Below are 144,179 nucleotides of genomic sequence, written 5' to 3' on the forward strand. Positions count from 1 at the left end.
TTTTCAGGCTTTTGCTAATAAATTAAAAATATTAGAAGAAGATCACATAACAGATAAAACTAATTCAGAAAAAAATATTGAAGAATTAAATAATGATTTTCAAACTTTTGCAAAAGAAAATGCTAATAAATTTAAAATATTAGAAGAAGATCATATAACTGATAAAACTGATTTACAAAAAAAATATTAATGATTAATAATTTCATAACAGAAACGAGTAAAAGAGTTCAGGAATTAACTAGTAAATCTCTGCAAATGCTATAATGGCGCATTCAATGCAAGAAACAAAAGAATTGGTAATGTTGATGATCCAACGGTAGAGAAAAATGTTGTGAATAAACGATATTTTGAAAATAATGCAATCGTTTTAAAAAATGACGTGTTTGATGCTAATAAAAAGAGAATAATAAACGTTTCACAACCCAATTCTAAATTTGAAGTTGTTAATAAATATTACGTTGATACTAAAATAACGAGTGAATTAAATAAAATGCCTTTTAACCATTCTTTCATCTTAAGAGGTTTTCTGCATTTACCTAAACCAGCTGAAGATAAAAAATTTTATTTAACTTTAAGCGATCTTCCTATTGATGATAGTGATATAAAAAATTATGATGAAAAATATGTGTTAGAATCTAATGGTTTCATTAGCAAGATTTATTTTACATGTAATTTAGTGATATCTTGTTTATCTGTCGGTATATTTATCAATGAAAAATTAGCATTTTCTTTTAAAAAAGAGAAAGAAGAAAGTTATACAGTCATAAATAAAACTATTCCTTTCAATGTAAGAGATATAATTACAGTTAAAAACTACAGAAAAAAATCCATCACATGAGGAAACAGATGATGTTGAGAATTTCTTACAAAACATTTTAAAATACAGTCAAACCTGTTTTTATGCGCTCTTTTTATGTGCGATTTTTATTTGTGCGATTTTTTTAATGCGAATTTTTAATTTGTGCGGTATAGTTGGCGACTAGTCTCGTGCGATTCGTCATGTCTCACGTTGACTTATTATAGCTAAATAAACTTATTATAGCATAAATGCACTTATTATAGTAATATTATTGCACGAATATGCGAAAAATGAAATAATTTACTTTTTAAGTCAACAAAACACCACCTGGACAAAAATATGTAAAACAGACGATAGACCAGACGATGCAGTCAAGTGCTGACATCTGTTGTCAATAAATTCTATTTCGTACGGTTTTGAGTTATTTTCTACGTGAGACTTTTTTTATGCGGTCCCTATTGACCGCATAAAAAAATTTTTTAATTGTGTTGCGAAAACAATTTTTTACAGCCATTCGTGAAGTTTCGTGCGATTTTTTTAATGCGTTTTTTTTAAATGCGGTCCCATCCATCGCATAAAAACAGGTTTGACTGTATACTATCTCAATTTTTATAAATTATAATGATTAATTTTTTTTCCTATATAAATGGAGACATTGAAGAAACTAAACAATATTGGAAAACTTCAATATATTCCAACAAAGAAATTATATCAGTTGGAAATTGATTATGAATATCCAATTGAATATATTAAAACAATATCCACTCGCTTTGGTGAGAAAAATTTAGTAGTTCTTAGGAATAGAGAATTGGAAGAATTTCAAGTTTTTCTTCCTAATCGTTTTAATAAAAAATTACAGAATGAATATTTAAAAGAGATGAATCATTTTAAATTTGTATATGGAAGTATGAGAAATTGTGGGAATAAATATAAAGCTCATATTATTGAGTTTGTTTGACTTTTTTTATATTTTCTTTTTATAAAAAATAAATTAATGAGATTTAATTTTGTTTACATTTATTGATTTTGTTAAAATTCATTAAATTTTAAAGAATTTAAATTCAATGAATTTTAGTATTGATTTTGATTAAATACATTTAATTTTTAAAATTTAAATTTTGGGAGAGAACTCTCATTTGTCTACTACTGTGGTTAGTGTTATAAATTGGAAAACAGCTTTTGTGCCGATAATCTAATTTAATATAAGAAGAAGAAACAAGATGTTTATACGAATGTTCTTTTCTTCCCCGACACCGATGTCGATTCTAGAATTTCTAAGAAATCATTTAAAATAAAACATTAAAAGTAATTTCTCTAAATAAATAAATAAAAATAATTCGACTTATTAGGACAAATCTTTTATATATATTCTTTTTTTATTATTATATAGTTTCTTATAGAATACATATTTATTTGTAAAATTGATATTTCCATACATAAAAAGGCATATAATTTATTTTTTTATAATGTTAAAAGTTATGATAAAAAAAGCTGAAGTTACAAAGCAGTTACAAAAAATTAATTCAATTATGGTCTGATTTTTTAAATTTATAACAAAAAGCAATTCATTGCACATTCTTGCATTATTATTCCATGTGTAATACATATATTTCTATGTATAATGACTAAAAATTATCTTAAATTATTCCCATAATGGCTCTATATGTTCAAATGGGACTTGATTTTCTTCAATCCATGTCAGAAACTGATCATTAATTCTCTTTGCCATTTTTAACAGAGCCAAAGCGTCACCTTCGGCTTCGTGTGAATCGGGTTGAGGACGATCAAAGAAATATTCATAGAGACTGCTTAATTTGTAAGACGTTAATCTTTTTCTCTTTGATGGAGTTTTTTCATCAACAGAAGTATTCTGTTTAAGATCAGTTTGATCCAAATCTTTATTCCTTACTGAAGGAGATTTAATTTTAATGTCTGTATTAGGAAGAATGAAATGGAAGGCAGGTAAGGTGTCTGCACAAAACATCAATCCAGAAATGTCCATTCTAGAATTGTTAAATTCTGCTTTTAAAAGAGGAAAATCAAGTCTATTACCATTATGAGCTAAAATACAAATAGGTTTTTTCAATCTTTTAAGGAATAATTTTATTAATTTAGCACTTTTTATAAATGTTTCTTGAAACTGAACTGATAAATCGGTTAAACCTGAAATTATATAAAATGAAAGTGTTATAAATTCAACTATTCAAAACTGGGAATACGTTAATAAACACTGCACATATAACCAATATCCAGCAAGAAGAAATTAAAAGAAAGCAAGTAGTTAGCCCGATAATGCCCATTAAACATGGTTGAAAAACGTTTGCTTTCTTGTAATTTCTTCTTGCTGGATATTGGTTATTTGTAACATTTTAGTAAATGTTATATTTACAAAATTTGTCAATATGAGTATGTAAAAATTTGGAAAATTTCTTTTAAACTCCAAAGCATTTGGAGTTTAAAGGACATCTTCTATGACACAAGCAGAAAGATACGAAATGATATTCTAAGAAAACATAGAGAAAGCAGGAAATTTTGTAAAATTATAAAATATTAACAATTATGCTAAAAATCTAGTTGTAATTAATAAAATCAATTACAACTAGAGATTTTTTGCATAATAAATGTGGCAATTATTATGACTTACTACTTGTACTTGTTAATACATTACCTGACACTTCTCCAGCACCGGATGAAATACGGCAACTTGGTCTAAAGACGAGGTTTAATTTATTAATGACGCGAATGTTTTCCTTGTTGCTTTCAAATTCTCTTCTCTCAACAGCTAGAAGTGATAATTCTGTAATTTGTATATTTCTTTTGCCTATCAAATGTGAAAGTCCAGTAGTTTCAGTATCAAAAAATACCAGAGTCTGTATCTTCACGTCACCTGCTGAAGCCATTTTCGTTAAAAATTCTTAACACACTGAAAAATACAAACTATTTTTTATTTTATATACATGAAGGTTATTTTTATTATTCAAGGCAGCTATACAATAAAAAAGTCAAAAATTAGAAAAATAATATTTAAACTGGAGATGGACCAGAGACGAATTTTTAGTCAAATACTAAATAATCATTTAAATGTAACTGTTATACTGAATACTAACTATTCTTGTTTTTCCTGTCTACTAGGTATCAGCTGATTTACTATATTTAAAACTGCACGAAACAAAAGGCTTAGAGCAATGATTACCATACTTTTTGTACTACCACCTCTTTTTAGTGCACATATTACATTAGAACTCCCATAAAATCAGTCAGTGTACACTGAAAATTAACTAAAGTTAATAAAAATTTTATAAACAACCTCAAAGCCAGTGATTCGTAATTCTCAACTTTTCAAATCCTTTAAGAATCAGTCTTACAGAAGGTGAAAGCAGCATCTTCTATTCAATAAGAAAAATATAATGTTTATATTTTAAAAAAATTACCAATGATGACTAATAAAATTGATTACTTTATACAAATGCAGAAAGATTACTATTTCTTCACTACAATTTGTCACTCGAATTGCAATTAGCGGACTACAATTTTTACATTATAGACCTATACAATCACACTCAATTTAATCATCTTTCGTTATCTTGAGAACAGAGTTAGATAGATTAAAATAAAGACCAGATATGGAAAGCTTAGGAAGCAGATATGTTTATTATTGTGATACCATCACAATAATATACATTCAATTTTTAATAAATAGTATTTGCTCGAGATCATTTATTAAAGTTAAATTTGTTTTGGAAAGGAATATATAACAATATTTTTAAGTATCTGAGTTTCTAAAATTCAGTAGTATTATACAAATAAGACAAGCTATGCTCTGTAAAATATGTGATTTGGATATATATGGGTGAACAGAATACTTTGCTCAGCAGATGCTTCTCCTCGTCACTAGAGTTCAGTCAATCGTTGAGGTTGCTGTTAGAATAATTGTTAATTATATCTGTGACATAAGAACATCATTACTGTTCAACATTTGGTGTTCATCAGACTGTAAGGAGTCAGAAAACCACAAAAAAGACAATTATTTGAACAAGCATTCCAACATAACTTTGTTAACTATTTAGTGGAAGTCCTGACTTCCCAGTTCTCAAATTTACTATAAGAACCTGTGCTATTGTATTCAATATACGAACAAAAAGGACGAATAAATAATGGGTGCAGAAGCAAGCTTTCCCGAGCAAAGTTCTCCATCGACCACGCCTTTCACCAATCACAACACAACTATCAGTGAAAAAGAAACACGGATATAAAAGGTCAGCAGACCTCCATTACTTATATTTTTACTTTCCGGTCAAATTTTGACTCCCGAGCTTTTGCATTTCTCGACGTTTTGACAATCGAGGAACCCGAAAATGTAAAAATGCCCTTACCAAATTCTCTGTGTGAGATGTGTATTTGTCGGCTACTACAAGGTATTTTGCATTATACCTCGGGATTGGGTGAACCAAAACTTTTGAATAAAGTTGGCAAGGTTATTTCAATGCATGAGGCACGGATACGATTAAATTTTGTTGGTTAAAAGGAAAGAAAGTATAAGGATTTGAAGTCAACAAATAAATAAAATTATTTATTATCTCTAAATTCTGTACGAGAGAAAAATGAAAAGAATTCAGCAACAGCGGCATAAAGTTTGAATTTTGCATTAACCATTTAATTATTTACATTCGGCAATTGATTATATTAGAATTTAAAAAAATATCATTATAAAGAAATTTAATTAACCCAGTGTTTCTCAACCTGTTTAAGCCCAAGGACAAGTAAAATGTCCGAAAAAATTCTACCAACCACAAAGTTTCGTAGACCTAATTTTTTTAAATCTATGTGGTTATTACCAACATTTGGGACATGGCTATGTGCCATTTAGAACGTAATGGGCATAACTTAAGAACGTTTTTAATACACGTGAAAACATAATTAATTAAATTGGAACTATTAAAAGTGAATCATCACTAACAAAGTTTAATTCTTTAATTTACGACCTGTTAAATTCATGTTTAATTCACCCGACCTGTGTTTATTTGTGCAGAGAAACTGCTCTTTGGCATCTTTGGTTCATTGTAAATGCTCATTTTCTAAAGCTGAGCGTATTAATAAACCTAGAACTTTAGTAGATTGAGTCAGCCTTTCTCGACCTGTGGTACGCGATAATGGGACAGGCAGACTTAAATCACAATTAGTGAAACTAACTTCATCACTAGCATTCAATTTAGTAGCTCTAATCAAGATATTATTCTACAATTAATTAATACTTATTTGATAAAAAGAATTGCTTTTAGTTGTTGGTATAATAAAAATTAATTAATTATCTACTAATGTGGGGTAAATAACGATAAAGACTTATGTAATAAGCACAGACACTCGGGTATTTTATATAGTATTTTAAGTGTAAATAAATTTCATGCGAGGTTTTTATATTAATACCAACTAAAGAGGGACTATTTCCAACAGTCCGAAATTCATTTTAGCTATTCGTGCTGATTCTTATTATCACTGATGGGATAAGTCCTTATTATTATCTACTCCACATTAGTAGATATTTAGTTAATTTACTTATTTTATACTTTATTCCTGCCATATAAAATGAAAATAATTCAATTTAGCTCAGATATAACTAAATTGGTAATTCTTGTTTTCTACTTGAAAAGGCTAAATAATTAGAATAAAAAATATATTAACTTACCTTATGCAAATTTTCTGTAAGACTGAGTTCGACAATACCCTTTCTCTGTGTGTCTCTCAAATTTTCGGATCTCAACTTTTATAGGCACAGCTATGACTATGAAAACGAAAACGAAACCGAAACCGAAACTGAAAATCGAAAGTAAAAGTAAAATATAATTTTTAATTATTAAATATTATATTTCATTTTCGATTTCGGTTTCATAGTCACAGCTGTGCCGTATTGTTTTAAAAAATAACATGTATATTTACCGTATAATAAATAAAATTATGTGTGGCGCAGTCTGTTATCAGATTTTGTTATAAAAAGCATTTCGTTATTTTTTATTAATTATTATCGAATGGGAAAAAGTTTAATTTTGAGGGTAGTGACGAGTTTCCTTTAAAACAATTGTTAATGTTAATAACGAATATCATTTTTAGGTCCAACCCCTCTCCACTTAAGGCATACGACACCCCTTTACTTCTCCATCTTTAACGCCTCAACCGCTGTTTTGATATGCAAATTCGCTTTATAAAAGACCGTTTATTACTATTATTTATAATTATTATTTTATTTGAATTGAAAAAAAAAGTGTTTTTTCAATTTTTTCAATGTGGTAAAATTGGTTCCTAAATGGCAGCTTTTCCTCTGGATATCCAACTTTACAGCGGCACGCCTGCGATGACGGCTTCTTTGTATACGTTGCTGACTTGCTGGAAAGCTACCATTCGTAAGTTAGCGTTAAAAAATAATTTAAAAACGAAAACATGACAAACATAAAATAAGAATAAATTTCTTGACATAAAAGCATATTTTACATTATTAGAAGTAATAATAGATATGAAAAATAATTATAAAGGTAAAAGTCCATCCTTTATACATGTTGCATTTTTTTCTAATTTTGCTCTCTTAACACACCTCTCTAGTAGACGTGTCCTAAACAGATAGAAATTTTTCGGGGCGACGCGTATAATAAGAGCTATAAGCGAAAACTCATCGGATTATTTACAGACTCTGCACGTGGTAGAAGCAGCCATTGCTTGACCTTGTTCACGTCGCAGAGTAGCACGTTAGACGGCGGACGCTTACAATTCGTGTCACGTGACTTGGCTTCGACGTCATTTAGTCACGTGACTACAGCTCTGACGTCTGAGGTCAGAGTATACCAGTTAACTGTCGTATGTATGATAATTTGGTAGAATGTTTGAGAAGGCAATACAAATGTTAAATGCAATTTCATTTTATAATTATCTCTTATCTTATAATTCTTCTTTTATCATTATCGTATGTTATAGTGTGTTTGTTTTCACTTGTTTATCAAAATTAATTTTTTTTATTATAAATATTGATAAAGTTATATCAGTCTAACACGACTGTAATTTGCCCTTGTAATATCCATAAGGCATAGAATTATTAAAACAACAAAAATACAATTTTATTTTTAATGGAGTGTAATTGAAACAAAGATCTGAAGATTAACTTTGACATTGCTATGTATGTATTGTTTAAATTTAATTGTCGGAAGGTAGTGACGACTAATACTTGACTTCGTGCATTCCTTGTCAACAAAAATAACTCTAGAATGAGTTGTCCGATCTTGATGAAATTTTCCACGACGTCTCACCATCACTCAAAAACGAACTAGTTAAAATTTCAACTTTCAAAAATGATCCGTTTTTGTAGAACTGGAGATAGGGGGTTTTTCTTCAGTATGGAGCACTGTTCCACTCGCCACTTGAGTAACAAAAATTGAAAATTACAATAATTAATGCTTATTAATTTAATATAATACAGTTGCTTGCACGATATTCTGAATATTTTTTAAACAAAACGTGACCGAAGGGTCGGCACCGGATCCGCGATGCCTACGTCAGGAATGACACTACTGTGTTTTTAGGGTAGACACAGAAACCTTAATGGTCGCTAATTTCGTTTGCAGGCGCTTGGGGTCCGAAATGGAGATGGCCTGAGAGACGATCGGAAGAAGGCACTCGATTAGGCTTTATACTAGCAGATGCTGGGTTAACGGGTTTCTAGCCGAGAGAGACAGCTTACACTATTACGCGCGATGCTAAATACCTTGATAACTTACTTAATGGGATCGTAGATCGTTGACGAAATTCGAGTTTGTTGTGTCGGCTTATCAGGTTTCTTGGATGTAGAAGTTCGAATGTTCGGTGAACGGCGGTCGAAGGGATCGGCGATGGACCATAGTTAAACTACACTCGTGTGAAAAGGAGGTGAATCGGAGAACTCTCTCGTGCTCGATTTTACCTTTTTATTTAGGGGGTCCTCCCCTTTGATTTCGACGCCTTCTTTAAGCCATGTTACTATTTTCGATCAATGGTGAATATCTGTAGTTAGTTCCCGGTGACACATTAGATGCCACGTGGGAAAGGAAGTGACTCCGGGATGAAAGATGCGATCATCCTCCGGTAATTAAATTGATTTTTTTTTTTTCGCTGGGATTTGAACCAATTTAAGTTTCGAAAGAAGAAACATTTTTTTCAAAAGTCTCGTCAAAGTCCGGGCTCTCACAGAAATATTTAATTGATTAATTTTGTACATCAATCAAGGCAATTCTTGCATCTTATATTGAAACATCGTTATCATTATTATTATGTATAGATCTAGCATAAGCTGAACATTGGACTTTTTTGTCTCTGTCAGCGGTAATTGTATTTAATAGAAAACTGAAACATTGGATTAAGTGGACTAATCTTCGGGCAAGTCTTTAAAATTGAAAATAATTTTATTTGAAGAGATTATCAGTTTGAAATGTCTGCCTATGAATCTCTGATTAAAGGCGCATTCAAGGTAAGTTTCACTAACCTTTAATTGCGAGAAATTGAGAGTTTTCCATCGAAATAATTTCGGGCTATTAAAATCGAATAATATAATTATGGGTTGATTTGAAAACTGTTAAATTCTTTAAAATTAAAAAATAATTTAATAATCAGGACTTAAAATGTAATGCTAGAAAAGTAATTTGGTTTAAATTAAAGATATGAAATTAATTTTATACTAATTAATTTGGTATCGAGTGGTAAAATTCCTATTCTTGTTGTTAATACCTTAATTTATTCTCTTATTTAGTTTGCTGTTCAGACAATGTCTTGTAACGGAATTTCCACTCACTCTTCAATGTCGGATACAGTCGAAAATTTCCACGCAATTGTATTTTTGATGGCATTACCCTTTTTGGGGAGAACTCAAATAATTTTAGAAAGAAATTAGCGAAATTCTACAGAGAATAATATACGTTAAGTGCTAGACGAAGAATTAATATAGTTAATGTAACTCATATAAATGCAAAAAGTAGACAATAAAAAACAAACAGAATAAATAAGACAAATAATAGCGTTGCCTTATATTTACAGGGTAGAAAAGAAATATTTTAAGTTAGTTTACATATATTTATTGTGACAATCTTGTCATAACATACATAAATTGTCACTGTCTATCCGAGGACGACAAAACAAATTAGATCAATAAAAAGTGCGTTTATTTAACAATATTCTTGTTTATAAACTATAAAAATGCATTTCGGCTTTATCAGATTTAAGCCGTTTTCAGTTAAGAAGTTTGTAGCGATAGTCTTAGAGAAACAACACTTCTGTGACATTACGACAATACTAGAACATTTGATACACGTGGTATGAATGACTTAAATTCTATAATATCTGTCCAATCTCTTAACGTTGAACTTTAAGAATATTGTTAAATAAAGGCATTATTATTATCTCCGATTTTCATATTATTTTCTTAGATATATGTACTGTACATAAGTAACTACGTGGATTGCTGCGATTAAAAATATAATTTTTAATTACAGTTATTTTTTATACAGTTCCCGCGAGCACCCCCGAGCATGAGTAGAAATGTGTAATTTGGGCAATCAGCCTCTTTTAATACGCAAACGCGTTTCTCACATACGGCGAAGAATCGTCTATTTACGCAAATATTTCTCTTGTTATAAATAACGTTTTATTCGTATTTGAAATACCGGCTTATTATTTTCAATTTTTTTGCTTTATGTAAACCGGAAGTCACCACTGCCCTGGAGATAAAACTACTCAACTCTTTTTGTTTTTGTTTTTTTTTTTTATCCTTTCGACAACGGGTTGTTCACGTGGGGATTTTACGTTAGTAACACCTAAATAGGTGCCACTATTACACAAAACACTTCCCAGGAGACATTCCTCTTTTGGCAGTTCGCCGTGTGTCGCTTTTCTCACATACACCTATTTCGTAAATTTATTATTTATTTTTATTTATTGCGATTTTTTCCTTAAATAGAAATAGTAAACCACTGCTTACTTGATTACCAGCAAGTAAGCAGTGGCCATATAAATAGTAAATTAATAATTCCAATTGTGCTACTATTTCGATATTACAATTTTTACTGTATCGCTTGTAAGTCAAAGATAAATCACATACAATTTATTTAATGAAGACTTTTAAATGTATATTGTAATTCAGTGGCGTGCCGTCATTGGAAGCGATGGAAGCGCCGCTTCCACCTTCCAATGACCTTCCCTTGTATTTTCTAAAATATAAATTTTCATATTTTAACGTACTTTGAATTAATTAAAATTAATTAATATTTTATTATAACTGCATTATGTATCTTATTACAAATTTCTATACTACATGTGAAAAAAAAAAACGATAAGATTGCTATTGTATATTCGAATATCAGTGGCGAAAGGAATGTCGAAACCGGGTCAGCTTCCACGGCGAGAATAACTGAATGGTGTAAAGCAGTTAGAGGGCATTGGCACATGCGCTTTACAGAGCACCAACTCGAGCCGGTTTAGCTGGTGGAAGCTACCCACGTGTAACGTTTCCAACGACCCTTAGCCACTGGGTAGGGAGCTATCTGACTAAGTGAATTGTTTAAGATTTAAAAAGTAAAGAGTATTCAATGTTTTTTTATGTACGTTTCTTTGCAAAGTTATATTTAATTATAATTTTCTTTTATTTATACAGTAGAGCGTCGAAAAGTGGAACCAATTGGAGACTGGGGTCCTTCCAGTTAATGATTTGTTCCAGTTTCCGACTTTGTACGAAAAAATACATTAACCTGTCCGATGTTCAAATTTTTCTCCTTGCGTGTCGCTTCGTGTTGAATTTTCGTCGATTTTAAGCCTAACGAAAATTTTTATAATAATTATCGAGGCTATCGTATCGTTAAAAATTATTTCTGCATTTTGTACAAACAAAATAAATATATTAAAGAATATAAAAAACATGAAAATTATACTTTAGAAGTAAATTTAGTATCAAAAACATTCGATTCAGTACGACACAGTCCGACTGAAAATCGTTTCACTTTCCGGCCATTCCACTTACCGACGTTCCACTTATCGACGCTCTACTGTACTGTAATTATATTGACAGATTTTCAGACATAAAATCTTTAGAATTTTTATCAGTTTTAGATGTTAATAATTTTAATATTATGAAAAACAATTTTTCCAAGCGTGTTTTAATTCTTTAAATTAAGTAAATTTTATGGGAAATTTTTTGATTTATCTAAATTACGTAGCGAATCGCAATATTTATATTCGTGTCCGGACTATATTGACAAGTAACTCTTAAACATAAAACATATAATTAATGTCGATCCGAACAAAGACGTACTAAAACAATTATATGATTTAATATCATTAATTTTTACGGTACCATCTACCAGTGGGTCTGCCGAGCGCAGTTTTTTGACCACGAAGCAAATTCATACATTGGCCAAGAACACTGGGTCGGAGGAAAAATTGTCGTCGCTAGCGTTGCTTTCGATAGAAAAGGAGCTTTTAAATACGTCGATGGAGTCGACGACCAGCGACTTTTATGATAAAGTAATTAATGACTCTGCGGAAAAAATTGCCGAATAGAGTTAGGCCGCGACTCCACTAGCCGTAAAAGGGCCGTAAAACCCCTCACCGTAAAAGCTTTTAATCACGTGACCATGATATTTTACGCCTGAGCAGGTCGTAAAACCAACGTAAAAGCGAGTTGAACACTGCTCAACTCGCTTTTACGTTGGTTTTACGACCTGCTCAGGCGTAAAAGCTTTTACGGTGAGGGGTTTTACGGCCCTTTTACGGCTAGTGGAGTCGCGGCCTTAGTTTATAAAAAATTTAAAAAACAAGTTTTTCTATCATTGTTTGTATCGTATCAATTTGTATTATGTATGTATTATTTGTATTTTAGAACTAAAATACATAAATTGTTTAGTTTTGTCATTTCCAGTATTTGTTTAAAATTTTTATAGAAATGTGAGGTTCCGGACAGGTCTGACCCGTCACGAAAGACTCGAAAAAACGGTTAATTTAGGGAAAAATTTATTAGTTTAAAAAAACACAGGTAAAAGTCGTTTGTAGTCGGACACCCATTGTTGTATATCAAATTGCCAGACAGAAACCGTAAATCGCGGAAGGAAGTCGTCCTATGATCGGTGGAAGATCGAATTCGTCTTCGATTTGAACTTTTCTTGCGCTCCAGGTAAGAATCTCGTTGCGTTTAGTAACGAGGGACCAACTACTCGGAAAGCCTGATTGAGGGAGAACGACCAATCAAAATGAACGGAAGAAAGAACGGAGATTGATATAATCTCCGACAAATCGAGGACACTGGCACTCGGTTAATTAATTAATTGAAGATAGTGCCAAGAGGCTGTTAGTAGGAAGACTTATAACTACTTCTCAATTAGCACCACATAATTTTATTATATCGTATCTATTATGACATTTTGTTGTAAAAAGTTTCTATATTTTTAACTGTTATGGAATGGAAAAATGCATAATTTTAATAGCAATAATCAATTTAAAAAAGGAAATTAAATACTATTAATGTATGACATGACATTAAATTGGGCTGTAATTTGAAAAAATTGTAGACCTATAAATTCCCACGCTCGTCCGTCCGTATGACTGTCCTTCCTTAATCTCGAGAACGGAGTTCGATACATGAAACTAGAGACCAAATATAGAAAGTTTAGGGGCGGCATGTCCCGATTAACTATACATCATTCAAAAAGTTCTCCCTCGAAAGGCGTTAGATAACGACCGGCAGGAGCCAGTTGATTATTATATTTACAGTACGAAAAATTATATTTTTTAGTGCACTATCGGCCGCCAGCGTGCATGCACGCACTGCGTACCTACCAAAACCGGCCCTGAGTCGTTCCAAGCGAGACTTTGTCGGCCTCCCATCCATCTTTCCTATGTGTTATATCTATAACCTTTGGCCCAAGTTTGGTTAGATTTGTTGAAATCCGGTCGTGTTAGAAATAATTGGCTATTTAGATTCTGAAACGCGTCGTGAACAAAATGGTTTCAATTTCTTACCGAAATAATATATTGTGTAAGAGATATGGGTACAGTACTCATATCTCTTACACAATATATTATTTCGGTAAGAAATTGACACCATCTCAGTAATTTATTCCATAAACATAGATATTATATGTACAGTACATTTTTCTAATTTATTTGAAAAGTTTTATTGCGAGACGAGTGAGAATCATTTAGATTCGACATTCCTTCCAATTCCTTGACCTAATATGTAGTCGAGTATCCAAAAACAATCGATTTTTAAACATGTAATAACAGGTATGCGGCGCCGGTCAAAACACAATGTTTTTATTTTGTGTTACTTAATCAAAATGATTTATAATATATTATACGGGGTAAAACTTATAATTATTTTCGTCTTAGGGGTACGTCATCAAAAAAGTTTGGAGATCAAATTGCACTAACCTGTACAGCACTGTTTTTCAACCACAGTATCGCTTAGAGTTTCGTTTCGTGCAATTTTAAAATCGTGTTGTATAAATAGTATAAGTATTGTATAAGTATAAATGGAAGATTGTTCTCAAATAAACGTTCACGTAGTCATTAAAATTGTATTATAGCAAACGTATATTATTTCATAATATAGGTAAGCCTTTAATTTTTCCAACAAAGTATGTTTTGAATGCTTCCATATTTTATAAGTGTCACATGACCAAATAGGGGTTGAAAAACATCGCTATGCAGTAATCCTTTGTTTCTAGTTTTTTATAATTGCAACAACCTTAATTGTGAAAGTAGGGATGAGTTTTATAAAAGAAACAAATTGAAAATGCTATTAACGGGAAAGATATCTGTGGATGCATGTGGCATGCGAGTGCGGATGTTGGCGTTTATTTCATTTAATATCTCAGGATAAATTAAAGACGATAACACGAAATTTGGCACGGTAACTTTATCATCAACAATGTCCCTATAGTCAAGATCGAGGAGGTGGGGAAATAGTGGCGATCTCGAGAGAGATCTGACTTAACGAAGATTACTCGTTATTAGCATTTACGATTATTTTTATAAAACCAATCACTACCCTCAAAATTAAGGCTTTTGTCATCTTATAATAATTAATAATATAAAAACATTCTTTACACAACACAATCTCATAAAAGATGGTAGGAGACACGAATGTTACTTTTTAAAATACACGCAACTCATTGTAGGAATTTCTTTCGGTTTTCTGGGTTGAAATCGTCGAAATTAGAAAAATCTCGGAAGGACAAAGTTGATACGATTCAAATACTTTGTCGGCTTCTTTTGTATATAACACGGTAAAGTAAGTTGGAAGATTGGTTCAAGTTGCCTAAAAACCAATAAAATGAAAAGTTAGACCAATTAATGCAAGGGTTCCTAATCTTTTTCGTGTATTGTCCCCTTTTAAAAAAGTATTTTTTCTGTCGACCCATTCAATGTTATGTACTATATACCAGGGGTGGCCAACTTTTGTGTACGTGAGATATACTTTTTATCTTCAAAATATGTCGCGATCGACTTGTCGTCATAGACATAGTATGTATTTCACACCTCCCCCTCCCCATTTAGACTATGTTTATACACTGTGTTTCAGTACGAGGTGCAACTATGGGTAGATAAGCAAAATATATGTTCAAAGCTATTTTTTTATTTTTTAAATCACTTATTAAGCTTTCGAGGTATAGGCTCATAAAGAAAATAAATTTCCAGACCCAACTTTTGATATTTGCATCTACGAGTTTATTCCGTACAGGCGGTACCTAAAACATTCGATTTTTCGATCTTTTTCAACTCTTTTTCAAGATATATTTTTAGTAACTTAAAATATAATTTTTTTATTAATTGCAATGTAAAAGTTGTAGTACTATTTGTTCATAAATATGAAAAAGTTGTTATAAAAATGCACAGTATGGCTGATAATTTGATTTCACTTTCGCGATTTTTTTGGGCCAAGGAAATTTATCATAGAAAAATGATATCAAGGTTCAGACTTATTTTTCGCTAATCTATCAATAGTTCGCAGGATTGCACCTCGTACTAAAACACTCTGTATATCTACCTACGTAAAAAAACAACGTTTTTACGTAGGTAGATTATTAACGGTAGGTAAATTATTTAACGGGCCAAAAAAGCTCACGTCCAGGGAAATTAAAACATCATGAGTAATTATTAACAATATTAATTCAAAATGGCTACAGATAAAGACAGATTTCGAATTTATTTTATTATCTTAACATTAATGGGAGGATTGCGTTTTCATGTCTCTATCCAAGGAGTCATAATTAGGTGTATATCCTGACCAAGATTGGATTCGCGATCGACTTGTTAGCCACCCCTGCTATATACAATATTATATTATATATAATATAACCTCTTATATAATTATTAAAAGACATTTATTTAAGAGCAAGAAGAAAAATGTGTAAAATTTTAAATATTTGCAAAGTCTTAGCTATCCCCGCAAACTTTCATCGACCCCTGAAGAGTCAACCCCGTCAAGAAAGCCGGAGTTATTATAATAGAATGTATTTAACAAAATATTCCAGTTTTAGAATTAATAAATCACAGGAGGGACAATCGTAAATTGCTTATTAGCAGTTTATGATAAATTTAAATTTGATTTTGTACTCGAAACACCAATACACTTTGGGTTTTCAACGTCAAACGGCATAAGAAATGCAACAGCGGCCGAATGGATAAGAATGGAACAAGCAGCTCTTCGCCTGCCGTTCGTCATTACCAGACGAACGACAACCCAGATCTCACCATGTGGAGGTGGCTGCTTCAGAGTTCCACCAAGAGTTGGAAAGAATCCTACTGCACAAGTGACCAACATCGCTTGTCGAGTCGAGTTCTTCCTAACTCGCACGATGAAAATATTCATAATTACCTCTGAATACTCCAAATTCAGCTATTCAAAACTCGCTGTAACTAACTAAACTAAGGGATACAATATTACAACAAATAGTAATAAAGAAAGACGGAAATCTATAAATACACCTGGTCGTAATAAAATGCACGTTAGGGTCAAAAAATTTAGTTCAATCTCATACCGAACTTCATTAATAAAAAACAAAAGAAAAAAATACTCGCCCTGCGCGGGATTTAATAAATCGGGACACAGAAAGCCCTGTCCATTTCTGATTGGCCTCTTTACTCGAGCTAACCTTAAAAATACAAAACACAGAGTTCTCTAAGCCTCACCGTCTTTTGTCTTCACTCCAGCAAGCCTTGAAGATGGGACATAGGAAACTTTCTCCGCCTCTCCTGTCTTCGCCCGAGCTGGCCTTAAAGCCCTGTGTCCCGCATCTTTAAGGCCCGCTCGAAGGAAGACAGGGGATTTGACCGGAGGCAAAGAAGGCTCCCTGTGTCCCGCATCTTCAAGGCCCGCTCGGACGAAGACAGGAGATTTGACGGGAGGCGGAAAGGTGGCTTGTGTCCCGCATCTTTAAGGTCGAGCAAGCCTTAAAGATGGGGGACACAAGGAACGTTCTTCGCCTCCGGTCAAATCTCCTGTCTTCGTCCGAGCGGGCCTTGAAGATGGGGGACACAAGGAACGTTCTTCGCCTCCGGTCAAATCTCCTGTCTTCGTCCGAGCGGGCCTTGAAGATGGGGGACACAAGGAACGTTCTTCGCCTCCGGTCAAATCTCCTGTCTTCGTCCGAGCGGGCCTTGAAGATGGGGGACACAAGGAACGTTCTTCGCCTCCGGTCAAATCTCCTGTCTTCGTCCGAGCGGGCCTTGAAGATGGGGGACACAAGGAACGTTCTTCGCCTCCGGTCAAATCTCCTGTCTTCGTCCGAGCGGGCCTTGAAGATGCGGGACACAAGGAACGTTCTTCGCCTCCGGTCAAATCTCCTGTCTTCGTCCGAGCGGGCCTTGAAGATGGGGGACACAAGGAACGTTCTTCGCCTCCGGTCAAATCTCCTGTCTTCGTCCGAGCGGGCCTTGAAGATGGGGGACACAAGGAACGTTCTTCGCCTCCGGTCAAATCTCCTGTCTTCGTCCGAGCGGGCCTTGAAGATGGGGGACACAAGGAACGTTCTTCGCCTCCGGTCAAATCTCCTGTCTTCGTCCGAGCGGGCCTTGAAGATGGGGGACACAAGGAACGTTCTTCGCCTCCGGTCAAATCTCCTGTCTTCGTCCGAGCGGGCCTTGAAGATGGGGGACACAAGGAACGTTCTTCGCCTCCGGTCAAATCTCCTGTCTTCGTCCGAGCGGGCCTTGAAGATGGGGGACACAAGGAACGTTCTTCGCCTCCGGTCAAATCTCCTGTCTTCGTCCGAGCGGGCCTTGAAGATGGGGGACACAAGGAACGTTCTTCGCCTCCGGTCAAATCTCCTGTCTTCGTCCGAGCGGGCCTTGAAGATGGGGGACACAAGGAACGTTCTTCGCCTCCGGTCAAATCTCCTGTCTTCGTCCGAGCGGGCCTTGAAGATGGGGGACACAAGGAACGTTCTTCGCCTCCGGTCAAATCTCCTGTCTTCGTCCGAGCGGGCCTTGAAGATGGGGGACACAAGGAACGTTCTTCGCCTCCGGTCAAATCTCCTGTCTTCGTCCGAGCGGGCCTTGAAGATGGGGGACACAAGGAACGTTCTTCGCCTCCGGTCAAATCTCCTGTCTTCGTCCGAGCGGGCCTTGAAGATGCGGGACACAAGGAACGTTCTTCGCCTCCGGTCAAATCTCCTGTCTTCGTCCGAGCGGGCCTTAAATATGGGGGACACAAAATGTTAGTTTGAATAAAAAGTAACTCGAGTAAAAAGGCCGACGGGAGATTCCATCCCTTTTCTCGAGCGGGCCTAAGAGAAAGGCGACACAAAGAGTCCTTTCTGCGTCCGTCTGTACATTACCGAAGTTTACTTAATCGCAATTTTTTCGCGAAATCTCAAAGAAACGCGGAACTTTCGAACAAATTTACGCTTAATAACAATTGCCTACAAAAGCCAACAATGCATTCCAACAATTCGTTACGTATTGTTAGAATGTATTGTTTAGAACGCGTGACGTGTTACGATCCCGTCATATTTTTACGTCACGTGTTACGTAAAACGTTAATCGGTTTGAAATATTTTAGAAAAGATCATTTTATTAAATTATTTAATATCCATTAGAAACAGGATCACTTTCAGTTTTTTAATTAAGTTAAAATAATGCTTTTTTTCTAATTTTGTAAATAAAATTATAGAAATGTCGAATCATTCATTTATTCTAAAGTAATGTCTGTATTTTTGAAAATCCAAAAATCCAAAGAGGAATTTGTAATAGCGAAGTTGAGGCCGAAGTTTTAAACGCGAAAACGTGTACGTGGGACGTTCAGCGCCGCTTTCCTGTAAGCCTAGAAGTTTGACAATGGCGTTTGGAAAGTCGAGCATGATTCCACTGAAGAAGAAGAAGAAGACCAACTCGTTGATGGTTTATTTTTCAATGAAGAAAAGGACTGAATGAAGATTCAGTCCCTTTCTTCTTATTTATCACTTCGCGTAGTAATTTTTTTAATACATTATGTCAAGCAAACATTTCTTTTCTATAACCTTTAGCTTCCTGTGCATTGCTTTAACGTTCCGAATAACCAAAACGCCGTGTGTCAACTCGTAAAAAAAAAAAACAATTTTTCGTGTATTGTGCCAACCTGTAACCCATGCCACTTCGGACATAGACCGTGAACAGAGAAAGTCTCCCCGTGCCCTACAGACTTGTCAACGCCACTGTCCAGGGCAGTGGCGTAGCTAGCATGGGTGACACCCGGTGGGAATATCGTGGTGACACCCTTTTTAACTCTTTTATAAAACACTGTTAAATTGTAATATCTTTGCACTCGAGCAACTTGAACGCTGTATTGAATATGCGATGTCGCGACGTATGAGTTTAGATTTAGAGAATAAATCATAATAAGATTTTCAGCTGGTGCGAGCTTCTGGTGACACCCGGGGCGGGCCGCCCCCACCGCCCTCCCCTAGCTACGCCTCTGGTCCAGGGGCCACCTTCGATCGACCATCGAAGAACCACATCGACGCCCAGGATGTCCGAACGGCTGATTGTCCTAAAGGAAACTATTTTGTACATAGTGTATGTTTATTTTATGTTTCTTTTTTGTCGGTTTTTGTCAGATACGTCTCTTCCGCCACCACGCACGTACGAATGGACCCTAGGCCATCACTGACGCGCAATTAACTGATTGCCCTCGAAAGTCGGCTTCTTACACAAACACAGCTTCCCTATCATCAAATGTCACGGCACGCCACTGGACAAGAAGTTTAAAAAATATTTGATATTTTTATTCTGCTCTTCTATGTTATATTACTTACGGATTTCAATGTTAAACCAGTAATATTACGATTTCGTATGTCCCATCTATAAGGAAATGTAGAAAAACACGTGTGCAAATCTTGTACAATGTTAAAAAATTAACTGTTAATTTGGCAGCATCATTTACAACTAAATTTAATGGATGAGAGAGATGCACGAGGTAGAGAAAAAGCTCTAGAATTTATTTTCCTTAAATTTACGATTTATGTATCCGTTGTCATAAAAATTTGTCTTTCCACTTTTTCCCAAGACTACAAATATTCAAGTACAAAGTAACCGGTTTCGAGCTTATTTCTACTTAAGAAGTAGTTAAATAATTAAGAGATTGGGGAATTGGGGATCAGTGGCGTAGCGTAGTGGGGGCGGCAGGGGCGGCCCGCCCCGGGCGGCACTTTTAGGGGCGGCAAAATTTCACAATAAATAATAATATCTTGTAAAAATACCTAAATAAGGGGGCGGCGAAATTTTCCTCCGCCCCGGGCGGCTGACATCAACGCTACGCCACGGGTTTGAATTATATTTGGAAATTCGTCTAATTTAGCATCGTTATTAATTCGGGTCAGGCTTTCATCTATGCTAGCGATCTCATTGCGGGTTAGAACCTGCTGTATTGTGGCCGATTATATAGACTATATTTTATTTATTTATTTTGCTCTCTTTGTCTTGTGGCTACTATGAGGGCCTTTTTCACATCTATCGTGGGTTCGAACAGACCTACAATTGGGACGACTAGAGGTGAGAAACGAGCCCAATATATTCGGGAGTTACCAATCATAAAAAAGTCCTTGTCGTGCTCGGGAAATTTTGAATTCTAATTTAATATAATATAAAAATTTCAAATATTGACGTTACTATGTAATTAGTTATTACAGCAATATCTATATTGAATCTGGGTAATCCAGGATTGAATCCGGGATTACCCAGAGCGGTGGGCGGCCGACACCTTAACCGCCTCGACCATCTGGACATTCAGTCTAAGTGTGCGCTGGTATTTCTCATTAATCAATGACTATATAAATTGATTCCTATGATATAAAAAAGTTTTTTTAAATAATAAATTTTACATAGTTTATATAAAATTTCCATCTGCACCGACTCTTCAATAAGTAGACAATTTATACAGCTATTATTTTTTGGCATTCGAATATAATTCATGTGTAATATATATTATATTATATTAATTAATATAATAAAACTTTTGTTTATTTAAAACTTTTAAAATAATTAATTTTTTATTTTATTTTTTCAATCAATACATATTGACGAATAATCCCAACCGGAATTTAGTTTAGTCGAAAAATAAAATAGAAAAAAAAATTAAAAGATTTTATAATTATATATAATACAGTCAAATCTGTTTTTATGCGGGGATAGGGACCGCATTAAAAAAAACGCATTAAAAAAAATCTCACGAAACTTCACGAATGGCTGTAAATAATAGTTTTCGCAACACAATTAAAAAAATACTTTTTTTATGCGGACACTGACCGCATAAAAAAAGTCTCACATAGAAAATAACTCAAAACCGTACGAAATAGAATTTATTGACAACAGATGTCAGCACTTGACTGCATCGTCTGGTCTATCGTCTGTTTTACATATTTTTGTCCAGGTGGTGTTTTGTTGACTTAGAAAGTAAATTATTTCATTTTTCGCATATTCATGCAATAATATTACTATAATAAGTGCATTTATGCTATAATAAGTTTATTTAGCTATAATAAGTCAACGTGAGACATGACGAATCGCACGAGACTAGTCGCCAACTATACCGCACAAATTAAAAATTCGCATAAAAAAATCGCACATAAAAAGAGCGCATAAAAACAGGTTTGACTGTATTTCAATATTATTTTTAATACATTTTCAAAATTTGTAATATTATTATAATTACAACTTTAAAATATTTTGCGGGAACAAAAATAATCGAGATTGTAATCGTCCAATTTTAGTAGGCAGGAATCGCATGGAAGTGATTCGTGTTTTAGAGAGGGGTATGGTGTTTTGTAGCACGTGAGTTCTGCAGGAAAGTGAGATAAATAGTAGATAATTTACATTCTATGATGAAATTAAATGTTCTTGTAACATATGTTATAGAAGTTAAGCAATAAAAAAAATAATGGGTGGACCATCAAAAATTCGGCAATTTACGACGTGTTGTTGATTCTGTAATTTGTTTTCTTAACTTTTCCATATTTTTTATTTTTAGATATATAGTGCATTCATTATGTACGGTATTCAACATAATGATAGAAATTCGAGAAATATGCTTTGGATCAACGTCCACGTGAGTTCAATTACACCTGTCAATACTACTGGTTACTGTTAAAACATGAATATCTACTTTATCCAAATTATCAAAACACATTCGTGCGTCACTATTCATTTAATTTCATTAGAGCAACGTTTATTCGTATAAATTTCTGCTGTGAAGTTTGACATCAGCATTCTGAGCAGCCTTGGTTACTCACCACTTAATGGAAAATGTTTACTTAATCATACCACCATGATCTTTCTCAAATTAATACAATACATTTTATGTTTCTGTTTTTACCTGAATAAAGCAATAGATTCAACACATTTATTGCTTTGTGTTTTAGCGTAATTGACAAAAAAAACTGCTTGAAAAAAATTGTACTTAAAAACATTTAAAATTTCTGTCGGGTGTTCTTAGTCTGTGGAAAAAATTATCTTTAGAACTTCGAGAAAATTTTCACACTTAAGCCACAAAGCCACGTCAAGGCGACACCCATTTTGTGGTAGTTTTTTGATTTCCAGAAACTGACCCCGATTGCTCGACAGAATAACAATCGAGGAATAAAACTGGATATTCGTTGCTATTCGATTCATTCGGCAAACTAAAATAAACTACGAAAATTTAATTTTTATGTCATTTTCATCAAACTTTCCTATTAAAGGATGTGAAGTTTCAATACAGATTTTTCATATAAAAATCAATATAGCAACGAATAAAAAAATTACGTTCAAAATATAAATAACTACAAATTATAAAAATTGCATATAAAACATATACTAAAAAGTTATTATATTGTAACAAAGATGCTGTTCCTTAAAACCCCTTTGCTACCAGTTTTTGTGTAGTGAAACTGTTTTTATACAGAAAAATAAATTAGAACGAAAAATATTACGATATTTATTAGGTATCGATTGAATAAAAAATATATAGTTTACAGAGAACAATAAACTAGTGCAGGGATGGCGAACCTATGGCACGCGTGCCCAAAGTGGCACGTAAGAGAAATCATCTGGCACGTAATGTCTCATATGATTTCTGTCTTTTTCAAACATCCTTTCTGTTTATCACCTGGTCATTTTTTTTCAATCAGATTTTTCACGTTTATTCGAATTAAAGCGTATTCGTTTAATTTGTTTAAATTTCATTATTCGAAATCTAAGACATTGGCACGCATTAACATCTTTAAAGCTAAGTATGCTTACAACATGGCACGCGGACTCAAAAAGGTTCGCTATCCCTGAACTAGTGTATCGATTGAATGTTTCATGTAATCATAGCGCCAAATATTTAAGATATATGTTATGTATTAGTATAGTTGTTAAAAAGTATATCGAGTGAATGTTATATAAAATTAGAATGTGAAATATTACTAAAATTCTAGCTTATATACTAATCAGAATAAAAAAAAACCTGGTTATTACTTATCAAAATATTTAAATTAAACATTACGATATTAAATTAAAAGAAGGTGTAAAAATCATGCTACTTATCGTAATTCTACTGTCTGGTGTCGGGAAAAAAATTTTCCAAGTTAAATTTTAATTTGAAAGTCGTTAACCTGAAAGTAATATTTCTGTAAAAATTTGAAATAAGTTTTATGAGAGGAAAGATGAGAACTTACATAGTTGATTCTGCTTAAATTATATATCACTTGATGATACTGACCCTGGCCATAGTGTTTCTTTAACTGTCGTATTCGACTTCGATACTGAAATTAAATTTAACTGAATAAAACATTGCGTATTTTATGTATATTTGCAGAATTTCGCTTCATGTATCGATATATAATTAAGATGTTACGTATTCATTGTTACAGAAGACGCTTTCTTTTGTCCTTTGTACTTCGTATTGTTAATCAAACACGAAATATAGCTTTGAAATTCCGGAATTAAAGTATTTTGCGTAGAAAATTATAATGTACATAAAATATATTAAGAGAACTAAGATTATTTATTCAACTGATTCCTGTCTAAACTATTGCACATTTACCGCACCTTTCATTTTAATAATTTGAGAGTTATTATCTTAATTTGAACGAAAATAAGCTCGAATATAACAAAAATCTGTATATAAATCAATCTCGCCAATTTAATTCAGCAATAATTTGTATAAATATCTCAACTTGAAGACATAAATATGTTTCGGGTCGATGCTCTATTAAAATTTATACTCAATATTAATTATGTAAACAAAAACGAAGGATTACTTACTTCCGTGAGATTTACCGAAACAGAATTCAGCTGAAAACTCTCTGAAAAGAAACAACAATAAAAATTATCTACGAACAATATGGAAAAGAACAATTGTAAAGTATTGTTAGTTGAGTATTACCTCGCATCAAGCGCGTCACTTATTACGTCGAAATTTCTACGATAAACCATTTAAGTCATTACTACAAATATTCAATAAGCTTTTAATTTCGTATAATTCAGATACGAGGGATTATCTGTGCACGACATTTCAATTATGTTTACAGTTCGTAACGTCGTAAGGAATAGCGTAACGATAATTTTACGTCCCTTCTGTTAAAAACTTGTAGGGAATGCACCGGTCAAAAGCGATAAAAGCGTAATTTTGTTTCAGAAAGTTATGAAATCACCGAAAACGAAAAAAAAAAAAAAATTGTTGGCGTCGGACTGTTCGGAGTTCGAAAGTTTTCGAGAAATACGTCACACTGTGACTAAGGTTTCGAAATAGCAGTAATACAAACAAAATTTCCCTTTACAATACAGTTGTACCGGTCGTCTATCTAACACTTTTCAGGGTAAAATATTTAAATTGAAATAACGTGACTTTCGGTTTGCATAGGAAGTTTATATATAGTAAATCCGGGCATCTTGCTTCTACGCATTCCAACTCTGGTCTCGTTTTTTATCTATCTAATTCCGTTCTCGAGAATAAGAAAAGACAGACGGACGGACGAACTACAGTGGGAATTTGTCTACGATTTTTTCACATTGCATTCCAATTATGATTAAATACAAGGTAAAAAACGAAGCATATAACATTATGTTTTTAAGTTATTGGATGTTCGATAAATGTTCTAATCGGACTAACATCATAATGGAGATAAATGTAACCGGCATATAGCTTAAATGTATACTATGTCGAGTAAAAATCATGTTAGACATGTGTGACCAGGGCCGACGAGAGGGTGGATGATGGGGTAAAATTCCCCGTGCCTGGGATTTACTTGGGCCCGGACATCATTCAACAATTTCTTTTTACGAGCTAATTATCCGTAGAAAGACGGTGTAAATTTTTTTCCCTGGAGCCAGCGACGTCTCTCAAAGTCCCTGTATATGATAATCAAGAAATAACAAACACACACTCATATATATTATAACCTAAAGAAAAAACAGTGAATGTAATATATAAAGCAGATACTAGCTCAGCCAATAATTAATCTAATTCACAAAACAACACCTTTACTTATAGCTGAGATAATTTTATTGAGAAAACTAACGTTTTCGGCTTACTCAATAAGCCATCTTCAGGTTTTAACTTTCGAAAAAAGGAACATTATCGTTCCATTAAAAGGATACAATTGTTTGAAAAAATTCAAACCATTAGTAACGGAAAAAAAATAAAAATAAAAATAAAAAAATAAAAAATAAAATAAAATAAAAAATAAAAACAAAAAGGAAGAATATGGTAATATAAATAAATAAATATACAATAAAATCGTTATAGTGAGAATAAGAAGTAAAAAATGAAAATAAAAATGATTCCACTGGTGATACTTTTTAAAAAATGTGGCAGATTATCGAGGAATGATGCCAAAACAAGTTAAGACAAGCCTACGAGTTCGTGATACATTTCTTGACTACGAATTTCCAAGCTGTTGGTAGGCTGTCAGCGTCCCTCGCATTTATGCATGCCTCTTCCAACTTGCTTTTGTAAATTTCAATTTTTTTCTGCGGTACTTGCTAACGTTGGGGAGCTCAAGGGTTTTACAATATCCGCTTCCTCCCATTTAATTACTGAGCTTTGGGTCTGCGCGTATTGCGAAAGTACTGTTGCGTTGGAGCCTTTCCTGACGTCATACTTGTGTTTTTTAAGTCTTTTCCCTAACTCTTTGTGTGCACTAAGAGGGCCTCTTTTACGTAGCCCATTATGGGTTCCGCCAGGCCCACAATGGGGCGACCGGGTGGTGAGAGACGGGGCCCGACATATCCGAACGGACCACCCCCCGAAAATTCTCTTGGGGATTCTCGACCCGTTCGGATTCCGCTCCCGGTCCCTCAGAGCGGTGGTCTGCCGCCTTGCACCGCTCGGCCATTCGGCAGCCTTCCTGACGTCATACTTGTGTTCTTTAAGTCTTATCCTTAAACTTCTTGTTGCGACTCCAATGTAGTCTTTTTCGACACCTAGTTCCGTGTTCTCGTACGGGATTTTGTACACTCCTGTTTTTTCTTCCTTTTTAATGTGATCTTTATCATTTCTTAAGATTGTGTATGGGTTCGGAGCCCTTTTTAGAACCATTCTGGTCTCCTTGCGTTTGCAATTTCTTTCATAATGCCTTTTGAATTCTTGTTGTAAGTAAACTTTGTGATTATACTGGGAACGTATTTTGAATCTCTTGTTGTGCCCATCTCATACTTTTTAACTAATCCTGCTATTGTGCCTTTTTTATATCCTAGGGATTCGGCTACTTGCGTGATTCTGTCGATTTCCTTATTTCTATCAACAACGTCGTCACAATAGATAAAGGCCCTTCTGATAAGAGCTCGGAATGCTACCAGCTTGTAATGATATGGGTTATTAGAATGCGATGGAATATAAAGTGGGCTGTGCGTTGGTTTTATGTACACGTTGGTGGAAAAATGCTCTTTGAACACAATATTAATGTCTATAAAATGGATTCTTATTGTATTCTTTTAATGGAACGATAATGTTCATTTTTTCGAAAGTTAAAACCTGAAGATGGCTTATTGAGTAAGCCGAAAACGTTAGTTTTCTCAATAAAATTATCTCAGCTATAAGTAAAGGTGTTGTTTTGTGAATTAGAATGTAATATAATTTGTTTGCGATATGAATTAATTATAGAATTTTATTATTTATATATTAATTTGGTAACCCTCAAATACTGTCCAGCTTCGTTCGAGAAAACGGCTGAAGCTCCAAACGTGGTTCAGGTATCAAAATGAAGTTCTTGCCTCGTAGATGATGTCACAGAAGAGAGATTTGAGAAAGGTGTAATGTTTCAGGCATGGCGGAAAGGCAAATGTACGATGTTAAGCCTAAGGAAAGGCAATCGCGCTCGCATGCCATCTAGCAATTGTGTTGTTGTTTTGTTTTAACCATTAGAAAAACCCGTTCGTCTTCCTCAACTGTAAAGTGCTGATTTTTTCAGTATTTTAATTGAAGAAATCCCGCTAGTATAAGCTTAAATTACGGCAAAACCAATTTAATTCTGCATTTATTTAGCTTCCTATCGTATTTTAAAATTATAAAATAAAATAAAATAGTTTACGTTATAATTATAATCTACTTTTTACACTCACTAACGTATAAGATGAGAAATTCGAAAAAAAAAGAATCATTAAATAAATTTTAAAATTTAATATTAATTACTATTACTTAATAAAAATTAATAATAAAATATTTAATTTTAGTATTCGTTTAATTATTTTATGGATAATTTTTTCTTTCCAGACGACCGAAAACGTGAGAACTTGACAGCACTTGTGCATGTGGGCATTCGATCAGCAGACGGTGGAAGAAAGGAACCGCCATTTAGCATGTCTGAATACGGCAGTGTGAATTCTAAGCCAGCTAACACAAATTACGATCCAAATTCTGCCTTTGCAGATGCGGTTCAAAGGGCAAGACAGGTGATTGAATTTTAATATTAATAAATCGTTTAAATTTTTCTTGATATCTATTTTTAATATGAAATCGGTTAAGCCTAACAAGATGGCTGTGCTCCGAGACAAAGAAAGTGAAGTTTCCATAAAATTCATTTATTTTCCTAGAAAATGTACGGAATTTCGTAAATTATATGGTATTTTCGTACATTTAATACCTGATTAATTGTTTATAATTGTTCGTAACGTCTAACAATAGGTGAAATTCACGTGTATTGAAATCGATACTTAACCTCCATTGTTAGTGGAGTTTAAGTGTAATGTATTATTTTATTTAAAATATTAAATTAATTAATTCTTTTATTGTTTTAAATGATTTAGGATAGTTTTATAATTTATAAATTTATTATAAAGTTTATCAGAATTTTTTAAATATATATATATGTAGTAGTTCCTCGTTATATCGTTCCTCGTTATATCGTTCCTCATTATAACGCACATTCGGTTTCGCGGGTTTTTTTGTCCTCCATGTTGCCGTTGAATTTCTATTTGTAAAAAAAATTATCACTTTACTCCAGTCATTGGTCATTTGAAACTACATTATGTGTTATACAACTCGCAAAAAACACAAAATGGATGGATAAATACAACAGTTATGCTGCACTGTTCGATATATTGTTCGTTTGGTTCGTTTCCTTATGTATTCAATATAACGAGGGTCTATGTAGTTTATATTCGTGTTTATTGCTATCTGACTGATAATGGTCTACAATCAGTTGATCTGTAGTATGTTCATATTGGAAAATGTAAATGTAATCTCAATTGTAGCCTTGATCTTTATGTAAGGAGTCAATTGACACCTTGTGAATTACATCATTTCTGTGATCTGGTACTTTTTCCCCTGTAATAGTTTGTAATTTGGTATTTTTTTCCCCACTTTAAAGATATATACTAAAATTTTGGCATTATTTGTTTGGAAGAACTTAATGTGTGTGATGTTTCCTAGTAAAGCTGCTTTACTTAAGTTGCTGCAGGTGCTTTAAGCAATTTCTAGGAAACTGTTCTATGTCTCGGCATGCTTCTTGTATACATTGTTTTGTCAGAAACAATGCAGAATTTTTGCCGGGACTATAAAATGTCGGAGGTAGCTGGCCAAGAAAATTGATATTGCAATTACCTATGTGATAAACAACAGAATGTATGCATTCACCATTACTAATAAATCTAAAGATGCTTATGTCAAATAGAAGATTATGTATATGTAGAAAACTATTTCTAATTTTTTCGATAACTAGTTTAAAATAATACGAAGCTAAAATTAGCAATATTTGCCAGATGTAATCAGTCACTTTTATGACCACTTAAAAGGGTTTTTTTGGACGAATAAATGGAAATGTAAATGAAACGGAAATAATCTTCAAATTCACCATTCACTCGAGTTGAAGAATTGTTACCGTGATTGATTTTGAAGAGTGAAATATCGGTGTAGGCTCTGTCACAGATGTAAGTTACCTTTACTGAAGAGGGATCTGCAAGAATTCCGATTCAAAATTCATTTAAATAAAACATATGAGAATAATTATCTTCTGAGTAATTCTTGAACTTGGGTGAGTGTCAGATTCAAAGGATATAGCATTTCTGTTTGTTTGTTCAAAAAACCCCTTTTTAGTGGTTATAAAAGTGATAATTTGTGACATGAAAATCTATTTTAATCTTAATTTCAGATACAGTATGTAATATGTATATAATTTATGGTGGCAGCTATTTTAACTTCTGTCTTCAGTACATATGAACTTTGCTATACTTTGTGTTACAGCAGCTAACTTAACTGTTTTTAACAAAGTGGCTTTAATTAAACAGCTTTACTGGAAAACTTGCCCGTACTAAAAAGTTATAGTAAGCTTATGCATGTTTACAGCATGATTATTGAAGCTTGAAGGTGTTAAGGAATGGCACCATAGCTTACAAATAAAATTAGCTTTTTAGTGTTTTCTGTTTTTAAAATATATTAAAATGAATTCTGAATTTTTAAGTTTAAAATGTTCCGTTTTCTATAAATTGAAAAGACATTCACTTTGCTAATTTTTTTTTTTAAAATGCATTGTAGTTTATTTGATGCATACATAATTTTAGTCTATAGATTAATGATGATATTAAACTGAACTTTATAGTTCAGTAATTTCTAATAGATTATCTTCCTTTTAGTAATCATGTTTGCATATTCAAATAGAGGTCCTCAAAATGTGATTTTTTTTTTAAAAGAAATTTTGAAACAGAATTTTGCATGGTTGAGCTGATGTGCACTTTTATGTCAATTTGATGTCTATAAACTTGTTCATTGTAATAAGACTGAAATGTCAAATGGATGTTAAAGTGTACACTTTCTGAACAAAATGAAGTGTCTAAGTGTTTAATTTTCTTAATTTTTTCTTGAGGAAGGTCATTCGACATGATCGAAAATGTTAGAGGATAATAAATTTGGCTGCTCATTTACAAGGTGTTGTGAGTTTGTTTTATTGAATGTGTCTAATAAATAGTTTTAGAATGAAACCAATAAACTTGCAGTAAAGAGACAGAAGCTGAAATAATTATGATCATCAAACATAATTTTGATTTGTAGATTGGCCACCTACATTTTGATTTTTAAAAATTGATGTAGTTTTAATAGTTCTGTATTTTTTCTGCACTAGGGATAGAAAAAAGGTTCCTTTTTATTATAGGCCTACAAAATATAGCAGTCAGATGGATTTGATAAAAGTCACTTATCTTTCTATATACAGTCGATTCTCCTTAATTGAGACACGTTGAGACTAATCTATTTTGGCCCAACTAAGCAGCTTCTCCAATTAAATGAACTAACAATAAATTCTAAAATAAAATGTGTAATATGTAGGTAAATAAGTAGGTAAAAAATAATAATTAGATACCTATTTTAATGCTTTATTAAGCCAAAGTACAGAAATATTTGTACTATAAATTTGCCAGACGATAGATAACTGATTTGCATCATGCTAGTGTTGCCAAATACAGTATTAGTAGTGACGTACACAAGGGTTTGACTGTTCAATTTGTTCCTGAACGTTTTTAGTTAGAACGTGTTATAACTGAAAAGGGTTTGTCCAAAAGTCACCTTACAGTCTTCCTTTGAGCGCAGTTTCCTTTACTTGGAGATGGGCCACTTTGGTGGGAGCGTCCATAGAATCTGCCAGCATCGAATGCTGGTCTCAACGGTTGGATGGCTGCCGTTCGTATCTAGACGAAATCATATGCACCTAATATCTTCTAAGAGAACTCTAGCTGTCTTCCAACTCAGTCCAGAGACCTCAAAAAATTGTCTGGGGATCTTTATCCCTTCGTTTATAAGGGGATCGTCCGGTCCAATCCAGAGCAGGGTCAGTAGCTTTCATTCAGGTTCACCTCAGATGGGATCATCGTATATGTTTGACTATGCTGACCCCCTTCAGAAAAACTGAACTGCCCAAGTACCCGAGCAAAATACAAAATTGCTTTGTGTCTGCAAACTGTTAGGCCTACATGACATTAGTGTACAGTATGTCGTGTCTACATGTTTTCAGAAGATCCCTAAAATATATCAAAAATTGCTAAATTCCTTTTCTGCTATTGTCTCAATTAAGCGAAAAGTTGTCCCAATTAAACAATTAAATTATGTATTAATTTATGTTCCGTTCTTTGAGATTTGTCCAATAAAGCGGTGGTCCAATTAAACGGAATCGACTATATTTAAATTTTTCAGGGTCTGATCTGAACTCAAACCTGAATTGCAAGGCATTACAGGCATGCATATTACCCATCCCAATTATCTGGCTAGCAAAATTTTTATGTTGATTTAATATATTTGAAATTAAACTACAAAATATTGATTAGCATTGTCAGTGACTGTAGATAAGAAAGTTGCTGCTGTGGAATTTACAAATAAGAATTTCTTAATCTCTTTTTTGTATCTTTAATCTCAAATAATCTGATGATCATATTGTTCGTAAATAACATTATCTCAGTAAAGTGTGTTCTACAGTAGAAAATCTCAAGGAATTGGTTTGCCATATGCTAGTAATAAGATATTGCATCAAAATTGTTAATTTTGATTGACTCTAACAAATGCCATGTGTGGCTTTCATGAACTAGTTTCTTTTGACCTACATAATAGGATGTCACTTTCAAGATCTCTCCTTTTTTGTTTTATTAGTCCAAAAATAATTTAAGTTATTTTTTTTATAATAAATGCATGAAACATGTTGAGTTTTTAATGTTTAATTCTTGGTGCGGTATTGGTTCTTACTAATAATATAAATATGCATTGCTTCTATAAATTACTTTGGTTTGACAATTTTTTCAGTAATTTTAAGAAGTGAAATGTGTACAAATATGAAAGTGGTTGTTATTATTAATCACTATTAATAATAATCTGGAAAATGTATAAAAAATGATTGTTGACAGAATGGTATTGTAAAATATTATAGTGTCTAAACTAAAAGAATTCTAAAAATTATTATACATGTATAATAATTTTTTAGAGTAATTATATGCTGGAAATGAAAATTCAAACACCAAAGAGGAATTATACTAGGTGAATAAAAATTAGAGAATATTTATCCTAAAAAAAAATGCACATATTAAATATCAACTCCAGCAAAAAGTTTAATGAAACAAAAATGTTTTGAACATAATTTGATAGGTCTTCATCAGTTTAGTGACTCGACTCTATATTCATTGTGTAAGTTAATCAAACTTAAAGGTTGGATGTCACACCAAGAAAGAGGTGGAATTCGCTCTGCACTAAATCGGGACCATATGCTGGGTGTTTATAGAGTTCCAAGTTGGGTGGAAGGATGAAAGATGGAAGTCTTCACATCTTTATTGTGTGAAGACTTCCACCTTTTTCCTGAACTGAAAATGTGGCTGGGAGGGCAGAGGTTTGAGACTAATGACGATCTTCAAAACAATGTTAAGGCTCATCTAATGCCTCAATCTTCTCAGTGATTATGTCGAAAAGTAACCATTTTGTACCTAACTTTTGGTAATAAATTCAATTTGTTATTTACATTTGTCTTTGTTTTATGGACCATCAGAGGTTGAAAAAAAAAACAGCTTATGTACTAAGTAATTTCTGAAAAATGGAACCTGATGAAGACCTATGAATTGGGTTGAAAACATTAGAAAGCTTTGATTAAAATTGTTTTGCTGGAAATGAAAGGTGTTTTTAATTTTAGAATGATCTGTAGTTCTAGTTTGAGTTTCTCTATAAATATGTAGTGTGTTCCTACATGTATTTTAAAGTTGAAGTGGATTCTGAGAGTGTACAGTTAAAATAAATATGCACTTGACTTAGTATTTAGTTTCAATTTTGGTCTTATTTATGAAATGGTGTAGAGGTGCATTATTCTGTTGTAAGCAAGATGAAACATTTCACAGTCACTACAGTATAAGTATTTAAAGCATAAACCCTAACCATTTTAATAGCTAAAACATCATTTTGAAATGCAGTTTATAATTAAAAATAATTTCATGAAATTCAAGATACTTATATATCTATGCAGTGCTCGTTGTGATAACTTGCTTCTGATGCAAAACATTTTTTGCCACATCTGCTTCCAGAATGGATGGTAACAAAGGCTGGTACTCTTGTATGAACTACTGTACTTATAAACAACTTCAGTGTACATTTACTGTATTTAGCTTATTGTTTATTTTTTATTTTTTGACTGGTTTTTTCACTTTGCCACTTATGGCAGTTTCCTTGTCACTTACTTATTTGAGCTAGTCCTACCTGTATATACCAAGATTGTAAAAGCCGTTGTATGTCAATTTTTAGAATAAGAGTTTTAACATTTATATGATTATTTTCAATATTTCATCTAAAATGCAGCTAATTTATAAATAATGTGTTCTAACGTCAACTAGAGAGAATAATTGATCAGAGTTGACCTTTTTCATTGGGAGACCAATTTGTTGGATTGTTCTGGACTTCATAATCTCAAATTCAGCGTTTTTTCCACTAGATTTACAACAAGAGAGATTTAGTGGCACTGAGCTACCAGAAAATCTAGGAGTCTGTGTGTTCAATATCTCTTTTGAGAGCTGACCACCACTTTTTGTGGTTCTTTTCATTCTTAGAAGTAAGACTGGCTTTATTGTGATGACCATGAAGTTACACCTGTAGGACACTTTCCAAATGAGTTAATGAAAGTTTCAACAAGTCCCCAGCACAGTATATAGGGTTTTCCATATAATATGGTGTCATTAAGTTGAAATTGCCGGGTCCATAATCTTTATCTTTTCTTATATTCTATGTGAATAGAGATGATGAAGATAAACAAAAACTATGCTCATGTTGAAATAACAGCATTTTACTACATGTCAACATTCTTTTATTGAAACAGTGTGTTACTGGTATTCTGAATGGGACACAGTAGCAGTAGCACAAAGGGGGGAATGAAGACCCCATAGGTATTGCCTGGGTATGAAAAGGGGACATGAAAGATGAGAAGAGTTGAAGAAGGTGGAAGGTGAAGAAAAAGTAAGATAGGATAGATGGTGAAGTAGGAAGACTTGTGAGTGCCTGCATCTCATTTATTAACAAAACAAAAGATAATATACAAAATATATACAATGAATACATAAGTTAGAGTAGTTGAAAAATGATGACAAGGAAAATATACAAAATTGAATAATACTGTAAATAACAGAATTAAGGAACAATGCAGGAACTCACAACAGGTAAATGTATAGCTGCAGATTTGCTTGCATGCCGGCAGACATAAAACAAATTAAAGATACAATGAGAGACAATAACATAAAGCAAAATGCTGAGTAATGTACGATTTTAAACCTGAAACACACATATACAAACAGATTACATGGATTGAAAAATACAGCATTACTCGTGAGCCAAGTATTACTAACAATTGATATTGTAATAAATTACAGTAAATTAAATGTAAGAACATAAAAATAAAAATAAGTACATTCAGCATGCATGTACTTATTTTTATTTTTATGTTCTTACATTTAATTTACTGTAATTTATTACAATATCAATTGTTAGTAATACTTGGCTCACGAGTAATGCTGTATTTTTCAATTAAATGTAAGAACATAAAAATAAAAATAAGTACATGCATGCTGAATGGGACACAAGAAATAATGTCTTCAAAAGTGCCTTAAACAATATGTAATTTTGTAATCATTTCGTGAGTTTGATAATGGGTAAATTTATGATCACAGAAAATTTGAGAAAATTAGGTATTAAACTCTAGCTTGAAGTTGATTTATTTTTATTTATTTTTTTAAATCCCTCTTAAACTTCTTAATGAGATTTTACTGTATGTTGTTACAAATGCATATGGTATGCAACTAATAAATTATTTCCATGTGTTTTTAGAAAAGTCAGAAAAAGCAGTATTCAGATTTTTGTGAACTTCCTAAAGTATGACAAAGATATGTCAAATTATTTGAAACATTTTTTATATATGTATATATTATAATATAATTAAAAATATATATCTTTTTTAGATTGCTGCAAAGATTCATACTGGAAGTGGAGGAGGAAGTAGCGATTCAAACAGTCTTGGTGTTGGAACAAAACGTTCTCTAGAAGAAAGTAAGAAACTCTGATGATTTAAAAAAAATATAAAATGATATTAAACTATTATATTGTAAGAATAACTTTGTTATGCTATTTGAAAGTTCACTGCAGCTAAACAAAATGAAAGTCACATAATTGAGAGGTGTTTAAATGTTTATAATTGCCTTAAAAACTGAAGTAAATAGAGTACTTTTAAATATTAAAGAAAATGAAAAATATGCTTGAAATTTGAACATATTTTCAAAAAGCAAATTATTTTGAAATTTTTTGTAATTGCATAATGTGTGGTGTTGTGTGTACAAAAATGATAATGTTAAAAAAGATTTATATTAAATTATTTTTAAATACTAATACTGCTTCTTTATCTCTAAACCTAGATTAATTTTATTTATCTTCTGGAATAAATTAACTAGACCTAGAAAGCAAGAAATCATTGTAAAATTTTACTTACCCATATGAAAAGTTAATGGCTTAGACATTGACAGAGATAATTATGACACACAACTGTGTCTAAACTACAATTTTTAATCTGTGATTAATTTTTTATTATAATTTTCTAAAATGCAAGATTTTATTACTATAGTAAATAAAGTTTTAATTTATAAATAATAATAAAAGTTATTCTTTTTGACATTAAGATGGAACGGATGCAGAGTATGATATACTGAGTATTCATTCATTCACATGACATCTTTATACAGGGTTGCAATTGATGGATGGTCCTTTGCCATTCTTCACGGTTGTAGGCTTTCCCAAGCTTGAGCCAGTCTATTTTTTTGATGTCCTGCCACATTAGCCTAGGTCTTCCCTTTCTCCATCTGCCTTCCATCATTCCTTGAACTGCAATTTTCATCAGTTTCCCTGAGGATCCTCTTATTATATGCTCAGCATATGCTGTTTTTCTTCTGGATGCTGACCATCAGGTTCCTTTTCATTCCAAATCTGTTCATAACCATCTCATTGGTTATTCTATCTATCCAACTAATTCTTTTGATTCTTCTAACACACCACATCTCAAAGGAATTTATTCTATTAATTGCCTCTTGGTTTATTGTCTCCGTGACTTGCATCTGTATGCAGCCACACACCAAATTGTTTTAAGTATTTTCAGTTTCAATTTTTTGCATACATTTCTACCTCTTAATACTGTGAGGATATTTGTGTGAAAGCAGCTTTAGCCTTTTTTTTATTGTGTTTTTAATTTCATAATTACATCTATTATCCTCAGTTATCCAACTTCCTAGGTACTCAAACATTTTTACCTTTTCTATTTTCTTTCCATCCAACATAATCTTTAGATCTTCATTTTCTTCTCTTGAGATTATGATAACTTTTGTTTCGTTTGTGTTTATTTTTATTTGGTATCTTGCTTTTCTCACTTCCATTTCTTTCAGTCTATTTAGAATTTTCTGTAACCCTTCCTCAGCATTACATAGCAGAGCAATGTTGTCAGCATACTTAATGTTATTGATAACATGCCCATTAATTTTTACGCTTTCGTCTACATTTTTGAATGCTTCTCTCATCCATTCATTGTAGATATTAAAAAGTGTTGGGACAAATCACATTCCTGTCTTATTCCTTTTTTAATCTGAATTCATTTGGTATCCTCTCCCTGAAATTTGACCATTGCTTTTTGACTTTTATAGATGTTGTAGATTATTCTCAGTAATTTTTTTTTATCAATACCTACTTTTTTCAGAATCTGAAACAACAGCATTTGATTAACACTATCAAAGGCCTTCAAGAAGATAGTGTTAATCAGTGTCTACAAAACATACAAATAACTCTATTATGATCAGTCACCCTTTCTATTATAAGTTGTATCATTGTAATGGCCTCCCTTGTCCCTCTGCCTCTTTGAAAACCAAATTGTGATTTCATCTAGTTCGATTTATGTAGTTATCTGTTCTTCACTGTATGATGTTTACTAAAACCTTTGAGGCATGTCTTATCAAGCTAATAGTTCTGTGTTTATCACAGTTTAAGGTATTGGCAGTTTTAGGAATAGGGATGAAGATAGATTTTGTGAAAACATCTGGAATATTTGCCTCAAATTTTGTTTAAAAAAATTAGTTAGGATTCTGAGCATTATATGTTGTTTTTTTAACTATTAAATATTTTATTGGCTTTTATTCCTTTAATATAAAATATTTAATTTAAATTCTGTATATACCATTTGTTTAATCAAACTACTATTTAATAAATTTTATTATAGATGGTGCTCCAGAATCAAAAAAGTTAGCTCCGATGAATGATCGTAAGTAATTAGTTAAATTTCTGAATTGATGTTTCTAAATAAAATTTTTATTTTAAATAAAATAATTAAATAAAAATATAATCTTATCAAGTGAAAGTTATGATGCATTTATAAACTTCAAAATTTAAATGAATGTTACCTATTTTTTATCATAAAATTTTCAGATTTGTTTTATTAATTTAGAAAAAAGCAAAATTTAAGTAGATTTGAATTTGTATTCATTTAAATATTAAGTTCTGTCATTGAGATTGTTCTAAATTCAATAACTTTTAATCTGGGACATTTGCTTTGTTAAGATTAATTGACAATGATTTATTGCAGTCTTACTAAATTTAACACTTATTTATGTCTTGTGATTCACACAAAAATGCATTTAGTCTGTGATGAATTTTTATCTGTTGATATTCTTGACACTTGAATAATGTGGCAGAAAGAAAAATTCAGTACTGTGCAATTATTATTAGTAAAATAACTTAATAGAATTTTATTATATATTTAAAATTAATTTTTTATAATTGCATACACTTTGGTGATATATTCTACAATTAGTAATAAGTAACTATTTACCTAATGTTTATATAAAAAAAAAATGACTGAGCTAATTAGAAACACTTCTTGAAATTCAAACTTTTTAATTTTTAAGTTTAAAAAGTTGTATCCTATTGTATATCTGCCATGTTGCTTCAGTACAGAAGTAAATTAGTTACTCACTCTTTATAAAATCATATTTTTAACCATTCAGGGAAGTAGTTACTTTTTAAGACAACTACAGATGTGTAGATTGAAAGCTGCAAATGAATACCATTAATTATAAATAGTAAGATATTTTAGTTAAACATAAAAAAAAAACTTTCTGATCAGCAGCAGTTGCATATTTTCTTTACTGTGTAGATGGTACTTTGATTCTTTTTTAATTTGTTTGATGAAATAATTTTGTATCACTATATATATATATGATTTGTGATATTTGTCCTAATGTATAACTGACATTTTCTTTTCTCCTAGCATTTGGGGCTCAGTTAGCAGCTATGCAACAGCAAAGGTATGTCTTTTGTGTTTATTTTTCTTTTTCCATTTTTTATGGTTTGGATTAACCCGAATTGAGAAATTTAAATCAATAAAAATTTATGTAAGAATAAAATAAAAAACTTACTTAAAAGCAATAATTTCTATATATATACAATTATTACTGTAAATAAATTTACATGATTGTATCTTGGTCTTCACCATTGCCCTAGAAATGAAAGTCCTGTGTTAGTGCTACTTTGGGAAGTAATGTGATCAGATCATGAAATAGAATAATAGAATGAAAAAAATGTTTCATATGATTTGAAATTATTACTAAATTCAAATATTTGTCTTAATTTTCTTCATTGGAATTAAAAGTAATAGATTTTCATATGTTATGTAATTTTTATATTTAAAATAATTTGCATTATAGTGATTTAAGTTTTATTTTGTGAAATACATTTGTTATTTTTTTTATATTTTTTCATACATTTTAAAATCATTTGAAATAATTACTGTTAAGAATTAGTATTTGATTAATTTTTATTTTGAATATTTAAAATTTATCAAGAAAGCAGTTAAGTGTATGATATATATATGCTTTAATTTTTCATGACTTTTCAAATTTATATCTGAAAATTCACATAATGTATAGATTCTTGATAATTTAAACATAATAAAAAATGGTAAAAGAATTTAATTTTTATCATATAATAACAAGCATTTTGGGAGTTAATATACCAATACACTGAAGGGATTGGTAAGTAACACTTAAAAACTTATTTTGTGTAAATTATTTTTATTACTCGATAAATTAAAATTGTTTAAAATTTACACCAAACAAATTTGATTCAGTATTTGAAAGCTGCTTAGTTTTTTATAACGGATATTTATTTTCTGACAAATATCAGACTTTTTCTATTAACTCCTCAGTCTTGAGTGTTTTTATGTTCACATCATACAAAAAGTGCTGATTTTATCATGAATATTTGATACAATGTATGAAAAAAAAATAGCTTTATCATGTGTTTTTTTTAAGAATAAAATAATTTTAGTTACTTGTTTGAAGGAAAAACTATCTGAAACAAGTTACAGATGTTTTCAGATTACAAAACAAAATCTAAGTTTTTATGCCAAAAACAGCTACATAATTTCTATAACATAAAACCACCTATTGGAGAAACAATGAAATAAACATACAACAACAGTGAATTGCATCAGAGTTGTTAAAATAAAAATTTCTAGAACATGTTTCTTACCAAATGTATGTAACAAAGCCAAAAAAGCTATCACTGTGCATGGATAAATGGGATGCAACAGTAACTGAGATGTTAAAATTTATTTCTTAATTTGGACTTAATTGCTACTGTTTTACTTTGTGTGACTTGCATGTCACATTTATCTATTGCATATCTTTTGGTTCCTTTTAATTTATAGTTTATAAATTTTCAATAAAAGTAGTAATTGATTATCCATATAAATTTTGATATTGATCTTCTGTACTTACATAACTTGTACACATGTAAAATTTTTATTCATGACAGTGAACTTTTGTTTACTCTTTAAATTTTCCTGAGAATGAAATTTATTTTTCATTTCTTAGTGTATTATAGTTTAATATAGTTGTACTTTGGGCTTTATCATAAGTAATTTATATAGAAAAGGTTGATGTTAAATAATAAAGGAATAAATCAAAATGCTTATTTTCTAATAATTAATACATCAAGATAAATTTACACTAGTCTTTCTTTTGATAAGTTTATATTGGATGATTGAATAATTGTCACTTTTTCTATAAAATACATCTTGATTTAAGTTAACTGTTTAAGCACCGTAAATGTTTTTTTTCTTTCAGTGTTTAAAAAGTCATTTTTTTAAGAAAAAAGTATTCATATTAATGATGAAATCAATCGAAACAATATAATTTCACAAATTATATTATATAAATATAATAGAAAAACACATCAATATTTTATTAGATTTATAAAGAAAATGATCTTTTTTAGTCAGAAATGGAAGAAATGAGTGCTTTATAATTTAGTTTTAAATCCAAATTATTTTTGATGTTATTAAAATATCATAGGCAACAATAAACGATTTACAAATAAAACTAAAATAGAGAAAGATTTTAATTATTACTTAATAGAAGAAATCAAGTTTTGTGGTCTTTTGCAGTATATTCTCATCTAATAATTGCAGCGTACTATTAAAAATCATAACTACTGTATATTTTGCTGTTGATTTATATTAGACTGAAAAGAGTGACAACTAATAGAGAAATTTGCAAAAGTTAATGATGTATAAAAATACAAAATTGAATGTTTTACGTTTATCCATATAGTAATGTATGCAGATTGAAGATAAACTTAAGTTTTATTGCAAAAATCACAGTTGTACTTTTACTCATTTTTACACACAACTAAAAGGTTTCCAAATATGTTTCTTCTGTTGCATGGAGAATATGTAGACAATATTCAATTTCTTGCCATACTTTGCAACATCTGTAGTGTAACAGAAGCACCAGGGTCATAGGTGTACACAAAATTTGTTGAGTTCATTGATTTTGGTCCCAGAAAGCCCATTTGATTCTCTTTATTCTCATCTCATCCAACAGGTGGGAAACCCCACCTGTTGGATGAGAATAATGTAAGTTTACTTTGGACAAGAATTGTTTCTTAAGTTTTTAAAAATAAAATCAGCTTGATCTGTTTAACACAAAATGAGCTGAATGGAAAGTTTTGACTGGTTTTGCTATACAAATTTCCTTTGTAGCTGGAGGGAAAAAGCAATTTCATCTCCAGGTACAGAGAAAGAAGAAATTTTCAGAGCTTAGGGTGAATAGTGTTTTGTGATGGTGGATCCTTTCCAAACACATGCTGAAAGTTTTCTGCACTTGCTTAATGGAATTTGCCTCAGCATACCACCACACAGTTTCTCACTTTATCTTGAGCTGATACATATCATCCACTGCCAGAAAATTTTTTTTTACCAATTTGTTTAATTACTTATGAAAAATGTTAGTCAAAGTCAGAAAAGTTTAACTTTGTAACAACTTTGGCATCATTTTCTTGTCTGACCTTTCTTGTGCCTGAGTTCATGTCTTAAGCATAATCATCTGTGCAGTTAATCACAGGTGCCATGATGGTCATCAGTGAGCAACATCAAAAATTTGGTGCATTTTTTTTTACAAAATTCCTAAAAAAAACCATATTTTCATGTATTCTAAACAACAAATTAAAAAGAAAAAAATGTTTTTAATCATTTTACATAAAATTTGTTGGTAGTCAATGTGTTAATTAATTTCAAATATTATTACTTATGATTTGTGTGTATTGCAGATTCATTAATTATGAGGAAATGTAATATATTTATTTAAATTGAAATAATTATTACCTAATTTATTTTAATATTTTGTTTTGGAAGATATTTTGTCATTTCTAAGGTTTTATGGTGTGTTTTCTTTTTCTATATATTAGTCAAACTAACTTTTTCAGAGCTGGTGATCCTGGTCCAACCGCTGTCATGGCTGAAGAATGGAGTGTGCCTGACAAAATGGTTGGATTAAGTAAGTACATTAAATAATAAATTTCCGAATATTTTAAAGAAGTGCTTAATTATACTTTTGAATTTGAATTATTGGATTTATTTCGAAAAATATGTAACAGTACAGTACATAGTTAATATTAACTATATACGAGAAATTGTTTGAATGGAAAGCAGATGAAAAATGAAACTGCAATTTTAATTCTCGAGAATTTGCTTTAGAAAAAATACTTAATTTTAACGTTAATTCGTTTAAATAATACATTCCATCATCAGATCTGATGTTTAACTGTTCTACAATCCAGTAAAACAGTTAAATATTTGGATTTGATGATCCCAAAAAGTGATTTATTACATTAAAAAGTTAACCTACAAAATCATTTAAAGGAATTTTTTCCTTTTTTCCTCCTGTTAAGTTTAACCGTGGAGTTTTATGATTCATTCAACTTTGTGGATGTAAAATATTTTTTGTCATATTTATCGAAAATAAAAGAACAATACTGTTAGAAAATATTAGTTTTACAAAGATACAAAGGTTGATGACAGAGATCTGTGCATTTTGTTTGGACATCATTTTTTTAAAGTGTAGTTCTCTCTAAAAGAATTTTAAGAATTAATAGTCCCATCAATAAACTTGAGTATATTTTCTAAAAGCAAAACTCATTTGAAAGTATTCTAAGTTAAGCATTTCATATGGTATTTTATATTCATACAGTTTGTATCATTATATATTCAATAACATAACTCATTCAGATATTTCCAGTCTAATTATAGTAAGTAGAATTCAGTTTTAAAAATTTAAGAAAATTTTATATCTATTTTATGACATGAAATTTTCAATTTGAATTTAATGATGTTAATATAATTTAATATTTCTGGATTTTTAAGAAGTAGATATTAATTTCAATACGTTAATGTATAAACTTCAGTACAAAATTTGTGAACGTTTTAAAAAGAAATATAAGAATTATAAAACAGGAGTAAAATAAGCAAGCATATTTTATAAAAGAATTATGTAATTGGGTGGCGATTTTGAAAAATTGTAGACCTATAAATTTCCACTGTTGTCTGTCTTTCCTTAATATCAACAACAGAGTTAGATAGATGAAAGACGAGACCAGATATGGAAACCTTGGAGGCCCTGATATATGAACTTCCGATGCAAACTAGAAGTCATATTATTTCAATTAAAAATTTTCTTCTTGAAAGCAGTTAAATGGAGTCGTACAGATGACCAGCACGACTCCATTGCTAATGGAAAACTAACGATGTACAGGGGCAAGACACTACAGTACTAATTTAAGATGGAGAGCATATAATTTAAAGGAAATAAATTAAAAATTACAGACTGGCATTGTGGTAATGTCACAATAAATAATTGCTCATTACTATTAGTTTTATTATTTTTAATTAGTGTTTTATGATTAAAAAAGTCTTAAATTTTTAATAATGATCTTTGGTTATCTTAAAACTGACCTTTTATTTATTTTATGCTTATAAAAAAGTGTTTAAAACTGCTCGTGATGTTTATTTCTTCATGAATTGCATTATTTATTGGGCTGCAATTTAAAAATTGCAGCTTAATAAATGATGCAATATTAGAAAGTTGTTATACACTGGATTATAAATGTAAAGATATGATATAGAAACGATAGTGAATTATCAAAAAAGTTATGGAAACCAAACTTTAACTTTTGATAATTTTAACTATCTGTTTAATGGTTTTAACTATAATGAAGTATGGACATTATTATTTAAGTTTATCTGTTTAAAAATGCAAAAAATGGATATATAAATATGACTAAAACATGAACATATCGACGAAATATCAGTTGAAATAAACTATCAGAACTGAAAGACAATTTTCCGCTAAATTTATTTTGTTTAATTAATTTATGAAATCGTCACATAAATTAACTCAGTTTCATATGATGAAAAATTTGAGATAAAGTTGAACTATAGAAATATCATTCAATAGTAATTTCGAGAAGCTTAAATAAAATTCTAATAAATAAAATAAACTATATATTAGTAATTACTGGATTGCTTGTTTTGAATAAGATTATAGCTATAAATATTTTTTTTCATAATTATAATTAATATTTCAAAGTAAAAAATATTTTTTTACTTAACAACTGAATTGCAATATTTTGTTATGGATGATTTGCAAACAAAATTTTACAACGAGCTTTTAATAAGATAGATTTCTTCGATATACGCTCACCGCCAAAAGTTAAGCACGGAGCAGAAAATGTTCAGGTTCGGAAAGCAGTCGGCATTTGAGAGGCTGCAATTCACTGCAGAGGCATCTTCATGAAAAATTCGGGTAAAGTTAGCCTATATCAATTCACTCTGCACATCTTAAAAGAGTATATATATGATAGGGTCATACAGTTACGAATTTTAGTCATTCTACTGTTTGAATTTGACTTACGTTACTTTTATTCGAAATTTAAAATTGTTTTTTTGAATATTATCGTTCCACTGTTCCAATTTGAAATTTGTTAAAAATAACTTGATGTAGGCCTCGGTGAGGTCGAAAATGTTCGTTTTCGTTAATATTTGTTACTGGTGGTTAAAGGTTTTGTTTTATGTGCAAAATTACTGTTACAGAAATAGGTAAAAATTTAGAGGCAAACAAAAAAAAAATTCAGAAAAGAATAAAAATATTCTTAATGCTATTTTGAAATTTTCACTGCAATGTTTTAAAAACGAAAAACGGAACGTGGGTGTTATACCTGCTGCATGAAAGGAATTAAATTTCATTGCTGAACAATTTTGCAGGGTGAGTCTAGGTCATTGGTTCCTGATGTGGAATGTTTCAAGGAGGGAGAAAGAAAAAATAGAGAGCTATAAGGAAATCGTACTAATTTACAAAACAGAATATAAAAATTTATTTCCTAGTTTGTACAAATTATAAGTGTTACATTATAGAAGTCTTAATTGAAAATCCAATAACAAGAAAGACATAATTTTGAAAAGAAAATTTATATGGTGAAATGAAACTGAAGTTCCAGAGTAGGGGATAGATGATTTGAAGTAAATATGGCTAATGGGAATCTAGAACTACAGTAACATCTTGTGTGTCTGCTAAGTGATTCAGCACTTCAGGCAAGATTCGGATATCAAAAGTTCAAAACAGATTGATGGGTGATCTCTTCTGTTCTTAATAGCCAAAGGGTTAAACATAACCCTTTGATGGGTGGTACTTTCATGAGAGAGCATATTGTGACTATTACACTGCATATATATTACTTCATATTCTCCAATATTTAATTTTTTCCTGAATTGTATTGGATTGGAATGGTTGGATGAACATTCCACAGACCGGCACGTGCTTTCCTGGCCATCACGGTCGCCTGACCCCAATCCAATCGAGCACATCTGGGATGCAATTGAGAGAGATGTTTGAGGCTCTGACCACCTTCCATCTAATCTTCGTGATTTGTGGGAGATTATTCAGGACTCTTGGATATGTATGGCTTCCCATTGCTTCCAGTGTCTTGTGGAAACCATGCCAAGACGAATTGCAATCATCATCAAGGCAAAAGGTGGTGCTACATGCTACTAGACAGGTATCCCTAATTCAATTGCTCTTCAGTGTACACTTCTAAACCTTTCAATCAATATGCACTTTTATTTACTGATCTTTTTCAGGAAAAAATACAAATGGAATGTTGGTTGCATTTGAATAGAACAAAAATTTTAAAAACATTTTAGAATAAATATTTCAAATGTCAATAGTCGGGACTTTTGAAGTTACAAATAAATGAAACATAATGAACTAGTAAAACACACAAAAGTAGTAATAAAAATATTAGAACAAATAATAATCAAGTAAAACAGACATCTCCTAATGCACATGCTATATGTTCAAACAGTGCTGCTGGATGTATATTTTACAAAACTCCATTCTATGGTTTACAGTATCATCTGTCATCTTGTCCCATGGGACCAAGGTTTGCATATGAGATGATATGAGACTTATTTTGAGGAAAAATATATAAAACATGATAGTGGAGATTTTACGTATCTATAAAATGCTATCTAGTGTCTTTTATCTAAATATATAAAATTACTTGTCCTGACTGACTGATTGATTCATCATCGCCCAGAGCAAACCACTGAACCTAGAGGTGAAATTCTGTACACAGTTCAGGTACATCATGGAAATGCACACTAAGAAGGGATTTTTCGAAATTCCTCCGTGGGGGGAGAGCATTAAGTTTTAACCGAAAAAACGGCTTCTACTTTTCTATTTTAGATGCTATTTTTTGTTTTTAACTGCATTTAGTCTTCATTGAGTACTTAGGTGTATTAAATTGATAACATTTCAGACATTGTTATAAATATTTTTATATATTTCGATTTTTTAACCAAATGTTTGAACAGTTTTAAATTCGAATTTGTTATTGCATATTGGTTCGATTATAGAACGATTGTAAACGTTCCAGAAAATTGATCAAATTGAAAACAGTTTATTTGATTTTCAGCAATTCTCATCATTCTCAGCGGTAGATGTTATATAACAACTACTATGGTTGTTGAAATACTGAATATAAGTGGTGTTTGCTTGCAAAATCCGTGCAGGTGAAGTCGCAGGTAACAGCTAGTTCTATATAAATTTTAAGTAGTAAGTGATCCAATGGGTCACATGTGGACTAGTATAAACTAATCAAAACAAAGAAATTATTAACCACATCAATGATAAAAAATTGTTAGATTTCCTGACTTAAGTATAACACACAAAATTTGAATTTTTGTTTTAGGCTATTCATAATTAAACTATTGTTTATTGATATTTGTTTTGTTGAAGTTATTTTGCATGTTATTTTATGAAAAGACAATGTGTGTGAGTGTTTTAGGATTTAAGAAAATAATAAATTTATTGATTTTTATCGCATTACAATCTGAATATATCAGTAGATTTAATATATTTTACTTGATACAAGCACAGAAAAGAATTTGTATTTAATTTTACATTGTAGAGTAAATACACTCACTGAATTAGAAACTTCCATGCATATTAAGTAAATGTAATTTTGCAGCTTATATACAGAACACTTGAGTCATGTGAGTTACCATGTGTTCATAAGCTTCTATTTAAGAATGCTGTTGGTCAGCATGGTCATTAAGTTTATGAAAATGGGAAAAGCGAAGGACTTTATGGAGTTTCAAAAAGGGCTGATTGTGGGTGCCTGTCTTGCTAGAGCCACGATATCAAGAACTGTAGAGCTGACTGGTTTTTCCGAAGGTGAGATATCCTGTGTGTTTAATTGGTGGAAAAATAACCCACAGTCGATGTCTAAAAGAAGTATCGTATATTCTGGCATATAAGATGACCTCTGACTTTTGAGAAGATTTTCCTGGGTTAAAAAGTCGTCTTATACGTCGGAATATATAGTAACTAATTCCAAAACAGTTAATCGAGAATGCGACTGATGATGTCTGAAAAGGCTAGTGCAGTAAAAAGAACTTCCTCTCTGTAGCAATTGACAGACGAATTTAATGAATCCTGTCCCCATCCCATATGTAATCAAACTATGTGCAGGGAACAAAAGAATTGGTATGCACAGTTGCAGGTCTATACAAAAACCACTGATTTCTGCAAAGAACCAGAAAGTTCATCTACAGTGGTGCTAAGAGTGCCATGATTGAATATCTAAGGACTGGAGAAAAGTAATGTGGTCGTCAGATGAATCATGGTACACCTTTTCCTGTACCGATGGTAGACAAGGGATTTGTAGGGAGCCCTGTGAAGCAATGGACCCTGTTTGCCTCATTAACACAACTCAAGGTTCTGGTAGAGGTGTTATGATATGGGGCATGTTCTATTGGAATGGAACTGGTCTGCTGATACTCCTGGAAGTGGGTGACTCCCAACAAGTACCTGGACATTGTTGCCGATTAAGTTCATCTTGCAATTTTACATTTTTTTCCTACATGTGACAGCTCTTTCTTTGATGACAATGCTACTGTCTATTGCACGAGGATTGTTCAGCAGTGGTTCATTAAGTATAAAGGCTACTATTGCCAGTCACCTGGCCATCAGAGCCCAGATCTTCCAGCAAAGTTCCACTTCCATCAAATCTACGTGAACTAAAAGAAAGTCTAGTTAATGCCTGGTATGCATTTGACTTAGAAGCTATTTGGCACCTTGTAGAATCCATGCCAAATTGAGTAAATGATATAATTCAAGCTAAAGTTGGTCCAATAAAATATTAAACTGCTGTTTCTAATTCATTGGCCAGTGAGTGTAGAAATTCTAATTAAAATTATTATTGAAAGAAATTTTAATGAGCAAAAATTATTGTGATATTGTCACAATGCTGCCAGGTTGCGATTTTTAACTTATTTAATTTAAAATATATGTTCTTGGTCTCAAATTATTAGTGTTTTGCCCCTGTACATCATACTTTTCCTGATAAATATCATGCCGGTTATCTATGCAATTTTGTTCTGGGGGAAATTTTTGAATTGAAATCACTTGACTGGTCTAGGCTGGAAGTTCTTATATGGTTAATCAGGGCCTGCTGGTCCAAAGCTTTCCATATCTGGTCTCAATTTTCATTTATCTAACAACATTCTTGAGATTAAGGAAGGGCAGACAGATGACAATGGGAATTTGTCTACAATTTTTTCAAAATTGCAGCCCACTAATAATTAAAATTTTAAGATGACAATATTGATATTCATATTTAGTCAAGAAATAGGAATGTCAATGATGTTATGTAGGTGATTCTATCCTATGTAATTTATTGTAGCTGATGAGCCTAATAGCTATTTAATATTTCATTACTTAAAATTTATTTAATACACACGATTTTTCATTGAATTTAATGCATGCATTGTTTAAATATCTGAAAATAAAAAGTACAGTAAAATTTTTAAAATATTGACAAATGAATTCTTCCAGTTATCGGTCGTGGCGGCGAGCAAATAGTCAGGATACAGTCAGAATCTGGATGCAAAATTCAATTGGCACTAGAGAGTTGTGGTGCCCCAGAAAGACCTTGTACACTAACAGGAACAAAGCAGGCTATAGAGTAAGTGTTTGTGAGATACTAACTTTTTAACATTAAGATTGTAATTGTATTCTAGAAAATTTTTTTGATTGACTAGACGATAATTTTCATAAATGGATGTATGAATGACACTTCATCATCTGAAACATTTTTTTCTTCAAATATCAATTGACTTGATATGATTTATTACTTCTCCCAAAGTATTTTTTAGTTTACCCTTTTCCTCTGCATTTCGAAATTTTTCAGTGTTATCTGACGTAATCAACTTTTAAGTGAATTTATTACTAAATGTTAAATATTAATATAAAATTTGCTTTCAGGTGGCACAAATTTTATCTGTTTTATGTAATTGAATAGGTTCGTGTTTATATTTGAAGTTTTTTTCTTACAGAAAAGTGAAAGAATTAATTGGTCAAATAGTAAATAGAGGTGGTCAAGCTGCATCGTCTGAAGGACAGCCATATGCACCCGAAGGACAGACAGTGGTCGAAATGATGATTCCCGGAGGAAAAGTTGGCTTAGTCATTGGCAAAGGAGGAGAAACTATTCGTAATCTTCAGGTATATTACATAGATTGGATAACTTTATAGATCCTGTTGTATATTATTATTTAATTATTTTATATTGCATTATCAAGTGAACGGATAACTAAACTAAAACTAACTTTTCAATGCTTAACTTTATTCATAAAACAGATGATAAAGTTGTCATAGTAAAAAAATATCAGGATAAGAACTCTCTCAAATGCCTATTTTATTGACGAGCACAAGCTTATTAAAAAAAAACCTAGTACTTTTAGATCTTTGGTCCTGAAAAAATGAGTTGAAAGACTAAAATTTCTGCGAAGTTCAAGGAGATTTATTTATAAGATATTGTTTCCTGATAAAACAGGATTTGAGAGGCTTTTGAGAAAGTGGAGATTTCTGCACAGAGAAAAGAAAGTTTACAAATGAACACTGATTTTAAAAATAACACAATTGTAAAATAACTATTGTTTACTTTTGCATCAGGCTTCTGAATTTTATATTAAAATATAGGTAATTCATGGTGTATATGAATGTACTTTAGCTATTCATAGCTAATTGAGTGTGCTTTATGTATAAAAATAGCAACTTTAAAGTTAATGTTATATAAACATTCCTTAAATTTTGGTACCATATAAATAATACTCAGAAATTTGTTTTACATATTATTTGTAATATAGTAAAGGTAATTTATGGAATTCTTTAAAACTGTTTTATATGTTTAACGCTTATCCTGTTAGAAATGTAATATTACATTTCTGTATATATCACTAGCTTTAAAACGTAATATTGCATTTTCAGCAATCAAAATACGAATTGTGTGTGTATTTCTGTTTGTAACACTGCAACACCGATGTGTTAATCATTTATTAAATTGATGTGCAATTATGGGAAAAATGAAAAGTATGATTCATTTATTAGTATTAAAATGAGATTTCAAAGAAGTTTTAATTGGTGTATTATGAAATGACGACTTGATATTTATAATTTCTTGATGACTAAATTAACAAGGACCAATACATTGGTAAATATCTAAAGTAATAAGAAAATCAACTTAGACCTTTCAGATGAAATAGTGGAAAAACAATCTAAAATATATTAAGTTAGAGTTATGTATATACAAATGTAATAATGTTAATTTTGTAAGTTAGCACAAGATTAGAATTTATTATTTTGGCGAATATTTTCAAGCAAATATGAAAGAAATGTGGTTTATCATAAGAATTTACACATAGCTTGATATAGAAGGTTTATCTTGAATATCAATTTTGATTCTACAACTGGAACTACAAAAATAATTTTCATATGTAAATAATCAGAATAATCAACTGATTATTGAAGAAGTCAGCTTACAGTTTATATTGATACATTTGAAATTAATTATTCAAGATTTCAGTTTAATCACTGTTTCCTGATAAAGTAGCCTGTTGTAGTTTATTCATTAACAATGACAATATGGCTTTTATACAGGAAAAATACTAATGCATTTTCCTTGGATAAAGCAGATCAGGACCTCTTTTTAAATGTCCAATTGATCTGTTTTCAAGATAGTGCAACATCATATAATAATTTGTGTTCAGAAACATCCAATTGTAAGTTGATGAAAGATGACAAGCATTTTATAAGCATTGATTTTATGCAAATTATCAGATTATTTAATGATAGGGAAATTTTTATATTGCAGGTTTGTTCCTCTCAAGTTTTAGATATTTTCATTAAATATCAAATTAATTTGATAAAGTATAAATATGAACTTTTATCTTAAACCAAAGGTGCCGATTTAAATCCAAACTTCATTAGGAAATATTTAGCGATACAAGACAGTATTGCTAGTCTGTGCGAATAACACAGTAATGGTGGAAAGTTTAATAATTTAAAATTTAGAAGTTCATATTTTAATGATTATTTTTATTAGATGTATTTTATACTTAAGTATCAACTTTTAATTAAATACTGTATTTTTATTTAAAATAGCTTTTTTAGTGCACTTGCAAATATAATTTTTATGTATATTTATTAAATAATTATTTAAAGTGATATCTGATGGAGGGTAAGTGGAGTCTTAGTAAGTAATGTTTTTGTTATTTTAATAATAATCCTAGTTTATACATGCAATTGGTTAATATGTATAAATAATAAGTATTTATATTTAAAATTTTTTAAAAGTAGTTTATAATTTTGCAACAAATTTTTTACAGAAGAATATCAATGTTGTGTGTGCGCGTATAAAGAATATAGAAAAATACTTGTTCTTTACTAGGTTCATTATTTGTTAAAATTACAAAAATTCTTATTTTATTTACCTTATTTTTTCTTTTTTGTCTTTATTGTAAAATAATTTATAAAAGGAATTAAAGTATATTTTAAAATGCTCAAAAGCTGACTATTTTCTTTATCAATAAATTCAAAAGAAATTATTTAAAATCAGATATTTTAGTAATATTTGTTATTGGAAAAGAATTTATTAGAGAAAACCATTAATATTACTTACTGCTCATCGATTTATATTTATCTTAACTTCAGCCATGTTGAAAGGAATCTGATTTTTGTAGACATTGAGAAACTTTAAATAATTAGCTATGATAATTTTGTCACCATCTTTACCTGTAAGAGCTCTTTCAAGATTAGATTATTTAATGCTGATAATAGTCAATTACTAGAGTTGAAAATAGTTATATTAATAATGCCTAATAAATAAAAAAGTTAGCTCTTATTAATTTTTTAATTATATACTGTCTTAGTTTTTAATGTGTAATATATATCATATGTTAAGTAAATAGAAGTAATTTATATCTCTATTAATTAAATTTGCATTTTTTTTAAAGCAAGGAATTGAACACTAAAATTCTTTTTAATGAAAAATGAGTTTATGATAAATATTTTTAAATAGTAGGCTGAAAATTTTGCTTAGTGATGCAACAAATAATCCATTTTTATATAATTAGAAAATTGGAAAAAAAATTACTAGGCAAAAAGAAGGCGAACATCCATTTTGTAGTATTAAATTTGTGCGATTCTTCAATTCTCTAAAATTTAAAAAATTTAACTACTAACTAAAGACGAGGAAAAAATTTTTACAGGAGAGGCTATCATAATTTTAAAAAACTACCACCGTTTTTGATCAAAGTTTTTAAACTGATGTTCAAAACAACATTGCATACTGTCAAAATTATTACATAATATAACTCATAATAATGAATTATAATTCTGCTATTTAAAAACTATAAAAGTGAAATAACTAATGTAGCAATAGCCTGAAGTAATTTATAAATTCTTATTGATGTATTTTTGATTGTTACAGGAAAGGGCTGGGGTAAAAATGGTAATGATTCAAGATGGTCCACAACAAACAGTTGGAGAAAAACCATTGAGAATAACAGGGGAAGCTCAGAAATGTGAAGTACGTGTATTATATTTATATACATTTTTTTATAATTTACCATTTTAGTATGCATTTAAAGAAATCAAGGAAAATATCACATGACTAAAGTTTTTAAAGTTTTGTGCAATTGATATTTAGATTCATATGATGTATCATTCATTATTATAGTCTTAAAATCAGTAAAATTTATTCATACTTGTTAAGAGGGGGGAGAAACAACCAAAATACATGAAGTCAAAGGCACATACTTTAACCATACATACAACACGTACAACCAAAGCAAAAACACACAGCACGTAGTACAGAGTCATATATGCAAATGGACAGCAACAGTAACTAATGAAAATCATTCATATTTCAAAAAATGCAAATATAGCAAATATAACAGCAGAGAGTGTATAAACTAGCAAAATCTATCAGAAACTGGTGCAGTTAAGGTTCATATGTAATATAAAGAGAAGAGAAGCCTTTCAAATGTCTGTTTCCAAAGGGTCAGTTCACAGATACATAACTGATTGAACTAGTCTTTATAAGTAAAAAAGTTCTCCCTCAATGCACCTGTAGAGATAATGCATTTAGTGTGGGCTCACTTGCATTTGAATTAGACCATATGTTGCTGAAAGCAAGTACTATAGTTATGAGTAGTTACAGACTATGATGACATTGCCAAAATAAAGAAAAAATAACTGACTCCTTTCATTATACATGTAAGATGCAGAAGCCAGTCTTTAATGGTTTGGAGCTGCATAAGTGCAATACCCTGCACTTTTGCAATGAGACAACTAAATCCAACTATATCCCAAATCTTAGAGTAGTCATGTGAAACCTGCAACCTATTGTTTTAATACCTGGTTTCCAGGGTTTGTTAACACAGTTTTTTTTTCCTGCTTTGTCTCATGCCATTACATGGGGTATGTTCATAAAGTCAAACGAGTTAAATGCGTTAGTAACGAATCGGTCAAAAAGTAGTAGTCTCGCTCAGTGCACATGCTCTGCGGCGAAGATGTTTCAAACGAAACTCTAACGAAGTTCACGAAGGAAAGAGTTAGTTTACTTCGTTAAGAAAATGGCACCTAGCGATATTGATGTTTATAAATATACTCTAGTGTTTAAATTGTGGATTAAAAGGAGAAATGATAGAAATAACTGTCCACCCGAACGAATCTAAGAAAAATATTTCAGATAAGGTTGCACTAGCAACATTCATATCTTCAATTTTAGAAACATTCATTTAGTTATAAACAAATACATTGAAAAGTCTAACGAAATAAGAATAACGATGACATCATTCTCGTTTAACTTGTTCGACTTTACGAATGTATCCATAATCTTAATTAAGCTGATATTTCTGACTAAGAATGTTCAAACTGAACTTGACCAGTAAAAAGATGACAATAAATTATATATTACTGGTTTGCATATCATTAGCTTTATATTATTTTAGTACTTAATTGTGTACTGGTGGCTATGGAGTATATTGGTACTAGCAGGCTTAAAGTTTACAACGCTATGGAAAAAATGTGTATAGCTTGCCAGAAGCTTGCAGACTCCTTGTGACCTACATCCAGAAGCTTGCTCATTACTGTTCTAGAGCAATGTTTGCACTCTTCACAACTGAAATAATTCAATCGACAGCCTAGCATATTTCCACATGAGAGATACCTCATTTGTCCATAATTGCCAAAAGTCTGCTCGATTGGTAGTGACATCCTTTAGCTCCCAGACCTGGGAATACTCTGGACTTATCACTAATCTAGGTGGAGTGCTGGCTGCAATGGAAGATGGATCATTGACAACCACAAACATTTTAGTAGTTGGGTGCTGTCCATAAATGACATCCACACTGGAAGGGAGGGAGGGATTGAGCTTCAGTGGATGTTTGTTGATTTCATTAAATTTTATATAGTTTATTTTATTGTATTTATTTCAAAATTTCTTGTATTTTTTGTTTCTACTTATGGTATCTATCATTCATAAAGTGATGAGTTTTAAGGGGAGAGCCAAGTTTTGTTGGACATACAAAGAGAAGAGGAGTTATGGAAACTTGGACAAACTGAGACAAGAGGGGGAAAGTAAAAATTCCAAGAAAAATGCAGATTTTTCCGTATATGGTTTCCTACTACTACTGCCAGACTGGATATGTAATGTAATGCTTTGTCTTTGAGATTCATATATGCTTCATTTTTTTTTGTGTATTTCAATGAACTTTACTGATTTTAAGGTTTAATTAATGACACCATTATCGTGTTTGCTCTGTCTGCTTTGAAGCTTACAACAGACTGTTCTTATGCCAAAATTATTTTACCAAAATATATATACTTTTTGTAATTGCTGGTGGATACATGATAGGTTGCTTCAAAAACATTGGGCATTGATTAATCACATTAACACATTACTTTTTTTTATAACAGTTTAAAAAATCTTGTATAATGCAACAGTTTAAAAAATCTTGTATCATGTAAAATCTTGTATAAGTCTTGTACAGTAGAGAGTCGTTAATCCGAATCGCCGGTTATCCGAACGATTTTCAGTCGGACTGTGTCGTGCTGAATCTACGTTTTTGATACTAGATTTACTTCTAAAGTATAATTTTCATGTTTTTATATTCTTCAATATATTTATTTTGTTTGTACAGAATAAAGAAATAATTTTTAACGATACAATAGCCTCGATTATTATTATTAAAAATTTTCGTTAGGCTTAAAATCAACGAAAATTCAACACAAAGCGACATGCAACGGAGAAAAATTTGAACATCGGACAGGTTAATATATTTTTTGTACATAATCGGTTATCCGAACAAATGACTAATCTGAACAACCCCAGTCCCCAATTGATTCAGATTAACGACTCTCTGCTGTAGCTCATAAGTTCCACAGTTTTGTCTGAAAACTTATTTGAACTTTTATACTTTTTCAAAGTTTTGTTATTCAGATTACTTACTTCTCAGCAGTTAAATGCACTATTGAAAAAATAATTCAAAATTAAGAAGCATTGAAAATAGAGATGAACATGTTTTTTTTTTTTTTAAATTCAACAGTTTTATAGGAATTATATATCTAAATTTATACTTGTATATTTGAGTAAAATGTTTTTATGAACATGTTATTACTTTTAAAAGCCATATAAACTTTGTCATGTGATGATTAGATATATCGTCTTTTAATATCTTAGGTTATATATTATTGATAATTGTTTTTTAAAGAATTGAATAAAGTGGAATACTATAATAATAAATCCTATTTTTATTTTTCTTCTCTTAGTTTGCAAAACAGATGGTATTAGATCTTATAACTGAAAAGGAATTAGAGGTATGGCCTAATTATGATTTTTGAAATATTCATTTTTAATAGTATAAACTTTTACTAAATGTATTAAGTCATCTCAGGGTGCAGGTAGAGGGAGAGGAAGAGGACGTGGTTTCCAAGCTCAAGACAATAGGCAGGACTACGGGGGTTCGGCAGGACCAGGAGCTGGTCGTGGTAGAGGAGCTGGGGGTACTGGTACTGGAGAGGCTAGTGGTCAAGAGGTTCAATACAGTGTTCCAGCTAATAAATGTGGGCTTGTTATTGGGAAAGGTAGCTAATTTAGTTTTATGAATTATTATAAAAAATAGTGTTTTAATATGAAGTTAAGATTATTACCATAGTTTAAGAATAGTAACACTAAGAATTTTGAAAATAGATATATTTAATAAATAAATTAATATTTTGATATTTTTATAACGTTAAGATAATTTTTACTTTCATTGTCATCTTTTTACCTCTTCAAATGATTATTATGCAGCTTCATATAGTGCCAAAGAATTTTTTGATAAGAATTTTCTATTACAACAGAAGAATTATGGATTCTGATGTTTTCTATTGCTCAGAAATATCATAAAATGATTTAGAATGTATACTGTACAGTTCAACAGTTTTTGTGCTTTCCTTGTTTTTAAAACAAAATAAAGAATTAGTCAGTTTTAATTTTTAATATTTTCCTATGTATTGGGTCCATACAGACCTGGATAGTTAAGGAAAAAGTTTTTTAGCAGAAAAGGTCAGGTAATCCACAAATACTGTGGAATTTGTCTGTTGTTCTTGCTCCTTTTTGATCCGAACACATCTTTAAATTTGGTTTGGTATAGGGAGGTATATGTAAACTAAAGTGACCAAAAGAATGGCAAGATTTGTTCTGCTTATATCGCGTAAACTATAAATGATAATCTAACAATTTAAATTTTAACACTTGGATCGAAGGTTTACATCTGCATTTGAAATGGTGGGTAATGTAGGTGTGGAGCTCTGTGGGGAGGGGCAGCAGTTGTGTGTGAACGTTGAAAATGGTTAGTATAGTGTTTGGGTATAGTGTTATAGTGGTAATGTGGTATAGTGTTTGGGCAGTGAAACTTGGGATTGCAAAGAGATATGACATTGAAATTGGTGTTGATTTGTTCAGAATGACAGGATCTACAATATTATTTAGCAATAATAATCAATAAAATAGAATTTGTAAAGTTAAGCCAATAAAAGTGTGAGCTGAAGGAAATATTCATAATGTCGAAGAAATTGCAAAGGAAATATGAACCAGAAATGTATATCATTGGAAAGAAGAAATAAAAGGAATCAGAATAGCCCAAAATGATTAATGCCGAATGATGCAGATTGTAGAGAGAGCATAAGAAAACCTAGTGCGTCAACTCTGACACAAATACTTCGAGTGTGTCACTGCCTGAACTGATGGATATTGACTTGGAATGTGTTAACCATGAAGACTTTATTAATTTACATTTTATCCTTTCTCTAATAACACGAACACATTCACACCTTAAACAACTGTGATTGTGTTCCGTACACAATTTTTTTACCTGTGTGACATTTGATTAACTCATTGTAATCAGTTGATGCTGTGGGGGGAAGCAAAGAACTCTCAGTTGGCTCTTAACGATATTTTGTATGGGACATTTTGGACTGCCTGGGGGACCTCATTCAATTTATGTATTTTTATTCATTGCTGCTGGCCACATAGAGTACATGGATATCATCAATCTATCAAAATTGACAGGATTTTTATTTGTTATGTGTCTTTTCTCTAACTGTAAATTCCCATCTTAAGATGGCCTGTGGGATTTCGGAAGTATACCAAAATTTTATGGAGTTGAAGTTGGGTTTTCAAAAACACCATCAACAACAACCCACTTATCTTCCAAAAACTCCACCACTCCTAAGTTTCAGGGTGAGATGGGAAGAAATGTAATGACCTACAATGGGTCCATGCTGGACAAAAAATATCATGTGATAAGCAATTTCTCCCTCTCACAGTGTGTGCAATTTCTTTTGTTTAAATTATTTTGAATTTACAGTCTCCTCGCTTTTAAGAAAATGTGATTTTATGGTGCAAGTTTTTTTTCTTATTTAAATGAAATTTATGAATTAATTTAAATTATGACATTTTTACATGATTTAGTTTATTATGTAATCGATTTTACAGGAAGTTTTTCGTTTTTTGTAAGTGAATAAAAAATTTATGTAATTGTGTACAAAATGGGCTTAAATAGACTTGGCTGAATATTACATAATGGAAAGGGCAGATGCAGAGACATTAATAAGTCAGGGAATAATGTCATAATTTGTCAGGGAATCAGATGGAATTACCTGTATGGAACCTGTATATGTTTTAAAAGATTGGAAAAAATGAAATAATGAATTATTCTAATTATTGAAGGTTTGATTGATGATATTGAAAACTTTAGAAAAGTGTTTACTGATTTTGGCACATCTGATATTAGAAGAAAGCATATATTTCTAGAATGTGAAGTTCATCTTGTTTGTAGAGAGCATAATTAGCGTTTATTGGAATTCTGAAATCTTAATTGAGGCGTTCCTTGCACATGCTTTCGTATTCATCGGGTTTTTCTTCTTTTAAAAGATTAAAAACTGATATTTGTCTAATGCTTAGTATTTCGGACGAATTAAAAGATAAAAATCCAATAATTGTTAAATTTGCGCGTTCATTATAATAATATATCTTGCAAGAAGTTAAATATACTGTTTTCGATGTATGCGATGTGACAGATGGAGCAAATACAGAACTTGCAAGGAAAACAGTGACATGTCTTACTGTTAATGATTTTTGTGCTTGCATGCATGTTTTTCTATTAAAAATGTTTTTAAATTTTTGTGAAAAATTATACATACCTTGTATTTTATATTTGTAATAATTTGAATTGTCCAATGAAATTTCAGCAATTAAAAATTTTAGATGTCAACTGCAAATTAATGTGTATTTAGACATTTAGTTACCAAAAATTACACATTACAAATATATTAAATACTGAACGTAAGTTAAATTATAATATAATTTAACTTTACTATATTTATAGAAATTTAAATGTTTTTATTGAATTTTAACTTTTTTCATCCGAAATGTTTGATTTCTGTTGAAACGTGTAAAGAAAAATGGTATTAATAATCTGATAAGATTAGAGTGAAATTTATGATAAGTTGACATATTAAATTGTATTTAATCTATAATTATGATTATGGTTCATCTAAAGAAAAATATATTTTTTAAAAATTGAAAAAATTGTTTTAGAATAGTAATCTTTGTATTACTGTTGATAATTTTTAAAAAAAGTAATTAAGGGAGTGAATTTTTAATAATAATAATGTAAAAAAAAAATACTGTAATTTTGTATGACAGTTTATACTTGAAAGAAAATTACTAGAATAGAAATTAAACCTTTGCATGACTCATCAGACACTCGGTCTCTGGAGCATTTGTTGAAAACATGTGATATGCAGTTTAGAACATTTTATCTCAAGCATTAAAATGACATTTTTCTGTTAAATTCATTGTGGAAGTAATTTTAAAATAGGCAAAGATAAATAAATGGAATATTGAGAGGTAATGAGGTTAGCTATTTATCCTTTAAGTCAAGAATAGTATCTGTCATAAGCTCATAAGCTTGATAGAATGAAATTGAGTTAAGGATGGAATATATAAAATAGGTATTTATCTATTGCCTATGTCTAATATATTCCATTTTACATTTATACGAGATGAGACAATCGAGCACTTGCATTAGAAACAAAATGCGATCATTATACAATTCTGTTGGTTCTTGACCAATGGAAGAATGCCAAATTCAGTTCGAGTTTGAACTTTTCATCAGATTGTTTCAAGGTTCAGCGGCAAGCTAGTGATACTTAGCAGAAGGCGTCTCTGTGGATACCACGAATGCATCAAGAAAAAAAAATCGTCTTGAGCAGATGCTAGTAGAATAGAATGTTATGGGCTGTGTAAAGAATTCTCTGGTTGTTTTAGATTTAATAATAACAATGAACAACTTTTAATGATAACAAAAAAGAAGAAAGATTACAAAACTACATCTTGCTAAGACTGCTGATAACAACAGACTATACACGTGACAAACAATCTCTTGAGCTAAAGCTACAAAAAAAAAAACAAAAAAGCTAAGAGGTGTTAGCTCAGAAGAGTCAACAAAGTTTAAAATATTAGATATAAAACCTAAATTCAATTGCAAAGGATGTTGACTTTCAATACTATGAACGAGTCTGTCAGACAAAGGAAAGCACTTTTGATGAGTTTGTAATTGCATTATAAAATCTCTATATAACCTGTTTTATTGTGTAACTCGACTTTTAAATACAGATAACCATACAAAATTACGGTATATTTAATTAGGGTCTAAATTGTGTGTACAAAAGAAAGTAGAATCGTTTGGTAATAATTTATACACTGCAACAGTAATGTTTTGAAATTTAAATTTGTAATAATTTCGAACTGTCATAAAATTATGCTCTTAGAGCATTTTAAAAAAATATAAATGTTTATATTTTTAAATGCTCTTATTTTTGTTGTGTAATATTTTACTCCCTTGATGATTTTGTTTATTTTCAGTAATGAATAGAGAATATCAAATGGATGAAAATTACCTAAATAGTAATTGTTTATTAAAATTTAATATTACTGTTTACATAATTAAACAATTTATTCAATTTTGAAAAAAAAAATTAGTTTCAAATTGTGTAATGTATAAAAATTATTGAAATTTGTAAATATTTTCGTCACGTAAAGTTTATAAAAATACTTTTGTTTAGGAGGAGAAACTATTAGGAGTATAAACCAACAAACAGGTGCACATGTAGAATTATCGAGGGCACCACCTCCAACCCCTCATGAAAAAATATTCATAATTAGAGGTAATCCGCAACAAATTGAGCATGCTCAACAGTTAATAAGTGAAAGGATTGGTGCAGTTGGTGTAAGTATTTGCATTTATATTTAGTCTAAGTTTTTTGTAGTAGTAATTTAATATTTAGTTAAATTTATAATGAAATTTTAAATTTATCGGAACATCCTTTAAGTGTGTTATCTCTGATTCTTTTTGGTGCTTCATACATACGTCGCAGTGTTTAAAAATGAGGAGAACATTTATTAATGGGAAAAATTTAATTAGGGATGCAATCATCCCTCGGAATTGTGATTTTATGGTTTCGTACTTAAATGGTTTTATTTAAAATCAATTAACTAACATAAAAATGTTTTTCAATGAGTAATCAGAATTATTCTTTAGCCGACATTACAAATATTTTGGAGTGAGAATTATAAATTTTTTAAAATTCCATAAAAATTCCATTGACTGAATTTTAAAAAAAGGTTATCATCAGTTAAATGCTGATACAAAGTCTCTTCTTATCCTGATTTTTAACAGTCAAAATTTCATACAAAGGACAATAATACACCTTACTTGTTAGTAAACTATTCTTATATTCAAGTAAGATTGTATATCCTAAAAATTTGCACAAATTTTAGTTGTTTGAAAAAAATTTATTTATTGGATTGTAAATGTATATGTATAACAAACAGTCTTATAGTAGAGCCATAAGACTGTTTGTTCCTTCATCCTTTGAAAAAGATATAGGATTAAGAAGCCCTGTGTTCTCTTTGTTAAATTTCTTGTAAAAATTTTAAAAAATTTTCTTGTATATTTTAAATGTATTAATGTTAATACATTACTAATGTTTAATAAAAATTCTCTATACAATTTATATCACTAATGTTTCATGAATTTCGTTGGGCCAAGTTTAAGTGGGACACCCTATGCAAAGAACCATGATAAGAAGAAATGGCATTCTATAAAATTTTTATATTCATTTTTTACTTTCTGGATTTGTTTCAAGCCTTATAGAATTTATACATTAATTATTATAACAAAAATACAGTAGAACTTTGATTATGCAAATTGATTTATTCTGCGGGTAATTTGCAAAATTGATAATTGAGATAAATGGATTAACATGTAAAGAATGAAATCGCAGAGTAACAGCGTAGTATTATATATACATGTACTGTACGTATTTATTCATCAACGTGTGATTAGATAATTTGGATCTGTCACAGCAAATATGCATCATCTATCACGCAGTTGCATGGCATAAGAGGAATTGCAGTGTGATATCCATGAGAAAAAGAAAGGAGGGCAAGTGGTGGTTTGGATAATTGGACATTTGGCTAATCAGAGTTCGGCCGCGACTCCACTAGCCGTAAAACCCCTTGCCGTAAAAGCTTTTAATCACGTGACCTATTTGCGTTTGCGCTCGGATTGCGGTGGAGGTCCGGCTAGCGAAGCTTTTTACGGCGACAGTACTATTACGGTGTATACGTGATATATCGATATAAAGACAATACTGTAATTATATTCTACGAGTTTTCTCTATACTATAATTACAAATATAGTAAAAGTAATATCTTTACTTTCATATATTGACTTTTATAATTATATTATTAAGATAATATACAGCATTTATAAACTTAGCTTTTTTATTATATACTCCTCTAAATTGAAGGATTTTCCTTTGGCCGTTCATATCGCGCGTGTTTTAGGCATCCATTATTATAATCGGGATACCCCTTGTCGTAGATACATGAATACTTTCGGATGTTTTTGATAAATCTTTCCAGATCTTCTAGAGTAACCACGACAGAACGTACACAAAAGCTCGTTTTCCGCCATTTTTGCACCGTGTCACGATGACCTAGATTTTACTGACTTCTGATTGGTGGATGGTACCGGTTTACGGTCGTATTCACTTCGAAATTTGAACACTGCTCAACTCGCTTTTACGTTGGTTTTACGACCTGCTCGGGCGTAAAATATCATGGTCACGTGATTAAAAGCTTTTACGGCAAGGGATTTTACGGCCCTTTCACGGCTAGTGGAGTCGCGGCCTTCTTCTGTATTTTATAATAGCTGTTTAATATGAAGTATTATTTAAATCTCTATGAATATTTGCTTTAATTATATTTTTACATTTGGAATATGAAATGCTTTTAATAATAATGAATATCTACTTCTAAATTACTCCATATTTTTAAAATCTTACAAGAATTCTAATTTCTCTTTAGCCTCCTGCCCAGAATGGACCTCCACCTTATCCAACACAGTATCCACAGCCATAGTAAGTTATCGGATTTTTTAATTTGGGAATTTTTTTTATATAAAGAAAAATTGCGCCCGTAAGTCTAAAGTAAACTTTTAATTTCAAGAACTTATAATTTCTTAAAGAACTCCTAATTTTTAGATTAGAATTATCTTAATTGTTTTAGTTATATAATAATGCAGAGTGTTGTTTGTTTCTATAATTACTGTAGTCAGATCAATTTATTAAAAGCAATTTTTACTTTTATAGTGGATATAATCAACAACCACCACCACCTGCACAACCTTATGCCCCTCAAGGATGGGGTAATGCATACCAGCATTGGCAGAATCAAACAGCTGCACCTAATGATCCAAGTATGTATAGAATGTTTACTAAATTTTATATACTGTTAAAAAAGTACAGGACAAAAAGAATGAACTATTACAAGAAGGCCATTATTTTTTTTTACAGAAAAAATTTCTGTAATCTGATATTAAATGTTAACTATGTAGCAAAAATCACGAATTAGTGTTAAAGAAGAGAGAATTTATTCATTTTGTTTACCTTTAATTATTTCTTATATTTTTTTTTCTTCAATGTATTTTTAAGAAAAAAGAAATTAGGCACATTTAAACATCTTTCACTGATATGTTAAACACATTTCTTATTTTCATGCACAAGGGAGATTTCAAAAAATAGAAGCTAAATGGCTAAATTATCACAAAATTTTCATTTCTCTTTGGAGGAAAGATAAACATTATCTTGATATTAATCTGTCATTGATTTTAAACAATGTTGTTATATATATACAATATACAAGTATAACGGTATGAATAATAATAATAGGCTTTTGTTTCATATGGTGGAGATTTACTGTATAGATATCCCAAATTGTTGCAGGATTTCAAGTTTACTATGGCTTATTATTATTAATTAGAGCCTAAGAGATGAGTCAGAAATATGTCCAAGTATACAATCTACAGTAACTTAAGATTGAAATAATTTTTGAATTTGAAATATTTAAAGTTTTACTTAAGTTGATGAATTTTAAGTATTGTTTTTGTTGTTATTTATTTGAAGAAGAATGCTCTAAAAAGCATAGAAAACAAAAAAGTAAATTTTGGAAACTTGTATAACATCTATTTAATTTATTTTAAGTTGTTTAATAAGTCATATTGTAAATGGTTAATAAGTCATATTGTAAATCTGTCAGTTTCTGACAGATCATTTAAGCATTGAGATGAAATTTCAGAAAATTTTGTATTGGTTGTTCTTTTAGAAGTGAGTTGAGATTTAGGTTTTTGAAAGTAAAAAAAAAAAAATTAACCTCTTCTTCGTCTTACTTTATCTTACAAATTCTATAGAGATAAGTTTATGAAAGTTTTCAATAGTTAACATATAGATTGCTTTTTAGATTTAGATGGTGATTATAATCTTAATATGATTGTGTTTGAAGTTTATTTCATTTTCTAATGATTGAGTTTCAAATTTTGTATTCTAGTGATGGTATTAAAGAGGACTGTTCTTTCAGAACTCAATGGATTATTATATTATTGATTAATTGATTATTATATTAAATGATTTCAAATATAACAAATGAACACTGTTTGAAAATTAAAGTATCTATCTATTCATTCAAGTAATCATTATTTTGCATTTAAAATAAAGTTTATTATGATTTGATAATGTTAGCAATGAATTACTTAGTAAGAATTTTCTGATTTTGAAATGTTGATCCTTATAGCATTTATTTAACATCCAGTAATGAGTTTGAGATTATACAAATGATGTAACTTGGTGAAACTAACATTGGTTTTTTGATGTAATAAAAGCATGGAGACTTATTCTTTTGTGAATTTTCTGCTTTAGTTGATTTCATAAGTGGCAAGATAATGAAATATTGCAAAAGAATGAGCAAAATTTTAAGCAGCACAAACAATTATTCAAAGAAAACAAGAACGCATACTTACAGAAGTTTTTAGTAGTAGTATTCATTCATTTCTGAAATATCTGAGTTAAAAAAAAAAGAACTTATATAAACTTCAATCAAAGATGATAATGCAAAAGTAACATAAAATCATGATTGGTTTTTTTTAATTAGTGAAAATATCTTTTTATAATGAATAAAGTAACATTTACATTAATACAAATCTATAATAGTGTAGTTTCTATTTACAGTTTTATAGATGAAGTTATATTAAAGCACAGTGTTTAAGCTGGGAAAAGTTTTTCTGTAGCATCTTAGCTAATTTTACTAAAAAAAAAATTGTAGCAAAATTTTACGAACTAGTTAACATTTCTCAACCATGATGTTGCCCAGAACTATACACAACACATCATTGTCTAAACATTTGTTTATTCTCATAGATACTGTGCATTATTACAGTGTACTGTGCTACCGATATAACCATAAATTTATTTCTACAGCCCACAAGTATCATGCATTATTGAACAATTCTTCTTGGTTTTGATTAACACCAGGCAATGAATGCTGAATGAAAATCAAATTCCTATCTTGGACTATTTATGGAGATATTTAACAAGTTTCTGACATTTGTTACACGAAGACAGTTTCCAATTGGAGTTTTTGTTAATGTCATCTCACTGAAACTTTTTTACACTCAACAGTGTGCACTGGGTTTGAAAAAACAAATTCAATAACTGTTCATATGTGAGGGTAATCTGAGAAGTCATTTACAACTGTCATTTTATAAATTTTAGCCAACGACAGCCTTACGTCTGACGGCAGAAAATCTTTTAAACAAGTCCCACTCCATTAGAAATTGTTTTTAAAATTACAATATTAACTATTAAGTATTTGTTTGTTGGAAATTTCTGTGTCTACAAAGCAGAGAATACGTGACACCCCATACATGAGGTGATGTCTGTCAAGGTGGATGTTTGAGTAGTGATGAGAGATTGCTCTTAGTCAGTACTAACTGTTCCATTTTAGGAGAGATAGGATGACGTTACAGTTGCCCAATATTGGGTTGGTTTGGCTGGCAATTTTAAATCAATGCCAGCAGTCAACAAAAATATATACGTTTATAAACAAAACAAGTAAAATGGCAAAGCTATTCTTGGGTCGAGACTATGTCTCGGAGAGCGTGAGCAACGCATGTGCAAATCTCGCACTTGTGCTTGTTTGTAGAAACAGTCTCAGCATGCTGTATTTTATTTTGACCCAATTCTTGGTCCCCTGACTACCTACAAGTGTGGTTTATTTTGTGTGTGCATGATTTGGGCACCAAATACTCTGTGCCAAATTGCAATTTGGATATGTACACTTTCATACCTCTAAGTGTGCAGCCATTGACAGCAGCATGATTTTAGAGATGAGACATAGTCTTGTCAATTATATTTTAATTGTAAAAATATATACTAAATATTAAAAATAATTTTATGTTTGTTTATAATAATAAAATGCATGAACCACACGTTTAATACTTTTTTGGCAACACTTTGTTTTTTTAAAACAAGCATTTTGGACCCTTTTCACATTCAGGTTTAACAAGAAGAATCACACTGTTTAAGAAGACAGTTCAAATCTTTTTGTGAAACCTGATGCAGACCTGTGAAAAGGGTTGAAAAACATTCTTTTATAGAAATTAAAGTGTTGCTGAAAAAAGTATTTAAGGTGTTCAACTAAATTAGTTTCAGCCTATACAGAAGTGTTTTTTAATGATAAAATGACCTTCCCATTATAACTAACTATTAAAGTTTTTGTTATGATTCAAAAATGATGCTGTAATGTGTTAAATTTTCGAATGCTTTTTACATGATTCTAAGTAAAAATAATTGTTTGTGCTAAATTTACTGCCATTTTGGGTTTTAAAAATCGATTTTTCAAAATGAATCAGTTTAGGCATTCGTTTGATTCTTCTTTTCCTCAAATAAGTACAAGAAATTGTACATTTAGAGAAACCTTGCTTAGGCGAATGAATTCAAAACTTGGTTAATTCATGATGATGATGATATTTGTTTGGCTTGTTGCATGATTTTCCGTACCTTATTTAATGTTAAATATGATCGAATTACAGCATTTAAGAAGTATGCTGATTTTGAGAAGCATTAAAAAGAAATGCATCATCTCATTATCTTCCCCCTACCCCAGTTGTCACGTCAGCCGACGAAACAGTTTTTAAAGATGATACAATGGGATTTTTTTTTGAGTAAAAGGGAATTAGCTGTAATTTGTTTGGAAGTAGTGTTGCAATATTAAGTTTATCTGTAATAAGATTACAGATTTATTTTCTATTACAAAATAAAATCGTGCTTATCTACGTATAAATGGAGAATTATTGGGATTCAAAAGATCAATTCTGGATTTCCCAATTACTTTCTATTCTTAAGCTTGATGTTTATTTATTAATGTATGTATCATGCTTGTAATGTAAATCATTAATTTTTTTTAAAATTAAAGTAAATTTAAACAAGTATTCAAAAGAATTGGAATAGGGAGAAATTTTTGTATTGTCCCATCACTAGTTAATTAAAGCATTTTAAAAACGTTAGTTTTTAAGATGCTTTAACTAGTGATATGCTTTAAAATATGCTTTAACCACTTGAAAAACTAGTTTTTTAGTGAAATCTGCTAAGAAAGTTATTTCTAAATTCTTCTGGCATTTTAGTGAAAAACTAGTGACAGCTTAAACCCTGAAAGCATAATTGATGCATAAAAATGAATTAAAAATAGTTTTAACTGTTAAAAGGAAAGTATCTATTTGTCTGGTTAAACAGTATATAACTTTGGATAATCAAGATTTCACTAAGTTAGAGATTAATTCATTATATTTACAATATATACAGTTCCGTTTAATAGCATACTGTGATATTTACATTGATCAAATAAATGCATGAAATAATTATGTTTATGCTGCAAGTTTTCATTTTGTAATTCATGTTGAATCTTGGGTATTTCAGTAGTGGATGATCTTGTGCTATATTATGATTTTCTTTTGAATCCTTATTATCTGGGAACCTAAAACTTGTTGGCACTTCTGATGGTTTCAGTAAAATTCTGATATGTAAAACTAGGGCCATTGACTGTTTGTATGGGTAGAGAGAATCTCTTTTCTCATTTAGCAGGTCTGACTTTTTTTCTTCTTTTTGAACAAATGAAATATGTAGAATTTTTTTTATTAATAAAATATGCTTTTAAACAGTTTTTTATTAGTACTAATAATAATAATAATTAGTAGGAGGGTATTAATAACTATAAGTCCCCAACAGGACCATGCCATGCTATGATAGAGAGGCAGCTGCATCAGGTGACATAAGCAGCATTTAAGGGGCAGCATTTCGAAGACTTGCATCCTGTTTGCATCATGCCGAGAAAATCTACCGCACGGCCCCGGTCCCAAAGTTTTCTCCGGGCCCAAGGAAAATCCTCAGCCCTTTTCTTCTCAATGGCCCTTCTCAGAACATGTTTCTTCCAAATGAGATGAATAAATACATATTTAGCTTAAGCTTAGTTTTTCCATTTAATTTTTACTAGGCATTCACTAAGGCAGCATTTTGTTCAGAGATAAATGGAAAGTTTTTCCATTTTCTCTAAGCAGCATTTTCATGCTGTGATTAATACAAATTATGTGCTCAACAAGAATTTTGCATTATTACAGTGTCAATCTCTGTCACTTTTCATTCCTCCCTCTCTTAGAACATAGCTGTTCTCAGTCATGTGACTTTGATGTCATGTGAACATACTGCATTAAGATTGTATAATAGACAAAATAGAAATGATATTGTGATCTAATAAAACTTTCATATGGTAATAAAATAACTAGAAGTTTTTAGTTATATTCATATCAAAAATGTTAGTATTTAACTAAAAACGTACTAAAATTATGTTTTCAAAACTTTAGTACTTTCATTCTTTTATTCCTGTATTGTATCAGTTATGAAAGTTTTGATTCATTTATCTCGTGATTAAAAATAAATATTTTAAAATTTTATTCCTTTTGTTAATAATTTTCGAGTACGATTTTTGTAGCGAATTGTATTTTTTGCCGTTATTACATCGAGTTCTGTCCCTCGGCTTTGACTACCCGAACTAACATTGCATGTCTTGTTTTTGTTTTTTAGCTAACACTGGCTTTATCTAGTTTTTTAATTTGTGGGTAATATAGTTACAATTTTTGTTTTGAAATTGCGGTACCGAAAAACAGCTGCGGGTATTAGAAATTTATATTTAATAAATATTTTTCGAAAGTACAACTTTATTTCCATTTACAGCAGTTCCTAACAATTTTCGAAAAAATGTTTCAAAAAAAAAAAATCCACCAGCTGGCTTACTGTGGTACACAACCTGTTAATATTGTACTATGCTTTACATTTAATAGCTAACAGGATTGAAGAAATTATATAAAGCAGCTAAATGTTTATATAAATTTTGAATATTAGCAAAAAAAAAAAAAGAGCAATTAAGTTACTGTACATTTTTAAAAAGAATAAAAGTTTTACCTTATTTAATAACTAAATTAATTTTTTATTTCTTAAATTTCATAAAAAATTTAGTGAAATCGGTAAGTTCAACAAAATGAACTTATAATAGAGAAATTAGAAATAGATTTTTAATTAAAAATTTAAATTTTTATTATAAAATAATTTCACACCCACGTTAGTGTCTAAAGCTATTACATTTAAAAATTATAACTGGTTAAAGTTGTTATTTGCAAATATTGTTTTTTACTATATAAAATGCTATAATTTATCAACACACATTTTATATTTAATATTTTTTTTCTTTTCAAATTCTAATTGAGATTTGATAATTTAGAACTAAATGGGATATAGGGATAAATAGTTAGTTGTTTCCGATCATTAAATGGATGCATATTAACCTTAAATGTTCTTTATTGTATAATCTATATCTAATGTAGTTTTTATTTAATCTTAGTTGAAGTAACAAGAGAATTTTAAAAGATTGATTAGAGTCAAAAACAGTCTGAATTTAATAATATAGTCTATAACATAGTATTTTGAATTATTTATTTGCTAAACTTATTTTTCCCTTTTTGTAGAAATGGAAAAACCTTCGATTTAAATAAATTCTTCATACTTTAAAAATATTGTGTAATACAGATTATGCTAAATCCACTGCTTGAGAAATTTTTAATTCAATAAAGTTTTTCAGTTTATTTTTGTGTGAAATTCTTGCATCATTTAGAAAAAACTTCTTCCTAACAAGGCTGGTTTCTTTCAAAGTTCAGATAAATCTATGTAGTTGCTTGATAATAGGTGGAATTGGCAGCATGACCATAAAATTTTGTTTAATAGAGACAAGCTATTAGGCTAAAATAGGCACTACTGTGCACATTATAACGAATGACGTGCGATTTTAATACTTTTGAATTGAATTCCTATATTGTTAAAACAATAATGTTACAATTTGTGCAAATGAAATTTGATTGTGTAATTAGAATGTATAAAATTTAATCAGTCAAAAAGTTTATAAACATTTTTAATGGTCTCTCTCTCTTGTTTTATAGCAAAAGCAGCAGCTGATGCTAATGCTGCTGCTTGGGCAGCATATTATGCACAGTATTATGGTCAGGCACAGCCACCCCAACAACAACCACCTCAACAGCAACCTCCTCCACCACAACAGCCTGTTCAACCTCCAAATCAAACAGGTAGGAAGATATGGATAATTAGCAGATTCTAATAATGCACATTTTAAATTGAGATCCAAACCACGTATTTGATCTTTTCTTCCAAATTATAGAATTGAATTTATAATCATTTAGCTTAAATTCCTTAATTGATAGATTTTTAATTTTTAAAGATAAGTTTGTAAATCTTATTGTATCTCTATTATTAATAATAGAGATATTTCTTATGCTATTTAAATTGCTGTTTAACTGGATTTTCAATTTTTCTTGTGAATGAATGTAAATGTTGTTTGTTTTAAAATGTTTAATGAAATATTTTCTTCCTTTACTTTTGGTAGGGAAATGTTCTGTTTAAACTTTTGAAATTTTAGATGGTTTATGAAATGTCTAAAGTTGTATTGCTCTGTTTTGATATAAAACTAATTATAAATCAGACATTAATCTAATTTAATATAAATCTTAAATCATCAGACATTGAAATAAGGTTTGAAAAACATTTTTCGTTGCAGAATTTGTAACATTTGATCACGTTACAATTTGTCATGCAGATTTTTCATACTTCTCACGTAATGTTGACACATCAGTAACATGAATTTTGAAGTAAACATTTCTTTTTAACTTTTTTATAAATCTTAATTTTATTAACGTTATTTAATCAATATGTCACGAATGGTGTAAATATCACTTTGTGAAATACATTCATTACAGTTGTGTTATTTCTTTAGTAGAGCATTTGTTCTTTACCTAGAATATATTTTTCTGATTTCATGTTCAATAAAGAACAGTATTAAAGGAGGAGTTGCCGGTTGATTTTTATTCAGCATTTATACACTTTGCCGAGTGGAAATCGGAGAGGAAGGAATGGATCAATTGATGTTAGGAGAATATATAAAATGTGAATCCCCTACAATGTCATCTGCATTTTTATTTGTAATTTTAATCATTTGAATTATCCTGTTACAACATTGTTTTATTTTATCCCCCAAAAAAAGAACTCATCTGTTTGTTCAGAATTTTAAGAAAATAATGAGAAATTTGAAAAATATAAAACAAACATTCAAAGTATGAAGTGTGCCCTTCAGTTATTGTTATTTTAATGATTATAATTAGTTTTGAAAAGAGAGAGCAGAAAATGCTGGATTTTGCAAAATGTCAGGTAGATCTTGTGAACTAACTGTTGTGTTTTTGATTATTTCAATAGGTTGTTTACAATTATAAAAAATTCTTTATAAGAGATAATTTGTTTTTTGTAATTACATGTTTACAAAACTAATACTAATTTCATCATTAGTTATTGTTTTTTGTTTAAATGAATTGTGAAATGTGTGTGACGCTCCAGATATGTCATTATATGTTGCTTATTATTTTAAGTTTTGATTCCACGAAGGTAATTTATGATCTATGTTGTACTTATATTTAGATTTCAGTGTTTATTTTAATTGAAAATGTTTCATTTAGTTTTGGATTTTTGTAATTATTTTATTATCTAAACACTTACTTTTTTTTTTATGTTTTAAATAAGTCATTTATTATTAGATTTACCAAAATTTAAATTTTCAATATAAATCAGATGAAGGGACAGGAATTTTGGTATAAACTTGTTAATAACAATAGTTCATTATTTGAAATTATTAGGGAGCGAAAAATGAAAGTATAGTAGTAAAATTAATTTTTTCAAAATAAATTTAATAGAAATTAAAGTGGTTCTGGGTTTTCCAATTAATAACTGTTTAACGTGTAAAAAAAAAATGTTTTTTATGTTGTAATCCAGAAATGGTTGCTTTGTTTTTTGATTCTGAAAAGTATAAAGTATCTTTCAATATTTTAAAGTATTAAGAAATGAAAAGGTTTTTATATTGAAAAAATTTGTTGATTATGTAATATTTGTATTCGTTTGTTTAGCTGCACCTGCTGCTACTGTTGTAACCACAGCTACAACTGTTACTGCACCACAGCCAGACTATAGTGCTGCATGGGCAGAGTATTATCGATCTTTAGGAATGTTTAGAGAAGCAGAAATGATTGAACAGCAAGCTAGAGCTAACCAACAAGCAGCACAACATGTAAGTATTTTACAATCTAAGCAAAAAATATTTAAACATTTTTATCTAAGTGAAATTATATCTTTTTTAGCCTCAACAATATCAACCTCCACAACAGTACCAACCTCCTCAACAAGGTGCCTCACCAGTACCACCAACTACTCAACAACCAGCAGTACTTCCTGTACAAGGACAACCACCTCAACAACCTCAAGTAGTTCCAGCACCACAACCAACACCAGCTCCTGCTCCGCCTGCTCCTGCAGCACCTGCACCCACTCCTGCTCCAGCACCCGCTCCTCCCGCTCCTGCTCCGGCACCTGCGCCAACACCAGCACCAGCACAGAACCAACAGTTTCCTCCCGGAGCAGCTCCGCCTGCGCCAGCGCAATGGCCTCACGGATCTTATTCTCCACAACAACAGAATCCATACGGTCAGCAGCAAAATCCCTACCCTGGATATGGTTATGCTGCTTACGGAGCACAACAGTACCCTGGAACTTCTCAGTAAAGGTAACTAATATAAAATAAAATTATTGTATAATTTACATAAATTTATTAATAAAACCAAATTTAGTTATTTTACTTTAAAATATTCTTTAATAAAAGTAAAAGTTTAATTTTACATAATTCAGTAATAATTTAATATAAAGTAGTGCCTAAATGCCACAAAAAACTGGGTGAAGATTCAGGGGATTAAATTGGATCATCTGTAGTTTTTGAAAGACAAAAATTCTCCTATGATTCACGTTCAGGTTTCAGTAAATTATTATATGTTGGTAATAGTGCAGTAATATATATATTCAGGGTTCCTACGGACTTGGAAAGTCGTTTTTATTAGTGTTCAGAAAAGGTTTGAATTTTCCACCTTGGCTGCCTTTTTGATTTTTTTTGCTCTTAAAAATGGTTGAAAACAGGTGCAGAATATTTTCAGGCTCCAAATTTTCTTCCAAGCATACATAAAATTTTCTCAAAAATTTCCAAAGTACAAAAAATGATGGAGTAATTTCAATTTAAGCAGTATTTAACTTTTTCATTTTAATAATTTTGATTGCATAACAAAACGGTTTCTAATTTTTTTTCCAGTTTATTAATATTTTATAAAGTTCAGGAAAATTGTTAAGGGATAAATGTAATAAATATATATTTTTGCACATGGATTGCACAAGATTTGTTAATGAATAAGAAATAAACAATTGCTTTTTTCATTTTTCAAATCCATCTAGATCTAGTTGTGGATTAATAACAGAATAACCTACTTTAATTTAATAAAAAATTTTATTTTTAATTTAATAATTTGGCAATTATATATTTTTATAAGTATTAATTAGAAAAAAATATCTAATTAATAAGTTGGAGAAGCAATAGCATGTGTGTGCAGTAATTCAAATGTTTCATTTTGTGTGCCTTGCCGTAAGGGATACGACGTTAAGGAAATTTGTACAAAGTCGGTTGGGAGAAGGCACGGAATTTAAAAGAAAATTTCGAGTAGGAACCCTGTATGTTGTTTCAAAAATAATAACCACAGATATTTAGAATACAATTTTTAATCTTCATATAAGAGATACCGAATATTGCTTCATTAATACAATGACATTTAATTGAATATCATATTGTTTTAGCATTGAAGTAAACATTCTTTTATTCTATTTCATATATCTGACTTTTTATAATCACTACAATTAATAATTAATCAATAAAATTTTAACTAATAATTCATGATTTTTAGAAATCCTGTAGTTATGGTTGTATTTTCATCACTACAAAAGTAATAATTTAAATTACAATAATACATCTCAGTACAGTTTTTATGGTTAATTATTTTTGAAACACTATATAAATTTTGAAATGCATGTAAATTTATTTTATAACTTTCTTCAGTTTGCTTTTCAAATGTTTTGAAAGTATACATACTAGTGGATTTTATTCATTTTTAAGTGTTAATTATTAAAAAAATTTCATTTAATTCAAATGGCTTACAGATGGTTTGATCATTATTTAGAATTTTCTAAGTACAGTAAGGCCCCATTTAATGCAGGGAATGTGTTCTAGGCTGCAAAGCGTTAAACAAAACAGCATTGAACGAGGTCATTTTAACAGAGTAAATAGAGAAAGGAGAACAGATTTTACTTTAAGTTATTTTTATATTAATTTGCATAATAATATATGTTAAATAACATACAAACATATGCACACAGAAATGTAAAGTTCATTTTTTGTGACGAAGGTCTTGGCTCTTCCGAAATTCTTGTTTTTTGTGATAAGGTTGTGTAGTTTTATTTGTTGCTTTTTTTTTTCTTTCCTTAAGCAAATGTCAGTATCGGAAGATCACATCCAAAATGCCTCATTTTGCTTTTGCACTCCTTTCAAAATTTAGATTGTTCACTAAAATTTCATCAATAATTTCGGTTATCGTTACCAAATTTTTACTAAGGAAATCTGTAACAAGTTATTTGGATTCTTTGTCTTTAGAATCACTATTTTCCAGTTTTACATGAATTCCTTGTTTATCCAGTACTTGAAGGTTGTCGTTGGTAAGACACTCACCAGAAACCCGCTGTAACTCCTCAATATCCCTGCCCGTCTACATCTTAGTTCTACTGTATCGATTAGGTTGACCAAATAGTCAACCTAACAATACAGCCATAGGCTCTTTTTGTTGAGAATTCTTGGATACCTTCAGCCATAATTTCTTCCACACTCCGTCCGTGTATTTATCAGTTAATTCTTGCCAAGCCAAGTCGATATTTCCTATGGCATCCATGACGATATATTTTTTCCAAAATTGCACAAAACAATCATAGATTTAAGGGAAGTACAGTGCTACGACAAATCGCCACCTTTTGTCGATTGGTTTGTGTTCGTAAATAATCGTATTATATACGAATTAACGAAATGCTGCAACTATTTGAATCGGCGTAAATTTTGAGCTTTTTTTAAGGCTTCGAGCAGACTGCGTGATATTGGGGCATCATTAAGCGGGGTCTTACTGTATACTAATTGTAATATAAAAAATCATTAAAAGCATGGTTCTAAGTCTGAAGTTATTTTGGCGAAGCTTCAATTACATAACTTGAAAATTTAGTCTTAAAATTAATAGAAGCAGTGTTTGTTAAATTAGTCCACTTTATAAAAGAAAAATTTTGTAGAATTTCATGTAAGTAGTAATAAAATCTTTATTATTTTTAGGACTGCAATGTAATTTTAAATTAAACAAGGAATTATGTATTGTGACATTGTCACGTTTCAGGCTGCAATTTTTAATTTATTGAAAATATATGCTTTTGATCTCAATAGTGTCTTTTCCTGATAACAAGAGTCATGCTGGTCAACTATGTAATTCCATTCTGGGGGAAATTTTTGAATTAAAATCACATGACTTTTGTATAAGATGGGAAATTCATATATAATTAATTGGGACTCTTTCCCCTAAGCTTTCCATATCTGATATCAACTTTTATTTTCTATCCAACACCATTCTTGAGATAAAGGAATGACAGACGGACGAAAGTGGGAATTTATAGGTCTATAATTTTTTTTTTCAAATTGCAGCCCAATAAGTTTTTTACTATCTTCAATAAGGAAGTGACTTTTTGATTGGCTTGGTTTGAGTTTTTCTCATTTTTTAAAATTAAATAAAATTAATATTTTACGTAAGTATATTATCAAATGAATTTGAGAATTTTAACGAAGCATGTTTGTTATTTCTCTACCATTTGATCTCATTGATTATATACAGAATTTTCTGTACAAAATTTTATAATATATTCATATGTTTATTGAGGAAAATAATTTACATTTTCTTATTGGTGTAGAAAATTGTTAAAATATAAAGAGAATTTTTGAACTTGTTTTCTCTATTTAAAAAATTCTTCAATATCAGTTACATATCTGATTAAAAGCGATTTTTTTTTTCAAAGAATTAAATACATATGATCAAGAAAATTTAATAGAAATGATTTAATCTTAAAATTTGGTTGAAACCTTTAAAAATTATTCGAAAGGAATTATTTAGCTTTTAAATAATTATATATATGAAAGTGAATAAATCTATTATAATATAGATGCTATTAAATTAAAGAAAGCTACGAACCAAAATAACTTTTACATTATTAGTGTGCGTTTTAAATTTGAAGTTAATCGTTGGGTTTGAGAACCAGAATGAATTTTTGTAGTTACATTTAAAAAATGAGTTATTTGATGACTAACTGCAGATGATCCCAAATATTTTTATTAGTAACCGATAATTATATAGATCCAGAACATCTTTTGTTCCAGAGGATCATATATTCATAACTTCCCGATTCTTTTGAAGTTAAATGTAAGTATGGGGTAAGTAGTAGTGACCGATAAGTGGCAAATTAGGGTTTTTTAATACATATAATGCATATAGAAAGTTTTCTTACAGGCCAAAAACAAACAGCAAAACAGGTGTAATTGATATGTGAAATATGTTTGTTTTTTGTTGTTGTGCTTTTTCAGAATACCGTCAGTATGCTGCTGCTCTCACATGATTGCAATATGCCTTCTCAAGTTTGATTTGACATCATCTTACAGAGGTTACCAGAAATTATTACACGTGAAATGTCGGTTAAGTCAGCATTGTATATCAACATAAAAAATTTTGTCATAGAATATGTGAACTGAGAATGGATATTAATGTCAAATTGACATGATCTAGATGGCTAGTACATCAGTACAATAATACATTTTAGTGTTGGATGCCATATGTCTATTGTATATTGCTAGTTGTTTATAGTTTTAACAAATTCAGCTGAATATTCCTCATGTGACAGTGTCATATGCTTTGTATATATTTGGATTTTTATTTGTATTGTAACCCAAATTTAGATTGAATTTTTTTTTTCCCCTTTCTATTTGGTAAAGTAAAGGTATTTGTTTTGGATATGTTTTGTTTATTTTTTTATTTTTATCTAATTGCCTCAGTTTTAGGCTGGTTGGAGATCGTCTCGAGTGCCAGATCACCAGTACCATGGCATATTTCACCGTGGGATAACGAGTTGAGTAAAAATAATTGATTGCTGTTAGTATAATTCAACTGATATTATTATATATATCTATTCATTGTCACATGAGTGTTTAGATTTCAGCTTTTCATTTAAATAAATGAAGGAGATATGCCTCATCAACAGAGGTAAGAATAATGAAAATCACATTGTCATGTTTCAGTTTGAAATGTCTGTAAGCGATGTTTGTCATTTTACCAATAATGTTTTATCTGATATTGTTTTTTTGTATTGATATTTGTAAAATTGAATAAATTCTTCCAAGCTTTACAGCTTGATATTTGGTAAGAGTATACAAGTCTTAGCTCTAAAGTGAATTGGCATTATTGTGGTGAGTACATTACCATTTTCACTGTAAAGACATTTTGATTTTTTTTATGAGGAATGATAAATATTAAAATGCCTAATAATAAGAATGTATTTATCAAAAATTATTAAAAGATGTACAAAAAATGATTTTACAGGTACAATATTAGAAATAAGATATTTCAAATAATGATTTTAAGTTATTGTTGTAGTTAAAAAAGAATTTCAATGCATTTCTTTACTATTCATAAATAATTCATTCATTTATGTTTATGCATTGTTTTCATAATGTTACCATTTGATTAATTTTAACTTTATTTACTATTTTCATCACGATTATGCCATGTCTATCTGAATGCAGAATAGATTGAAGAAATAAAGTCGAGAGTAAGATCTTTCAAATTTAAAATCACATTATTTTCATATGTAGTGCATTGTTTAGTATATAAGTAGGAATAGATTGAATGTAGAACATTCCTCATTTATATTAAAATGTGCTGTGTTTTGGCAGCACCTACACCATATCATTGTGTTATTCAATCTTTATTTTCAGTTCATATTACAGTTTTTTTCTTAATGAATATAAATTTACATTCCATTTATTTTCATTTTATTATAATTAAAGTTATAAGTAAAAAAAAAAATCCATCAATCTATACCGATTCTTGCTGTTTGGAGAATAAAATCTGTGAAAATACAGAACAGGCTATTATATATCCTTTAAATTGTATAAAATCTGATTATAAAAATATAAAGAGATATATCTATATATAAAATTGAAACATGCTGTTATCTTTATACATTTTACATTTCAGAAAATAGAAATTGAGCACTGCATGTTTGGAAAATGCTTTGTGACGTTTTCTGTGACTTTCTTTTTTTAAATTCATTCAGCACTGGTTTTGTGGTAAACTTAATGTAATTTAAAATAAAATATCTTTTAATTGTTTCACATTTTGTTTATTTGTAAATTGAAATTTTCATTTTTTTAAAAATTTTGATACACCACAAAATTTCAACATTTCTCATCAGATTTATTTTATAAACATATATTAAGAATTTTTAATCGTAAATATCCGTAGATGATTCGAAACATCAATTACATACTACGAAAAGCAGTAACGAAGAACCTTTATAAATTAAAATTGCATATGCGAATAGCAGAGTTTCTCACTTACGCAGTAAATAAGGAAACTTTAAGAGTTAATTCAAAACTAAACGTTTTCTGGTAAATGCAAAAAGTAATACAAAATTTCGTCATAATAGTTTATCTGCTGTCACTTTTAAATATTAACGATCAAGCTGTGTCGTCTAACTTCTACTTTTTGCATTTGTTAATAATTTAGATGTTGTATGAACCTATATCGAATAGTGTAAGGAATTCATTTATGCATTTTACACCACACATTGTATAGGGCATATTTTACTAATATTAACATATTTATAAATAGTTACTGAATTAATTTGAGTGTTAAAGTAAATATTTAGCTATTAAGAATTCAGTTTTTTTTTTATCTGACGATGTATATCTATACAAAATTTCTATTATTTGTTAAGATAATTGAAATTTTAAAGAGTTTCTTTGATATTAAGAGTGCATTTATTTCAATAGCCGCACGTTTAATAAAAATTTCCTGTTATGACGTTTTTAAGATATAATGATTAATTTCCTTTTAGGTTAACTAATAATTGTTTGCATAATAATAATAATAATAATTTATGCTCTTTGGGATGAATATATATATAATTTCATAACATACGATTTTAATGCATATGATACTAAAATGATAGTAAATATTGTTATAAATTTATATATGTAGTATTGTATCAGTGCTTTAACCATGAATAATAATAATAATAATTAAAAATATATATTAAATCTCATTTCATTTTAAATTGTAATAAATTTGAAAGTCCTGCTTTTTTTTAATGAAAACAAAAATTATTGTACTTCTAGATTGATACAAATAAAAAGGAAAGAAGAAAATGATAGAGGAATAAGATTTAAGCGGAGAAACAACAAACATAATGAGTTTGTTACATTCAAAAATTTGTTAAACGTACGATAAAATTCTAACATTGATCATCTTTCCTTTTTTTTCCTCCCTCTTTGTTCATATAATTAACATTCTCCATTTAGTTTATTAATTCTAAACTATTAATTGACAATAAAAAAAGTATATTTAGAAGTATATATAGTAAAAAAGTATATTATAAGAAGGCATTATATATTTAGATTTAATTAACCGATCAAACGTTAGTGTCTTCGAGAAGCCCCTGTAGAATAAATTACACGACTTTTGTTTTGAAAAAAACCTTGCTTTTAAATGCATATAAAAGTTTCCCCATTTTTAAAAATTAATTAATGTTTTTATAATATTAAATCAGTATTATGAATTAGTGGAAAAAATTCTTTATTCAACGAAATGTTGATTAAAGTAGCGCATAACTGAACTTAAAAAATGAAATGTCAAATCAACAGTTCATTGTAAATCATTATATTATCAGCACAAGAATTTATCTTTGCCGAAAAAAAAAAAAGGTACATTTAAATTTTCCAAATCTCCGAGATTTATCGTCGTAATTTTTTTACATGACAAAGTTGAATTTAAGTAATTAATAGTAAAGTAATGGTTTTCCAGTTTGATAAATATATAAAATATTTGAAAAATTTTTTTTATCAGTATAATAATATAATATAAATGAACTTTTGAAATAATGATTCCTATATTTTTATTTGAATTTTAAATTTTATATTAAATTTTATGAGAAATTTGTCTATAATATATATATGTGTGTGTATATATATATATATATAATATATTGCATAATTGATTATTTTTAAATGAAATATGAAATTTTTCTTGATGAATTTGAAATAGAATATAAATTTTATATATTTTATACATTTTACTGTGAATTTCTTTTATTGACCATTAAAAAAAAATGTATTTTTGCTATGAATTTATATACAGTTATTTTTTATTAATACATTTTATGAATAATTGATTTTAAATATGATGATTTCAGTCATTTAGAACGTATTCATTATTCATTTCAAATATTGTTCATTTGTTTTATTGATTTCAATTTAAAACAATAATAGTAGTTAATAAATATTTGAATATTTAATTTCTTATTTTTGCAGACTGTATACTTTTTTAAAATTAGTTTATAGAATTTTTCTAATTCTGAATTGATTCTTTTATTAATAATAATGTTTATAATAATACAATTTATTAACTTTGTCATATAAAAATTGAAACCGAGAAGAAGAAAATTTGAATGACCTTTTTACATTCATAACCCATTCCTGGTTCGCACGTTCCTTTACCCCTAAGGAATTTCGTGTCGTAATTCAAAAATTCGTTTGCCGTCGCCGCAAATTAGTTTTTCCATTACGACGACGCAAAACGTTTTTATTTAAGTTAACGTTTCTGTAATTATACAGTTTAAACTCGAAGTTTTATTTATTTTTAAATTTGTCGTCTTTATTTTTAAAAAAAAGTATAGAAAAAAGCTGTGCGTGTTTGTCGACAGTTTTTTAGGTCGGGACTGATTGCATGAAAGTAATATGGATTAGAAGTTAATTCTTTTTACGACGTTCAGTTTGTTAATTTTTTTTATTATTCAGTCAAAATTATTTTTTAAAATTTAATCTTTGTTAATAGTATTGTCGAACCTTTTTGTAATCCCAAATTTATCAGAATGAGAACGAAAATTTATGCAATTAGTCCATAAAAGATTGCCAGGAAATGGGTATATGTACTACTATTTTTTTTTTTTTAATGCAGAAAATCTGTACGATCGAGGAAACTTGATTATTATTATTTTTTTTAATTAAATGTATTTGTGGATTTTATTAAATTCAGATAAAATATTGATTTTTGTCCATTTTTATTTTACGTATTTACTAGGATTTTATTATTGGTTATACTAGTTAAAATTAGGATATTTTTTGGAATTGTTGAATTTTAATATTAGTAGTCTTGTCTATAAATTTTGCGGCCATCTTTTTTCAATTGAAATATTAAATTAAGATGTAAATAATTAATTTATATGCAAATTAATTTTGTTTAATTTTTATTTATAAAACAAATATTAATTATTAAAATCATTTTTTCATTATTGATGATTAAAATAAATTATATTTTTGAAATTTGTTTAATTAAATTATTACTATTTTGATTAAATTTGTTCATTTTATGATTTTCCAGAATTAATGCTTATAATTAAATAAGAAATTTTTTAAGTAAAGAAGTCTAAATGCGTTAAAGAAAACGTTTCCTGTGTGAGAATATTCTATAAGGAATTAAATTACGATAAGAACATTTCAGAATTGGCAAAATTATCATTAGTCGGTAACTATTTCGTATAAATTAAATTGATTTTTAAACTTCCATTTTCACTAATATAGTTAGTCGACTCTCTTCCCAATTACTAAAAATACATACTAAACATTACACTTATGTTACTAAAAATAATACACATCATTTAAAATAACGAGAATAATTTTACTAAAATCTAGTTGCTGGTTCACTTAATTTTTCACCGTATAATTGGAAAATTTGCTTTGATCTGAATTAAAAAAAAAATCTTTAATACCAGATGTTAAATGGAAAGATATATTAATTATTAAATTAGCTTAGATTATAGAACGATTTAATGATTTCACGAGTTTGTTATAAATAGGGTATCGTTTAATAGAAACTTTGATAGTTCAAAATTTAATTTGAATTAATGGTCGTCATAATTAGTAAGGTCAGCCGATTCGTTAAAATTGTGGGTTTTAATTAGATTGATTTATTTAAATAATTTAAAATGAAATAAATCTATTTGGTCATTAAATCTTTTTATTAGACATCAACAGTATCTGTAACGCTACACTCACGAAATCATTCATTTATATAATTTGTAATCTGGCAATTAGCTTGATTTGTGGGATTGTCATATTAATTTTGCATGTTTTCGAGGCTAATGCCAAAAATAATCGACCTTATTATTAAGAAAATTAACTGTTTTTATATTTAGACATTACATTGAAAGGAAAAGTTGTATTTTTCTTGTAGCATATCATAATTTATTTCAATTGCATTATTCTTTCATAGAATCTTCTCCGCACGGATACGTTCAGATTTAACTAAAGCGATAGATTGCACGCGTTGCATTAATTTTGGATATCTGGGATTTATATATTTATATCTAGATTTAGTGAATTTTTAATAAAAATTTTCTTGAATGCATAAATTTTGATTGCCTGATTAGTTTAAAATTTATAAATTTTATTAGATATAAATTTGAAAGATTTAAAAGAAAAATTATATTTGATTACTTAAGAAATTCGGTTTATTGTTTATTTCTAATGCTTTTTAGTTTGAATTTTTGTTAAGATGGAAAATGAAGTAGGGATGTTTTTGGTGAAATGCTTTATTTCGTAAACTAGGATATTATCAACATTAGAACACAATAATTTCTTGACTCGGCTACCATAGGAAGACACACTTGTTGCAGCCTATCTGATTAGATCAGGGATGCTCAAAAGTATGTCACAATGGCTACATTGCATTTAACAAAATTATTTTATTTTATATCTAATTATTGAATATGTATCATTTTTTAATATAATAATTGATTAATATGTTGTCTTGAAATATTACAGGAAGTTCTAAGAAAAAAATTCTATTGATATCTTAACTCAAAATTTAATAATATAGTTCTTAAAATAGCTATTTGACATAATAAAAAAAAACTTTTGGAAATAAATGATTACTCTATAGGTTTATTTGAAAGAATTTCCTGTAATTTTGATAAATGAAACATGTTTATGTGAATGATGATTAATATAAATTTAAAATATTAAACTTGAAAAAATGATTGTATTTATTAAATTTATTTATTTTAAAGTATTTGCCATTGTGTTATAAATCTTCCCGATTGGTTACATATAAGTATACTCATAATTTATTGATCATTAAACATTTTCTACATTAACATTAGCAATTTGTGATTAATAGCTGATATATAATTTACTTTGAAAATATTAGAAAAATTAAAATCTTTATTAATTTGGATATCATTTTAGATCTTATAATTGTTTGATTCTGTAACAATAATTGTTAACACAATGATGTCCATAATCTATATAGGTTTAGTTTGAGATTTGAAATGTTCCTTTATATTAATAGCCAATTGAAGTTGTTTTTCCTTGATTTATTATTATGCCCTTATATTTCAAAAGTTTTACATTAAAAACAAAAAATATCATTATAATCATTATGAAATGACAATTTTCGAACGTTAAAAAGGATTGAATAATTGTAGTATGTATTCTCTCCCAGCAAGAAATGATGATTTAATTTTTAAAGTGTTAATTTTATAAACTTTATTATTGTGTAATTAAAAATGATCTATCTTTTTGCTAAAAGGTTCCTGATTTTAGTTTTAATGTCTAGGCATATTCACAAATAAACGTTATTTATGGTGTTTTTGAAGGTTTCTAGATTGTAATGTTTTTTGTAGTGCGCTCTGAGCGAGCAGTCTCATGTTAATGCTGAATAAAAGGGTTTTCAAGATCATTTGCTATTCCCTGGGGGATAGGGTTTAACAATTGCGTTATACTGCTTATGTGTAAATCACCACCAAGGCATTTATTAGCTCGAATTTTTACGTACCAATTACATTACATTTCTTTTAGTAGAAGCGAATCAGTATTTTTCTTGTTTCAAAATTTCAACAGTCAGTTTTAATGTTTATTTGGTTGGTTGGTTTAAATCTTACTTAAGCAAATGATTCATTTGGTTCCGCTATACTATTTATCTTGATGTTCTTTGTAATGTAAAAAAATCTGATAGGCATATTACCACATTTTTGCACACATTACTTTAACACATTAACAAAAGAATCATTTTCCTTTATTCATTTGTAACTAGTGCTTTGAACACTTCAAATGCTTCAGACGTGTCAGGAAGTTATTCCTGTTAATTTATATAAAAAGTCTATGGACTGATATAATGGCCTAAACGAATATTAATGAGATTATTATCTATTTATCAATATAAGTAATTAAACAATTACATCATCATACAAAGAATGTACATTCGTATTAGTAATTAGTAAATGATTTGTTTATACCTCTTTTTATTAGTTTTGCTGCACAGTTGATGCAACAAAACTAACAAAAAGGTCAGTTGCATCTTAGCAGCGTCTAATGTCACATTCAGACTTTGTTTTATTCTGACAACACTAGAAATTTTCTAAACATTTGCTTGCTTTTATCAGCATATTTTAGCAGGTGAAGCCGTATAAAATACTTTAGTAAATCAAGCATTTTGTCTTAAATTTGCTTCAAAGAAGTTTTTCTAATTTTGATAAATACTATAGGTTGTCAATGTTTACCAATATTAGTTGGCAAAAATGTTATCCAAATTTAAAAATAATAATGCATGGTGAAATTGAGAAAAGTTTACATTTAATACACTATTAGATTTCTACAGTTACTACAGATTAGGCTACCAATTGAATTTTAAGTACTATATTCCAGTCATTTTTAAGCAGTATTAAATGCAAATAATTACCAGTTTTATATAAAGAAAGTAAGCGCAAATAATTCAGTATACCCCAAGTAAATTGTATTGTAAGTAAACATATTTTGTATTTAGGCATCATTGTGTTAACTATTTTTATAAATGTCAGATGGAAAAAGTAAAATATATGATTGCATTTATTTATTTATTTATTATATGTAGTTATTAATGAAAACAGCCATAAGATTGCTGATGATTTTCTTGCTAGTAATATATTTTTTGAGAACATTCCATGATTTTGGAGGTTTATTTTAATGGCTGTGTGATCTATTGCTATTTAAATAATCAATTACATTTGTAGTAATTACTGGTGATAGCAAATAATTTTTTTTAGAATTTTAAAGGAATGAATCCAATTGGCTTACATAGTTTTTCTATAAATTTCTTCTGGATGTGAGCTGTGAATGAAAAACATCAGAATCAATTATGAAGTACAGTTAATGGATAAAATGCCAGTAAATGAAATTTTTAGAAAATTACTTAGAAATAAATTGAATCCCCAAAGAGGTTAAATCAGGATATCAGGGATGCCGGAAGGTGATGTTTTGACTTTTTGAATGTATTTTGCAAATGGTTTATTCATTACTTCATTTAATTTTTAACTTGATCCTGATATTGAATATAATAATAGACCCTTGATATTTTTATTCTTCTTATTATTTTTCATTATGTATTTATTATTATTTTCATTTAAAATACTTTTTGATTTCAAGGTGAATTGAGTTAAGTTTGTTTCCAAGGAAAACTATCTACATGTCATAGTTTAAAATTTATCATCATTCCTGCTATAATTCTCTCTTCACTTTGAATTGACGTCCCCTCATTATTGTTACTTTTTTTTTTGTTTGTTTATATAACGACAAATAATGCACTAGCACTAAAACAATTTTCATAATAGTATTTGTAAGCATGTAGATAATTTTTCCCAAAGATGAACTTTATCCATTCATCTTAAGATAGTGTGCATTATATTATTTAGCACATATTGATATTTCTTAAATAAAATTTAAAATTATAAAAACTAGAAGTGCTAGAAATGTAAAGATAGTCTAATTAATTAACATTTTATATTTAATTATTATTGACAAGTGATGTCTTCATCATAAATTGAAATAGCTATTTGATTAATTTATGTATGTAAAATTTATTCTTCAGTACAGTTAGAAAGTTTACAAATAAAAATCATATAAGTTTCTTGCAAGATATTTTATAAATATTATTTTTATGTAATGCATATGTGTATTTTATAATGTATTCAATATATGAAGCGTGCAATGCCATAAGGTTGTAAATGCCATTTTTCTCAAAATACATTTTATTGAAGAAATGAATTTTAAATGCAATGTTTTTTCCTACAAAAAAATATTGTGGCGATAGTGATGCTCTAAGTGGCTATATTTTGAAGATGAATTTATGTGCAAGCCATAACGTTTTAAGTGCCAAAGTGCAAGCCACGTGACTTTTGGCATGTAAAATGTTACGGTTTACATTTACATCATTTTGTTATTCCAGTTTGTAATGCAGTAAGTTTTTTATGCAGAACCGGTTAACTGAATGCCAGTTTATTAATAGTTAACCTGTATCACCTTATTATTTGATATTTCAAAATGATATTCGGACTTCCATTAATCTTTCAGATTTGAAGTTTTTAAATACATTTTAACTTTTATTACACTAAATTAATACCTTATTGTTTATATTTTCCTTTATTTATCATAATCATATTACAATTGATAAAGATTACAGCCCAGTTCAAGTACCAAAACTGTGGGCCCAACATTGTTGAAGCCAGGAAGCAGTCACTAATAGATTATTGCCAGTTTTTAATGTTAAAATTGATATTGAATTTGTAAATTGTGTTTAATAATTTAAATGTAAGTTTCTGGTATTTAAAACTGTTTTTCAGCTGTAGAAACATTAATTTTATGATTGCAATTGTTTTTGGCATTTACAACTTTATGCACTTGCACAATTTTGGCATTTACAACGTTATGGCTCTAACCCTGTTTTTAAACATTTTTTGTTTCCCTACTATTATGCTTAGGTGTTTGAAATTAAACCCAATGTTTTATTTCAAAGTGTAAATTGTTAAAATAATTTTTATAGCATTTGATTAAAGTTTGTTCATTAGAAAAAGTGTTTTTTCTCTCTCCTGAAAAGTTTGTTTTTTGGCATTTACAACATTATGGCATTGCACGCTTCATATATATATATATATATATATATATATTTTTTTTTGTTTGACTATTAATTGTTTTGCTAAAAGTTTATATCTTAATAATGCCATTTCTTAAATATTTTTCACTGTTTTATCCATAATTTTAGACATGAACATTTTTTGTTACATGCAAAACTTATTTTTATTGTAACTAGTAGTAATTTTGGAAGGTTAGTATAAATTTCATTTAAGTTCTAGTCAGGCAAAATCAATATATTTTAATTTCTAATCATCATCTTGTGCACATCATTACATATACACTTATATATATATATATACCATTATTTTTTGTATGTAATGGATAAACATGTAGTTTGTATTAAAATAACATAAGTAATCATTTAGTCAACTTTGAAAACTTATTACTAAAAGAAGTAATTAGTAAATGAACCACTTAGTAAAAAATTTGTTCCAATTACAGCACAGAAATGTATTTTATATTAAAATGAATGAGAAAATTGGATAATAAAATAAAAAATTTAGTCAAACGAAAAAAGTCAATAGTTTTTAAAATTTGGTTCAAGTTGAAAGTCAAATTAGACAATTTTATCATCCCTTAGTTTCTTTTCTACTGTTGCCTGTGTAGTAGTTTTTATGGAAGTAACGCTGAAGGAAGTTTTAGGAAAAAAAAACAAAAACTAGAAACTGTCTTGTTATTGGAACATTTGAAACATTAAATATTCAGAAACAATGGTTTTAATATTAGTAAAGAAAAGATTCAATGTGTTGCATGTTAAATTCTTGTGTGTGTTAATTTGAGCAGCTATTCTGTAGATTTGCCACCCTTCTTACGGTGTTTCGTATATTTAATTGTATAGCACTAGAAATAAAACTTTTATTTAATCAAATGCCGTTGTGATTAAAGTTATATTAACTCTTTGAACTTGAGAATAATAATAGGTTAAAAATAGTATTGTTTTTATTAAATTTGATGAATGTTATATCAAGATGAAAATAAGTACAATATTTAATGATGCGATATCTAAATGATATTTCTTAATTCTCTCCCCTCATGGAAATTCTAAATAGTACATTTGATATTTGTAGAAATAATTAGAAATAAACAAAATTTGAGTAAAGCTGCTGATTTTCTTGCTTAAGTTTTTTTTTTTCATTTGTTTTGGCAAAATATTTTTATAAAATTGTCAGATGATAATAACTAACTATTAATGATTATGACTGACTGGAAGACTTTTATTTAGAAAGTATTGTACTTATTTAGTTTCCTATGTTGTATTGAATTTACTCTTCGTATTCAATAAACTAATATATTAATGAAAACTAGAATTTACGATATTAAAAACAACAAAGACATGTTTTTAAATATTTATTATTGATTTATTGGCATATGAATTTGTTAATAATAGTAATAAATAATTTATTTGAATATCAAGGGTCTAATTTACTGAATTAAAATCAAAAGATCAACAAACTGTTATGAATTAGTAACAAAAGGTAAAGTTTTATGTAACAGTTTAAACTGAAATTTAAATTAAATAGGATTAAATCAGCTGGATAGGGAAAAATTAACTTAACAATATATAAAGGATGCTAAGAAAAGTTTTAATTTTGATTAAATGCCAAGTATCTGTGGACTACGTAAAATTTAGTCTTGCGCATTTATGTGATAGTGATCAGAGACCATATTTATTTAAACTCTCCGAAGTAGCACGTATGTTATTTAAACAGCTTAAAGATAGTTTCGTAGCGATAATTATGATTCTAAACAATCGTAATGATTTCATTATTTGGATCAAAATATACAATAGAAGAGAATTCTGTTAAAACTATAATTTTCTCTAATTCAATGAGATATTCAACAATCACAGTTAGCGTTAGAATACGATTGACAATTGACTAAATAATTCATTTGAAAATAATTGTAGTAGTATTGATTTAAATAAATTATTTAGTCAAATTACTGATATGATATCTCAGGCTTTAAGTTAATCATTTAAAAATGTTTTATTCACAAGAAAATTAAATATTTAGGCATAAGTAATGTTACGAAAGTGATTTTTCTAAATACAGCAAACTAATGATTGCAACTTTTTCCTACAGTATATTTGAGAAAGAGTTAATAATTTATTAAAAGTTCTTCTCCATTTATTAAGTACCTACGAGTACTCAAAATTTTTTAACTTTTTTTTTTTTGATATTTTAGAATGTAATTGTAAATAAGAGATTTGAAGTTATATGCTATAGTTAAGATTAAATATTTTATATATATATATATATATATATAGGATACTGCTGATTATTTTGTCTTAAATGTACAATTTAAGACAAAATAATCAGCAGTGTTAAATTCTACGTCATTTAATCTTAACGTATTCTTCCATGTTATTAACAGCTTTACAATATTTTATAAAATATTGTAATCATTGTAAGTTCTATATTGGAAAGAAGAAGAAAAAATTTAAATGCCGTTTTAGTATGAAACTAACATACATAAATACGTATATATGGATCTGTTTCATATCAAAGGAATTTATAAAGAATTAAGTTTATTGGTCTTTTGATTTTATGTGTGTTTAATTTTTAATAATTTTTGGATTGATGATGATAAAATTCTGATTGATTTCATAGAAAAGAAATCTTTAAGTTTTAAAAATTCATTATAATATGTTTTTCTATGAGAGAATTTATTTATGATTTATATTAAGCAAGTCATGTTTTTAAATTGAGAAGACGATTATTATTATTATATAAGATTTTATTCAGCAAAGTCAGTTTATTATATAAGATTTTATTCAGCAAAGATTAAAATACAAAATATATTTGGAATTTTCTTTATATAAATAAAAGAATTTTTGTATTATTGAATTTACACGAATTTTAGGCATATTTATTGCAACAGGAATTACATTAGCATAATGAAATAAAGATTACAACAATAAGTAGACTAAAATAGCTTCACCTTGTATTTGATAATGATACTTGATCATATTCTTATTTACATGGCTTCACTGGAAAAAACAAGAAATGCCGATTAAAAAATTGTTTTCTCGTAGACACAAATAATAATTCTGGATTATAGCGTAAACATCTAATAATAGTAATGTTAATATTTACAATGGATCTAAACGAGAAGATCTTAATCTAGCACAATCAAGCATTTTATCTTATACACATATATATGGAAAAAAAGTAGGATTTTAGCAATGTTTAGTCATGCTGTATTTGATTATAACTTGTTATTCTTGCAAAATTATCTGTAAATATATATATATATATAATTTGTTTTGATGAAAGTTCTTTGAATGTTTGAAAGTTACAATAATGAGATATTTGAAAAAGTCAACAATACTGCATCTGGTTAAAACTTACATTATGTTTAAGATAAAATGAGTACTAAAATGTCATTAAAGATTATATTTCTGATTAGAAACATTTGAAAAATCATACATGCGAAATCTGTTAGCTGATTATCTGCTTAAAATTATTATCGCATACAGTTTTTTATATATTGACGTAGGTATATAATGTATGAACAAAATTATATTTAGTGTGCTCATTTTTCAATCGCTGTTTTACTGATATTTTCAGTCAGTTAATTCAGTAAATCAGATAAATAACCTGATTAAATGCCTCATCTTATCAACTATTGTAATGATTATTACATAGGCCTACTGTATTTATATTTATTTTTATCTTCAGTTAGTCAATTCAATAATTTTGTTTTTGTAGAGTTCAGCTTTTCCTGTTGGTACCATTATATGAAAAAATGATTAAGTAAGTGGAAACCATACAAGGGAATTTGGGGATAATTGGATTCACCAGCCGCTGACATTCATTCATGGATGTAGCAACAGAAAGGAAAATAACTACAGATTTAATAGTACACAAAATAATTTGTGACAAGATGGTTGGCATGATCATCAATATAAAACCCTATCCAGGTCTGTATTGGTGATTCTAGCATTTCTTTACAGCTGGTGATGGGCAGTGTGTTCGAACGTACAAAGAGTCGGTCGAATTTTGTACATTCGTATACATTTCGTTAGATAAGTTAAAATGGGTAACAGAAAACTGAATGTATATTTTATATTTATGACAATTTGTTATTAAAGCATTTTTAATCACTAGATTGTTGTACTTTTCTGTTTTTAAATTAATCATATAAGTTTAAGTGTCAGACTTCAGTGGTGATCATTTAATTTTTGCATTTGACTCTTAATTATCCAGGATCAAAGTTTATTATGTTGTAAGAAGTATTTTAGAAACTTCAAATTTGTTATTGTTTTATATAAAAATTGTGATTTGAATTATAAAACTGGTTTTATAAATAATGCATTATTTTGGAGAGTTGAGAGTCAAGTGTAACTTTATAAATATGAATATTTAAGATAACTTAATAACTACTTTGTGATGATTTCAAGATTAAAACTATCAAAAGATGGCATTTTTAGTCACGATACTGTGGTAGAAATTCCACTAACTAACGTTATAAAGGTGAGGAGTGCCAGATGATAGAAATCATGCTTTAGGGTGCGACTATGCACATGCAAATTTAGAGCGAGCGATTTAGTTTTCGCAAAGGAAAACCATGCATAAGCGAGAAGCAAGAAATAACGCTGGCGAGAGCGAATTTCTGGTTCTCGCACATACCTGACAGGTTTTGATATTTATCGCGTCTCGCCTCTTCTCGCCACACATTCTCTCTCGCTCGCGTCTGCATAGTCGCACCCTTAGAGTTCTTCTCTCTCCACTTCATGCTTAATTATATACATATTTTGCTAAAAAGGTAATAACATGTTTGTCAACCATCCTTTCTATATGAAAACAGAACTGAAACTGGAGAGGATTAAATTTATAATTTCCTTCAAGGAAACTAACTCATAATGATATATTTTTTTTATCCTGTATTACTAAAGGTCACTTGAACATAATCTAAAATTTGTTTTTTAATGATTTCAAATACTGGGATTTCGAGTTTTTATTGTGCTCAATTTTATCATTAATTAATGATTACATTACATTCCGATCATATTTTATTTTTTACTTATTTGAAGAAATGAATCATTGTGACTTCTGAATAATAATACATTTAGTATCTTAGCAGTTCTTTTCGCTGACTATTAGGAATCGTTTAGATGTAAAAAAATGTGTAATATGTAGTTAATTATATTAGTGATACTGTAATCATTACAAATGAATTTGAAAATTATACATAAACATATTACATAAAGCTCTTCTATATTGAACCGAACTGTTATCAGCTTATAAAATGTATGAGTTACAAATAAAAACAATTTTTTCCAACTCATCTTAAATATTTTTAATATATCAAAACATTTTTACTGTGTGCAAAATTTTCCAGAAACAATACTTATAAATGAAAGTCGGTACAATAGTAAATTATGTTTTAATCCGAATTTCATTTTGATGGCCTCAAAATAATTGCATTTAGTTTCGGTAAATACAATTTGCGGTTAATTTAGCGATAGATTTAATATATAGAAAATTTATTTAAGAAAAATAAAGATTTGAATATGATTATTTTTTTAAATGCATAAGATACTTATATTTTATTTAATATTTTATCATTAAGGAAGCTTGTTTCAATTACTCGTAACATAAAAAGCCTAGAAATCATAATTTCATTTGTTTTCTACATTTTTATTTTATGTGTACCACTCAGTTTGAATGTTTGCTATGAAAATGATTGTTAGAATATCAGTAGATACAATTTACTTTCCATATTGTGTTGCTATTTATAATTTACAGGTATTTGTTTACCATAACTAGAGAATTATCTTTGAGCCTTGCTAAGATTTTTATGATTAAGAAAAGAAGCAAGTTTACTTAAACATTCTTTTCATTACCTAAAAATGTGTTAAAGATTCCACGGATTTTCCCGAAAAGCTCTCTCAAATACAGTCACCGTGCATCACTAAATATCCTCAATACATTGTGAAATAGACTATTGTAAGAATACATTATATTATACATACATAGCAAAGATACAGTATACATACTAAATTAATTAAAATGTTTGTGTGATTCTCCCTTTTCAAATGCAGTTTTTAACCTGGGGGAATCTGGAAACTGACTTCTAAGACCCAGCAGTGCTAGTGGTTACATGGTGAATTTCATGTATGGCAATGCATTGCTTCATATGTGAGAAATGAGAAAATGTTGCCAAGTCCTAAGCGAGCTTCCCTTTTACTAATCACTTCCCATGACATTAGGCCTACGTTCCCCAAGATTTTCAACGAGATCAAAATTTCCGTTGCCCAAAATTATAACCTTATGGGAGCTCAGACATTATGCATCAGAAGTATCAGAAACTGATTTTATTGGTTTGCATATTAAATTTTTATATTAGTTTATTTAAATACAACTTTTTCACGTAAAAGAAATGGTCAATTCACGACCGATTTTCAGCCATAATCCACCTTTACTCAAATACAACAAGCAAAGTTTGAGAGAAGTGATATTTGTATTTTTACAATCAGTTTATCATATTTAATGTAGCATTGTTTTATCGTCGTCTGTATATCTCGACATAGAATTTGCACATTCCGCCATAATTCGGTCTCATTTGAAATATCCTCAAACATTAGAACAATTCACAAATTGTTCAGTAGTGTTTTCTGTGTTAGAAAATTGAAATCCCTTCTTAGTTGCCAGTTTTGAAGCGGCATCGGCGTGTTTTATCTTATGGTTCCTTTATAAGTAAACGATTACTTCGATTGACTATTTTAACCTTATAAAGGGCTTGTACTTATAACCAGAGGTTATAAAGGAAAATATCAATGTGCATACTTGCCGTGATGAGACAAGATATATAAATACTCAATGAAATTTCATGATGCTGTGAACTTAATGAAGTTTTCTGCATTGTTGATATAAAGTGTTGCTACAAATGTTTGAAATTTGTTATGAAAAATTAATTCATGAAGTTAAATGATTCCTGTACACACACAAAAAATAAAATTCACTGCTAATTTATTCAATGGGTGTCATCCATCATTGAAACTCCAAAGTATAAGTACAGTATTTCGATTATTTCGAATACAAATTCATATTGATTACGAATTGTTTTGAAATTATATACATGTACTGTACAGTACTAAGTGCATGGACGTCCTTTAAAGGAGCTGTGACAGTTTTTGGGCAATAGAAAAAATAGAACACTACAATAGAGTGGGATGTAGTGTTTCTTAAACTACACTTTTTATAACTAGGTTACTGTATGATTTGTTCTGAACAGCAACCTTGCGCTAATTCAGATGGAAATATACTTTTTACATTCGCATTTAAATTTTTCCCCGAAAATTCGGGTGCCTTCAGTGATAAGCATAAGGAGAGGTTCAACCAAGATATCCTAACTATGAAACAATGGTATCAAGGCAGGGATGGCATCCTGGAATGATGAGAGACTATTGATTTGTTGAGTAGTGTTACCTTTACAAATTTAATTTCGATTATACGGGTAATGGAAGAATGGATAATCCGCAAGTCTTGTAATAAAAACTAATCGACTTTTCTTTTATTTCTTAATATCATATTAAATCTAATACAATAGTTTATATATTAGGAATAAAATAAGTTTTGAAAACGATAATAAGGTTTAGGTGTGATCAGAGTTAAATAAAACCGGGCGTAAACAGAAAAATTAGTGAACTGCGAGGTACTAGTTCAATTTATTGTACTGTATTGTGTAACACGTGCTCTTAGAAGTAGGAATGCAGTATGCACTGGTACAGTAGATTCTTGAACAATAGGCAAAGCCATATTGCTCAAGAATACTGGTTACATCATTTGATTTATTCCTTGACGTTCAGTTGGTAGTACTGGCGCTCAATGTATCATTTTAAATAGCAAGAGATTTTATTTTAATACTAATAATTGTATTTCTGACGTAAGCATGCACGGATAATCGAAAATATATACTGTAATGTATTACTGAACAGAGAGACATTTAAAGCCAAAGTTAAGAGGAAGAAAAAATAAGGAACAAGTCGGAATCGTCCAACGTTTTTGTTTTAAAGATGTTTAGATCACGTAGATCACGCTTGTACACGTAAATATTAATGTTTATTTAATTTCTGTTAAAAAATTATTTTTTATTAACGAACATTGTGCATTTTATATCAGCAAAAAGGGGATCGCTCTACCGAGATTGTGTACAATATTGGATGGCCTTCGTCACACCAGAGATTCTAGAGTTAATATGTATGATAGTCGATAGCTGGCGCCCGAGTCGCTTTGCGTCGGGAAGAAGCCATTTTATCCATTGGTTGGAAGATGGTGTTACTGTTTTCGAGCAGTTTTGTAATTTTTTCCCACTGTTCTGTTGAGAAAAATCCTATTAAAAAGTAATTACTAATATACTTTTTTTTTTCTATGCACACGGTATTTGTTTTCTGGAAAAATTCAATAAAATAATTTGAAATTACAGTCGAGGACGTGAATAAATCGACAATAACAGTTTTTAAGAGAGATTTAAAAACGAAGCGTGCCGAGTGGAACATTGGTCGTGGGTCGGGCCTCGCCAGCGGAGTTTTCCGTATTTTCTTCGCGTTTGTAACACCTAAATAGTGGCCAGTTCCTCCTCAAAGTCCTTCCTGCAGATGGCTTGTGTCGCGTTGTCGTATGTAAATAAAACCAAACCCAAAAAAGTTATTTGCATAATTGTTTATGTACCGTACACGACGTATGTTTTTAATAAATAGGTGCATATGCATTTTTTTCATGTTATATTCTATTGCATATATAAGACTAATTGTGAAAAGCATAGCTTATCCTCTGATGCATTTAAACAAATACAAATTTAATCCAGATAGAGGCAAAGTTTAGTAGTATTAAAATTAACCTGTTGACACTTTTTCCTTTGTATATACAATTGAATGTTTTCAACTAGCTTTTTAAGGTGACATTGCAGATTTCTCTTTTTCAACTACAATTTACTATTATTGTTTAATTTGTTCATCATCGTGTATATCTATATTCTTGCTTAGGTGATCCAATAACACTTCTTTTTTGTTTCGTTATTACTCTCCCATATAAGAAGTTCTCCCTGTCACACTGTTTTGAAACTGACTCGGATCTCGATTGGCAAACAAGATGAACGTGTTTGCACATATTGAGTTTGATAGCTGAATCAATGCATGTGCATGTATGCAAGATTTACACTCATTACATACTATTTGACATTCACAATTTTCTTTTACCATAGCAACTGTATAGATATCTGATCCATTTGATAAAGGAATTTTCCACGTGTTATCCTCTTTTATAACAAGATCTTTTGTATAAGCTTAAGCTAGTTTTGTGCCTTTTTCTCAGATCAGAAAGCTTGCCTGTTACTTTTCTTTTATGCGTGACAATGATTCTATCATACATCTTATCTCTTAATAAGCCATTAAAGCACGAATGGCTTTATCTAGACACTTTACTATCTCTCAAAATCAGTTGTTTCTGGATCATCAACCAACTTTATTACTGCTGCTCCTGAAATTAATTTAAATATTTCTTCATTTGTTTCTTGCATCAGTGACTATGATTTTATACACTTCAGTCTTTTCCTCTTTAGACTATTTTACGAAGGTAAGATCTTGTGCCATGCGAGTCAATATGCCACAAACAATATAATCTTTGAGGAGGTTCCCTCGTAACATGCAACCAAGTATTGAAAAACGAGTCAGCCATATCTGACATATCATCAATTATTATCAGTGATATTAATTCAAAATCATAAGCATTAAGTCCATATGTCCCATCAATACGCACAGCATCATTTCCATATTTTTCTAACAAAAGCCTGATCATCGTCATAGCTAAAGCAAAGTCAGATTCTGCTAAATGAAGATATTTTTCACATTTTGTACCTCGTGGTTTATAAAACAACACACAATCATCACCTGTCATTTCTCATTTCATTCACCCAGGTGTCTACACTTAGTGAATTATTCGGATGCTTACAAAATTTGATGACAATTGGAAATTACTCTCATTATTCTATAGATCCTTTCTAGTTACTAAATGAAGTCTTTGTAACTCCTCCGATGTTAATAGAGGAAGTCAGAGAAAGCCTATTATGGCATTGAAGGGTTTTGTTGCTAATGTATTTCTCTCATTTGATGGCCTACGTGTTGCAGAGTGAAAGTAACAACATTCTTTTCGTCATCTTAGCTGCATAGATTCTTAGTTTTTCTTCTTTCTTAAGTTTATTCTGCCGTAGTTTACCCATATTGTCTCGTAAAACAAAAACATTCCGTGAGAATATAATTATCAATTTTAAAGTGTTTCCGATACAACCCGAAACATCATAGAACAAAACATCGATTACCATATACCTTTTTTTTTTTTTGTAACTCTTTCCGCCCAGTGGGCACTAAGAGGGCCTCTTATAGCAAGCCCATTATGGGTTCGGCCAGGCCCACAATGGGGCGACCGGGTGGTGAGGGACGGGGACCGACATATCCGGACGAACCACCCCGAAAAATTCCTGAGGATTTTTCGACCCGTCCGGATTCGATCCCGGGTCCCCCAGGGCAGCAGGCTGCTAACCTTGACCGCTCGGCCATCCGGCCGCTACCATATACCTATTAGTAAGCACAAGAAGATTTCCGGCCTACGAGTTAAAGAACAATGTTGTTTTCAACAATAAACAAATGTGGGTCGCCAAACGCGTGTGAGCGACGTCAGAATGTCCGAGCGTGAGTGGAAGCGTTTTGCACAGAGAAACTCCACAGTTACAAATAGTTACCTGGTTTATTATTAAGCTTAAAGCTACAACAGTTGACAGTAGGCGAAGTCTGGTCTTCTAATTTGCGTATACTTTGTTGAAATGGAATGCAATTTAAAGGAAAGACAACAAAACACTGAAACAAAGACTAAGTTGCCGACTTTTAGAGGCAATAAGTCAATTGCGCGTCAGGAAAAGCCTAGAGACTTCAAATTTAACTTACATAATAATAGAAGGACAATAAACAAGGAACGTCGGATGAGGTGTGACACGTGTGGTGGCCCCGGGCTTCCAAGAAAAAGAGTCCGCGGAGTCTGTGGTGGGATGCTGGTACACGGGCGACGGATTGACGTTCTGACGCTCGCTCTTAGCAGGCGGATAACTCTGTTCTCGGAAGTTTTATATATTTCCCCTCGAATTTCCTCCTTTTGATTGGTCCCGTGTCCCTTCTTCCCGACCCCTTCTGTCTCCAGGTGAAAACCGAGACCGATCCGGGTCGGGAAAGGTCCGAGAGATGTTGACGGAGCTTTTGAAGTCTGCGCTCGTATTTTACTCCGTTATGGCCCTTTTCTCTGACGTTTTGAACTCAAACGATTTACCAGATGTTCTTGTGGCCGTTCACCCTTAGCGGTTTCGGGCTTACATGACTTATTAATGACCAAAAAGGCCATCTGTTGTTTACCAGAGAGCTAGACTTGTCTTCATACTTCAGGTTATCTTAAATTTCACACTTGCTTATATTCATAGATACGATTATCTGTAGTGCATCAATACATTCTTTATAACTTTCTACAGAAGTCGTTTAAACACTCATAATATCATCAGGGATTATCTTGCACAAACAACAGAACAGTAGTAGTGTAAAAAAAAACTATTAATACTACTATCCAATTTACTTCATTAAAAAGAAATTAATGAACTTTTACACAAGGGCTTCCTTAGGACTATTAAATAGAATTAAATAATGCCATTAAATATGCAAAATAGAAATTTTCTGTATAAAAGCATAGAGCAAAGATATGATCTCTTCTTTTTGTATACATTTTGTTTGATGTTAAATCTTACGCTCCACTATTTCCTGGAAATATCGGACTATTCCATGTATTCCCCCAATGTTTTATCAGCTAAAACGTATTCCCTCAATGTTTCAGCTGATAAAACATTGGGGGAAATACATGTGTGAACCGAGGGTAGAGAGTCCAACTCGGAACCCCCTTTTAACGGCGCCGGGATGATGAGTCCCGCTCAGAGTGTCAATGGATGGCGTGAATTTAAGCGAGTGGGAAGGTTAGCGAAGTCGTTGATAAGGTGCCGGCAATACACGAATAATTAAAACAAATTTAATAAAAATGGTATTATTTAAAGCAAAAGATTATAAGATGATCTTACATAAATATAAAGCATTAGCTTTCGTTCGGTTAACAAGGAACCGAAAGAAATATAGAACAACGGAGAATTAATTCCGCGGCTAAGTCTAAGTCAACCGAGAGAGAGGGAGAGGGAGTGTGTGTGTGTGTGTGTGTGTGTGTGTGTTCAAAGTAAATACCTCTAGATGCTCCGAAGTTTTAAACAGGGCCGGGAGAAAAGGCTTGAAGTGGCGAGTTCTTTCGATGATCGGGTGCGATCCCTATTTATACGTGTCCGCGTGAGAACCAGGGCCGGATTTACATAAGGGCATTTGGGACCTGTGCCCAGGACCCCCACGAAACTAAAAAAAATTTTTAAACAATTTTTTTTCTATTACCGCGACAGCCTAGTGTGGTCTAATCATGAGGGCAACAGGCAGAGAAAACCAAACCTGGCAAAAAAACTATGAAACATCGGAAAATTTCACATAGGTATTTTTCAGTTGAATTAAAATAATTAGTTTTACACAATAAAATATATATATGTATGTTTACAATAACCTTATTTTTAAATGAAATTTACAACTTCCTAGTTCAAATCTAATCGAAAGTAAATTTAAAAAGTGTAAATTTTCTAAATCATCAAATTTTCCTACTCTTAAAGGGGGCCTCCACCGAATTTGTGCCCAGGGCCCTGGATTGGTAAATCCGGCCCTGATGAGAACGGTCTTAGAACGCATTAAATCAAAATCCCCTAAGTTCGATTTGGGTCCGAGTTTTGCTGATACGGGCTGTCAAGAATCGGATGTTTCGATAGTTTCCATTAGTTATTTTTTTCCTTTCATTTTTGTGTCTGATGTATTATTTTATTAAGTACAGTAGATGGGTTTAAAAAACATTTCCACGCTTCAATTTAGGATTATTTAATAATAATGCCCTTATAAAAATTCTAAAGTTTACATTACATAAAACTTGCATATACAACAATTAATAAATTTCAGTTTCCCGATTATTCCGTAAGTTTTCAAATTCATTCATTACACACTGTCACTGCAATGTTTTCATTGGTAATCAAAACACTTTCGTGATTACCTGTAAGTGCGTCTAAATGTCCAATTCAAAGATCCCGTTATTACCGACTTATCAACGATGGCAAATTTGTGATCCATTAGGAAAGGTGAATTGTGTATCCTCCCTCGTATACCTGTAATGAACAAGATATTGGATATAAGAAATAAGTACACAATGTTATGATCTGTTACACGGTATACTGTACATTTGGATTTGTTCTGCATACAGATAACGAAATTCTTGCATTGGTCAAATATAGGATGCATTGCATTGTATAAAGCTGTTTTAATACAGATGATAAGCAAGCCAATATCATTGGCGGTTAATGTTACCTTAGGTAGCCAAGATGGCGGCTCGTCTCCAATTCCGGAAAGGAAACAGTGGAATGCACGTTCTAACCTAACCTATTACCATAAATATTAGCAACCAAATTATTAGAATAGGTTAGGTTAGAACGTGCATTCCACTGTTTCCTTGCCGGAATTGGAGACGAGCCATCTTGCCTACCTAAGGTAACATTAACTGTTAGATAATACAATATGGTCTATCATTTATTACTTTACTATTATTGGATGTAAATGACGTAGTAAAAAGTAACTAATTGAAAATATGCGCGATATACAAATTGACATTAATTACGATTGATTGTGTATTTTAAATATTACAAATAATCATTATTTTAAAAACATTCTCACCATTTCTACGGAACTTTCCAATCTGCGCATCAGGCACACCACTCTTCGTCGGTATTACGAGCATCGGCTCTTCACTTCACAGGATCGGAGCTTCACTCCATCCTGGTGACATTTTACAATAATATCAGCCAAAAACTGACTGGTAATTAAGCCACGCAAACGTCTGTACTTCTTTTTGCAGAAAGCACGTGCAGAGCCAGAGATCCTAACGAAGTGTCGTCCCGTAAATTGCTACTGGTGACACTTGGTCCATTACCGGACACTGTTCCAAAATCGACAACTTTATCGGGGAAGAAAAGAAATCTTGCGTAAACATCTTACATCGAATTACATTATAAGAAGCTGCTTTCCAACTTGCAATACCAACTACAATAATAGCTGAAGTCTCCATTCTTCGTTGAAAAGCTTCCACTAAAACCACGCGTAAAGTAAATAGAGTATTTAAATGCACGCGCTTGTGGGTGTGAATCATCACGGTAATTGGCTGAAGATGTCACCTGACTCTGACGTTACTGGGTCCGGAAATCTCTTCTGCACTATTTCCGGGTGCGTTTCCATGCTTTTTAACATATTCTCTCTTTTCAGAATTTTTAAAATAAATTTTCCGATTGCTAATATCTTTATTTTGGATATTACAGATAAGAAAACGGTAGTTCGTAACATCTGTCACCCACGATGTTAACAAGGTAGGTAAATGGGTCGTGCGATGGACAAAAGTTAATCACGTGACTCATCGACGACATCAAAGCGCTCGGCCTAGCGTGTCGCGTTTTACATTTCAAGATATGGTCATCACTTTAATGTACTGAAAAAAAGTTTATATTCGTGATATTGTAAGCGGTGTTGCGGTATCCGAGTCCATTTTTACACGCGTTATATATATATATATACATCATAGAAATACTGTATTAGAAAGTGTAATTAAGATATAAAGTGATCGTTAACAATAAGAAGAAGGATTTTACCACTCAATAACAAATTAATTAGTAAAAACTTGATTTTATATTTCATATTTTTACTACAAACTAAATTACGTTTTAAGTATCGCAGTTTCAGTCCTGATTTTTAAATCGGCATTTGATTATATTATTTAATTTTAATAGCCCGAAATATGCCAAAGAAATGGGCCGAAAGAGCTACGACGAACGAAAATGGGTAAACCCAATGCTTTGGGGATCTGGGTCATAAAGCGCTATTTTATTTTTGCAAGGGCCGAAGACGTCGGAGGTATAGCCAAGATTAAAACTGCCGAAATATGACGACAGCGAAGAAATTAAAGACAAGGGCCTCTCGGCCCTTGTCTTTAATTTCTTCGAAAATGTGGATACTCAATGTCTGAGGTCTGAGTTGGAAGACTTTTAATATTATTTGTAGAGCCAAGGATACTGAAGGTATCAATCAACGTTTAATAGGCTATGTCTTTGTTTTGATTACCGTTCTTCTGGTGTTTCAGGTCAGTCTTTGACTTAAGTATTAAAAACAAAGTAAAACGTATTATAAAATTGGTTAATGTTACCTATGGTGCCAAAATGGCGGCTCGTCTTTGATTCCAGCACGTTCTAACCTAACCTAACCTATTCTGATAAATTACCATAATTATTACCAACCAAATTATTAGAATAGGTTAGGTTTTTTTTTTTTTTAACTCTTTCCGCCCTGTGGGCACTAAGAGGGCCTCTTTTTTTTAGTAGGCCCATTATGGGTTCGGCCAGGCCCACAATGGGGCGACCGGGTGGTGAGGGACGGGGCCCGACATATCCGAACGGACCACCCCCCGAAAAATTCCTGGGGATTATTCGACCCTTCGGATCTCCCGGGTCCCCCAGAGCGGTAGGCTGCCACCTTTACCGCTCGGCCATCCGGCCGTCGAATAGGTTAGGTTAGGTTAGAACGTGCATTCCCGCCGTTTCCTTTCTTCTGTTTGCTGGAATCAGAGACGAGCCGCCATTTTGGAACCATAGGTAACACGAACCCAATATTGAATTCTCGGTGTTTTAAAAAGTTACGAAACCATTCTAGAACTTTGTGGTGCCGATGGAAACTCTATCTATACCATGTTACAATTGATAATATTAAATCACGTTATTTTAATTTACATCCCTAAACACAGTAACAACCGCTAAGTATAAGAAACACGGATATTAAACTTTATACGTGCAATCCCTTCTTACAACCATTTTACCATGAAGGTTTTTACGACTCCCTGTTATAATATATGGTGCAAAGCAAACCTCTGAATGGGCAAAATCTAAAATTATGAAATTCATTTATAGTTTTTAGTATAGTTTTTAATATTCGAAACTTCTTATTCTGGATTTACATACGAAATTGCAGTTTTGAACAATGAAAATATATCTTTGACTTCATGCCTTATAATCTCATAAGATACAGTATGTCGAAAAGCTGCTTACATTTCGTTACATAATTATATTTACATAAATCTTCGATGCTTTTAATAAACATCATTAATCTCTGAATGCTAAAGCAGTTAAAGCTTTCTGATGACCGCTATACTCGCGCTTCATTTCTCCAGTCGATACACTCCACAATCTTGCCAGATTATCCGAAGATGCTACAAATACGAATAAATAATCAAGAAAAAACGAATTATATTCTTTCCAATAGCTTTGCTTACCCGTAATGGCGTACTGAGAATCTGCACTGAATGCCACGTCCCATACCCATCGTTGATTTACGTCCTTTAGCTCCACCATGGGCGTCACTTCGGTGGTTTTCCAATTGTGTATCAAGATTTCTTGAGTTGAAGTATCTTTTTGGCTCATCAGCAATTGTAAGTCGGCCGTTCTCCAGATTTTCCCTGTGGAATCTGCCGACGTAGTTACCAGCAATCTATAAGAAATGTTTATAAAATAAATTGTGGTTTCAAAATTCATCAAGACGATATTTTGTTTCGTGATGATGAGATGCAATTATATTGCCGCGAGAGATTTGAATCCGATATTGATATTGTTTCCATTTCTCACTTCTGTCCACATAATAGACAAAACTGAAGGTCGCGTGAACATAAAACAACTGTGGGTGTCTCTGGAACCTTAGAAAGTACTCGTGCACCTATGTGCCTGCATGTGCCAATGAGTGGTGACTGGTTTTTGTCAAAAATTGAACAACACTACAACGTTCTGGCTATTTTATCGGTCCATTGTCTTACATCAAGTATTGTCAGTCGCATTTAATGTTTATTTGAAAGTGTGTCGTGTATCAAAGTTATTACTCTTCCTCCTGACTTTTAATGGTATTTTTCCAGTTCTCTATTGAATATGCCTTGTACAATTTATTATGTGCATCAGACAGTACAATTAATCTTTTGTACTCGATCTACGTCATATTGTATGTAGTTCAATCTTGTAACTTTCAGTTAGGGTTGCCACGAGTCCGTATTTTTCGACTGATTGCACAGTTAATAGTTAAATCATAACCACCTACATTTAAATCTGACAAAAGGTGCTAAATTTTTGATGATTATTATTGTATTTATTGGCTAGATGGCAACATTGTATAAGCAAATGTAACGTAATTTCTCACGTCACACGATTAACGTAACTCGAGACATTTAATCTCACATTATGTTATCACTTTACCTATACTGCACTGGTGTTTGACGTCAAAAAATTCAAATTCTAGACAGATATTAACTTTTCAACTTGTAATTATTACGTCAAAATCAAAATTGGAAGAGATAACTTGCAATAAAACGAGCATTTATTTATTGTGACGTGGTCACAATGCCGGGTTGCAATTTTTATTCATATTTTTAAACTTTATTTAATTTAAAATATATGCTTTCCACCTCAAATCAGTAGTGTCTTGCCTGTCCCTGTACATCATACTTTTCCTGTTGGCAATAGAGTCATGCCAATCATCTAGCTAACTCCTTTCGAGGGGACATTTTTTAATTGAAATAACGTGACTTCCGGCTTGCATCGGAAGTTCGTATATAGTTAATTGGGGCCCCCTGCCCCTAATCTTTCCATATCTGGTCTTGGCTTTCATCTCTCTAACTCCATTCTCGAGATTAAGACATACAACAGTGGGAATATATAGGTCTACAATTTTTTCAAATTGCACCCCAATAACAGGCTTTTTCAGCAAAAAGTTTATGAAACAAATGTTTTCAGTTTGTTATGAACCTGCCACAGGTTTCAAACCACAAAATTAATAGTTTGAAACCTGATGCCGGTTTATAAAATAGACCGAAAACATTTGTTCCGAAAACTCCTTTTGCTGAAAAAGTGTATATAGTTTTTTTGAGTATGAGAATAAATACAACATCCCAATGGATGTCCAAGAACTTTTTATATTATCTGTATTTTTATATTTTATTAAATATAAATACCATCAGCCAACTTGAAGTGACCTATTTGTCTTTTCATAATGGCAATGTCAATGGAGGATGTTTCAACCAATTTGCATTATTTCAGAGGCATAGCTTCCGTTAAAAAGTCATCTCTAGATGAACATTGTATGTTGCTGGTGATTGTGAAGACAGATGTCTGAAGACTATGTACCTTCTGTATTTTTATATTTTGTTAAATAAATAAAGAGCTGACTAAAGTTAGTCTGTAAGAAATCTACTAAATTGTTGAGATTCCATCATGAAGTTCTAGTAAGATTAATTTAAGTATTACTATTTTCATGTTTGATAGTACATATAATATCTTGTATATACAGTAATACCTCGGTTTTCGTTGACTTCGGTTATTGTCGGTTTCGGTTTTCGTTGATTTTTTTCGTGAAAAATATGTCTCGGTTTTCGTCGATTGCCTCGGATTTCGTCTGTGTGCTCAAGAGACCTCGCTGCTAATTTTGCGAAAACAAAGGGCGACCCACGCATTTTCTGGCTCAGTGTGGCGTTATTTCTCATTCTGTGAGCATTACCACGTGACGACCCACCATTGGCCAATGGTTCCGTTCCCCGAACACTGGGAGTTCAGTCGTGGGTTTGCACTTCGACAGAACAGGCTAGTCACGTGGAGTTTTCCGGGTTTTCTCAAAGTCTGTAACGCCCGAATAGGGGCCAGTTACCCTTAAACAGACCTCCCGGAAGACATTATTCCCCTCGATACGTCCAGCATAAATGCATACAACTACTATTACATGACAATTATGTCACAATTTACCATGGGGCGATATAGGCTAGAAACTCATGTCCAACTAACTTCTACAAGACAAGACATTACCCTGCACGTCTAGCCAAATAATTCCATTGCTTTCCTTTAGATTAGTCTTTTTATATTAATTTCTTATTGCTTTTTAGTATTTAACACTATATTAATTCTCTATAAAATGTGTTTTTGGTATGTATTTTGGAGTGTCTAGAATGAATTAATTGGATTTACATTGATTCACATGGAAATGATTGCCTCGGTTTTCGCCGGTTTCGGATTTTGCCGATTGTTTTCGGACGAATTGGCGATGAAAACCGAGGTATCACCGTACATCAAATAAGAAAAAAAAAGAAAAAATATTTTTAAAAGTATCAATAATATCAAATTAAATGCTGCAAATGGATAACATTGATGTGAACTTTTTAGTGTTAATCCATTATAGGGATTAACATTAAAAAGAAAAATTAAAATCCTCAGTTTTTCAATATATTAAATAAATTATACACTTACGTGGAATCTGGACTAAATTTACATTTTAATGCATAACGCTTATGGGCTTGAAGTTTTAACTGTCTTAATGGCTGAGGAGTTTTTCCATCTTCTGTTGTAGCAACACTAAACAGATAGCAGTAACCCTACAAAATTATAAGGAATTATTTTACTATTTAGAACGTGTAAAAAATACATTTAATTTTAACATTTTGAGATAAATTAAGAATTTAAATTCTTATTCTAAAATAACATAAAACATTTTTTATTTATAATTTTAAATAATTAAATACTTTCACTTAGCAAATTAATTTTTTGAACAGGTTTCCATTTGAAAAGTACTGTAGCTGAATTTTCTTTATAAGCAGTAAAAGGTCTATAAGGTGGGTAATAATTTAAAACTATAGGACGTGCTTTAATGGACTATATATGAACAACTGTTACATAGCTTTTGAATTATCTCACTCATCTTCAAGAATGTTGATAAAATTTTTTTACAAATTTTTCAAGCTACGTCACAATGCAAATGGTAGCCTTCCCCCTGAATGAAGAAGACATTGCTATAGGAGTCTTTAAGCTCCTATAGCAATGTCTTATAGGAGCTTATTTTAATACAGTTACCTACAGAGCATTTTAGCCGCTTCCAAGGTTTTGCTACATTATCTGAGTCTCTATGATTGATTCGATTAGTTACTAAGCTTCTCTTGTACATCCATATAGACTTGGCAGTGGTGTGATTGGTTTCGGACTGAAGAGGTTCAAGCACTATTTCTTTGTCCCTACTGTGTTAAAGCCCCGTCCAGTAGTGTTTGTGTCAGGTTGGTTCCTGCTCATTCGTATGCTCCTTTGGTGTTACTTGTTACCAATATATTCTGAAGAGCAAACATATTCTAAATACAGCAAACAGGCAAACATTTCTGACATCCTTCCATCCACGTTGACGTAACTATTGAAGTCCACTTACGATATTCAACAATAATGTGTTTACATTTACACTATTTTACAGACACGTATCAGGCGACTTTATCCTCCTACCAAATTTTGTAAACATTGGTTTGCTTAGATTTCAGGAAAATTCTTTCTTGGGATCTTCATCCAGTTGGATTTCTGAAGCTTTGTTTAATTGAAGAAACTTCTAAAGTGTAGAGACTCTGAAGGACACTCTAATTATTTCTCCTTTACTAAGTCTTTGTTCTTGAACAACTTATCCCATCTGCACCAGGCAATAATTCAATTATTCAACTGAGGCCACATTAATCTCTTTTCCTGTACAATATCACCAACTTCAACATTGTCTTTATTACTATTCTTCCTTGGTTTGCAAGACCATAGGACTCTTAATATTCCATTCTAAATCTATAGAATACTTCATGAACATCTTGCACGTAACATAACCTGCATTTTAGGTAATTTATGTCAATGTTGACATTAATGTCCGGTACTTGTTCATGTATAATTTCTTTCAGAAAATATGCAGGAGTCAATGTTTTTAAGTCTAGATCAGCAGACGTGACTAAGAGGCCTATTATGAAACTCTCATTATTTTACAAGCAAGTCAGGAGGCAACAGTGGCTACAAGCATGATGGAAGAAAACAAGATGTTCCATTGCACGATATTCACGACATGTATAAACAAAGGAAAATAAACAACAAAAAATCTTTAGATATTTTTTAATCTTAATTTTTAAACATTTCTTTAAATATTTGGAATTAACAGTTTAGCAATAAAATATCTTCATTGTTAAAGTATGAATAATATCAATTGCTTTTTCTATTGATATTATTCGTTAATGGTAAAATATGATCAGGGTACAAGTTTTTGTCAATGAATTTTTTAATGTTTTCAGTTGGTTTTTAGTGATGCAATTTCAATCTCCAGTGCTTTGTTGGTGTTCTTTGGAGACAATTTTTTCTTCTCTAAAGACTATTTTCATCTCTAGAAACAACATATGCTTGACTTGTTGAAACCAATTTGTATGAACAGTTAAGTCTCCTTCAGTGTTCTTGGGATGGTTTCATGTATTGAGTACAGTCAAACCTCGGTTTTCAAACATAATTTCTTCTAATACTAAAACAAATTTTCCCATAACAATATATAATAGAATGGATTATTAATCCACTACCAACCCCAAAAATAAAGCCTTTTTTTAAATTTTTAGCTGCATTACATGCTAAAAATGCCTATAAATGGAATGTTTGTATGTAATATAAATACTATATTATATATAATAAATTTTTGTTATTTAATTTCACTTAAGCAGTTTTAAAGACAAATTCTTGGATGCCATTTATATTACATGAATGTTAATTAACATGATTTTTATTAATTTGATTTAAATTCAACTGCAGCACATCCCAAAATGGAAGTAGTATCAGCATGTGCATTGTAATCTAACTTAAACGGCAATGCCATTGGTGATTCGTGTCACGATCTCTAATGATCGGCGCAACTAACAGTTAAAATCAGTAATCCTGTTGCTGATCAATTGGGCTGTTGATGTAATGGAGATGTAAAAATGGAGATATTTCATTTTTAATTTCCTGAGCAATGATAAAGAAAATTATTTAGAAAAGCAATGATAATGTTAAAAATTTTACAGGTAGATTTTGTTCATTTCTCATTTTCTTGAAGTTTCGAAAGCACTCGAAGCTGTATAATAAAAGTCAAACGACTGCTGTAATGAATCAGACTATTTTTCAGCGACCATTTTATAATTAAATTCTAAGTAAAAACTCTAGCCTAGCAATACTTTCTTTTGCCGCAAGGTGAGATTCAAACTCTAGCTTGTAAGAGCCGAACCTTTAAGAATCTTCCAACTCAATTCAAATAAAAGCTGTCATAGTGTAGATAAATTGACTCTGATCACAGAAGAAATGTAAAGTGTAATTTTCATTAATGTTTTCACTACCTAACCATTTGGAAATCCTTACATTGTCCAAGAGAATATCATTAACCCATTTCAAAGACTTAATCTCTATATCAACTTCTTTCCAAGTTAGTTTTATCTCTCATGTATGCTTTAGTAAGAGCTGTTATGGGAACTTAATTTTTGTTTACATTAATTAGCCTGTGGTAAAATTGATTAAACAAAATGATGTATAAGTAAAGATTGCAGTTTCTAAGAATCTATTGACATTATACTAATTACTTAAAATATTAACTGTATAATATATACAGGTATACCTCGACTTACGTCGTTCCTGATTATACGTCATTTGTCAAAAAAGTATATGGAAAAATAAAAATCAAGTTTAAGTCATTTTATTCGACTTTACATCCATCCGCCACAAATATCAAAGTCGTAATATCACTAGAAAAGCATTAAAAGCGCATAAAATCATATCAAAATATGTACATTTACAGTAAATGTTGATATAATCATCACAAATCCTAGAGAACGAAACATGAAAACATCTGTGTTTCTGTGTTGTCGTCTTATTTAGCGGTCTTTAAGTGCTCGTTATTGGTGTTTTCCACCACACAAGTAAATTCGACTTACGTCGTAACTACACAAGTAAATTCGACTTACGTCACCTCTCCTGGAACCAATTACCGACATAAGGCGAGGTATACCTGTAGTATTATTATATTAAGAAAAAGAAGAGAGTTTTTATTAACTATAATTAAATGCTGGTATAGCACACGTTAAAAGAATTTTTCCAAGTACTAATAAGCATAGTCAAAACATCAGAAAAGGTAAGGTCAACTGGTTACAAGACTCCTCAATTAGCATGTGTATATCATTTCCTAAATGAATAATTGTCTTGAGTCAGGATAAACTTGAAATAAGTAAATATTGGCACATAGCATATAGGTAAGATACAGCCTGATTTATAAAATAGTTTTACTAATTTTAATTATACAATTCCTAAACAGGGAATAGAGGATGATAAATACCAAAAGACAGTTTTAGAACATGCATCAGTTAAATTATATTAATTTCAAAACTCTTATTATTACTTTTCTGTAATTTTGCAGCTAATTATAAAAGAACAGAATAAGGAAAACTAATGGTCATATATAAAAATATTGTAAAATTATCTCCAAAAAACATTGTTTACATATAAAAAATAATTTTTAAAATTAATATATAATGTTTATTGCTTACTTTATTGTCGACGGCAGCCACGTACATACCTTCAGAATCAATGTGTATGTTTTGTATGGATACGTCTGTTTCTGTTGACTGTAAACATTTTTTTTTATAATTACAATATGTAGTAAACATTATAAAAGTGCATATTTTACACAATGAATAAACAGAATAATAATATTTACTAAAGAGAATTCTATAAGAATAATCATAATCTCAATGATATATACTTTAACTTGTGATTATCTAATGATTATTCATTTACCTATTGTAAACAGTTATTTTTGATTATTATTGATAGTTAATAAATACTTTGCTAGAGCTGTATTGTATTTGTTTTTATTGATATCATGTTGGAGTTCCTGGAGTCTTTGCAACAAGGATCTATTTGTTGAGCCTGTATATGTCAGATTTCTATTGAATCTGCTGTAATAAAGAGGTACAGAATACACCCCTAAATTAGTGCGTACCATAGAAGAGGACCTTAAAAAGCTACGTAGTTGGACCATAGGAACACATCCACAAACAAAAATACAAAATCATAAATGCGTAGTAGTTAACTTCAACCCCATACTGAGTACAACTTAGAGTCATAGCCAAACAATTAAACACAATCCAACCATATACAAACTACTCACCGATGATAAGGATATGATAGAAGACGCAAATCCCTTGGGGTGTATTCCATACTGCATTATGACAAGAGATTTGATGAAATCTACTGTCATATGCTCAACAAATAGATTCTTGAGCCTTTGGTTCAAGGAACACCAACGTGATATTAATTTAAAAAGCAGATATAGTACAGCTCTAGCAAAATATGCAAGTGAACGAGGGATGTCTCCACGATAAGGAGAGGCAAAGTTAATATTTCATTGGAATTTTAATTAAAAATAAGTGTTAAGGAAAAGATTCTTTCTCACTAAAGCTACAAAATATAATAATACAGCAAATGCATATATTTCAAAAAACTATCGAAAATTTTTTTATTTCCTATACTAATTTTAAATATGTGGAAGCTAAAACTTTATAATAGTTTCTTAACATTAAGAGTAACGAATGCAAATCATTGATGAAACTAGCGTAAATGTTATTTTGTTTAAATATTAATTTTTATAATACAAACACAATAATAAATAAAAGTAAAAATATACTTTATAAAATATTGATTTAGCTTGTGGGTCATTTTGTTGCATTCTCAAATCCCAAACATGAATTGTTCCGCTTTGATCACCAATGTAAACTTCTATTTGGTTGGGATGAAGATAAGCAGCATTGATGGGTTGATGAGTGTTGTATAACTTTTGACATTGAAGATTTCTTGAACTAGAAATTTTAAGAAATAAGAGTAATAAACACTATTTTTTGTTTTCAAGATTTCATAAATTGCATTAGATTTACCTATGGTAGTTAACGTGGCGGCACAACACAGGACGGACATTCAGCACTGCCATCCTGTTGACAATGAAGTTTGACAATGGCATTTAGAACGTCAGTGGAATCATGCTCCGCATTCTGAATGCTATCGTCAAGGGCGCAAACAAGATGGCGACCGGAAGCGCCACCATGTTTGCTACCATAGGTAAATCTAACCCAATTAATTAAGCTCCATACTGGCCCTGAAACAAAGAAATGAAAACGAGATATATAATAAAATTTACATTACCGTAAATCCCATATTCTAGCCATGCAGTCTTCGCCGCCGGTGTACATCCAACGTCCCTCTTCCTGAAATCCGACCGACGTCACATTTTTTGATACACCTTCGTAATTAACGACCGGATTTGGATTATTAGAATTAATATCATACATTCGAATGTGTTGGTAACCTGCGATATAATTGTATTATATTAAAAATATGTTTATAAAAATTTCAATTATAAATACAATGTACCAATATTAAAAAGAAATACATACTTGCAGCTGCTAGTAGTTGTCTGTCAGGTGTAATTTCTAATGCATTAACTTGCTAAAATTAGTGAAGGAATATAAAAGTATTAGACTTGCTTTTCCATTATTAATTATTAATTGATTTGAACCAAAGAGACTAAAGAATAGACTTGAGCTAAATTCAGTGTTTCTTACATATGTAAATGTGGTTTTACTATAAAAAATGAATGTAACTGTATACAATAAAGGTCAGTTTGAAAGAGAAAATTCACTTTACAACATTTGAAGATTTACCTAAAAGCAAGTGTCGAGGACTGCTTTAACGATTTCTATCAACGAGGAAGAATTCCAGAAAAATATGGCGAGAAATTAAAATTTGTGAGGGAATTGGAGAGGAACTTTATAGTTAGTCTGATTAGCGTGCGTATAGTTTACGATCACTTTGCAGGATAACAGATACAGGAAATTCTTGTTAATTCAAACTCGGATAGTTCGAAATCCCGTTAGTTCATAACTGTACTTTTGTCCCAGCTGGGGATATAGAGATTTACACATTAAAGAATTCGGTTAGTTCAAAATACAGCTAATTCTTTTTATCTCTTTGTTCTTACTTTTACATTTCTCTGCGTATATCGTCTACTTGGACTTTGTTTATTAATAGAACTTATTACACTGGTGACAGTGTAATAGGAATTATTACACTGGTGAAATTTCTGATTAGAAAAGGGAGGATATCTTAGTCAAAAGTCCTTCAGATCCAAAACATACAAAAAGAGTATACAGGTAAAAATAAAGATAGTTTGTTTTGACTAAGATATCCTTTCTTTGCTAATCAGAAACTTCACTAGTATAATAAGTCCTATTAATAAATGAAGTCCAAGTAGACAATATACACACAGAAATGCAAAATATGGCTACTTTGTAATTTGAAGTGAAAATTCTGTCTGACTGTGATATGTGTACATTAACTTGTTCATTTAGATCGAAATGCCTTCATGCTGTAAGAGAACAATAGACCAAGAACAACTCTAGTCTGGCCAATATGACTTTACTTTTACAGTAACACATTTTTGGGTGTCACCTTACATATGGACTACCGTTTTTTCTCTTATTTTATAAAATATGGCTGGGTTTCGGGATTGCAAGACTGGGCTACGAGTAGCAGATTGAGTTAATTGTAGGATTCTAGGCTACTACTTTTTGGGCCACTTTAAAAATAATTTGGGCTAAATTTTGAAGAATTTGGCTTTACTTTATATAAAACCTATCTGGTGACCTGCAAGGTTCTCACTGGGCACACGATATTTATTATCATTATATTATTATTATTATTAATTAACAAAAATAAGTAGCCATATTCCATTTGTTTAATAAATTACATCAGTTACATGGCATTTAGCATATTGTACAGAAATATGGGTTAATGTGTACCTAGGTAGCCAAGATGGCGGACCTTCCGGTAATCTCGATCCAGGTTACTTAATGACGTCAAGATGGAGGGAGCTGCGGACTATCGCGTTGTGATATGCAAATTAATAGTAACGACGCATTTCATGTAGAGTTATCGGCGGAAAGTGGTAACAGGTGTGATAATTGTGTTGATTCGATTGATTTTTGACTTTAGACGTAATTTTTTTTTTCTTTTCGAAGTTTTTCGTTTAATATTAATTGGTTAGTTACGAGTTCTTTCGATATTTCTTCCCAAGAGTTTTGGGCAGCGTGTACCACCCATGATTTCTATCGAGTGCTCGAATCTGAATTTTCCGAATTAGGTATGGACCCCAGAATCGATAAAGGTTTTAAATTTGCGGTGAGTCTAGGATTACAACATATTGAGGAAGTGTGTAAGATTTGTTCGAATTCGTGCCAAATTTTTTATCGACACGACCGAGATTTGTGTGTGATGAGATGCAAAAAATGTCGAAGAAATAGTTCTGCATTCGAAGGAACCTTTAAAAGTAAATGTGGAAAAATATCGTGGAGTAGAATCTTTTCTTTTATATGGCATTACATTGCATTAGAATGCTCTTCGACCACCTCGGGTATTGCTGTAGGCATTTCGAATAAGGCCGCTGTCGACTGGTCCAACCATATACGTTTTATTATGCTAGTTGCTCTGCACAATATGATGTCGTTTAAAATCGGAGGTCCGAAGAAAACCGTCGAAATCGACGAGACTGTCATATGTAAACGAAAATATGAAAAAGGCCGCAAACTAAAAAGTACGAAATGGGTTGTAGGTGGAAGATGTCGAGAAGACAAGAGCTGTTTTATATGTCAAGTAAACGATCATTCCGAAATCACGCTAAAAAAAGAACCCGAGACAGTCCCTGCAGCCCCAGTTTCTAATATTCAGAAAAAAGTAAAAAAGGTGGTCGAAGAAAAGGTGAAGAAAAGAAAGGAATGCAATATTACTAATGATGATAACGATAAAAGTAGGAACGAAAGAAAGAAGAACAGAAAGACAAGTAATCAAACAGTATCAATTCCTGTCCAAACCAAGCGTCGGAAAAAAAGAGAGGAACAGCAGCATGCACAATGACGTAAGTAATAACATTATATAATTATCGTTTATTTTTATTTATTTTTTTAATATTTCGAAATAATAATTATTTTAACAAAATCCTTAAATTCTAAAATCAGGATTTAGTATTTAATAAATTGCGGAGCAGATCACGTGATCACATGAGCTCCATCGTAAATCGCAGTCAAGATGGCCACCATCTTGACGTCACTAAGTAACCTGGATCGAGATTACCGGAAGGTCTGCCATCTTGGCTACCTAGGTACACATTAACCGAAATATGTAATCTCGGATAATTCGAAATTCAAAGTCGAAAATATTTCGTTTCCCGAATTTCAAACTAACGAGAATTTCCTGTAAATGGATTAATGAGTTACATATATATTTTCCATATGAAAGTTGGTAAACATAAAGTTTGGTACAATTACAGCTCTTGAACGATGCAGTCAGGATCTTATCAGAACAGTAGACCATGCCCACAGGTGTATAAAAAAGTCATAGGAACTGACAGTCAAAATTTCAGTGGGCTTCATTACACCGTAGACCACTTGTTTGTTTGTTTGTTAAGTTACGGCAACGCGACACTCGGACAATCTGCCTAGGGGGATGCAGATCACCCTGCCCGGGCAATTTGCATCCTCCTAGGCAGTTTGCAGGGGGGCAGTTACAGAAGTGAAAAAAATCCGGAAAACTTCACACAGTCAGCCTGTTACAGGGAGGGGCGAACCCACAACCGAACTCCCACCGTTTGGGGAATGGAGGTGTGGGCCGGTGGACCACTTCCTTTGACTTTTTTTGTTCCTACGAGCATGTTCTACAGCTGCGTTAAAGCCCCAACAGTGTCATTCACATCTACAACTGTACCTGCATTTTTAAAAAGGGTTAATGTTACCCTTGGTGCCAAGATGGCGGCTCGTCTCTGATTCCAGCAAGGAAACAGTGGGACGCACGTTCTAACCTAACCTAACCTATTCTAATAATTTGGTTGGTAATAATTATGGTAATTTATAAGAATAGGTTAAGTTAGGTTAGAACGTGCGTCCCACTGTTTCCTTGCTGGAATCAGAGAAGAGCCGCCATCTTGGCACCAAGGGTAACATTAACCTTAAAAAGGATACAGAATCAGAATGCTGTACACTTCCCTGACATTGTCCACTATGTGCTTGCCAAAATCTAATGGTATGATCATAACCACCGGTTGCCAGGATCACCTGTTCCGTATCTGAATCGTCCGAACCCATTATAATAACTGTTAAGTTACTTTACCAGTCTTAAACATTAACAATATTAAGCAAGTTATTAGATTTTCGCTACGAAACTTAGTAAAACTCCGACCAACTGCCCGCTAACTCATCCCATCTGTAATGTTTACATTTCCATGCGACGTTACGCCATCTGTCGACTCTTGTAAAATAAATACGATATTCGGAAGTAAAATTTAAATTTTAAAACCGAAAAGTTATCACAAATATTTTCTTTTTGTTTAAATTACCGTATTTTAATTTTACGGCAATTAAATATTACGTCAAAATCTTTTATCACGTATTAAAAATTTAAATACGGATAAATTTTTATCTGGCAACGTCGGAAAAAATCATATGATTTTGTCAAAGATGGCGGCCACCAGTAGATCTTTCGCGATGGAAGAATCGAAAACTCTTAGAGATGTTTTAGATAATGCTCCTAAAGAATTAAATAGAGATTATCTTAAACGAATATATTTGTCTTTGCGCACTTCTAAACACGAAGAGTAAGTTTTGGCTGATAAAAAAAAAAAAAAAATATAAAAAAAAAAAAATATATATATATATAAAATTTTAAATGAAATTTATTTATATATTTTCAGGATAGTAGATAACGAAGCAATTGTCAGTTCTCTTATAATTATGGTACTGAACGATTCTACCAATTCTCTTGATCGATATTTAGCTATATCTATTCTACAAATTCTGTCTCCTCAACCGGATTTTTTGCAAATTATGCAGACTGGTAAATTATCACAGTTATTGTACTGTTTACCATTAATGGTGGTTCAGGTAAGAATATCGAATATTCTATATTATAATTTTTGGTAGAAGTGCATCTAGGTAGCCCCAATGGTGGTACTTCTAAGACTGTGGCGTTTAATTATTTAGCCCATGTGACTATGCCAGCTTCGAGTAGCCCACTTGACTGTTCCTGGAGGGCTTGATGTTATATAGTTTTGGGGGGGGGGTGTGGGAGCTCGCTGAGATGCGAGCGATAGCCAGCACCAAGGAGCACGTCTACGTGCGAAGCAGGTAGAATGGGCGGTAGACTGATGTGTTAAAAACTGACCTTCGCGCCGTAAGGCTACTTAAGTGTAATTTTACCTAATTTTTAAAATCTTTTCCTTGTTTCTGCTCTTTGTTTATGAAAGAATGGAATCAGCTGATTTTACAAAGTAATTTTATTATGTCTACTCTATTTTAAATAAACAAACATAATTATAGACTATTGTTGGGATGCCCCAACTTGCCGGTGTTTAGAAATAACTTGGCCTAAACTATAAAACACAACATTTATTTATAACAAATCTTCTGACTCCAATGTAAATAATTTTTGCGATACAACTTAGAAAGTATGGGTATGACTCTCTCTAGTCTGAAAGTGAGTGTTTCTTCCTTTGTGTCTTCTCCTTCTTGTCCTTCTACATGATTGCTCCGGCCTCTTTGCATCTTTTTGGGAAGTAGTTCATGACCACAACACTATTTTCAAGTAGCCAAAACTAACTCAAATTTAAAACTGTAAGAACAAATAAATTATAATTGCTTAAGAAAATGAGAATTACATGAGGACTAGTCATGTTCTCATTTCTGGCAGGGTGGGAAGTGGTGGAGAAACTTTAGATGGTAATCAATTATTTAGTTTACGGTAAAAAATTTGAATATATACTTATCTGATTTTCAAAGATAACCAAGTTACAGAGAAAAATCTTTATTTCAAATTATTCACAGTTTTAAGTCTAGTTCTACTTCTTCTTCTGGCATTATGGTCCTTGGAGGCCTTTAGCAGCAGTCCTTAGCCATAGCCTGCAGACTGAACGAGATAGAGAATCCTTCTCCATTTCATTCGGTCTATAGCTTGCCTCTGCCAATCTTTGATTTCGAGGTCTTGAAGATCTTCAGTGACCCCATCTATCCACTTTTCTCTGAGATGATCTCTTGGCCTCTTCTCTTTCTTCTCACAGTGGAGCCTTCATGAAGCTGTTGCCATTATAGGAAGCCTTATGACATGGCCTAGCCACTGTAATCTTCTGGCCTTAATCACTTGTGTGATCATGAGCTTGTTGTGGGTTGTCGTTCCTGATTTGTTCTTCTCCTCCATATTGGTTCTCCATTGACCATGATACCATTATCATCATAGTCTTTCACAGGTCAGAAGATTTCCTTAGTATTTTGTTTTCAAATCTCTATAGTTGTACTTCTTCCTGCTTTGTCATTGGCTATGTTTCACATCCATACAGAATTGCAGGTCTAATTAACTAGTTTTAAGTCTAGTTAAGCAGATTAAGTCCTCCTAGAATTTACTAGATCCACCTCTACTATAGTTCAGGGTGGCGAACCTATGGCATGCGCGCCCAAAGTGGCACGTAAGAGAATCATCTGGCACGTATCATATGTATCATATGATTTTTGTCTTTTTCAATCATCCTTTTTTCAATCAGATTTTTTACATTTATTCAAATTAAAGCATATCGGTTTAATTTCTTTAAATATCATTATTTGAAGTCCTAAGACTTTGGCACGCATTAACATCTTTAAAGCTAAGTATGCTTACAATATGGCACGCAGATTCAAAAAGGTTTGCCATCCCTGCTATAGTTGATCTAGTGATATCTTTTTAACATAATCTGTTTATAAATTAATAAATAGTGAACTGTGGTAGTTTGTACTAGTTAATGTGGAAATAGTAAACTGATATGAAATAAAGATTTTTTTTCTATAACTTTGTTATCTTTGTGAATTAAACAAATATATATTAACAATTTCTACTGTAAATTGAATTATTAATCACCCTGTAAAGTTTTATCCACCGCTTTTGAATCATGCTGTGTGCAGGGGTGATGGAAAAAATTAAGTTAAAAATTACATTTACATTAATAAATTTTCTTGTAACAAATGTAAACAAATCTTTGGCTTTTGAATCAATATCTTTGGTGTAAGCTTGAAACTGACCTTTAAATGAGACTGAAAACAGTTAATGTCTACCTATGGTTCCAAAATGGAGGCTCGTCTCTGATTCCAGGAAATAGAAGGGAAACAGTGGGGACGCACGTTCTAACCTAACCTAACCTATTCTAATAAATTACCATAATTATTACCTACAGAATTATTAGAATAGGTTAGGTTAGAATGTGCATCCCCGCTGTTTCCCTTCTTCTATTTGCTGGAATCAGAGACGAGCCGCCATTTCGGAATCATAGCTAACATTAACCCCGAAAACATTTGCATTTTAAACATTAGAAGTTTTACTGCTGAAAAAGCATGTCATCAATTGACATAATTGAAGTAATAATTTAATTTGAGTAACAAATACAGGGTGGGAAAGAAAGTCACTTAACACCCCTGTTACTGAATATAGAATGTAGCCAAATTTAATTCACTCACGTAAGGAACACATTAGACCAAGGGAGAAACAGATCGGTGCGTGTTACATGCACGGCCGCCATCTTAAATACAACTTCGAAACTGTAAATGGGAAGAGGATCAAACGTCACATCATTTAGCCTCAGAATTTCACAAGGAATTGATTGCGGAAAGATTTTATTGACCTACCTTGGATGGTTACGGAGTTATGCTTGTCACACGATGTGTTCAATGTACATTCATTGGGTGCATTCTGTAGCAGGGGTGTTAAGTAACTTTCTTTCTCACCCTGTATAATTACAATGTTCTAATTTTTAATTCTCAATAATGTATATATATTTTTTTATTTGTACAAGATGATAAAACAAGTTCTTGATGCAAATATGGAATAAAAAAAAAAATTAATATTTAATGTATCATTTTTATTACAAATTTAAATACCTTATGTAACTAATTTGTTATAATACGAAACTGTATTTTCAGACCAACAATGACCTTATAGTAAAAGAAATTTTGAAAAAATTGATAAAGTAAGTGATGTATTTTTGATAGAAATTGGAAAAATATTATGTAATTTTTTAATATATTTAGTGAATAATGTATTTATTTAAATATTTAATTATATTTGAAATGGAAGTTTGTATGCACTTTTCAAATGTACAGTTGTTGGTATTAATTTACTATACGAGAAATACTGTATTAATGTTATATACATAGCATTCTGAGACAAAACATTAGTTATTTCGATAGATATACCACCAAAGAAAAATAATGCTAGGGAAAATACCAATTAATGGATTATCTAAAATTATAAAGGATGAATACATTACAAGAAAAATAAAATTACCAGTGATCTATGCAATAGTTTTTTTCTGTGATAAATGGCTGTGAACATGGACTCTAAGAAAGAATGAAAGGAAAATGATCGATTCCTTCGAACTGTGGTGTTGGAGAGGATTATCGAGACTTGGACAAAAGACCAATTATTCAATAGTTGAAGGAATTAAGTCAGAACTTTCTCTAGAAGCCAAAATAATAAAACGAAAACTTTCTTACTTTGAACATATTATGCAGGTGAATGACTCTGTGAGATCCGTGATTTAATAGATTACAGTAGAGCGTCGATTATCCGACTCGACTGGGGACCGGGGTTGGTCGGATAACTGAAAAAACGGATAATCGAAAAGTATGAAAAATTACATTATTAGTATAGTATATTAGTATATCCCATGTAATTAGTATATTAGTATATCGCTATTAACCTACTTCGCTTTGAATTTTCATTGGTGTTAAGCCTAACAAAAGTTTTTTTAAAATAATAATCGTCGCTATTGTATCGTTAAAAATTATTTCTTTATTTTGCACAAAATAAATACAGTACTGTACTGTTTATTGAAAAATACAGAATAAAACAAAATATATATATATACAATCGGGTTACATATTTTGCATAAAGTAGGCCTATACATTAGAAAAAGAAGTCCAAAATTTTCTTTTCCTTCACAGTTGACCCTCGTTTTTTTGCCGCTAAATCTCGCACACGTTTTAAAAACAGCAATTGGATAGCGTCGTTAAATAAAATTAAGCCTCGTTTAAATACTGGCCTCCCTTTCATGGTCAGAGCCACTGTTGCCAGCTAAAACATGCAAAAATTTAACAAAAATAATAATAAAGTAGCCAAGACATAGCCAAATATTGTAGCGCCACATCACTAGCGGACATTTGAATTTGCCGACTAGAACGCGGTCGGTTAACCGTGTGTCGGTTGATCGGGGGTCAGATACTGTAATTAATTTAGAAATTTTATAAGTAAATATTTTATTTTTTCAAATGATTTCATACAAAAGTATGTAACATCCGTCGTTTTTGGAGAAAAGGGAAGTCAACTTCCTTTCCCACACCCCTTGTCTCCAAAGCTAGGCATCCATATGTCAGTTTACCCCCTTCGCATATTCCCCGAATATCCCTTGACGTACGGAAAATTCTACATTTTAATTGGTTAGGCATGTTTTAATATAGAGAACCATTTCCTGAGATCGAGGAGTTCGATACAAACCTCCAAAGGGAGAAGTCGTTTTCCACATAACTCGAGAAGAGTTGGACTGAGATCTTCAGAGAGAAAAGTTCGACTCCATACGGTTCTCCATAGAGTAGAGGCTTCGGTAGTTCTCCACATAGCAGTTATAAGAAACTTGACTGCATAAAAAGTTCTCTCAATACTATTTTAAATTGGTGCGCTAAATTAAGGAAGGATTAGAAGATATATAAAGTATTCGTTGCTGATCCAAAGACTACTAATTAAAGTAGTACGATTTAATATATGTAAACCTCTCTCTCTCTCTCTCTCTCTCACAAAATAGGATAGAATAGATTTGTCTTGTAACTCTTTAAGATTTGTTTTTGTTAAATTCTTGTTATTGTTTTAAATATGGTCTCATTCTTGTCTCGAATCTGAGCTAACGTCCTATCCACTTATTCACGTCCCTCCCACTCGAAATTGCTCTCAAACGTATATGAACGTGCCTAATGCTTTAACTAGGCTGGTGTCAGGAAAAACAAAACTTGCAGGGGTTCCTACGAATTTCTGCATCTTAAACTTAAGACTTAGGAAGCCATCCTACGACTCTGTGGCCCAGTCCACCCGACTGCGCTGCCGAATAAGTAGTAGAGGGGCTGACCCCGTCTCTCTACCCACGGCTGACCCTCACAACTCGATGGTGCAAACATTTTAAACTTTTTAGTTATATATTAAAGCCAAATGCTTGCTGGATTATATTAGTCTATATTACTACTACTAACTTAGTATTAAATGCTAAGTAATTTGGCAGATGTTAGATGCCATCTCTTGCTAAACTTTAATGATTATAATTAAATTAATATTTTAATAATTAATTTAGAAGCTTTTGAAAGAAAAGAATTGGCTCAAAGTGGAACTTGAACTTGCAACTCCCACTTACCGCACAGTCGTGTTGTCAGTTATGCTTCTCGGACCAATCCTCACTTCCAGAACTCGTTAGTTCGACAGGTGCCGTAAGCAACCGAGTATGGTTATAAACAAATTTAGTTGACTTATTCCTAAGTTATGCATAAATCTTTCGAGTCTTTTCCATTTCCAATATTAATAAAATAATATTTAAAGGATTAGAAGCATTAATTAATTAATTAATTAATTATATTCATTTCTTTATAGAATACATGCATATCTTTGCGTAATACATAATACGGAATGTTGTAGGTAATATTGTAAGTAAAAACTGATTCATTCAGATTTAAACTGAAATAATTCATAATTGTTATCTCAATACAGGCATGGATCCTTCTTATTTTGTTTTCTAAACACCACTATCAGTTGCTTTGCTCGAAAGGACCGAACGAATGCCGTTATTTGCACGGAAAATCTCAATACATTGTAGATTTTACTGTCCTCCGTAGATAAAAGTCTGGTGGATTTAGATCTAATGAGTGTGGGGTCACACATCTTTTGAAATAATGCAAAAATATGATTAGAAACGTGCACAGTGACTTTCCGTACATCCTGTATTTCCTCACAAAATTTGTTTTTTTTTAATTATCTTAATATTATGTAAGCTGCCGACATATGGGGGCAATTAGTTAATTGCACGTCAGGAAAAACCTAGGACCGATCGTATGTGGGTGGTGGCGGCAGAGGCAAAGATGACAAGTGTCTTACAATAACCGTTTATTTTAGTTTCAAAACAAACTTACAAAGTAGGCCTACAATACAAGATGCGATCTAGATCGTCTGCGGCAGAAGGCGCTCCGGATGACGGCGATCGGAGAATGCTGTCGGAGTCGTCGCGTTAAAGCCCCGGGGCAGTCGGGTAGGAGAGTCCGATGGGGTCGGTGACGGACGTCGGCGAAGGAGTAGGTGGCTGGTTGGAGTACCGTCCGTCCACTTCCGCGGTAGAAAGCTCCGTCGTCTCCCCTTCTGACCTTGATACGGGGGTTTTTATACGATTTTCCCCCGAATCTTCCCTCTTGATTGGTCTTAAGTCCCTTTTTCCTTTTTTCGATTGGTCAGTCTACTGTTTCTAAGCAAGACGAAAACCAAATTCGGCCGGGGACGGCGCCCGGGCGTTGACAGCTACTCACATAATTTACACAGTTTGCCCCCTCTCGCGGACATCGGGCTGAACCGATCCGCCAAACGTTCTGTGGCTGCCCCCCCCTTCGCGACGATCCCGGGCTCATATGGTCTACAGGTGACCTTGACCATCTGTCTCTCTTCTTTCTCCCCTTTTTTGTTTAATTGTTTACATCTCGACTCTTGTATACGAGCACCGCGACATTCCCTTCGTCGTTTATTACCGCGTTTGTTGTTTTAGAAGAAATGCTTTACAGATGTCCGGTTTATAGCCCGATGCGCGTTCTTGCTCCGATTGACTTTCCGAAATTTCCCGAGGTAGCGATCTTGTAAACAACCGAATTCTCGCGCCATTTTAGGATTTTCACAATTAATAAGGATTTAATATTTTCATTAAATTCTATAATATTAAGAATTTATATTCATTACCTGTTTACCCACCAGTGGTTTAGTGGATAAAACCACTGAACACTAGTACAGTTGAGCACTGATTATCCAAAACAATTCGGGACCAGGGTTGTTCGGATAACTGATTGTTTATGAAAAATATATTAAACACAAAACTGTACTGTATATATTTTGAATCACACGTCTTACAAATTCATACCTTATGTAAAGTAGGCTTATAGTTTCGGTTGGCAGGGAAGGAGAGAGTGCTGCAACATCACTCCGCTAGCGGAAATTTGATTTTGCCAATTGGAACGTTTTTGGTTAACCGATGTTTCAATGAACAGTATTCAGATAATCGATGCTCTACTGTAGTTGGTTGTGGGTTTGTACCTGGCCAAAGGGCTGGCCATGTGCAGTTACCAGGTTTTTTCATGTGTGTAACACCTAAGGAGGGGCCAGTTTTCCACAAAAAATCTTTCCAGGAGGCATCCTCCCTTGGAATATCCAAGTGTTGCATTACTATATTTCATTAATCCATATTATTGCTATTATTTATTGCATTTTGTTTTTAGGGGAATTGAAGATAATAAAATTATCAAGCAGAATCACTGGTGCGTTCTAACAGTACTTTCACAATTGCTTAATTCTGAAAACTTGACATCAGGTATACTTATCAGCTATAATTTTTAGTAAAGATAGAATTAAAATAATGAATTAAAAATTAATTGATTAAATATAGAAACAAAATATTATTTAAAGGATTATGGTACAATATACAGGATGTTATTAATAGGTGTTCAGTCACCCTCCGTAGAAAGAATTATAGACAAATCTTCACTAAATTTGGTATATATACTGTCCTGAGTATGCCATTTCGGTTTTACGGGAAAATATTTGACAGCTGTTATGGCAAAATTTGCACTGTTATCTCTTTAATATGCATGTTATATATGTTTTATAACAAATTTTGCATATAGAAGGAATTGCAAAACATTTGTTACATACAATTCTTCAACATGTCATCACGAACAGTCATGGTACAACTTTGTTATCATGCATTACTTGTTAAATTCTTCTATCAATGAAACAGCAATGTCAGCTTGGTATTAAAAGATTTATGGAGGACGGGTCCTCTGACTATTAGGGAAATGACTTTGCATTTTGAGAAAAACTTTTACTGTGAAATCAGTATGGGGTCACAAACCAATTGGACATCTGAAAACAGAAGTGTGAGACTCAGCACGGTTTACCTGACCTAATTTTTTAACCTTCTCGGTGTAATGAATCAGTGTCAACTTTCACACCTGGAAGTTAAGCATTCAGTAAGTTCTCAGTAGATAAAAGACGCTTTCTCGTGACCTTCCAACCTATTGTTGCAAAATTGTCAATTAACTATAGCAAGAGACAGACCTTCCGGGCAGGCGTCGCCTGTTCCCCGATAGTGCAGTCTTCATCCAGTTTCTTATACACATTGCCACTGGCTATTTCACTTTCTCGTTTACCATATCGAATTTTCCCGAACCCTTACGGAATTAGTGAGTGCCCCATCTTTGGATTATATTCACTGCCAAATCGACGTTAAACACCACTAAGCAGGACTATTTCTTCCCTTCATCACTGAGCTTTCCAACTCTGGTCAATGAGGTGTGATCAACCACAAAGAAGACCCACCATTTCGTCAGGTATTTATTACCATGCAAAATTTTATGTAAACTCTCTCTCTTCAACCATGAAAGTACCTTAGATAGTTCCCGCTTTAATGAGGACTGCATGTATTCTAATGTCATGTTTCAAATAAACGTTGTTTCTTTACCCTAATCTAATCTCTGTGTTAGTCACTTCCGGTGTGCTGTGTGTCTCATTCCATCCCGAATCCGATCGCTCAGTAACGCGACCGCTCACGTGACCTATTTCCAATAGTCTGCGGCTTCCGTGTCAACCTAGACACAGTGGTGTCAGTCCCGACAAGGCATCAAAGAGATGCCAACCCTCTGGTCACAGAAGATTTTGCTACTAAAGTAGTAGATCAAAGAATGGAAAATTCTCATGGGAACAGTACTGCAAGTGCAATATCACAGCAATTATATGCTTTGCATAACAGTGTGGAAACAGGAAACTTGTGCAGAAATCTTGCAGTTTTATCTGCACAAAATATCTCACAATCAAGAGTTGGATTCTGGTGATAATGGTAAGTGAAAAACATTTGTAGCTTGAACGATGATTGATGAAGTATGGCTCTGGAAAATTTGGTAAAGCAATGAGGTTCATTTTCATTTTCATGGTGATGCGAACACTCAGAAATGGTGTATTTGATATGATGAAAGTCTACATATTCTCCGAGAAATTCCATTACACTCAAGTCATTGGTTGAAATCATTTATCATTGCTTCATAGTTTTTTTTTTTTGAAGAAAAGTGCAGCCGGACACGTTCTGTTAATGCTGTAAGATACAGTGATATGATCCAAAACATTATAAAATTATTTCACTGTGTTTCTTAACCCCAAAATTCGTTAGAAAATGTGCATAATATGAACATTAAGGGACAGCAGAACCAAATTTTGCTCTAGTGATTGAATTTTAAAGTAAAATTTTTTTACAAAATTCAAACCTCATACTTGGGACAGTATGCGTATCAAATTTGGCTGAGATTTGTCCAATAATTTTTTTCTACAGAGACATTCAAACATCTACTTTTTAACTATTACCTTATACTTATCAATATATTTATTATAAGCTTTATAATCAAGTAATATTGTTCAAATATTGTTTGATTTAATGACTATTTTACTTGTTATTAACATTTACATTTTTTTTTCTTTATAAAACTCATCTCTGTCCTTAAAATTAAAGTTTTTTGCCATTTTATAATAAATAATAATATAAGTTTTTTTATAATAAAATCTCATAACAGATGGTGTCAAACACAATTTTAATTTTTAATAATATGGTAAATAATAGCGAGGTCGAGGCCGAAGTTTTAAGTGCGGAAACGTGTACGTTGGACGTTCGGCGCCGCTTTCCCGTAAACCTAGAAGTTTGACAATGGCATTTGGAAAGTCAGTGGAATCGCGCTCGGCGTTCCAAACGCCATTGTCGAACTTCTAGGCTTACGGGAAAGCGGCGCCGAACATCCGACGTACACGTTTTTGCGTTTAAAACTTTAGCCTCGACCTCGCTAATAAGTTATTTTTTAAATGAAATTATAACTGGAAACACAACTAATTGATGGAGTTTTTTTGGCGTTTCGGTGTTATTTTCAGAAAAATTGTTGGTGGTTTGCTTTTCGTTTAAATGTCGAAATATTCATGTATAATGTAACTTTGTTAAATTATAATAACTGGTTAAATACTAATTTTTGAATTTTTTCGAATGTAGATGATATTAAATCATTAACAGTTAATCTTCCAAAATGGTTACACGAAAGCTTTTCTTACGGAAGTTCAAAGTTTAGTTCGCATTCTAAAAAGTCTGATATAATAATTACCGAGTTGGACGGTTCTCATTGTCAAGAATTCTTTACGGTTTTAAATTGCGGTAAGTATTTCGTTAATGAATTGTTGTATAATTATAGAAAATTCTTTATTATTTTCAATATAATTTATAAAATTATGACAATTTAACTTTTACTGAATAATATACATATTATTTTTCTCTAAGACGTTTCGATTTTTATTGATTTTTATGTAGCGCAACATTATATGCCCGAACATTTTCTTAATATTCAAGTATTTTCTATGCTAAAACATTGGTTATTAGCAATTTGTGACGGTACTTCCGAAAATAAATATATAGCATCGTCTCTTAGTAATGTTTCTACGGAAATCACGGCATGCGTAAGAGAATATTGTTTGAGGATTGTAGAACAATGGCAACAAAGTGAGTAAAATGTCAGTGCTTTATATCAATCTGTAAACATATTCCTTTGTAATATAACGTACCTAATTAACGATTATTTTTCATTTTAGAACACACAAATTCTGATATTACGAGCTTTCAGGCAGCAGTAAGTTATAGATTTGTTAATTATACAATTGTTTTATTATTTTACTAATTTTTAACCTATATTAAAAATGGACAATATTTGATATAAAATTAATTTCAAAATGTATAAATAATAGCGAGGTTGAGGCCGACGTTTTCAACGTGAAAACGTGTACGTCGGACGTTCGGCGCCGCTTTCCCGTAAGTCTAGAAGTTTGACAATGGCATTTGGAAAGTCTGTGGAATCACGCTCGACGTTCCAAACGCCATTGTCAAACTTCTAGGCTTACGGGAAAGTGGCGCCGAACGTCCGACGTACACGTTTTTGCGTTGAAAACTTCGGCCTCAACCTCACTGTTATCATAGTATTTACACAGATTTTCATTAGATTTTCAAACTTATCCAAGAGCTTTACTTAAATATTATTTTAATTTTTAAATGCTTGATTTTAAATATTAAAAATACTAGTTCTACTTATAAGGCATTAAAGATACTCTTATTTAATTGCTATGATGCCATTTCATAAGTTACGCACGAATACAGTAGCATAGAATCAATATTAGGCGACCCGAATTAGAATGTGCAAACCAACTTTCACCCTTGTATAATATAGCCATCTAGCATCGTGGATAAAGAGTAAACTTTTAGATATTGTATATATTAGTGCATTTGTCCCATATAAATCATCATTCTGTACTTAATTGATTTTTTTTCTTCATTTATTTTTGAGGTATTTATGAAAGTAGGGTGTCTAAGTCTCTTCCCGGTTATGCTGCTGCAGAAGTATACGCTCGTAAACAAAATATCGCGTCTTTTAACTCCAGTAATAAGTTTAATAATGCAAAAACATTTGTGACCAATTAATAGATCTCCAGTTAATGAAATATTGAATACAAAGTTGGAACGAAAACAATACAAGATAAAAATTTAAACTTAATGGCAAATGATACAAAATTTGCACACCGTATGCACTAATTTGCACAACATCTAGATAAATGTGTTTTGCTCCACGAGTTCGGGTTCTTTTGTATCGACGCTATCTATATTCCGGCAGCGAATCATTTCTCGCAGTACAATGGCATTTGTTACAAATCAATTTTCATAGAAATATAATGCAAATCAAATTCCAAAATCGTATAAATAAAGATAAACCCAAATACCGGATTAATTAACCGAAAATAATCTGGCGATTACGTTTATATCCGGTTAATTTTAGCGACGATTAAAATTGATCTTTCTTATCCTTAATGCTAATTGGAGCAATTACAACTTTTTCTGTTGAAATAACAAATAAAAGTTTAGAAGTTTTATTAAATTTGAATAATTTTATTTAGTAAAATGTGTTACTGTCATTATATTTATCTTATTTATTTAAAATGGTATTGTGAATAATTTAAACTTTTTTTTTTATTGCAGTGTTTAACCGAAGCGATCAATATATTAGATATTCTATGTTTTATTAATCCGGATCTCGTGCATTTGGTGTTGCCTACGTTTAGACAGTCATACAATCGACTCTGCGGACAGATCGTTAGCAAAGCCAGTTCTCACGATATAGCCGCAATCGCTGCGGCGGTGCAGTTTTTCATTAATCACAGTACGTCACCTGCATAAATTAACCTTATGCAAAAATGATACGACACAACTTTTATTTAAGTCTTTATCTTTTTAAGGTTCGGCAGTGATGCAGAAACCAGATGATATTTATCCTTTACTATTTTGTGAAATATTGGGAAAATGTTATCAAGATAATTTGTCCGCTTTTGAAATCGTTAATCTTATAAAGAGGAATCTACCGCATCTCTGCTACCGTACTAGTGTTTTGGAGAAATATTTTCCGACCATATTTAAAGTTAGTATTACGTTTTACAATTTTAAACTGCGAAGTCGTTAGTAATTACTGTATTTTCTGACGTATAAGATGACTTTTCAACCCAGGAAAATCTTCTCAAAAGTCTTATATGCTGGGTGTCGTCTTATAGTGCGAGTATATCCCAAACTCTATATTTTAACTGTAAAAGTCGGGCGTATAAGACGCCCAGTCGTTATATATTTTATTAATTTGCTGTCGTAATATGCTTATTATGATTTCATATAACTTAGATAATAATGGTTGTAAACTATACAATTCATTGCACTGTAATCATCAGTCTTTAGACCTAAACGGATTTTTTTTATAATATGATATTGTTATATATATATAGGGTGATTCACTGGTGGCATTTGGTAGTTTTTCTCAAAAACTACTGAACACCAGCAGTGAATCGCTCTTTATAGTAAGTACAGTAGACCCCCTATAGCACGGTAGATAAGTTCCGTGTTATAGGGGGGGTCTACTGTAGTATTTGATATAGTTTAATATTTTGTTCAATGATGTCGACTGTAATATCGATTTTGAAGGATTTCTACTATACAAAACAAATACGAGAGTTACTAATGAATTGTTATCGTCAAGATTCTGTATACAGGCAATTGGGATTTTATTATGTAAGATGTTAAAATAATTTTTGAATATTAATTCTATATTAGTTTATTATACATTTTTTTAGGTGTTGGCTTGGAGTCCACATACCTTTTTAGATGACTTTGAAGTTTTATTGCCAGCTTTTATGTCTCCTCAAACATCAATAGAGGTAATATTTTAAAAATTTATTATAACAGAAATGTATCTTACGATGTGTCTTATAATAATATTTTATGTTCATATGCAGATATTTCATACATTGCTAGATTTGCCTTGTTTGACAGCATCACTTCTGATAAACCAGAGAGCTTCGATTTCTCAAGAATTAAACCGTCCAAGAAAAATGCTTGCCATCGATCCGGCTCTTGTCGAACAATTTTCTAATCCGTCGCTTCAGCCGATGTTTCATTTTGTTCTTAGACCCTGCAGCGGCGTCGGCGATACTTTTGAAAGGTATTCAAATTTCGTAAACTGGAAGAAAGAAACTTCGAAAGTCTCTTATCTGTTTATTTTTATTAACCAGAATTCATATATTTCATCAAACTATTGTATCGTTGACTAAGCATCCACAAGTGATTCAATGTGCGCAATCGTCAATTAGTTTACTTCAGTAAGTTTGTTTTTATTTTACAGTAGACCCCCCTATAACACGGTAGATAAGTTCCGTGTTGTACGAGTCACTTAAATACATGAACCAATCACAGCCCATGTGTCGGGCTGGGATTGGTTCATGTATTTAAGTGACTCGTACAACACGGATTCATATAACACGGAACTTATCTACCGTGTTATAGGGGGGTCTACTGTAATTACTTTTCATTACGGTAATTTCTTGACAAAATTATTGATAATTCTAGGGAATACTTTTCTATCTTTTTCCAATCTGCCGATTCCTACTTGGTTATCACGCTATTTTGTGCAATCATCGAAAGAATACCCATTATCTATCCCGTACACGATTATCCGGAACGTATTTACGAGTGAGTTTATTTCGAGTATATTTAAATACAACATTAGAACTTCTATATATTTTTAACTGCGTCTTTCAGAATCATTGCCAAGACAGTTTTGCAGATGTTCTCTCATTATCCGGAAATAATTATACACGGCCAAAAAGAACTAGTTGAATTTTTAAGTCACTTGAAAAATTTTACGATTGCTCCCGAACTTTTCATGAATTTAGTAAGCCTGCTAAATTTATATTGCTTAATATCTAAAAAAAAAATATTTAACGAGTCGATTCTCTATCTTTAGGTCTGGATCGTCGGCGAATACGCGTCTCTCACCTACAGCGAACTGTGCCGACCGGAAATCGTCACGTTTTATTACGAAAATTTAGAATCTACCGTGTACGAAATGATAAGCAGCATTCAAACGAATTTAACTTTCTTGAAACTCGTCAATATTTCTGTGGCGACTTTAGCCAAAGTATGATCAACTAATTATATTAATTAGTTATATTATGCAAATTAATTATTAATATCCAATACAGTTAGCATCGAGATGTCAAGATTTAGTGCCCAGAGCTATATTATGTCTAAGTAAGGCTTCGCAGGTGGTTCGTAACAAAAACGACAGAGCACAAAACATTGTTTCTAAGAGAATAAATGAATTACTAGCTATTTTAAAGACACCAAAGTAAGTGGTTTTATATTTAATTATAATAACCTAACCAGTTTTTTAAATATTAAGGGCTTATTACAGAATATAAATATGTAAATTAAGGTACAGCTACTTATCATAAATGTGCATAACTGATTAAATGTTTGGTTTAATAATTTTATCAATCCCTCAAAATTCTCAATCCATTGATCGTTACTGCTTAATACCAAGTGTATTGGGTAGTGTTGTTCATGGATGGATTAATCATAAAGGAAACAGAAAAAAGACTGGATTTATTGGACAAAACATCAGTTTCTTTAATTTTGATGTCTTCATAGTTATTTGAACCTTTTAATGTAATTTTTATGTATATTTTGTTATAGTATTATTATTAAACCCCAGCTAAACAGACTCCATTTTGGATGTAGCAGTATGTTGTTTAAAATTATTTCATTGTAAGTTTTTATTCTATACTAATTGTAAAATTTAGATATTAGCGAGGTCAGAGCCGAGGCCGAAGTTTTCAATGCGAAAACGTGTACGTCGGACGTTCATCACAGTCTTCCTGTAAGCGTAGAAGTTTGACAATGGCGTTTGGAACGTCGAGAGTGATTCCACTCATGTTCCAAAACTTCTACGCTTACAAGACTGTGCTGAATGTCCTGACGTACACATTGAAAACTTCGCTATTATAAACAAAAGTAGTTTTTTTAATCATATTCACTGGTGTGATAAGCCCTAAACTTTAAAGAACTGGTTAGCTTATCACAATTTAGTGTAGTAACTAAGGGATAAAAACAATGATGATATTAAAAGTAATATATGAAATTATTTATAAAGATATTTTTCTTTCTAGTGTTGCATCTATCATTTTAAGTCCATCGAAGGATATTTATAGCAGGAGGTATGAGTGAATATTAATATAAATCTAAGTATATTTGAAGTTTACTATTAAGAATTAAACAAGATAATTGTGGAAATATGCAAATGTATATATACATTTGCATATTTCCACAATTAATTTATAGTACAGTATTTCAAATATTTTTAATTATATAACTTCTTAAATCACTAATTTTAAAATACAGTAGAATTTGGTTAAGAAATATCTATGTAAGAAATTTAATTTCAAAAGTCCCAAAAGAGATTTGTAAATTTTATATGTATAAAATATTCTCAATTTAAGTAAACCGAAATCCTTGTCCACAACCAGAAAAATAGTGTACGTGTGCACAGAACATGATCAGCGTGAACTGTCCACAGCAATTTGTTTGTCGGCGAAATGTCCTTAAAAGCAAGCTACCGTATGCTTTACGAGTTCCATCAGATGTTCGGCAACCTTGGCATAAAACATTAAGGGTTCTGTGCCTATATACAGCATTAAATGTTCACAAATGTCAAAGATGGTATAAAAAATTTCGGGTGGGGAACACCAACCTTACTGATATGTCACAAGAAGGAAGACCTGTCTGCAAGCAGCTGTCAAGAACCCATTGCAAATGGTTGAAGAATTAGCCACAGAACTCCATTTGACCCCTTCAATCATTCGTCAGAATTTGTAGGACCTCGGTTGTGTGTCCGAACTGGGAAAATGGATACTAGAGCAGTAATAGCAGCGTGTGAATGTTTGCAGTTCTCCATCGTCCCATCACAGAAGAGAGCCATTTTCAGACAATGGCAACAGGAGACAAAAAGTGATCTTATACCACAACTAGAAATTCTCCCGTCAAGCGCGACGGACTATTTTTTATGAGAAAGTAGAGATTGAAGAATCGAGAAAAGCTTCAAGTCGAGCTTGATGCTGTTTCTGCAGTCCTTGATAAAGCCATTCTTTATTCGACGTTGCTCAAATCGAACTTCGTGGCCTTCGAGGGTCTCAGTTGTTATTCTTTTGGATCTAGAAGTTTACCTGACCAATTTTACTCTTACACTTTCCCCAGGTTGATTAACACTTTGCAAAAATGACATTACTTGTGATAGTCTCTTGAAAAAGAACTCAAGAGTAAAACTTCATAACCAAGTTCTACTGTATATACAGAAAATATTGAAACAAAATTACAATCCGTAAAACATTTCTTGTTTTCAGGTGGCACAGTGATCCAACAAGTCTACCTTTTATGCTACGAACAATAACAAATATGTTAAGCGAAGATTAAATATATTTAATCAAATCCGAAGGTGTGTGTTTTAACATTTTTATTACAACTACTACATACAAGAAATGTGAAGAAAAATCAAATATGTAAAAAATAACACAAATTTAATATATTTTTTGATCAATGCATCTCGTGAGGCTTAAAGAATTTTATACATCCATACGAGAAAGTAGCCGAAGTCGGTCGAGATATTTACATGATAACGCCGTAACTAAGGAAACAACAATTAATCGAGAGGAGGAATGCTTCTTTGTCGAACAATGGCTTATTTTGATTTATAAATTATATCACAGTTTCAACAAAAATTATGGGGAGGTGTGGGAATTCTCTCGTCTCTGAAAATCGCATTCTAGTGCATCGGTGCCTCTTAAAATATAAATTTAATCGCTACATTCTTTGCCGGTATGAGACGTTAACTATACCGAGCCGACGTGGCGTCGAGGATTTTAGCGGCTATAGTGTGACCCAAATACAAAGATCGGAGTGGAGACCTCGGAGGCGAATCGGTCACCTCGATCCAAACAGGTTGTCGACTTCGTTTATATCCAAGAAAGTTTCTTCGTTAATCGTATACATAATTTTGTACTTCAGACGAACTTTTTCCTGTAAAAAACGACGTTTACGTATTTGAGACATAAATTCTATTTTTAATCAAAAGGTAATATACCTTGTTTGGGTTAGCAATCAGCATGACTTGGGTAATGGCGGCGGGTGGAAGTATCGGATTGTAAGACGGGAGATCCGTTGCCGAGGGTGGTTGCAGTTTGACTTTTATATTCTGAAAAATCAATTATTCGGGGAATGTGTGATTTCCAAAAAATACTACTATTGCCGGATAGTCGGAAAATTTTTACCTTTGGTACTGCTGCGTGGAAACTAAATTTCTTTACGGGATTTGCGTTCTGACTTAGAGTTGACACAACCATAACAAAAACATCAGGCACTGGACTGTCTTTACCAAAATGCACGACGACGGACACTCCATTTTTCTCGTGTAACGGAAGAGGCGGAGTGTTTCCTGAAGAGAAAAAATATATTTTATACATTATATCAGGTTTAATTAGTATAGTTGTATTAGAATATTACCTGGTTTAATCGTTTCTAACGGAACTGTAATATCATTCAGTATTGATGTATCGTGCAAGGGACTTTTTGAAGGAGAGTCTCTTGTATTTTGTAGTGAGGAATTGCCTATCATAGGTTGACTATTGACTAAAGTCAACGACGACCTCGAGTGTACGGGAGAATTTGGTGATGAGGTATCTTGTTTTTGAATTTTATTCATTGGTAATTTTTGAGGGGTACTTTAAAGAAGCAAACATAGTTGCAATATTTACAAAATATCATGTAATCTAATAAAAAAAAATAATAATCAAATAACCTTGGAAATTCTGCTTTTAATGGCACGTTAGGTGGCAGGCTTTGTTTCAGGAGAGATTGTCCGAGAGCATCCAAATCTTCAAAAGCCTTTGAAGCTGAGGAAGAGATTTTCTCTTGGGTATTAAATGAATTCGTAACTAGTTTGTCCTCACTTTTACCGACTAGATGCGAGACCGCCGACGAGGCAGATACCGCTTTCATAACTGTTTAGAGACAACAGAGTATACGTTAAAAAATTGATAAACATATTCAATTAACATGTTAAAAAATTTTAACAAAATTACCAGTAGACATTTCCTGTGGTAAAATAGTACTGAATGGAACGGGTTTGATTTCGGCCGGCAACAGAGGCACCACGGGCGTGATGTTTGGCACACTGGATGACGACGAAGGTATCGTGGCATACGGCATGCTATTTTCCACGGACGTGCTGGCTAGGAGACTGCTGGTGCCATCCACGCTCGGCTTAGGAGAATTACTGTCGATAATAGCAGAAGAAAAAATTTGCCTCAAATCCATTTGGTTGCTTTCCACCTTTTTAGTTGTGGCATCCAATGAATTTTTGCTAACGGGTGCAACACAAGAATCATTCAAACCTATCAAACCAGAAAGCAAATAAAAATTGAATACTCTTGTTAATCTATACATATAATAGAGATGGGTTGATGATGATGATGATAAAAAAAATAATAGAGCCCAAAGGGTTGGGAATTGAAAGTTGAAATTTGGTACACACTTATTGTGCCTTCTTGTGACGTACCCTAAGGGTGCAACTATGCAGATGCGAATTTAGAGTGAGTGAGCGAGAGGTTGTGAGCAATTTAGTTTTCGCAAAGGAGAACCATGCACAAGTGAGAAGCAAGAAATAATGCCGGCGAGAGCAAATTTCTGGTTCTCGCACATATCTGACAGGTTTTGATATTTATCGCGTCTCGCCTCTTCGCGCCACACATTCTCGCGTCTGCATAGTTGCACCCTAAGAAGACATTTTTGGAAATTCACCCGAGAAGGAGAGGGTTAAGGATTAGCCTGAAGAATCTACTTCTACTGTAGTATTTTAGATGCGGTTTTTTGCAGGAAATCTAAAAATTCTCTAATTATCCTTGAAATAGGGGGGGACTTAATTCTTGACCCCGTGAAAATGGGTAAGATTGCTATGGTTACTTTTTGCCTGAGCAACACTGGGCTCATCTGCTAGTTAATTATAAGTTGGGCAAATAGTGGAATTATAACATAAATATTAAAGGTGTTAAATAGAGAAAGGTGTTAAAGGTTCAGATACGTCAGGGTATTTGGTGCACCAAATACTTTTCTATTGCTGGTGTCACCAGGCATCATCTATAATATGCAATGAAAAATTTAATAATGACTAATTCAGATATCGAAGAGCTCCATAGATTTACAGTAAATACCAAATTCACACTTAAGGAGCCATAAAATGTTTTAATTTTAGTAAGATTAACATTTTCAGATGTTCTGAATTACTTGAAAAAAATAATAAATCTAATGTTCTAAAGTACTTATATATAGAACAATATTGATTTCGGCAGTCCCGTTTGAAAGCTGTTTTCATCACGATTACTGCTATTACTAACTCTTCTTACGGTTCTCGGTGGTATCATTTTCACTTTGACTATCTGTCTGCACCCATTGTATACAGATGTCATTGTTCTAGTTGATTTTATTTCTTTTCCTTTTTTGTTATTTAAGGGGTTCTGGTATACTCCTGCTTTTGCTGTTTGTAGTTTTTCTTTTTCTTTCCTAATGTAGTTGAATAACATAAGAGATTTCATCACAGGTCATTAGAAAGCAAATTGTTAAAGAACACGACAAGGGAATTATTTGTAAATTAGGGTTTATCTTCTCTACTTTTCTCTTTGTTGTTAGTATTTGTCATCCATTGAGCATGAAACATTAATACAAAACATCTATAATGTTTCTATATATCTTGTCCTACTTTTTTTATGTAAGAAATCTCTTTGTATAATGCTTCTCATGTGCTTGAAATTAGAATGGCCTGGTGTATTGTATATGCCAGCTTAAAAAATTATTTGGTTTGAACAACCTGACGGTATTGCATCTAAAATCAAAGTTGTAGATAATAATATTTACTTTATTAACTATTTTCAACCTCACATGTCACTTGCAGCCCCATGCTCAGAAAACATCTGTAGGCATAACAGAGTATTGTAATATGACACTTCATTACCACACTTTAGATTTGGTAGTAGTTGTATAGTTAGACTAATAGGTGAGAGAGAGATCTATTTAAAAATTTATGATGATCTCATCCTTTGTACAAGATCATGGTATTCTAATAAATGCACATCAAAAACATTCACATTCAAAGTATTGAATGTGAATGTTTTTGAAGTAATCCAAAACAATTTTCCTACTGTATGAATTTAAATCAATCTTTTCCTTACCTCTCTGTAAATGTAGGTCGTCAAATCAGCCCTTCCCTCCTCATTAAAACAATACTTAATTTTTTTTATAATAGCAAAATTACTTACAGGAGAGCTTTGAGAAGTTCTCTCTGTGATAAAAGGGTGCAGTTTTCTTTAGTCAAGTAAATTGGGGCATGCTTGACTCTAGGTTTTTATGTATTTTGCATCAGAAGGTAGTGCTAGATAAAGCCAGTGGTATCTTCTGGTTATGCATACTCTCGGCAAATTCTGGGGTCTACAACCTCAAGTCTTATTCTGGATTTTTACTATGTTACTGGTCCCAAAATTGCCCATGCTGTCTTAATTTGGTGACCTAAGATGTTTGGAATTTTATCTGACAATAGTTGCAAAAGTTTGCAGCATACCACAGCATTAGAGCATATAAAGTTTGCAAGTCTTGCTGCTACTGCGACCATGTGTATGACCAGTGGGTGTTTTCTTGAGGTTCTATCAGACCAACATTACTGCACATTGGCTGCCATGAGTCATGCCATCTGACCTGCGACGATCTAAAGCCCTTGTTTGTGAATCCCTAAAGATAAACAAAAATCCTCAGCTCCAAGTTCACCAAGACATTCCATCTTTGAGTATTGACCATTTGAAATCTCGGAATCCAACCCTCCAGGCAGCTCAGGTGGACATGGCTGAAAGTCTAATGTTAACTGTACAATAGTGTCAATATAACGTACCTAAAGCGAGTAATTCTTCGTCCAGTATGATAGCATCTTTGTGAGTATCTACAGTGGCTTCTTGTGTTGGAGAACTAAGATCCATCAGAGACAATTCATCTGAAATTAAAATATTACATCAAGAAATATATCATTATCTTCATTAAAGTAAAAATGCGTTTATGCCTTACTCTTTGAACTATCTTTTGCACTTTCGCCATTTGTGGCCCCAACGTCGTTAATGCCGATTTTCTTCTTGTAGTTATTGATCACTGCCGTTAATTCGTCGTTTGCTTTGAGCAGGTCCTCTATGGTAAAATAAATTTAGAATTGTTTATCCGTCGAAATAAATCACAAATTTACTTCCTAAATGTTTTACTCGAATAATTTTATCGCCTACTGACCGAATCCTTCGTCGTTCTCGTCCACTTCTCCCGCCAATTTGAAAAGTTTCGGTCTCAATCTCTCACAACTTTCGTACAATTCCTAAATAGTATGATGGAGATTAATCTTAAAAACATTTATAACAATTTATTTAATAAAAAAGTAGATTTTTAACTTCTAATTTAAATTCAATTTAGCATGCAAAAAAAGAACAATCAAATTACTTTTGAAAGTTCTGTATTACCATATTTTTTGACAAGACACATCGTCACATTATAAAAAATAAATAAAATAAAATAGAACAACTTTGACAATTCATCGCATTCATTAAAACAAGCGTTAAGGCACTTGATTGATTTCAACATATTGAATTTTGTTCAATGTGGACAAGAATGCACCTTAAGAGTCAAAAAATATGGTACCTTCATCAATTCTTTCTCTTCGTTAGAGGTTTCCTCTGGTTTGTAATTATTAAGCATATCTGTCAATACTTTAGCATTATTATGTACAGTTTCTAATTCGTTGGCTCGCCTTGCTATCTGCTCCATTCTCTTATCCGCCTGCAATAATAAACGAAACCATTTAAACCCAGTTAATTAATTTTTAGAAAGAGAACAAACCAGATTACCTGCTGGACCATAGTTTTGATGAGCTGATTAGCAGCTTGCAGATCCACCGGATTCCTGCTCTGTAATAGCCTTTGTAACAACTTTAAAAATAAAATAAATAAAGATTAAGAACGCTGAGATGGATGATTTTGTTAAGAAAAAATTGTGTCGCACCTTCGACTTTTCTTCGTCTTCGAATATATCGTTCTTGGGCCTGGGAGGTGGCGGATTGGGTGGAGTGTAATCCTGAAAAGTAAAAGGAACAAGGGAAATTTAATTGAATATGTTTGTGATAGAACATTCTCAGTGAACACACATACAAAGCAGATTGTTCCACAGTATCATTTCTATTGTTATTTTTTATACACACTCACTGACATAAAAATTAGTGCACCAAGAAGGAGTTGTTGAAATCTAATAAAATTGTACATATGTGAGTGTAACAGTGATATAAGTAAGTGATTACAAAATGAAAGAAAAAAGTATCATTTATTGCAGGAAAAACTACAAATGAATGGAGACCATCTCTAGTGTGAATACATGATATGATATGGGTGAGCATTGGGAGATACAGGTGCTGTACAGTGTCCTGCAGCATCTTGGTCCACTGTTGGTGCAAATGGTCTAGTTTGGCGAAATTCCTAGGCTGTCCAACTTAGAGTGCCAGACATGTTTGATCAGTGATAAATCAGGAGACTGGGCAGGTCAGGGAAGTGTGGCAAAGGCAGTCCTGTGACACCCTTGCTCTATGTGGTCAAGCATTATCCTGTTGGAAAATGGCTCTTGAGAGCCATGGAAGGCAACACATGCGGCTGCAGGATGTCACTAACATACTGCTGGGCTGTCATGGTCCCTTGGATCACTACTAGAGGCTGTCATATGTGATGGCACACCCCAGCTGTGGGGGTGCTGCTCCAAGGCGTAGGCGTAGGCAGGATTGAATTGTTCACCACGAGACCTCCAGATATGAATATGGCCATTGCCTATGTCCAAACTGAATCTAGATTTGTTGCCGTAGGCAACCCAGTTCCATTCTGTTGCAGTCCAATCCCATTGAAAGTGACACCACTCTAAATGGAAGCAATAGCAGGTGGCTGTCAATGCTAACACACATAATGGCTGCTGCAATACCAAATGTTTCTCACCCAAGCATCTCAAAATGATACAAATATGGGCCCATAATGATGTGTCTGGATGGTGGACAATGATATGGTTTGCTGTGTGTATGCTTGCTGGAGAATTGAGCAGACCTCTTGGCTAGTGGTCTACAGGACATCCTGAACCCCGGATGCTGTATGTGCGAGCTCTCTCTCATACACTAGTTTTAACACCTCCTCATGGTGTTGTCAGAACGGCCTGGGTGGAGGGCTTTTCGGCAAGACGACCATCTGGCTTTTTTCAACCCGATGATCCTTCCCCTCTCAAACTCAGTTGTTGATATGGTCTTAGATTGTGACGTAAAAGCATATAGTGATACAGCGTTCCTCTGCAATAAGTAAACTACAGATAGGCTGCCTTTGCATGCTTTTTTTATAGGCCAAGGGGGGGCCACTTTAAGGCCCTCTGCTGACATTACATAATGAGTCATCATGCTACAATTATAATTTCTATATCTGCTTGAGGCTTATCTGCTTGCCTAGTTTTGCAGTAATACGACAACTCCTTCTCGGTGCACTAATTTTTACAGCAATGAGTGTAATTTGTAAGGCAATTAAACTGGATTGAATCATGTGTCAACAATTCTTATTTTAGATAATCAACTAACTCTTATCACAAACAAATTTTAATATCAAGAATCAATTTATTTTGTAACTAACTACTATATATTTAATTTTGATGTTAAAATACTTAAGAATCATTTGATCATGATTTGATAATTCAGATTTATTATTAAACTGATCAACAAAATGTTATGAACTTATTACAATATTATGCAAATATAATAATGTATAAAAACACTTTCATCCTTTTTGTTCAAAAAATTTAATTATTTTATAATAAATACCAATGCATCCCCTTATTAAAATGCATACAAACGTTTGAAAACATTACCTCCAAGACGCCCACCGGATCTTCGGTGACGACTCCTTGACGTTTTAACATCTGATATGCTTCGAATATCTTTGGTTCGTGCTTAAGTTCCATGCTCCACTTAAACATCAACTCTACGATCTTCTTTTTTACATTCGATGAGGCTTTGTTTCCCATATACTAGAAAAATAAAACGAGAGTTTATTGAACAAACGCAACGACTTAAATATAACAAATTCTCGTGGATATTTACAATAACGAGAAAAATTCTGCTCATAAATACACTAGAAAAGAGAATAAAGACTGTAAATATATATTTCACGTTTAACTTTAGTCTTTCAATGCCAATATAAATTTTCAAAATACCATCATTAGATAATATTTATGTTATTTATCGGTATTATAGGTGCACAAACTTCAATATTGTTCTCTGATAAATTCAAATAATTGCATGTTTGCATGAGACAATATGCATTCTTTCTAGAATGTTCTCAATTCAAAAAAGTTTACGTAAATAACATTCCATTTTAAAAATGGGAAATATTATACAATTAAACATTTCTCAGCAATCGGAGTTCGGGCATATGACATATAGCATCATTTCAAGGAGAATATACAGAAAGAAGAATGGGAATTAGTCATAAGAGGAGGGAAATGACTGAAAGAGGAACTGATTGGAGGAAAAAGCCTTGGGAGAAGTT

At 31.3% G+C, this 144,179-nt stretch overlaps 5 protein-coding genes across 15 annotated transcripts in view; 2 read left to right on the forward strand and 3 right to left on the reverse strand.

The window, feature by feature from the left end:
* Positions 1-2,369: 2,369 nt before the first annotated feature.
* Positions 2,370-6,567, reverse strand: LOC136987137 (three-prime repair exonuclease 1-like). Its single transcript, XM_067284812.1, has 3 exons — positions 6,483-6,567; positions 3,468-3,722; positions 2,370-2,962 (listed from the first exon to the last, which is right to left on the reverse strand). Exons 2-3 carry the CDS (start codon positions 3,697-3,699, stop codon positions 2,442-2,444), a joined length of 753 nt encoding a protein of 250 aa, XP_067140913.1. The 5' UTR covers positions 3,700-3,722; positions 6,483-6,567; the 3' UTR covers positions 2,370-2,441.
* A 21,462-nt stretch (positions 6,568-28,029) lies between these two features.
* LOC136987150 (far upstream element-binding protein 1-like) lies at positions 28,030-92,808 on the forward strand. 11 transcript variants are annotated; one of them, XR_010882583.1, is made up of 20 exons: positions 28,037-28,183; positions 35,556-35,600; positions 35,687-35,774; positions 37,978-38,019; positions 39,025-39,061; positions 42,522-42,592; positions 49,487-49,616; positions 49,987-50,155; positions 53,421-53,519; positions 56,765-56,812; positions 56,890-57,079; positions 61,607-61,770; positions 63,915-63,967; positions 64,199-64,305; positions 71,422-71,565; positions 73,447-73,607; positions 73,678-74,099; positions 84,363-84,460; positions 86,837-87,039; positions 92,411-92,808. XR_010882583.1 is itself a non-coding variant. In XM_067284831.1 (18 exons), exons 1-17 carry the CDS (start codon positions 28,091-28,093, stop codon positions 74,095-74,097), a joined length of 2,061 nt encoding a protein of 686 aa, XP_067140932.1. In that variant the 5' UTR covers positions 28,037-28,090; the 3' UTR covers positions 74,098-74,099; positions 92,411-92,808. The 11 variants fall into 11 exon arrangements, 9 of the variants coding, with proteins under 9 accessions (XP_067140934.1, XP_067140935.1, XP_067140932.1 ...); XR_010882584.1 differs by lacking the exon at positions 86,837-87,039; XM_067284831.1 differs by lacking the exons at positions 84,363-84,460; positions 86,837-87,039.
* Positions 92,809-104,797: 11,989 nt separating this feature from the next.
* On the reverse strand, positions 104,798-118,027 carry Lst8 (MTOR associated protein, LST8). The gene is made up of 8 exons (XM_067284840.1): positions 117,773-118,027; positions 114,158-114,209; positions 113,907-114,069; positions 113,395-113,566; positions 112,256-112,333; positions 108,168-108,292; positions 105,167-105,381; positions 104,798-105,103 (listed from the first exon to the last, which is right to left on the reverse strand). Exons 1-8 carry the CDS (start codon positions 117,893-117,895, stop codon positions 104,997-104,999), a joined length of 1,035 nt encoding a protein of 344 aa, XP_067140941.1. The 5' UTR covers positions 117,896-118,027; the 3' UTR covers positions 104,798-104,996.
* A 234-nt stretch (positions 118,028-118,261) lies between these two features.
* LOC136987162 (AP-5 complex subunit zeta-1-like) lies at positions 118,262-135,981 on the forward strand. Its single transcript, XM_067284851.1, has 18 exons — positions 118,262-118,404; positions 118,501-118,690; positions 121,745-121,791; positions 126,329-126,420; positions 129,133-129,291; positions 129,445-129,633; positions 129,723-129,760; positions 131,155-131,335; positions 131,412-131,590; positions 132,288-132,371; positions 132,450-132,655; positions 132,726-132,812; positions 133,060-133,182; positions 133,252-133,384; positions 133,457-133,630; positions 133,695-133,840; positions 134,661-134,708; positions 135,891-135,981. The coding sequence occupies exons 1-18, from the start codon at positions 118,268-118,270 to the stop codon at positions 135,958-135,960; spliced, it is 2,283 nt and encodes a 760-aa protein (XP_067140952.1). The 5' UTR covers positions 118,262-118,267; the 3' UTR covers positions 135,961-135,981.
* A 2-nt stretch (positions 135,982-135,983) lies between these two features.
* Positions 135,984-144,179, reverse strand: part of LOC136987163 (ADP-ribosylation factor-binding protein GGA1-like) — a 25,972-nt gene continuing 17,776 nt past the window's right edge. The window contains exons 4-16 of the mRNA XM_067284852.1: positions 143,500-143,658; positions 141,622-141,693; positions 141,468-141,548; positions 141,262-141,399; positions 140,860-140,941; positions 140,647-140,763; positions 140,477-140,575; positions 137,625-137,936; positions 137,342-137,543; positions 137,047-137,264; positions 136,815-136,978; positions 136,628-136,738; positions 135,984-136,563 (exon numbers count right to left, since the gene is read on the reverse strand). Of these exons, the coding sequence (XP_067140953.1) occupies positions 136,468-136,563; positions 136,628-136,738; positions 136,815-136,978; positions 137,047-137,264; positions 137,342-137,543; positions 137,625-137,936; positions 140,477-140,575; positions 140,647-140,763; positions 140,860-140,941; positions 141,262-141,399; positions 141,468-141,548; positions 141,622-141,693; positions 143,500-143,658 (1,851 nt within the window). The 3' untranslated portion in view covers positions 135,984-136,467. The remainder of the gene's footprint in view (positions 136,564-136,627; positions 136,739-136,814; positions 136,979-137,046; positions 137,265-137,341; positions 137,544-137,624; positions 137,937-140,476; positions 140,576-140,646; positions 140,764-140,859; positions 140,942-141,261; positions 141,400-141,467; positions 141,549-141,621; positions 141,694-143,499; positions 143,659-144,179) is intronic.

The sequence above is a fragment of the Centruroides vittatus genome, unplaced genomic scaffold (assembly GCF_030686945.1).
Source record: "Centruroides vittatus isolate TY-2023 unplaced genomic scaffold, ASM3068694v2 scaffold_1478, whole genome shotgun sequence".
Taxonomy (NCBI): Eukaryota; Metazoa; Arthropoda; class Arachnida; order Scorpiones; family Buthidae; genus Centruroides; species Centruroides vittatus.

Excerpts from the sequence above, each read along its gene's own strand:
- Lst8 (XM_067284840.1), bottom strand. The coding sequence starts at position 117,895 with ATGGGTTCGGACGATTCAGATACGGAACAGGTGATCCTGGCAACCGGT. Across the intron at positions 114,210-117,772 it reads GTGTACAGCATTCTGATTCT|CAAGTTAATGCATTAGAAAT; the intron begins GTATCCTTTTTA and ends CACTAATTTTAG. Across the intron at positions 108,293-112,255 it reads TGGCTGCCGTCGACAATAAA|GGTTACTGCTATCTGTTTAG; the intron begins GTAAGCAATAAA and ends ATAATTTTGTAG.
- LOC136987150 (XM_067284831.1), top strand. The coding sequence starts at position 28,091 with ATGTCTGAATACGGCAGTGTGAATTCTAAGCCAGCTAACACAAATTAC. Across the intron at positions 57,080-61,606 it reads TGGGCTTGTTATTGGGAAAG|GAGGAGAAACTATTAGGAGT; the intron begins GTAGCTAATTTA and ends ACTTTTGTTTAG. Across the intron at positions 63,968-64,198 it reads ACACAGTATCCACAGCCATA|TGGATATAATCAACAACCAC; the intron begins GTAAGTTATCGG and ends TTACTTTTATAG.
- LOC136987162 (XM_067284851.1), top strand. The coding sequence starts at position 118,268 with ATGGCGGCCACCAGTAGATCTTTCGCGATGGAAGAATCGAAAACTCTT. Across the intron at positions 131,591-132,287 it reads ATTTTCCGACCATATTTAAA|GTGTTGGCTTGGAGTCCACA; the intron begins GTTAGTATTACG and ends ACATTTTTTTAG. Across the intron at positions 132,813-133,059 it reads TCGTCAATTAGTTTACTTCA|GGAATACTTTTCTATCTTTT; the intron begins GTAAGTTTGTTT and ends TGATAATTCTAG.
- LOC136987137 (XM_067284812.1), bottom strand. The coding sequence starts at position 3,699 with ATGGCTTCAGCAGGTGACGTGAAGATACAGACTCTGGTATTTTTTGAT. Across the intron at positions 2,963-3,467 it reads CGGTGCTGGAGAAGTGTCAG|GTTTAACCGATTTATCAGTT; the intron begins GTAATGTATTAA and ends ATATAATTTCAG.